This window comes from Ochlerotatus camptorhynchus, unplaced genomic scaffold (assembly GCF_037179485.1).
Source record: "Ochlerotatus camptorhynchus isolate MF236.1 unplaced genomic scaffold, CSIRO-AGI_Acam_v1.1 ptg000521l, whole genome shotgun sequence".
NCBI lineage: Eukaryota > Metazoa > Arthropoda > Insecta > Diptera > Culicidae > Ochlerotatus > Ochlerotatus camptorhynchus.
In genome coordinates, this window is record NW_027041005.1 from 56,284 (window position 1) to 160,364 (window position 104,081).

General features: G+C 37.6%; 1 protein-coding gene across 1 annotated transcript; it reads left to right on the plus strand.

Annotated features, from left to right (window-relative positions):
- The first annotated feature begins 22,415 nt into the window (after positions 1 to 22,415).
- LOC135712948 (uncharacterized) lies at positions 22,416 to 100,618 on the plus strand. Its single transcript, XM_065236048.1, has 4 exons — positions 22,416 to 22,899; positions 95,420 to 95,815; positions 98,055 to 98,244; positions 99,541 to 100,618. The coding sequence occupies exons 1-4, from the start codon at positions 22,877 to 22,879 to the stop codon at positions 99,937 to 99,939; spliced, it is 1,008 nt and encodes a 335-aa protein (XP_065092120.1). The 5' UTR covers positions 22,416 to 22,876; the 3' UTR covers positions 99,940 to 100,618.
- The last annotated feature ends 3,463 nt before the right edge of the window (positions 100,619 to 104,081 follow it).

The following is a 104,081-nucleotide window of genomic DNA, read 5'->3' on the forward strand; positions in this document are numbered from 1 at the left end:
AAACGTGTAAATCCCAGCTCACGTGTAAATGGAAGTATTGTCGAGGATTATACTTGGACTATTGATAACTAGTTACACCTTTGAATGTTTTTGGTTGATGCCTATAGCATATTTAACAGTACATTTATATATGTAATTGTAACCAGCTCGATTTTGTTTGCAAACCTGGTAAAATGTTTTTATTTAATTATCGTAAAGATAACTCGTCCAGCTCAAACCTTTGTAGGTGGTAAGAGGTGGGACCATCATCATCATCATCATCATCATTATCATCATCATCATCAACTAGTTTCTGTTACAATTATTATATCATATGTGCAGCCGCTTATTTTATTTTGAATTTCATTATTTTATACGCAATACAATTTTGGCACTAGACTGTAATTTCACTTAAAAAAGAGTTACTTGATAAACTAGCGACATGGTCACTTAAAGGGTGTCCACGATGAAATTGCCACACACAAAATTGATTCGCAAAATTCGAGTTTTCATCCGATTGCCATCAAATTTTCAGGGATTGAGAAATAACTATTAAACTTCATTTTACCATTTTACTCGTATTTTATTTACAGTCCATACGCAAATGCCCGCACCTTGGCCTTAACCCCGGCCATAAGATTCTGCACAACCTGTGAATCAACCGTTTTTTGCATGTAAACCCATACTTTCTTCAGTTCCTCGATTGTCTTCACTACCTTAGGTCGTTTAAGAAGGTGCTGCTTCATAATCGCCCAGTACTTCTCGATGGGGCGGAGCTCCGGAGTGTTGGGAGGGTTGAACATTTTCGGCACGAAATTGACCTTATTGTCCGCATACCACTTCAGCACGTCCTTGGAGTAGTGGCATGAGGCCAAATCCGGCCAGAAGATTGTTGGGACGTTGTGGGCCTTCAGGAGAGGAAGCAGCCGCTTCTGGAGGCACTCTTTTATGTACACCTGTCCGTTCATCGTGTCCTGGGTCACGAAAGGTGCACTCCGCTTCCCGCACGTGCAGATGGCTTGCCAAACCAGGAATTTCTTCGCAAATTTGTACATCTTCTGAGTGCGGACATGCTCCGGAACGCTGAACTTATCCTTGGCCGTGAAAAACAGGTTGCCGGGGATCTGTTTGAAGTTGGCCTTCACATATGTTTCGTCGTCCATGATGCAGCATTCAACTTTCGTCAGCATGTTGAGGTACAACTTCTTGGCACGGGTTTTGGCGGACTTGTTCTGCTTCTCGTCGCGATTAGGGGCCTTTTGTACCTTGAACGTTCGAAGCCCAGCCTTAGTTTTGGCCTTCTGGACAAAACTTCGGCTTAGGTGCAGCTTCTTAGCCACATCCCTAACGGAGGCGTTCGGATTTCGGTTGAAGGCCCCAACTACGCGGTTGTGATTTTTGGTGTTGTACGGAATACTTTTTCCTTCACTTCTGGGCTTCCGATCGGTGGTCAACCGTTCCTCGAACCGCTTAATCACTCGCGAAGCCGTGGAATTCGCGATTCCCAACGTTTTAGCGATGGAACGATGCGAGAGATCCTTGTTCTCGTGATGAATGCGCAAGATTTTATCACGCACGAGCTGTTCTTTCGACTCCATTTCCGCGAGTTTCGATCACAGGACTTTAAAACTTGCAGGATGTAAATAATGCACTATGAACTAAATCCACCCAAATTTTCATTAAATTCTACCCAACGGTTAAAAATTTAGAGCAATTTCATAGTGTGGCAATTTCATCGTGGACACCCTTTACGTTGTGCTGGTCAGGGGATGAAGCTGCTGCTTACTGTCCGAAATCCCTCACGTTATGTGAGATGCCATGATCCTCGGGCTCAGCTGTGTTGTCATATTCTACCTCAGGTGAGTGCGTCAGTTGTGCCGAAAATACGCATGTCTACATGTGCCCGGCTGACACGGATGAAGAATTCCTCGGAGCCATATCATGTGAATTTGGAAGACCGCTGACTGGGTATGGGTTTATAGTTTCCCTTTTTTAAACTGCATCGTAGGATGATGATTAACCGGCGGTATGTTGAAGACATGGTTTGCTGCTGAAAGAAGCTCTCGATCAGGTGGAAGAAAACGGGGGTTGCCATGATTTCTGATGTGGAACTGATAGGAACTGTTGTTTTTGCTATTGCTGTTAACGTTGTCCTGGTCGTTTTGTCGATTGATGCTCCGGTGGCCGAAAATTTTGCTGTGATTGGTACTGTAACCGTTGTCGTAATTCATGTTTCGATGATTACGAGGATTTAAACTGTTGCTGTGTATGTTGTTCCTTACGTTAGAATAATTTCGTGCTATATTTTGTTTTCTTTGCCTTCTAGCTTTTTCAGCATTTTGTTGATTTAGCCGTCGTAATGTGCGCGCATCGTAATCTGACCAGTCTGCCTTCTGGGACAAAAGCGTAAGAAGCCAAGAATTTTTTGGAAACAATTTTAATGTACTTCAGCATGACAGAAATTTTCTCCTTTCTAAGAAAAAAGTCTGGGGAGGAATGAGGACTCCTCATCAATATTCAATTTACTTCTTAAGAAATTAAAACTATTAAGCACAAAGAATTCGAACATGTTTGGGCCAAAGCAACTATTGCTGAAGAAACGCATATTTTTGCATATGTGTATTTCCCACCCGATCATGTTAGTAAACAATCATTTTAATTATTTTTCCAAATCGTAGAAACTATTATGTCAACTTTGGAACCAGAAGTAAAATTGCACATTTATGACGACTTCAACCAACGCAAGGCACAATTTATCTTAGACAATGAGAATGAAGCATTCTTACTCCCAGTCGTAGGCGAAGAAGAAACATTACAATTTATTTTTGACAACATTTATTATTTTCAGCCGGCGCCGGTGGTGTAGTGGTAAGCGTGACTGCTTTCTAACACCCCGATAGGTCTGGGTTCAATCCCAACCGAGGTCGGTGGGATTTTTCTGAGGCATAAAAATCTCTGGTCACGTCTTCCTTCGGAAGGGAAGTAAAGCCGTTGGTCCCGGCCCATGTGTGTTGAATAGGTGCGATATCCTACACAGGTGTGGAAGCTGCCTTCCTGCACATTCGATTGCCGTCAATAGATGGCAATCGATGTCCGTCGGTGATTGGCACTAGATTGCGGAACAAAGACCGACGTTAAATAAAGGAAAAAAAAACATTTCTTATTTTGGCCTACATCAAATTAATCATGTAAAAAATAAACAGAATTCATATTTAGACCTATTATTTACAAATTGTACTGATGACTTCTGTGTGGGTACATCATAAGCTCCATTATGAAAAAAATACCACACAGTATACCACACAGCTATTGAGTACTCAATTTTTATTCATAATACTTCCTCCTCCAGCGACTGGGTATACGAAGTACTGGACTACCAGAATACAAATTATGAAGCAGTAAATAGTAGACTATGTACAATTAATTGGCAGCATGCAGGGTTACTTCCACTCACTTGCTAAACAAAATATTTTTCATAATTATGAAATTATTAGATGTTAAAATGATAATTAGTACTTGCTTGTTAGACGAAGAAGTTGTAAAGTATGTGTTTGACTCATAAAACCTGTCAATTTAGCTTTCAGAGCGTCGCCTTCAGCGATTTTATGATTCGTGAGCGCTCACGAATAGCAAAATCGCTTATTGTGACGCTCTGAAAGCAATATTGACAGGTTTTATGTGTCAAACACATGCTTTATAACGTCTTTTTGTAACTTACAAGTACTAATTATCATTACAACGTCTAATGGTTTCATAATTCAGGAAAAAAACAGTTTTTTTTTTAATAACGAAGAACGTATTGAATCTGTCCAAAAGCAATTTCTTTTGTATGTTCTTCGACGACTACATTGGACTGCACTTTCTCTACCATCCTATGAAGCACACTGCATGCTCATCTATCTACAAACACTAAAGGAACGGCGTGACCTCTTCAGTCATTTTGTTAAAACACATGCAGCACAACTTACGTAAAAAAATTATCCCATCAATTGAATGATGCACCTGTATAACATAAGTTGCGAAGAAATGGACATCACTATGTCCAAAAACCAAATAAAAACTCGACTAAGAGAAAATAGAAATAATGCATAGCATGTAAGTAAACATTGTAAACATTGTATGTTGACAACTATGCTTGAAGAGATAAATAAATTTGTAAAATAAATAAATAGATATACTTTTTGAAGTATTTCAGTTTTTAACATTTTCTTTTATAATTTTTACTCAAAATTAGTAAAAAAAAATTAACGTGTGTATTTTTCACAGAAAGACTTTACATTCTAAACTACGTTGTTTCAGACGTCGTTTTCATCAGAAGTAAAGTTTTCGTGCTACAATGTATTGAAACATGTCAACGACGGCATTTTGGAAAAAAATAAAATAAAATAAAAGATCCAACATGGCCGAATTTTTGAAAAAATGCGATGACACAATTCTGCAAAGTTTCATGCAAAGCGAGAAGGTCGAGACAATATTTTTATTTATTTTTATACTATTATGCCTGTAATTTCTCCGATAACTAATACTTTCTAGTCGGTCTGGACATCAAGATAAAGCTTGTACAGAAAATTCACATGCACGCTGAACCAATGTAGTAAGAGAACTCTAAGCTATTTTGATCACCATCTGGAAGGCCATCAACAAAACAATTTTCCCTAAAATTGTAACTTCCTAGATTGCCAAGATCAGGGTTGTTAATTGATTACCATTCATAACGTCAGCGTTAACGTCTACAATGGTGAATAATTGTTATCAAATGAATAATGGTTATCAATTAACAACCGGTTAAGATATCAGGATCACAAGATATTCCATGTTTGGAATCAATAAAGCCAAATTCCATATGCTGCGTAGTCCATTTAGCATAAATCACGGGTTTGCAAAACATTTTTTTCCATCTCTTACAATAAGTTAAGTCCGTAGATAACTTCCCACACAATGAATGATTATGATTTATGTTTTTAAACTCTAGCGATCTTTTTTTTTCTACATTATCGGTCTATCTCCTCAGCTATGGTGATGATTGGCGTTCATTGTAAACGTACGTTATATTGACCTTGCGTCATCACTCTTCATCCCAGACACTCTACGCAAAACTAGCCGTTCGTTTCGTACGATGTCAATGAAGTCGCTGCAAGGAGTAATTTGCATCAACAGACGCGGTAATCCATTTCATTTCCTTGCTAATTAGTTATTATGTCGAGTTCGTACATCCACCTTGGGCTGCAAAGTTTAAAATAAGTTCTAACACTTTCTACTGATGGACATTCTCTGTGCTTCGTTAAAAGATAGTGAAAATGGTACCAACCTGCCAATGCAGCCCAGAGGCCGCAGATAAATAGAAACTTCCATTTCCTCTTCCATTATGTGTGCACAACAGCTAAGCATCGATAGATTTCTCGCTCTACCATTGCGTCTTCTGCAAATAGCCTAACAATGTCACAGTTTTACTTGCTTGCATCCCAAATTCAGCAAGAGGTGATTTTCTCAATTCATTCATAATTGGCGAATGTGAAATACTATCTAAAAATGGGAGAGTTTGATTCACAACGACACTCTTTCCCAAACCTGGAATGCCTCGGGCCGAGTTCATTTGTTCTCTCCCACCGGTTTTATATTATTTGGATTCAGTTTCAAACAGCGCCTCGAATCTGCGCGCGAGGAAGACCTAGGTGGAGGAATAAGCTGATGAGAAACCTTTCAGAAACAGAGAGAGTGAGACGCGAGTTTTTGACGCAACAACAAATGCCCGGATACCTACAGTGAGCGCTTGAGGAAAGAAAAGTAAAGTGAATGATGATAAGCGAAAGCAAAACAATTTGCGAAGAGTTTTGTGCATGGAAATGAACACTGGAGAAGGAAAAAACCAACATCAAAAGAACTGCAAACTGTTTTGTACTGTAAGATGCTTTGTAATCCCGCTATGAGCCACAAAGTCGAACGCGTGCATGGGGCGCGAGAGTCCACGCACAGGAGAAAGAGCGCGCGAATGTGGGAAGATTTGAGTATTTGCACAGATATGTTTGTGTTAGTTTACCGGTGAATGCTGTGTTTCATGCTAATTTGGCTTATTTTATGTTTCTTAAATTATGGATGTAGTGATAATCTGTGTACTTTGTTGCTTTGGCGATGATGAATGAGCAGTATTCACATGCGGAGATTTTTGTTTGACGATACTGTCGACCCAGTAACACAAGTCACGAACTTCCAGTTCCGTGTGTGGTTTACGTAGCTATCATGACAGGATTCATAGCATAGTCATTCATAGGGGAAGTTGGATCGATTTGAATTCTCTATGCTGTTGGTAAACAGAGTTCACAGTAATACAGCTGTGTTCGATAAAATAACAGCGCATGCCGATTTTCATACAAAATGGTCAACTTTGACATGAACTTTGTTCACTTATGATCAATTAAGCTGAAACGTTCGTCAAAGAACTATAAATATGTTCAATTTCACGATTACAAAATATTAAATTTTTGAAAGCCCACGACGGAAAGTGAGACACCAGGTAAAATTGTTAAAAATTTACATCATTTCAAAGTTGATCATTTTGTATGAAAATCGGCATGCGCTGCTATGTTATCGAACACAACTGTACAGTGTACATTCAGAGGATGAATGGCACTGTAGCTATACAACCCTATCAACTCAGTAATGTACAGGGGCTTTTTCTGTTATGATAGCAAAAACGGTCACCATAGTCCAAAGATTACAACAAGCTACGACCGACGATCGTTCAAGCCCGTGTACAAGAAGCTATTCAAATGAAATGACATCCCCAAAAGCAGTTTACAATGAAGTAATGAAATTGGGTTGTTATCGAAATGCTTAAGGAGAAGTTTACAGGCCCGAAAATAAAAAAAAAAAAATATATTTTCGGTACGTTTTTATTTTTCTAAAAATATCGGGAAAAATTATCAAAAACCCAAGAATATCAGTTTCTTCCTTAGATTTTTTTCAAAAATAACATGTAAAAATATTTTTTTCTATTTCATCATGAAAAACAATTGGACTCACAGCAAAACCGAAAAGTCGATGTTTTGTGGTTTTTTGAGTGCATCTGTACGCCAAATGACTTTTAAAAAATGTTTTTGCACATGAATTTTTTTTGAAAAATTAGAAAAAAACGTATTTATTTCTCGGAGTGTTGAACTGCCATGTAAATCGGAAAACTATCCGTTGATCCGGCATCCGGCGCACATCGTACCTCTGGCAAACAGAGCGGACAACAACACGTCGGTTTGGAGCAGATACAAATGATCAGCTTACTCTTGTGGTACAGTTTGGGCTTATGACAAGGATGTAGCCAGGTTTGAAGTTAGGGGGGGGGGGGGTCGAAATGTGGATAAATCCCAATAGGCCGAATGCTTTAATGTTGCATAGTTTAGGGGGTAGCTGCTCCTGCCGCCCACTGGTTACGCCCATGGCTGATTAGAAGAGTATATATTAAACTTTATGTAAGTACAAAAAATGGTAAGGAAGAGTAAGTTTTTCAAATTGAATTGATGAAAAAATCGTAAAGATTTATGAAGGTTTGGAGGTCATGCAAATGGTTTGAAGTTTGTATGGGGATTACTGTGCAAGCAGTTTAAATTTTACAAATATGGCACTCATTTTGGTTTTAGTTGTTTAAACGCTATAAATATTTACTATGTGGTTGTTATGAAAATGACTAACACACGTGTTTCTGTTACGGTCTGTTTGGTAGTATATATTTTACACTTTTTAGAAAAGGCATAAAATATTGCTTTTCGTGCCACCAAAAGCAATATTAGATTCCATTTGTAAAAAGGATGAAATACATGCTATCAAAATGCTACCAAGCCTTGTGTTTGCATGTGTGTTACGAAATACAATAGAGTAAAGCCTGGTATGCAGCTGAAAAGTAATGACGTTTAAGACACAATAGGGCACGGAATGCTAAAGAAATTACTTTTCCTTAGCATTTCTTGATCCAGTACGCAGTTCAAAAGAAATCGGTAGAGGAAAGATCAATTACATTAGTATCGTAATCGATATTAAGATGGTGCATTCTAAATGCAATTTCACTTTCTTTGCGGAATTATGGTCTGATCAATTATTCCGTTAGGTAATTTTAACGTTTGTTGTAAAAATGATGTTTTGGATTTTCCCTATTCGCTTGACGTAAATTATCATTTTTTTTCTCGCTTAGTGATTCCTTGCATAATTCCCGGTAAATTAATCAAAAAGTTAGTTTTTTTTAGAACAAAGTGTGTTTTTGGCATCATCGGAAGGAAAATTGTGTTTGCGATTGGCAATTCGCTACCCATTTTGCGCACTATCGGTGCGTGGTCACGCATACCTGCACACGGATCATCGTCATCGAGTATCAGCATCTGCCTCCGCATTTACACAGCTCAGGGCCTGTTCATTAACTACGTAGACAGTTTTTTTTTGGATCCTTGACCTCCCCCCCCATTTTTATGGGCCGTGGATGATTGCCAACTCCCCATGACTGACTGCAATCTCGTAGGTAAGGTATAATAAACTTCGTGTTGTCGTCTATAACCTGAACCAAGCTAACGAGATTGTTGACTTATAGCTCTTTACGCTCGAGTATAGAGTGTGTATCCCAGCTCGTAATGTGGAGATCGAAGGTTGCTTCCCACGGTTGAGATACTGGAAGCTAGAAACTGGGCTCAGAATCTGTCAGCGAGGATAAAAAGAGCTTTACCCGGACAGACTCGTTTCGGGTGACCTTTTCTGGTTCAGCCTTTTCACACCAGCCTTTCTAAGAACAGAAGCCCCTTCTTCATCTGGTTTGTTATCATTTGATAACATTGTGAACGGTATCCTCAAGTACCTCGATATTTCTGATCCTCTCAAAAGCATTGTTCTGGCAATGCTTCCTACTGTGAAGACGAAGACCCTGTTGAAGCAATTGACATTGAAATGGCCCCTCCTTGCAGCAATAATTTCCTTCGATAGATAATTTTCCAAACGAGGTCGGGGATTTGATCGCTCTTCCACAGTTAAATTCGACAGTGAGCATGCATAAGGGCCTATACGCGATGATCGATTCTCTTCGTCGATTTTCTCTTTTGTTAATAACTCGCTAGATTTAACGTTTCTCGGTGCGTTTGATGTTGCTTTTGATAGCCAATACAACCTGTTACTACTCTGCATTGAACAAATTCTAGAACATTGTTTCGCTTAGCTGTAGCAATGCAAAGAGAAAAGCGATGAAGAGAATCGATCATCGCGTATTCGCCCTTATGCATGCTCACTGTCGAATTGTCGTAGTCTTATTCCTAAATTAGACTCTTTTAAGTTTTTAGTTCACAATAATGATTGTGATGTATTTGCTCTTTGTGAAACTTGGCTCTCTTCAGATATCGATCTTCCATTTTATGATTTTAACAATATTCGAATGGATCGTGAGGATTCGCCATCCGTTGTTAATCTAAAGCAACTTTCAGATATCTGTTCAGTACTTCCTGCTCCACGGTCGATTATGGGAGATTTTAATTCCCACGGTACATGCTGGGGGGAAATGTGTGATGCAAAAAAAAAATCGATTGCTGAATTTATGTATGGGCCAAAATTAGGGGTATTCAGGCCAACATTACATACATTGGATAAATCATGTATCTTGACAAAGTGATCTCTAACGGATTATTTTGTATGGAGACTGTCATAAAGACATTTTAGTAATTTGTGTAGCATATACAAAAAACTACATTGTTTGCCTCGATGAAGCTGATGGATTTTTAATTTTTTGATTTTGTAGTAGTAATAGCAAAAATAGCTTTGACAATGGTTTGAGCCTCGCGTGCGGAATACAGGTATAAATGACTAATACGTGGAAATTGTGGCAAAAGCCTTGAATTAGTAAAGGGTTGGCTGGAAGTCGTTTCCTTGGATATAGTCCTGGCACTGCGGAAGCTTAAACGTGTAAATCCCAGCTCACGTGTAAATGGAAGTATTGTCGAGGATTATACTTGGACTATTGATAACTAGTTACACCTTTGAATGTTTTTGGTTGATGCCTATAGCATATTTAACAGTACATTTATATATGTAATTGTAACCAGCTCGATTTTGTTTGCAAACCTGGTAAAATGTTTTTATTTAATTATCGTAAAGATAACTCGTCCAGCTCAAACCTTTGTAGGTGGTAAGAGGTGGGACCATCATCATCATCATCATCATCATTATCATCATCATCATCAACTAGTTTCTGTTACAATTATTATATCATATGTGCAGCCGCTTATTTTATTTTGAATTTCATTATTTTATACGCAATACAATTTTGGCACTAGACTGTAATTTCACTTAAAAAAGAGTTACTTGATAAACTAGCGACATGGTCACTTACGTTGTGCTGGTCAGGGGATGAAGCTGCTGCTTACTGTCCGAAATCCCTCACGTTATGTGAGATGCCATGATCCTCGGGCTCAGCTGTGTTGTCATATTCTACCTCAGGTGAGTGCGTCAGTTGTGCCGAAAATACGCATGTCTACATGTGCCCGGCTGACACGGATGAAGAATTCCTCGGAGCCATATCATGTGAATTTGGAAGACCGCTGACTGGGTATGGGTTTATAGTTTCCCTTTTTTAAACTGCATCGTAGGATGATGATTAACCGGCGGTATGTTGAAGACATGGTTTGCTGCTGAAAGAAGCTCTCGATCAGGTGGAAGAAAACGGGGGTTGCCATGATTTCTGATGTGGAACTGATAGGAACTGTTGTTTTTGCTATTGCTGTTAACGTTGTCCTGGTCGTTTTGTCGATTGATGCTCCGGTGGCCGAAAATTTTGCTGTGATTGGTACTGTAACCGTTGTCGTAATTCATGTTTCGATGATTACGAGGATTTAAACTGTTGCTGTGTATGTTGTTCCTTACGTTAGAATAATTTCGTGCTATATTTTGTTTTCTTTGCCTTCTAGCTTTTTCAGCATTTTGTTGATTTAGCCGTCGTAATGTGCGCGCATCGTAATCTGACCAGTCTGCCTTCTGGGACAAAAGCGTAAGAAGCCAAGAATTTTTTGGAAACAATTTTAATGTACTTCAGCATGACAGAAATTTTCTCCTTTCTAAGAAAAAAGTCTGGGGAGGAATGAGGACTCCTCATCAATATTCAATTTACTTCTTAAGAAATTAAAACTATTAAGCACAAAGAATTCGAACATGTTTGGGCCAAAGCAACTATTGCTGAAGAAACGCATATTTTTGCATATGTGTATTTCCCACCCGATCATGTTAGTAAACAATCATTTTAATTATTTTTCCAAATCGTAGAAACTATTATGTCAACTTTGGAACCAGAAGTAAAATTGCACATTTATGACGACTTCAACCAACGCAAGGCACAATTTATCTTAGACAATGAGAATGAAGCATTCTTACTCCCAGTCGTAGGCGAAGAAGAAACATTACAATTTATTTTTGACAACATTTATTATTTTCAGCCGGCGCCGGTGGTGTAGTGGTAAGCGTGACTGCTTTCTAACACCCCGATAGGTCTGGGTTCAATCCCAACCGAGGTCGGTGGGATTTTTCTGAGGCATAAAAATCTCTGGTCACGTCTTCCTTCGGAAGGGAAGTAAAGCCGTTGGTCCCGGCCCATGTGTGTTGAATAGGTGCGATATCCTACACAGGTGTGGAAGCTGCCTTCCTGCACATTCGATTGCCGTCAATAGATGGCAATCGATGTCCGTCGGTGATTGGCACTAGATTGCGGAACAAAGACCGACGTTAAATAAAGGAAAAAAAAACATTTCTTATTTTGGCCTACATCAAATTAATCATGTAAAAAATAAACAGAATTCATATTTAGACCTATTATTTACAAATTGTACTGATGACTTCTGTGTGGGTACATCATAAGCTCCATTATGAAAAAAATACCACACAGTATACCACACAGCTATTGAGTACTCAATTTTTATTCATAATACTTCCTCCTCCAGCGACTGGGTATACGAAGTACTGGACTACCAGAATACAAATTATGAAGCAGTAAATAGTAGACTATGTACAATTAAATGGCAGCATGCAGGGTTACTTCCACTCACTTGCTAAACAAAATATTTTTCATAATTATGAAATTATTAGATGTTAAAATGATAATTAGTACTTGCTTGTTAGACGAAGAAGTTGTAAAGTATGTGTTTGACTCATAAAACCTGTCAATTTAGCTTTCAGAGCGTCGCCTTCAGCGATTTTATGATTCGTGAGCGCTCACGAATAGCAAAATCGCTTATTGTGACGCTCTGAATGCAATATTGACAGGTTTTATGTGTCAAACACATGCTTTATAACGTCTTTTTGTAACTTACAAGTACTAATTATCATTACAACGTCTAATGGTTTCATAATTCAGGAAAAAAACAGTTTTTTTTTTTAATAACGAAGAACGTATTGAATCTGTCCAAAAGCAATTTCTTTTGTATGTTCTTCGACGACTACATTGGACTGCACTTTCTCTACCATCCTATGAAGCACACTGCATGCTCATCTATCTACAAACACTAAAGGAACGGCGTGACCTCTTCAGTCATTTTGTTAAAACACATGCAGCACAACTTACGTAAAAAAATTATCCCATCAATTGAATGATGCACCTGTATAACATAAGTTGCGAAGAAATGGACATCACTATGTCCAAAAACCAAATAAAAACTCGACTAAGAGAAAATAGAAATAATGCATAGCATGTAAGTAAACATTGTAAACATTGTATGTTGACAACTATGCTTGAAGAGATAAATAAATTTGTAAAATAAATAAATAGATATACTTTTTGAAGTATTTCAGTTTTTAACATTTTCTTTTATAATTTTTACTCAAAATTAGTAAAAAAAAATTAACGTGTGTATTTTTCACAGAAAGACTTTACATTCTAAACTACGTTGTTTCAGACGTCGTTTTCATCAGAAGTAAAGTTTTCGTGCTACAATGTATTGAAACATGTCAACGACGGCATTTTGGAAAAAAATAAAATAAAATAAAAGATCCAACATGGCCGAATTTTTGAAAAAATGCGATGACACAATTCTGCAAAGTTTCATGCAAAGCGAGAAGGTCGAGACAATATTTTTATTTATTTTTATACTATTATGCCTGTAATTTCTCCGATAACTAATACTTTCTAGTCGGTCTGGACATCAAGATAAAGCTTGTACAGAAAATTCACATGCACGCTGAACCAATGTAGTAAGAGAACTCTAAGCTATTTTGATCACCATCTGGAAGGCCATCAACAAAACAATTTTCCCTAAAATTGTAACTTCCTAGATTGCCAAGATCAGGGTTGTTAATTGATTACCATTCATAACGTCAGCGTTAACGTCTACAATGGTGAATAATTGTTATCAAATGAATAATGGTTATCAATTAACAACCGGTTAAGATATCAGGATCACAAGATATTCCATGTTTGGAATCAATAAAGCCAAATTCCATATGCTGCGTAGTCCATTTAGCATAAATCACGGGTTTGCAAAACATTTTTTTCCATCTCTTACAATAAGTTAAGTCCGTAGATAACTTCCCACACAATGAATGATTATGATTTATGTTTTTAAACTCTAGCGATCTTTTTTTTTCTACATTATCGGTCTATCTCCTCAGCTATGGTGATGATTGGCGTTCATTGTAAACGTACGTTATATTGACCTTGCGTCATCACTCTTCATCCCAGACACTCTACGCAAAACTAGCCGTTCGTTTCGTACGATGTCAATGAAGTCGCTGCAAGGAGTAATTTGCATCAACAGACGCGGTAATCCATTTCATTTCCTTGCTAATTAGTTATTATGTCGAGTTCGTACATCCACCTTGGGCTGCAAAGTTTAAAATAAGTTCTAACACTTTCTACTGATGGACATTCTCTGTGCTTCGTTAAAAGATAGTGAAAATGGTACCAACCTGCCAATGCAGCCCAGAGGCCGCAGATAAATAGAAACTTCCATTTCCTCTTCCATTATGTGTGCACAACAGCTAAGCATCGATAGATTTCTCGCTCTACCATTGCGTCTTCTGCAAATAGCCTAACAATGTCACAGTTTTACTTGCTTGCATCCCAAATTCAGCAAGAGGTGATTTTCTCAATTCATTCATAATTGGCGAATGTGAAATACTATCTAAAAATGGGAGAGTTTGATTCACAACGACACTCTTTCCCAAACCTGGAATGCCTCGGGCCGAGTTCATTTGTTCTCTCCCACCGGTTTTATATTATTTGGATTCAGTTTCAAACAGCGCCTCGAATCTGCGCGCGAGGAAGACCTAGGTGGAGGAATAAGCTGATGAGAAACCTTTCAGAAACAGAGAGAGTGAGACGCGAGTTTTTGACGCAACAACAAATGCCCGGATACCTACAGTGAGCGCTTGAGGAAAGAAAAGTAAAGTGAATGATGATAAGCGAAAGCAAAACAATTTGCGAAGAGTTTTGTGCATGGAAATGAACACTGGAGAAGGAAAAAACCAACATCAAAAGAACTGCAAACTGTTTTGTACTGTAAGATGCTTTGTAATCCCGCTATGAGCCACAAAGTCGAACGCGTGCATGGGGCGCGAGAGTCCACGCACAGGAGAAAGAGCGCGCGAATGTGGGAAGATTTGAGTATTTGCACAGATATGTTTGTGTTAGTTTACCGGTGAATGCTGTGTTTCATGCTAATTTGGCTTATTTTATGTTTCTTAAATTATGGATGTAGTGATAATCTGTGTACTTTGTTGCTTTGGCGATGATGAATGAGCAGTATTCACATGCGGAGATTTTTGTTTGACGATACTGTCGACCCAGTAACACAAGTCACGAACTTCCAGTTCCGTGTGTGGTTTACGTAGCTATCATGACAGGATTCATAGCATAGTCATTCATAGGGGAAGTTGGATCGATTTGAATTCTCTATGCTGTTGGTAAACAGAGTTCACAGTAATACAGCTGTGTTCGATAAAATAACAGCGCATGCCGATTTTCATACAAAATGGTCAACTTTGACATGAACTTTGTTCACTTATGATCAATTAAGCTGAAACGTTCGTCAAAGAACTATAAATATGTTCAATTTCACGATTACAAAATATTAAATTTTTGAAAGCCCACGACGGAAAGTGAGACACCAGGTAAAATTGTTAAAAATTTACATCATTTCAAAGTTGATCATTTTGTATGAAAATCGGCATGCGCTGCTATGTTATCGAACACAACTGTACAGTGTACATTCAGAGGATGAATGGCACTGTAGCTATACAACCCTATCAACTCAGTAATGTACAGGGGCTTTTTCTGTTATGATAGCAAAAACGGTCACCATAGTCCAAAGATTACAACAAGCTACGACCGACGATCGTTCAAGCCCGTGTACAAGAAGCTATTCAAATGAAATGACATCCCCAAAAGCAGTTTACAATGAAGTAATGAAATTGGGTTGTTATCGAAATGCTTAAGGAGAAGTTTACAGGCCCGAAAATAAAAAAAAAAAAATATATTTTCGGTACGTTTTTATTTTTCTAAAAATATCGGGAAAAATTATCAAAAACCCAAGAATATCAGTTTCTTCCTTAGATTTTTTTCAAAAATAACATGTAAAAATATTTTTTTCTATTTCATCATGAAAAACAATTGGACTCACAGCAAAACCGAAAAGTCGATGTTTTGTGGTTTTTTGAGTGCATCTGTACGCCAAATGACTTTTAAAAAATGTTTTTGCACATGAATTTTTTTTGAAAAATTAGAAAAAAACGTATTTATTTCTCGGAGTGTTGAACTGCCATGTAAATCGGAAAACTATCCGTTGATCCGGCATCCGGCGCACATCGTACCTCTGGCAAACAGAGCGGACAACAACACGTCGGTTTGGAGCAGATACAAATGATCAGCTTACTCTTGTGGTACAGTTTGGGCTTATGACAAGGATGTAGCCAGGTTTGAAGTTAGGGGGGGGGGGGGGTCGAAATGTGGATAAATCCCAATAGGCCGAATGCTTTAATGTTGCATAGTTTAGGGGGTAGCTGCTCCTGCCGCCCACTGGTTACGCCCATGGCTGATTAGAAGAGTATATATTAAACTTTATGTAAGTACAAAAAATGGTAAGGAAGAGTAAGTTTTTCAAATTGAATTGATGAAAAAATCGTAAAGATTTATGAAGGTTTGGAGGTCATGCAAATGGTTTGAAGTTTGTATGGGGATTACTGTGCAAGCAGTTTAAATTTTACAAATATGGCACTCATTTTGGTTTTAGTTGTTTAAACGCTATAAATATTTACTATGTGGTTGTTATGAAAATGACTAACACACGTGTTTCTGTTACGGTCTGTTTGGTAGTATATATTTTACACTTTTTAGAAAAGGCATAAAATATTGCTTTTCGTGCCACCAAAAGCAATATTAGATTCCATTTGTAAAAAGGATGAAATACATGCTATCAAAATGCTACCAAGCCTTGTGTTTGCATGTGTGTTACGAAATACAATAGAGTAAAGCCTGGTATGCAGCTGAAAAGTAATGACGTTTAAGACACAATAGGGCACGGAATGCTAAAGAAATTACTTTTCCTTAGCATTTCTTGATCCAGTACGCAGTTCAAAAGAAATCGGTAGAGGAAAGATCAATTACATTAGTATCGTAATCGATATTAAGATGGTGCATTCTAAATGCAATTTCACTTTCTTTGCGGAATTATGGTCTGATCAATTATTCCGTTAGGTAATTTTAACGTTTGTTGTAAAAATGATGTTTTGGATTTTCCCAAAAAAAAAAAAAAAAAAAATTGACAGCTATAGGGAGGTGTTTTCTGGTAAATGTTGAGATTATAGGGAGGTGTCGTCAAATTTTAAAATAAACAATTATTAGTATTTATGTTGTTTTGCAATAAACGCCAACATTACCTAACGGAATAATTGATCAGATCATTATTCCGCAAGGAAAGTGAAATTACATTCAGAATGAGCCATGTCGATCACGATACCAATGTAATGGATCTTTTCTTTACCGATTTCTTTTGAACTGCGTACTGGGTCAGGAAATGTTAAAGGAAAGTAATTTCTTTAGCATTCCGTGTCCTATCCCGTAGCACGTAGAAACGTCATTACTTTTCAGCTGCGTACCAGGATTTAAGGTGGAGCTTGTTTTGAGGTTTTCGACGCCTGTGCAAAATAAAACTCATAGTTTTAGCACTTGTTTGGAAGCTCTTTTAGAACCAAAAATCACAAAAAATGGTGATGTTTTCGAAGAATTATAGGCAAAATTATGTTTCAGGATGATAAATTACAACATTTGTATCAACTTTTAATGCGTAAAAAAAGTAGAAGGGTCTGTGCCTAGAGTCACGAACGGAAGCGTGACGTAAGACCGCTAGTGCATGGAATAAATGTGAAGAGCATTTAGTTCTTTTAATTGATCAATTATCTATTATCTCAACTCTTTCCGTTTTTGAATTGTAGGCGTACCAAATTTGTAGTGATCTTTTTCAAAGAGAAAGTTGATTAAAAGAATCAATCAAAATCACTTGCACCACTGCTTCCAAGTTTGATTACAAGATTACAACTCTGGAGAGCATTATGTGTGGTCGTTGGGGGCTTGTAGTTCTGAATATGGACAAACAAGCACAGCTAAATTCTATTACAACTCTTTACTGATGTAAGCTTGATGGCCCGTTTTATTGAAGAGGACATCCATGGCCACTTACGCTTGGCGTGTTTAGTGTAGGTGACAGCATCACGGACCTCATTTTCCAGGAACACCTTCAGCACACCTCGTAGATCAGACCGGAATTACGTTTGACACCACCACGGCGAGCCAGACGACCGATGGCGGTTATCTCGAAGAACTTTGCGATGACGCTTGGCGCCTCCTTTACCAGACCTTTTCCTCCTTTACCACGACCAGTCAATTGTTGCTTGTTTGTGAAGGAGTGGACTAGCCACCACCTTCCTACTGTTGCTATTGCTGTTCACCACGCTGTCCGAAGCGAAAATGAGCTAATGCCATACAGCAGCGCTCTTTTATATCTTTTCAGGTTAAAGCAGAATGATGTGCAACCAAGTGGTATAAAAGCTACAAAGACTTCTCCCGTTATGAGTAGTTTGCTATCAAGTAGCGACACCGGTTTTTTTTTTCCTTTTGCGTACACGGCGAATGAGAACGACCCAGATTTGAGTTTAGTTCACTCATAATCGCCAAAAGTGCAGGATCTCAGTGATGAGTAAATTTGTTTCATGGTTTCCTGTGGAAAACCTAAAAAATCTGCCAGAAAATGAGGAAATTGACGAAAATTTTATTCAGTCTCGGAGTGGTACCAATAGCACGTAACTCTTCATTGTGTATCTTCGTTCACGCATTTAACGGTTGATTTGAATATTATCAGTTCCGCGAACTACTCGCCGCAGCGCTGGCATCGGATCACTTTGACGTTTCTATACATTCTATAGAACTTTTATGCAATATTGTTTGCGAGTTAGCGAGCAAGCTTGTTTTCCGCGAGAAGCCTGAAAGATGTCGCTACTGAGGTCCTATGTTTTGAGATACTATGTTTTCAGGAAAAACTTTTTCAAAGTGTTACGTCTGTTTGTCTGTGCCAATAGACTTAGTGAATCCAATCTTTACTTTTCTCAAATTCAGGAATTTTTCCCTGGAAAATCCTGAAAAAACCTGGGAAAACATGAGGCAAATTTACTCATCGCTGAGTTCCTGCACTTTATTTCTTATTTCTGAGATAACTAAACTCAAACCGGCATGTTCTAAGGCATAACATCTCTGATCCTTCGGGAAGTAAAGCCGTTGGTCCCCGGTTGAGTTGATGAGTCGATTGGTAGGGTCCAGGTGTGGGAGCTGCCTCCCTGGCGTCGGTAGCATTGGAGCTCAGTACGGAAAACAAATCTCGCGTCACTTTTCAATAGGTCCTATATACCTTGATCGATTCTCTTCATCGACACTCTCTTTCATAAATAACTCGGCTTCACAAATGTTTCGTCGAATTAGATGCTAGATTGTTGCTTCTTCCATCGAAAATATCCGGCCGTGGCGATTCAAAGTTGATCAAGGTTGATCAAAATAATTTGTACCCCTGCTTCCAGTTTGTTTACATGAGAATTTTGTGTGATCGTTGGTTGTGAATATGGACAAACAGGCAGATGAATTCTTTTCCTACTCTTTACTGTAATAAGCTTGGAGCCGTTTTGTTCCCAAAGTTGGTGATGATTTAACCACCGACAAACCGACATGACACTTAATTCTGACTTATGTCCGAAAATCGTAAACGGCCGATTTAAATGTGCAGTGATCCGAACTGTCAAACCATAGGATTTTTTATCTAGATAAAAATAATTTGTCCAGAATAGATCAGACACGAACAATTCATAACTTTTGCATGCGGGTTCATGGATTAGGTGAAAATTTCCCGCGAACACGGAGCCAGATGTCAGTAGTGTGCTTTAGTCAGAAATGTTATTGTTTTTGCTATGGTCATTCATGTTGGTTTGTCGGTGATTTAACCTCCGAAACCAAACAGAGTGCGTCTCTGTCACTTCAAAACGTAGATGACATCCATGGCCGCTTACGCTTGGCGTGTTTAGTGTAGGTGACAGCATCACGGATCTCATTTTTCACCTCGTAAATCAGACCGGAGATACGTCAGACACCGCCACGGCGAGCTAGACGACGGATGGTGGTTATCTCGAAGAATTTGCGTTTGGTTCTGAATATGGCGATGAGTGTGCAAAATATTACGTAATTCCATCCTCCCTATTCGCACACACCCGAGGATCGGAGGCGAATGCCACTTTGACATGTTTCGTCTACTTACTACTCTCTGATGACTGTGCTGGGGAAGCAGCTTATGCATGTAGGTAATTGGTGGATTTGTTAGTTAATTCGACGCTTTTGGACAATGCTGGAAATTTACCAGTTTTTCAATAGTTTCTTGTTAAAAATCAACAATCGGAAGCATATTTCTGATCGATTGGTGATTAAATTATTGAAATTGGTGTACCAATTTTTCACAAAGTGTACCCCCATACAGAAATCAAAAAGGGCAAAAGTTCTAGTCAGCGAGGGAGAAGAAATTCGAATTGAATGCTTAACCCATGTAATCATTCAAAAATGTCTAAAACGTATTTATTTACTCTAAAAAATCATAACTGGAGCAGAATGTGACCTCGAACCTCGAAAAAATTGCGATCATATTGTATTTATTGTGTTCGCCAAGTTTTGACAATAACTATGAGTACAAATATGTGGTTTCTTTATGTCCTTCACACCATCATAGGGTATCTAAAAATTTGCAGGAAAATCATCCATGTACGAGAAAGTTGTAAACCTTGAATGAAAGATTATGTGTATCGAATTAGTTTAATTCCAAAAGCTTGTTTAGAGAAATTTAATTTTTTTTTCATCTAAGGTCAAACTTTTGCCCCACCTTACTCCAATTCACTCATGGTGGGTGGTATTGAATCCTCAGAACCACATTAGACGAACTCAGACATGTCAAGGGTACTCCTTGGATGTCACCAGCTTCTGACTTGAGCTAAATTCCATCATGTGACGCATCAACTTACATGTAAATATCATATTAGGTCGTATAGGTTATATTGAGTGTCCGGGACGACATTGACCACATGTTTCGATAACCTCAAATAAAGCGATCAAAATCCGTCATTCAATACATCAAATTGCATTCTTCACTGTTGTAAAACCAGACCCATGATGATATGATTCATAAATAGTTTAACTTCTCTACCTTTAATACAGTTTTGAGCATTATCATAGGAACTTTAATTAGTTACATTTACACATTTTAGGTCATTCACTTGTCTGGGGATGAGATTGGAATTCGTGACCTTTACCGTGAGAGGCATGGGTGCTAACCAATATGCCGGGACCGAACCAATTTGATAACAATTAAAGTATGATAAAAATGTAAAAATATTACAAAACAGGGTAAATTGATAGTTGAATATGTGCCGGACAACAACCCAATTTCATCACATCACCGATAGGCTTGTTTATTGTTGTCATGGAAACCACATATAAAATTTTCAAAACTTTCTGGCCGCTATTACCAAATATAGAGCGATATTAGAGAAATTGAAACATCTATAGTAAAAGCTCCGTGCCATGATGTCGATGTAATCGGCGAAGCCAAGAAGCTGGATGGACTTCCTGAAGATCGTGCCACTCGCCACTATCCCAGCTCTTCTGATTTCTCGTTCTAACGCGATATTGAATAGCAGACACGAAAGTCCATCACCTTGCTGTAACCCCCTTCGAGATTCAAAGGGACTCGAGAGTGTCCTCGATACTCGCACAACGCACATCACTCGATCCATCGTCGCCTTGACCAATCGTGTCAGTTTATCCGGAAGTCCTTACTCGTGCATAATCTGCAATAGTATGTATGATGCCCCCTTTTTGTAAATCGTATTTAACTGAAATTTACACTACTTTTTCAACCTGTGTTGATACTAGTAACTTACAAGGAATCAGTTCAATTGGTTGTATGACAACCGAACGATGGCGATGGGTGGATAGAATTATCATTATATTGCTTTTCCCAAGAAACCTTTCTTATTATTTCTCATATTTGTTCACCTCCTAGTTACTGTCTAAAATCCAAGAAGATTGGCTGTGGTAACATTGTAACATTGGCTGTGGTAACATTGGTAACATGTCAGTACGGGGATACGAAAGATACCAATTAAAAGTGCACGTTATGAAATTTGAGACGCATCCTGATAACAGTTGAGTTAACAACATCCCATCGGATAATTTTTCATATCATTAATAAATAATCAATTACTGCCAAACATCCACATGTAGCTAGTGGGTGGATTGAGCATGGTGCTGTTTTTTTTTCTCTCATGAGCTGCACGCTTCAAACATCAACACCGCCACCGCCATCATCGTCATCGTCATCTCGTTTGAACGCCAGTGTGCTTTACTGTAGAGTGGAGTGACTTTTGCCACCGAATCCCGTAATCTACCTATATCAATACAGAGTTGTGAAAAGGGTCTATCAGCTTTTGTAAACAATTACTTCTTTCGGTGATTTCTAGGAATTCACGACACGCCCACGCAAACCAAGTCTTTCCCTACCCGATGATGATGTTGGTTTACGTGGGTGAATCTTAAATTCCTAGAAATCTTCGAGAGAAGTCATTGTTAATAGAAGCTGTTAGGCCCTTTTTACAGCTCTATATTGATATACTCTATGCAGTATATAGAGAACAGTGAATGGAGCAAATGGTGTAGTGAGAAAGAGAGTGAATAAACTCCAACTCCATCTCCGTTGCAGCCGTTCGGATGAGATAGGCAGGAGTGTAGTGAATGGTCCACTGAATCCAGCGTTGGGGTCGTTCTCTTTGGCAGCGTTTATTTGTGCTTCTCGTTGGGGCTGTGTTGTTATGCTATGTTGTGGTCTGAGGATCAGCTCGTGCATGAAAATTCACTCGGAAGACAAAAAAGTAAATCAACGTTCAGTCTTGGCCAGTCCGTCGACCATTTATGACGTGTTTCTTTCAATAGATGCGCACCTCGCGTACTTAGCCGGCATTTTCCGACCCGAACCATTCTGCATACAAGTGTGTGAAGTCTCGACAAGCTCTTCTCCTAGCTGCTTGTGCGTACATATGAAGAGAGGTGAAATCCAAGGGATGACGATAATTGTCTAACCTGTTCTAATCGAGTAGTGTGGTATTTTTGTGGGAAAGTTCAAACAATCTAAGTGGCTTGAATCTTTCATATTTTGAGTGTGCACCATCTCCACGTTCTGTACGAGAATAATCATTGTGTCAGAAGAATACGATAGTGTTTATCTGCAATTAAAAATTCGATTTCGCATACTGAACATCGTGTGTGCTTTAAAACCTGTTCTATTGAAGTTTGTATAACGGACCAGTCATTTTAAAGGATTTGAACAAAATGTTACTGCGAAATGGCATATGGTAAGTAATGTTTGTTGAAGTCGTTTGCCTAGATACTCTTTTTCGCTTGTTTTGCCTGCTATCCTCCTTGCTTCTGATGCATTCCACTCTGCACAGCGATGCAGCGTGATAACCAATATCTGCATAATTTATAATCACGTCGTCTGCAAAACGGCATCCCGCAGAAGAAGATGATTAGGCGTATTTCTTGCAACAACGTCGTCTGATGGCCGGTACGCGTTGCTTTGCTGCCATGCCAAGTCCTCCTTAGTTGACATGTTGCAACCTATATAAAAAATACATACTGTTAGATATTACGCCTTGTCTTTCGCTATATGGTTAATAGGCCTGTCTATAAAGAAGTCCATACAAGCAGTCAAAGACACCTGCTTCTGGACCCGACTAGCCTATCGAATACGGATGCTGTACGGACCAAAAGCAGTAGCCGCAGTGAAATGAAATTCGATTGCATTAAGAATTGATTGGTGCCGAACGTTTTTCCAAGAAAGATTTCTTCACTCGAGTCGGCCGGGAGATTTGCAATGGCCGGAACATTTCGATCAACATCCGTACATACACGCGAGGCAGTGCTTTTATTTTTTTTGTCTGTCCGTCCATCCGTTTTCGTTCTTGTGGGCAAAATTTCCCATTTCGGATGATTTATTCTTCTCTTTTTGGCGCTTTCCGAGCGCTCTTTTTCTCGCTTTTGCGGCTGTCTGCTGCTTTCCTCGCTTCCCAGCCATGGGCGCGCGATCTTTCTGTCTCGGCAATTTCGTTGGAAATCTCGCATTAGTACGTAAAAATCGCAAGTTTCCGACCGGAGCCATCTGAAGTTTTGAGGTCTTCCGTTGCATACCTTCGGTTCGGTAGTATGTAGTTATATGAATCAGCTTTTGCATTCGATGCCCTCAAAAGTATTTGGAACGGTTGCAAAAAACGTAATACTTTGTGACGTTGCATGTACATATTTCATTCCACAAAAGCGAGGAGGAAATTAAATACGATGCAACATCTTTCCTTATCTTTTCACTATTGCCGCATAAAATAATTTTAAATTGCTGTCTGGAAGTTTCTGGTTTTCATTTCCTTGGCATCACGTTCATAGTGCATAATGGGACAGCAGGAAGTATTCAATCGATTTATTTTCCAATTCGATTGGACTCAAACATTATCTTTAAGGGTTTCTTCACATCGTTAAGAGAAATAAAGAGTGCCAAAAACATTTCAATGGCATTAGTCATATATTACTTCAAATAATCCAGAACTTTACGCCAACCTTAACAGGGTTTAGCTATAATAGCATACCAATAAAAAAAAAACATTGTTTGGTTGAAATCAACGGTCGAAAGATCATATTAAAGTAGTTTTAATATATAGCAAATAAAAATCAGACATGACCTCCTCCGATTTGCATCAAACCTTACATAATTGTTTGAATCTTGTAATATTTGGCTAATGTGGTATTCGACATTAAAAAATAAATAAATACAGCAATTACCAAATTTTGCCGAAAATCTTTTCTAATGTTCTACGAAACCCATGTGCGTTTTCAGTGGTCTTATTACACCAAAGTATACCTTATACATCCATCTTTAAGGGGGCTAAACAAAATCGGGTCATTGCTGTAGTATGAAAAAGTCATTTCTAATCGAAATGAAGTCTGAGAAAAAGTTATTGAAAAAAATAAAGCCTTTATAGGGCAAATATACACAAGAATTTTTTTGGGTAACCTAATTCAAAAATGTGTTAAAAACTTAAATTACAAAAAAAAAATCATTATTTAACATTTTTGATTATTTTTATTTAAAAAAAAAATGCTTATTTTTGAATCATTGAACACTTGAAAATGAACAAAAATCTTTGTTATTCTTGGTTTGCGTGGGGGAGCTTTGGTTTGTGCGAAAAGAGCGTTGTTGTTAGACCCTTTTCGCATGTTATGCTAGAATTAATAAATTGCATACTGCATATACACTGCATACTGTCATATACACCGTAATGCATCGAACTTTCATTTAATTTATTATTAATTATTATGTCTATTATGCAACACAAGAAATAATAATAAATAGCTTTTTAATTTTTTTTATGTGCTAAATTTCTCAAAAATTGTGTGTTTCAAAAGTCAACGAAATTTCCAAATGTTTTTGCTCAATGATTTTTGTTTATTAACATGTGGTCCAACACGGTGTCTCGGAAAGAAAACCTTATTCAAACAAATCAGTGTCGCTGAAACACCCACCAAACGAAAGCTTTGATTCGCTCCTGTCATACTAGGCTAGTTCCGGAATGTTCTATGAGAGGTTCTAGAGCAATTTTTATTTTGTTTCGTGTTTGTCAGTGCGAATCGCGTCCAAAATATAATTTTGACCCTTGAAAGAGCATTATCAAACTGGCCGAAATTTAGCTCCAATGTGAATTATTGATCATAACAAACAATTATGCAAAGTTTCATGCAAATCGGAGAATGTCGAGTCTGAAATTAAATTAATTTTTGCTATTTTGCCAAATTGCCATCAATATTTGTAAAAAACTATCAATGGTACATTTGTTGTCGCCTTCGTACTAGCCGCCTCGACGTGAAAGAAACGAAAAAAAAAACTGATTATGGAGCGAATTGACGAATTACCCAAAATGATTTCATTTTCATTTGATTTAGTTGTTGACATTGTTTGAAAAAGAAACAGTTCTGCTCGTTTGGATGGTTAAATAGAGAGCTCAGTTTGTCGGCAAAATACCAGCATTTTTTTTAAATTTCCGTAGCAACATTAAAAGTTTGCTATCCATCTACTATATTTATTCTCTGCCAATGTCGTCAATTATGTGGATAAATTTAGTAAAATTTAGGTAGGGGAAATGCCTTCAATGTTTACTTATAGATCTATTCAGATGAATTTACAATGTTCCGTGACAGGAGCAGATTCTATAATGTGGTCGTCGGAAGGTTTTTAAAATAATTTTGTAATTTTTTGTCAGCTTATTTTTCGAAACAAAATTTGTTTCCTCAAATGCATTACGTCTAGAACATCATCTCGTGAAGGTTTTATTCAAAACATGCATTCTGCAAAAAAAAAAAATCCATTGCAAGAAGTGCCATGACATTTGTTGTATGAAACGTATGCAGTGGATGTAATAAATCCAAACCTTACATTGGAGAGAAATTGGTTTTACATGTAAGCATGGGTACAATATTAGCGGCGTTCAGGCTGACATTAAGGACATAAATCCTATTTATTTGTCTAAGTTACTAACTGACTTAGAGCAGTTCCACGGAAAAGAATGAATCGATCTGACTTAACCTTCTCCGATATGCATGAAACTTTGGATAATTGTTTAATTTAGGCAATCATTAACATTTGCGTGAAAATTTGACCATTTTGAATCTTATTTGTGTTCTATCAAAATCGTGACATTATTCAATAAATCGTTTTAGATCAAGTTGTAGGGAAAAATTCAAAAAAGTATTAAAAACTTACATCATATAAGGGAAATGGATGTAATGTGTCCTTGTTCAATAATTTTGATGCTTTAAAAAAATTTGAAAATTTTAACCTTTAGAATATTAAAAAACTTTGACATTCACCCCAAAAGGCCTGGGTTCAATCCCGGTCAGCGCCAGGGAAGTAAAGCCCGGTTCCGGTAGGATTCAGGTGTGGGAGCTGCCTCCATAGCGTCGGTAGCATAGGTACTCAGTACGGAAAACGAGATCGACGGAAAGCAAATCAAGGAAAAAAATCTCTGACACATAAAAATTTGCAACAACTTTTTGTCAACTAATTGTACTGTTTTGGTTGAAAACGATCAAACGGACTCAAATATTGTTTTCTGTGCAAGAATTATAATATACAGTCAACTCTACAAAACTCGATATCCACTAACTCGATATCACGTCAGACTACAGTGACTAATAATTATAGACAAGAAAAATGTCATCAAGCCAGGCTTTGTAACCGTTCATTAATTCTTGCAAATTTAACATAATAATAAAATTAATTATTTCTTTAGTTAGATTTAATCGAAAAAAAGCTTTTTACAAAAAAACGAAAAGAGTTACATGGTATAACTACTCAGATTGGCCAGCGTTTTAAAAAACCATTCTAGAAATGATGGCTACTGCGATGGTGATTAGTTACCCATCGAATTGTTGTTCTATAACTCGATGCTTCCTTCGATATCGAGTTGTAGAGAGTTTTCTCTCTAATTGTAAAAAAACGAACTTACAAAAAGTTTAAAAAGTTACCAATGTTGTACTATTTTTGTCTATTTTTTGTGTCCAAGGTTTTATAAATTTTAAAAGTTTGTATTTGTCATATGCATGCTTGGCATGCACAATTTTGGTCATGAAGTGCTCATTTGCTTATAACTTTGCACAGATTTGACGAAACATAGTTCTTTTTAAAGCAGTTGATAGAATAGAGTTAGTTTGTTATATAAACGTAACAAAAAGTTCATTTTAATTCTAGTAATAAACTATATTTGTTTTTGCGTTGTAAAAATGAAGTGAGAAATGCTCGCTGCACATCTCGAACTTTAAGTGTAAAAATTCATTGGTTTTGGTTCAAATATTAAGATTTACATACTCTTTGCATAGTAAACTATGATCCTAATATATCAATTACTTTAAAGAAAAATAAATTTTAAAAACTGAGTGAAAAGTTATTAACAAATGAGCAGTTGTTGTGTACAACTTGGCATGCCAAGCATGGTCATATGCTTATTTGTTTTACTTCAGAAATATTGAACAAGGTCATTTTTGTGATTTAAGTTTTTAACAATCTTTTTGTATTTTGACTCGAAATTACTAAAATAAATTTACTGTGTGTATAACCTAGTAAGACATTATTTTCTCCAACAACTTTGTTTCAGGTGTCATATTAGAAGTGACGTTTTCGTGCTACGATTTATTGAAAATGTTTAATACACAATTTTGATCGAAATTGCGATATTCAAAATGGCCAAATTTTCGCACAAATGATGATAAAAAAAACAATTATTGAAATTTTCATGCAAATCTGAGAAGATCGATCAGAAACATCTTATTTTTGCTATTTGGCCTTGAACTGCTTTAAGTCTTCATGGTAGGTTTCTTGAGTTAATATTAAATAACATTTGCTCTTCAGGCGTCTCTAATGTTGATGTACATTGGTACATACAATTCTTTATACACGACACAGAAAACTCCACTTTACAAAAGGGTATGATGTGCATCAGTTTGCAAAAAAGTACGGATGTTTTTTTTCTTCATATTTTGAAAAATTTAAACTCTAAATGCTTTCATAACTCAGCTAACAATACTCTCACATAAATCGGAAGCTTTCTTCTTCAAATCATATAATATTCACTTAGTTACTTATAACGGTATTCCAATTTGCTGGCCAGGAAAAGTGAAAAACATTTCAAATGCTTAAAACAAATTATGAACAGATAATCCTTAGCTTTTCTGAGATATTGGTAAATCGATTTAAAATATGATTGACCACAATAGTTGACTCCCAAACTGATATGATCTTGGGATACCTCATATTTTAGATCGAAACAAAAAATACACGAGTTTCTTAGCTAGACATAACTCATAAGTTTCCCATGAACTTTTAAAATGCTATACGAAAATAATCATATTTCATTCTAAGAGTTCCTACAAACTCTCAAACATTTCATTCTGTTAAATTACATATTTTGACGTAGAACTACGTCTTTGTCGACTATACTGGGGTACAAATCAAAAAATATGTGTGATGAAAAAGCGTTCAATTGTAAATTTGTCATTTATAGATGAAATTAAATTCTAAATACGTCAATCGATAGGATTTTACTTAACGAATCTGCTGGAATAAAGACTTTTCAAATTTTTTATTGAAAAACTTTTACAAAATGCGCAAATGATAATTTTCTCACTGTTTTCATGAACTAATCGTTTTCTGCAAACCCAGTCATCATAAACGAATACTACTTGGTTACACATCATTCTGCTTGAACCTGAAAAGATATAAAAGAGCGCTGCTTTCCTGCCTCTGCTCATTACCGCTTCGGACGGATTCTAAAACAGGCCTGATAGGACTAGGAACTGTAATTAATAATAATTGAAATTTCACAGGAACTAAAGTTGAAAAGACGCATCTGTGTCACTTGATAAGTTATACATGTAAACCACACAAATTCAAGAAATATAGATCATTTAAGTAAGTTTTAAGTAAAACCGCTTCGGACGGCGTGGCCCTAGGTCCTGCAACAAGCAGGACCAAGATAGCGGCTAAAGGTGGATCACGGCGTGACCATGACCACCATAATGAGGAATGAAACTTAGAAAATGATGTACGTAAAACACCCTCCCCCCTTAACAACAACCTCTCCCCCTTTAACAACAACCTCTCCACCCCCCTTAACAACAACCCGAAAAAGACATGGACTTTTACGGTCACTTTTTTTTTCGGGAAATAAAGTTTAAGCAAACCACAATTAGGGGCTGTTCATTAACTACGTAGACAGTTTTTTGGGATTATTGACTCCCCCCCCCCTTCCTTACGTAGACAATTGTCTATACATTTTTTTTTTAATTGTTTTGGGCTGTAGATAATAGTATCCACAGATATTTTGAGATATGTCTTTAATTCAGTTAAATTTTTGCGTTAGTCTTACTTTCATTTTACCGTAACCTTTCCTCGAGAGTGTAGAACTCAATGAACTGGATTACCGGGGTGAAGTAATCGGGCACATACAACTGCATGACAGCACCGTACGTAGATGCAATTACCTACGTCACAAATTGCATATATGTACGTTGTTTTTTTTATTACTAATCTAGAATGATCTTATGGCGGTAAGCACCAACTGATATTATCCTCGGTTTAAATCCCGATAACGAATGTTGGGTTGATTTGGTATCGACGGTGCTATTAATCAATTCAATCTTAACCAAACATTTAGAAGATTTTCCAAACAGGAACGGTATTAAAAGTAAATCCAAACTACAATTATAAGTAAAAACAAAAGCCAATATTTTCAAAACAATTGCTAAAGAGGAGACATACATCCGATGATATTATGTTGGTAAATTACCAAAAACTGACTGTAAAACATATCTGGTACCTCTATATATGCAATTAGATTAACATCCAAAGTCCATCCTTTTTTCCATATTCTACACAAAAGATACGCCCCATTCATAATAATAAGTATAATAGTCAAAAATGCATGACAAACATCAATTTTGCATGGTTCTACGTCATACTGCGGTCGTGTCTAGGACACAACCCTTTAATTTTTTACGCCTCTCTCATGTTTCTTGAAGTATGAGCTTTGTTTAATGTTATTCCTTTTTTGAAGCTAGTAATCAATTTTATTTAGGGGAAATGGATGTAATTTCGGCTCAAATACCCCTAATTTGGGCTCATACATAAATTCAGCAATCGACTAAATTTTCAATAGCGACCAAAAATATCCATTAGTACCGTCCCAATGACGCGTTCATCTAGATAAAATTGATAGATAGCAGATTTTTAGCGATGGGCCCAATCTTAGATCCATAGGCCAACATTAGAGCCATTTCCCCTACATTGAATCTTATCGTTTCGCTAGAATCACTTACTTTTCATAAGAACGGTTCAATAAACAGGATGGTTTTTGAAGAATAATGCACGACGAAATGTAAGTTTTCGCTCGATGGTGAATGAGTACCATTTCCGCGATTAATCTCTGTAAGCCAAAGAGCTCTCCGGGATCTAGAGATCTAAGAAGTGAGGCATGGCGCGACGTTGGTTTTTGGACATTAGTGTGATCTTACATCGAGGCAAACAGTTTTATCGCAGTTGAAGTTATCTTTTCGAACGGCCCACATGGTGCTCTGTGTGGTTGGGTAATGTCGATCTCTCGAGTGTGAGAGTGATCATCAAAAGCAATACCGTGGGCTCTCCTTTGCTGACGAGCGAGGTGAACGAACAATTTCACAAACACCGTGCATCTCTTCAGTCAAGTGATTCATCTCAAGACGAGTCATCGTCCCACCGAGAGTGTTGTGCTGTGCATCGAATGTGTACATGTGGTATGTTCTGCTTTTCCTTGCTCAACACGTCACCACACTTGGAATGTTGGGAATGTTCCTGGAGGTGACGAGCGACCGGTTGTACCAGACTACCTACATACGACGGTGCGTGGTTGTTAAAAAACTGACAATTATCGTTTAAATGGTTGGTTGTGGTGGTAATTTGCTCTCAGAGGATATTATCAAATTTAAAGAAATTTCTTACATTCCATGCCCTGGCAAGGAAATCCTCTGTTTCTATGTTTGCAGCAAATTGATTAATTTTGAGTGAATCGGAAACATCATACGAACATCGATCCCCCAATCAATCGTAGAAGCCTTAATTTAGCATAATGAACTACATAGAGAACCTTTTAAAGCGTTGGAGAATCCATCAAAAAGCTTTCAAAATTGCATTTAATCGCCGTGTAGATAATTTTGAGGCTTTTTTTTTGAGAACAATGGCAAGTCTTTTTAATGAAAGTGGTGGGGTTCTTACAAATATCCGCAACGGAAATGATCACTTTCGGGCCCTTCCCCTGACCTGGGATAGCCCCGATTTCCGTAAGGCGTCTAGGTGAATGTTGATGTTTTTTTGTTTCTTTTGTAAAACATCAGGTTTGAACTGAGGGACTGATTTCTCTGTAAGCGGCATGGCAATGGGCAGTTCTAGTTCAAAGCATCAGCTAGTGAGAAGAGTGATTTTAACGGAACAGTTAATGGATTAGAAATCAAATGTTTCTTAGGTCGAAAATAATTACAAGCAATCTCAGACAACAACAAATTGCTATGATCTTTTCTTTTAGATAGATCACGTTTTTTTACTTTACAACAGGTTCCATTAGAATGGTTCACGTCGCAGATGTTAATACTCACCCTGATGAGAGGTTTTATACACAATCAAGACGGAGGAAAATCTTTCAAAACGTGCGGAACATGAAATGTGCCGAAAAAGTGAAAGAATATCTTTTTTTTTATTGTTGAACGGTTCATTATAGTATGATTCATTCCATGTGTAAGATATACGCTCACTCGAAGTCATTCTAGTAATTGAAACTTTTTCTTCTTGGGTGTTTTAGCCAAACGCCGTTTTTTATTGGGCAAAAGTTGAACAACAAAAAGTGAAAAAGTGGCGGTGTTTGATAGCACAACCATTTTTGCGCTACTGGCCTGCGCGGTTCTGAGCGGAAGCGGGAATTGAAAACCTCGCCTACATGCAATTAAATTTTTGTATAGCACTTTTTTAGTAAATGGAAGAAGAAGCTGATAGCATCAACGCTTGCAATCTATCGAGATTGGTACGTGGCTGGTCAATAATGCATGCGTGATAGCAGCGGCATAATTTGGCGGAATATGTTTTTTCTTCAATCGCAATTGTTGTTGGAAGATTTGCATCGTAAGAGATGGCAAAATTTCCATCGTATGTTTTCATCCAGATGACATTAGGCAATTTATATATCAAGATATATTAAGTTGTGGTATGCAAGAATAGGTAATGGAACTGTCAAGAATCGTATAGATAAAATCGAGATATACCTTCATTGATTGCTCGTGTTGGGAATTTAAATTCGCCATGGAAAAAGTTGACGATTTTTGTTTTTGCGAACGTTTCCACCTACTGGCCTGTATTGCCTGAGTGAAACTTTAAACTGTTTGTAATCTTATGTATTTTAAATGATGACGCTGAGAACATGGCTATCAATGTATCAAAGCGTATTTCTAACGGGATTCCTCTAATTCTTGATTATTCTGTTGGCTCACATAAGATCAACAATCATTGGTCCACATTAGAACAGCATCTAACCGGATATGGTTGTACAAGGCTTCGTTATACATAAATCTACCGTATTACATATTATGATAACTTTGATGATTTTATCTAGAACTCCCTTGCACATCAGAGTGCTCCATAGATTGTCGTGATTCACACACTCTCTAATGTATCCTGCTCACCCCTAGTGGCGCATAAGGCCAGCATGAAAGGTTTTCATCCTGGGTGGCTGCTCGCTCTTGCCTCGACCTGCGCTCAGATCAGATTCTAGTCGACTTCCTTTGTTTCCTTGTTGGGGCTCCACCGCCATGAGCTCCTGGGTCTGTCTCTGCTGCGATGTCCTGTCAGGTTCCAAGCCACCTCCACTTACGTTTTCGAATCTCTGTTGATATCGGCTTGTGATGACATTGACGATGGAGGTCAGCATTTGAGATCCAGTTGTGAGCAGTGTAGCAGTGATAGTAAACTTCCTTGCCTCACCCCTGTGACTACCTGGATAGGGTCGGACAAGGCTCTGTTATGCAGGATTTACATGTGAAAGCCTTGTACTGCGCTTCGATGAGGATGATGATTTTATCCGGGACTTCTTTGCGTCGCAGGGTGCTCCACAGATTTTCTCAATCGCTAAATCGGTCGATGAATACCAAATAGAGGGACTCTTGAAAAAAGTTCCCTTATATAATTATACAATTTCAGAGGAGCATGGTAGCAAACATATCCAAATATTAAAAATGTAAACTTTTAGTTTTAAACTCTAAATATATATGCGTGTAATATTTGAAAAGAATTTCACATCAATATATTTAAAAATATCAAAATCCAAGTGGCTTAGCAGAGGACTTTTACCACAAGTACATACATTAAGCACAAAGTTCAAAATTGAAAATACAACAGCATTTTAGATATTAAGTACAATGTTATGCGTGAATTTAGTGTTGGTACCAAGGTTGCAAAGACTCATTTCAGCTAAAACAATGTTTTTCTAAATTATGAAATAATTAGATGCCATTTGAATTGGTAGGATATAAGAAGAGGTTGCAAAGAATGTGTTTGACATATTAAACCTGTTTATTTCACTTCATGAGAGTCACAATCAGCGATTTTTCACAAACTCACTCACTCACTCACTCACTCACTCAGTGATCAGCAAATCGCTGATTGTGACTCATAGAAAGCAAAATTTACAGGTTTTATGTTTCCAACGCATACTTTGTAACCTCTTCTTGTAAGTTACAAGTAAAACATGCCATCATACCATCTTTTGGTTTTATTATTTCGAAAAACATTACTTTAGCTGAAATGAGTCTTTGCAACCTTGGTTGGTACTAGAGATAGGGAAATATGAATGTCAGTTGAAGATTGTTCTTGCAAATATCTTTTCATCGTATCCCGTTTGCCGGACGGATGGCCTCGATTGAGTGTGGCCTCTAACTCGGTTTGTGCGGTTACGTGTGATGCGCTATGATTTATATAGGGGAAATGGCTCTAATGTTGGCCTATGGATCTAAAATTGGGCCCATCGCTAAAAATCTGCTTTTTATCAATTTTATCTAGATGAACGCGTCATTGGGACGGTACTAATGGATATTATTGGTCACTATTGAAAATTTAGTCGATTGCTGAATTTATGTATGGGAAAATTAGGGGCATTTAGGTCGACATTACATCCATTTCCCCTATCATGTAATGTCTTCGTTATGAAAATAAATGTCACAGTCGAATGTACTTGCCCGATTAGATTTTGATATGTTGTTGTCTGCGTGCGCCTGTTATGACTCGGACGATGACCATGGCGGGTTTTGATCCGGAGAAAATGAGAAGGAAAAAAACGGTTCAATTTGCTTTGATGCTGGATATTGCTGGAAGCGCACATCATTCTTTTTCTTTTGCAATGAAAAACAACATGACGCGAGCTTTTTGCGATCTGAAATGTGTGTCGAGGGGAACTGCTTTTTAATTTTTCGGGAGTGCTTCGAGGAGAGTTCTTTTTCTTTCCTTTATTTAACGTCGGTCTCTGTTCCGCAATCTACTGTCAATCACCGACGGACATCGGTTGCCATCCATTGACGGCAATCGAATGTGCAGGAAGGCAGCTTCCACACCTGCGTAGGATATCGCACCCATTCAACAAACATGAGCCGGGACCAACGGCTTTACTTCCCTTCCGAAGGAAGACGTGACCAGAGATTTTTATGCCTCAGAAAAATCCCACCGACCTTGGCTGGGATTGAACCCAGACCCATCGGGGTGTTAGAAAGCAGTCACGCTTACCACTACACCACCTGCGCCGGCTGCATTGAGGGGAGTTGAACCTTAAAATATATGCAATATTTGTTCCGTAATACTCGATCCTGGTTAATTTGGTTGTGTAGGGGTATTCGTAATTTGCATTAAAAATGGAACCGAAATCCAAAATTTCATCAATTTTGGTACACTAGAACTATTTTAAATAAATATGATTACATTAGCAAAAATCACCATATTAGCGCCCCTTGGAGGGACTTGGTATGGGAGCGAGCTGCCAACGAATAGATTTAGTGTCAAGGATCAAACATTCAAATCTTGATCTACGGGATCGATAAACATATCGTTGGGCTCAGAAAACGAAGCTACATCAGATGATGTATAAAAATCGGTATATTTTTCAAAGTTAAGCAACCCAATTGGTTGAAAAAATATGACGTACCTACGCTTGATCCAGTGTGGAAAACAATGTGGTCTGCTGTGGAAAACAATGTTGAAAGCTTCTTTTACGAGAGCTTGCACAATCTTTGCGTCGGTCGTAGTTTGTTGTGATGTGAAGATCACGATAGCATGAACTATATGGATATTTTATGGGTTCTGTTCCCGCCTTGCGTAATTATCAAACTAAAGCAATGAACGTCACATTAAAATAGTTTTTAATGAAGGCCTAAGTGATTTTTCGTACCTTTTTGCCTCCGGGTTAGAAAGATTGTCTATCAAATTGATTTATTCTGGTGTATGGGGCACCACCGTTGGGTTTGAATGGTTATAGCATCAACTTGATCACTAAAGGTGCGTTATGATATGAGGGACTTGGTTGCCTTAGATATACGTTTTTGCTTAATGAGCAGGAAAACGTTGGTTGAATCCCAAGTCCTTTCATGTTAAGAAGATTTATAGTCATACCGCTTGCTTATCTTTTCATGGTTACAACAACAACACGGTCATAAATGGTATGATGTGCTATGAGGGGCTCAGTGGCCTTAGAGCGATCGTTTTTGCTTACTGATCATAATATCATGAGCTTAATCTCATGCCCCTTAACATTCAACATACGTTATCCGCCATTTTGTTTTTGTTTCTTAACTTGAACCCATCACTGTAATTCAGCGTAAAGTTTGCTAAAACGAACCTTGCTGCATACCCAACCCCAATATCCCAGTGAATTTTCGTGGAAGTGCAGCGGATTTCTCGGCTTCCAACAAAGCGAGTTTAAGTGTTCACTCAGTTGTCGACAGAAGCAGACCACTCTCAATGTGTGTCACGCGATCGTCTGTTTACCCAGCAACCATTGTGTGGTCCTCGTCATTGTTCTTCATCAGCAGTTCTTTCAGTCGATGCGTCGTCGACTTTGGAAAGCAACCGTTTCGTGATGAATGTGTGAGTGCTGACCACGTTTTGCGTCCATTGCTGCAATGGAAGCGCTTTGACTCCCGTTGGCGAATCTGCCATACAATGAAATCACTGGAAGCAGCTGCAGTTCTGGTGCAGGAGGCTTATTGGATAGCGGAAGATAAAATGTTTATTGTGTTGTACCTTTTGACTATAGTTATAAGATGTATTGTATAGTGCACAAAAATCCTCGGCTCTGTAAAGTTAATTCGGTTGAGTTTTATCAAATAAATTAATTAACAAAAGAAAAAACAAAGCGAGTACGACGTCAGTATACTACCCATTCCTTTCTTGACTTGCATTTGGGCGCGGCCGGCGTTTTAGATCACCAGTTTTTACACATTGCGGATGAATGTCAGTTCCAGGCATCGTCTTTTGGTTCTCTGTGTAATTGCAGCTGATCTGGCAATAACAGAGTAGCAAACAACGGGTGGTCAGTCATGCGCATGGAAATTGAAGTCAGACAAACGAATAATACAATTATTCAACTTCTATTTTGAAAATAAACTTTTTTTTCACTATTTACCTTCTTTGATATATTCATAAAACAATAGTATTAGATTACATGCGTGATAACAAATGTCGCTATCAAAAAAAAAGAGGATGAACCTTATAGAAAAATGTTGCAACGCAAAATTAATTTTGTACAACTGTTATTATCGAGAGATCTGTTGCTATAAAAGCGTCGTTGTAAAAAGCGTCGTTGTAAAAAGCGTCTACTGCATTACACTAAAAAGACTAATTTTATCATGTTGATCGATTTTGTATTTCATGGGAACACCCGAATAATTGTTAAAACAAGTTAAATTGTAAACCCGTGGTGCTCATCCCCTTTTATTTAAAAGGTTTTATCTTTGTTGGATGGTCATATTTTAAGTTGGATTTTGTGTGTCTCATAATGATTACGGCCATACGTTTGTAACGTAACAATAAATTCATGCTATAATTGTTGCATCATAGAGATCCAAGCACAATGTGCGACTGGCCGGCCGCACTTATTCCATCATGGGTGCAAATTATACCCAATGAAACATTACACTCCAGCGCCTATAGTGAACCGTTAAACTTGACTAATTTCTGTTTAGAGGAGGATGTTAGCACCTCTCAAAATAGTTTTTTTTAGTAAAACTTTTAAATGTATGGATTCATTTTACCAGTTTTATTCTAAGCTTGCTCAAGCAATTTTATACCAAACGCACAATAAGATGGCACTCGCAAGAAAAAAAGTGCTAGGCAAAGCTAATCTCATGTAAATTATAAAATAATTACCATTATATTAGTAGCAGTAACATGAACATTTCGAATAACATATGAAAGTTAATAAATATTGCTTTCATTTGTAACCAGTTTCAGTTGGTATCCGTTTCATACAAAATGGGTTGAGAATTGGATTTTTCACAGCTAAAACAAAACAGATGTCATCTGTAGGTGACAATGGGTGCTACAGGGTAATTTCTGAAATTGTTAAATAATTCGAAGGATTATTGTAGTCCAACTAGGGACAACTGTAGTGTTGGAAAGGAGAACAAGTAGGGGAATTTACGTATTTTCGTCAATCTAAGCAGCGTCCGCACTTCTATAAGCAATTTTTAGCACCATGCACACATATGACGTGTTTGTTTATATACATTTATCTACTGCTTGCTATTCTATCCATTCAAATCGACAGAATTGTCCAAAACGGGTTGAAAATGTTTTTACGAATTTTCAAACTTCTCAGGTGAGTGTGACTATTGTCGGAAGCCTCTTTTTCTTCGGCAACCTTTCCGTTTGAACTGCGTGTTCTATTACTCGAAATCAGCTGCATTTTAAAGTGCGTGTATTTCATTTGAAGAAAATCCGGGCAAAACAGGTATTCTCAGTATTTAAAATGTAATTAGATTGAAGCTGAAAGACTAATGAATCGTACATTCAGCGAAGTGTTTTGGTGAAAAAATACAGCATAATTAACGTTCAAATTTTGGTTGCCGAAAACAGTCAATGGATGCCGAAGCCATCATTTACCCTATCTATACAATAATTGTGAGAACAATATTTAATGTAAAAGCGGGAAATAGTAGTCTTGGCAGTTGACAGTTAAATGAAATTTATGAAATTCTTTCCGCTTTATGGAATACATCAATAATATTGGCTGTTGATTATCGTGAAGTGAAAAAGATAAAAAAATGTTGTAATGCTGGAATTTATTTGCAAAGTTTTTCAATCAAAAGAGTTTGAATTAGGTCAGCCCTGGTCTACCCTATTAGGCGATAAATTTAGTGTGATTCGAGTTTTAAACTATCCTGAATTATGTGTTAATTATCAGAGATTTCCTAACATTAACGGGTTTCACTGAACCAACCAATCAGCATTCAATTCCTTGTTTTGCAAAAGTTTATCAACTAAATTGGAACATAACAATTTGATTGAAATGTTATTGAATGAGCAAAACAATTATTCTCACGTCTTGATTGTAAATACTGAACTATAAAAGTGCACCTGATTATGATCGTTTTTCAAAAGAATTTTCAGCGCCCAACAACAGGCTGCAAGTAAGAGTAATGTAGCATCCATGTTTGTAGTTAATAATTTAAATGCAGGGTTAGGCTCTAATGGAATGATTGTTCGTGCTTAATGCATTTGGAATTAAAAAAATCGGCACAATAAAGAAGCAAACAAAAGCGGACCTTCAGCTTACCTGATGAAACGCACACCTCTAGCATTAAACTAGACGTTTGCAACTCATCTGAAAAATTATGTATACTCTTTATATTGCGCAATAACAGCTGGCCCTCGCGTTGAAAGATTTTTTTCTCACTCCTACTATACAGACGGACCGAATAATAATTAGTTCCGTTTAGTTGGAGGAACGCTCGCTAGAGATGGAATCAAGATTCGCGCTGAGATTGCACCGTTGTTGGAGCTTTTATGATGAGAATAGAACGGTCATTCATAATGGGCAAAGGTCGTTCGACAAACTTCTACGCACCTCGACTGTAAACACCCGCACTCAGGGCGTCGACCACTAGCAAACATACCAATTAAAAGAGAATCATCACCATTAAAAGGTGGAATTTACATCTCCTGCGGTGCTCGGATGGACGGTGGTAGTTCTTGCAACCTGCAGGAAAACTAATAAAATAAGAGCCGAGTGATGTTTCTTAAGTGACAGTGGGTTTATATAACCTACGGTTACGAGCTATGACACATGCCACATGGTCACGTTATAGTGCTTGGTTTCGGAATTGGCCAAGTTCAAGGAGTTGACGGGATTGTAACTTTTCGAAGTATGATGTGACTCAGACGATGAGGGATAAAATTTATATTGAGATGCGTGCAAGAACTTCAAGTTTCACTCCATGCAAAGGTCCAATTACATGCCAGACGATCTTAAACTGTTTTTAATCATTGGTAATTTGAACGGTAAATGGTTGCGCTTTCGACGACATGACTGACCACACTCAATCGAGTGGAAGAACATAGCTGCACGTAACCATAAACGTGCGCGAACTGGACGGAAATCAATAAATGTGGATATAATGGCAGGTCAGCTGCATTGATGTTCGACAAATTAGAGACACTTGAAATGCTGATCATGGTTTTGGAAGATGTTACATAGCATTAACACTGTTCAATTTGCATATAATGTGTTCAAAATTTTCTATTTTCTAACGGCTTGCAATTCGGATAATGCGTTGCACCATTTTTTTCGTAATCAGTAAAATTATTTTATTGATACAATCAAAGATATTGTTGAATTTGTGCAGTGCAATTATTTCTTGTTTGTTTTGGGTTTTGCTTTCTGTACTTTTGTTCCTATTCTTCAGGAACATTATTGTTACGCATTGCGATAATCGAATTGAACTCAAAATGAGTGTAATGAAAATTAGATTCATACTCTATTTTTCGCTTTCTTACTGAATCTAGCGCCCTTAACTTTGTGCTATTTTGCGTTCTGCTACTGTTTTTAATTGAATATTCTTGACTTCCTAAAACAATTATGATGAAACAAAAACTGCCGATTTATGCTCGGTTATATAAAAAAAAATTAAAAAATCAGCTGGCAATCATCAGTGATGTCGACCTATCAGTATCATCAAATGCGGCGTAGTGATTAACATATATACTTCTCACGACAAATTCACGAGTTCAAATCTCATCCCCGGTCTAGTCACGGATAAGCCCAGAGTGTTAAAGTGACTATAATAAAAAAAAGTATCACCAAACAAATTGTCAAGCCTTATTTTCACCGCAGGCTGGAAGCAACATAGTGATCTCACCTCTACCAATATGATTATCTTGCAGGCCTTTAATTTTTCACACGATCTTGCTGTGCTATCTGAGACTACAATTTTCCAGAGGCTTCTAAAACATTAATGCTATTGACTTGAAGTGGTTGCAATAGCTTCGTCGATCAAATCTGGAATTGTAAATTTCTGGATCAACAATCAGCATTTGTAAAGAAACCGTTCTACAGCTCTTTCCTCACAAAACAAAACAACTTTACCCTATATGATGATGCTGTTGGATTGCATGGGCGGCCTTCGATTTGTGAGAATAGGGCTTTTTTTCATGTTGGGTGTTTTGATCACTGTCACCAGTACTTAGATCTATGGTGATATATTCCCCATTTTAATATTGCTTATTGGACAGGGCTTTAGAACGGTTTGTTTGCAAATGCTGATGGGCTCTTTCTATTGGTGATCCAGATTTGTCATCTCTTTCATTTCAATGTGTTGTATGTACAACAGCAAATGTGACTTCAAAGTAGCTTGGGAATGGATAAGATTAATAATACCATACCTAGCTAGATTTGTTTGGATCACTCGGGTGTTGCCGTACACTGAAGCAAAACAACTCAATATTTCTATAAGAACGAGTTATGATTTTGCGACTCAAGAATGATAAATGTTAAAAAAAGTACTTCAAAATTAAACTGACAGGAATCGTACCTCTCGAACCACTCGTGTAGTTTCACAACTTACAAGCTAGTTTTCTGGTCAGTTTCCCGGGAGCACCAAGAAATTAGTTCCAGAGCATATCTGAATGTGGTCCAGCGGCTCTCAATTCGACCTCCAATGCACAGTGGGTTAGAAATGAAATCTAATGAGATATCATTAATACCTCAGAATCTAAACAATCTCTTGATTTTACTTATTCGGTATAGTTTGCATACACTATTTTCACAGATGGCACGATAACTTACCTTCAAAGAAGATACTTTTACAAATGCCAGTAAGTATTTATCTAGAAACAGTATCGTTTTGTCCATTGATTGGATTAATTTTCGTTTGTTGGACCTGAAATTGTTTTTATACCAAAGGAAATTTTCATTATAATGTTAATAATATGTAATTATAAACTATAATTAAAACAATAGTACCTAAAATATCAGCTAAAACTTGTGTCATAAAATGTCCAACCCTAAGAATTGACTGACTTGGGCATGTAAGGCCCTAAATCGACGTATTTATTTTATATTGCATGCCAAATCTGGGACATCTAAGATCCTGTTTTGAAATTTTTAATATTTCATTTTATCCATCCGGTGGGCCATCGATACGTAATGTTTAGAGCATAAGCACAAAACCTGTCTTATTTTTCGACAAACTCACATCTGTTGTGACATGTTTGATGGCATCTATCACATTCGCGATATTCAAAAATTCAACTAAGCTGGTCATCGTACTTATCATCAACCATGACTAGTCGCTGTCATCCATTCGTCTTCACGAACCGGTTCGAAATTTTAAATACAGTTACTTATAAACACGGCGCGAGATGATTGCATGCCACACGCCTATCCGTCTGCGTATGTTCCTGCTTGAATGAAAATTAAAATGCTCAAGTTATAAAAAGAGTAGCAAGTGCACTCTGCCCGATGATGAGGCGATGTCGAAATTGACTCATCTGTCCGATTGGGCAGTGAAGCGTGCTCATATCAACGACATCAACGCGAAGATGTTTAGCAAAAAAAAAGTGAAATAGAAAGTCAAGCTATCATAAGCAGTCTGTGTGAGCTTTGCCCGGCAACCGGCCATTCCCATCACACCATCGACCGTTGATATAACCACTTGGCAATATTTTCGTGATCGGAAATGCTTTCAATGTTTGTTATTATAATAATTTCCATGAAATTTCTCGATGCCCAGTCAGCACCGGTCATGGAACGGTGAAGAGGTCTTCATCTAAACTGCACTGGTGGCTTCCCATTCAGTGCTGCGATCGCAAGGGAGTGGAATCTGAGTCAAGATCGTGGCATGGGGAAGGCCGTTTTTTGCTGAGCGTGCCAATGCCAAGGAAATTATTAGCATCGGAACGCATCTTTTATTCATTTTTATCTATTTACACTTCGCTCTGTGAACGGGTTTGATAAAATTCCCACATTTGTACTGGAGCACAATGTGATCAAGTTGCTGTCGGTTGGCGATATTTAAGATGAACTTTCACATCGAATTAAGCTAAATATTTTGAACCACGCCGCTGAAAATCAAGCGATCTCGAATAATGAAAACCTTCAACAGCATGATACGGCCAACACTTTACGATGAACTACCCTGGTGCACGACTGTGAGTTGTGAGTTGACTGTTTATGAAAATATGATCATCAATTTTGCGGATTCATATCTATGAGAAGATTGCGCCGTTTAACGCATTTATTTATATATTGTTCAGAGTGAAACCCATACCAAACGATAGATATAAGGTAGATTGTGTGCTTCATTCCTACGCTGCACGTGAGAAAGTTTATAAATAATTCGGCTGGAATTTTTTAACCGGTGGCAATTACTTCATCGGCAATTTACTCTTCATTTTGAAAAGGAAAGGCATTTGCAGATTGTTATAACTCTTATTCTAGTCACAATAAAGCGGATTACTTGGTTGGGTGCGCAATGTGTCGGCAAAAGCTTACGTAACATTTTTAATAGCTCAGTAATTATTGAAAACCAATCTTGCTCAATGAGTTAATACGAGTTTTTAATTCGAGAAAGCCCGGAAAGTATTTATTACGACCATTAAGCAACAGAATTCGTTTTTCATTCCCAATGCAATCACTTCCAGTCGCCATGAACATTAAGTGGCCGAATGTTACCTTAACCTTAAAAAAGCCAGAAAATGCGAGGTCTGCTATGGAGGCGATGAACTCAACCGGGTTCTCTGTTGAATAATAGCGTAACTTGTCGCTTTTTGGGCATCCGTGCTTCATGTCCAGTAGGAGGATTTCAATTTTTGAAATTTCACTCCACAAGACCCAAGGAATTCGAAATCAGACCCAGGGGAGCTGTCAATTGAGGGTGCCCAAAAACTTATTTATTTATTGCGACATACAAAAGTAGATTAAACGCATTATTACAATGGTTTACTTACATGCTTTGCATTATTTATATTTTCTTTTAGCCGAGTTTTTATTTTTTTTTTAAGAAATACATAGTGATGCTAATGACTTTGAATTTAGATTATACTGGCGCATCATTCGATTGTCTATTTGTTGCATAATTTGTTCTATGTGATTTGTTGAGAAAAAAAATCTGTTTTCTGAGATGCCGACGTTATGTGAAAATGATTAATTTTGCGAGTAGTGCTGCTGATGCTATGCGATGTGAAATAATGTCATATCTGAAAAAAAAGCATTGTAAATTCGCGGCGTTCTTTCTTTGTAAGTTGATGAGCATGCTGAATTTATTTATGAATTCATTTATTTATTTATTTATTCGTCAACCAAAACGGTAGCCTACATAATAATATTATAAAATATAATCTATGATTTCACAAAACTTGGAAATATGTTATCAATTTTTAATATGGACGCAAGTTTCAATGCTTAATCACGTCCCTACCAGTCCGCATCGTGCTCTCTTGCCGTGCGGATCTATTTGCTTTTTGCTGAAGGAAGTGTTACTACTACCTAAAGCTACAACAAATTTAAACAGCACTTTTCAGTGCTCAACCTGTAAAAATTTTCTACCTTGTTCAACTCTTATTCCTCTTCGATCCTTGTTTGGACCCTACCCGAGGTAATCCTTCTTGGATATCGATTTGGAAAATTCCTCTTCGATCCTTCAGATTCTTATAGTAATCTGCTTGGAAGTCGATTTGGATAAAAATTTACTGCCGCCATGGCGCCTAAACGCAAAAGAAAGGGGCAAACTCTTGACCCCCCTTCTGATGAAATTAATTTGAGTAATCAATTTGATTTGCTCACGGATGATGAGAATGATCCATCATCCAAGAAAAATTCTAGTAAACTTTCCCGGCTTAATGCCAAGAAGGAAAAGATTCCCCCTATTGTGATTACCACTACCGATTTCCATGCTCTTCGCATGGAACTTTTGAATTTCGTGAAAGTTAAGTTTTCACTACAAATTGGACGTCGGGGTGAATGCCGTGTATTGGCTGAAACCTTGGACGGATTTAAATGTCTTCTCAAGTATCTCACTGAGAAGAAGCACAAATTTTTTACTTACGACACCAAAACTGAACGTGTGTTCAAGGTTGTCATGAAAGGACTGCCCAGTGGTGAATCTCTGGATCAGATCAAAGATGAACTGGCAAAATTACTTGGAGTTGTGCCACTCCAAGTAATCAAAATGAAAATGAAATCCCGTCCTGGCGATTCGCGCAACGGGATTTCTAATGATTTTTATTTAGTTCACTTCAAGTCTAGTGAACTAAACAACCTTAAGGCCTTAGAAAAAGCTAGCCTTATGCTCCATGTCCGAGTGAAGTGGGAACACTTCAGGAAGACTGGAGGAAATTTCCAAAACCTCACCCAGTGCCGTAAGTGCCAGGGATGGGGTCACGGAACTAAAAATTGCTACATGCCAGCTAAATGCATGAATTGTGGTGATTCCTCTCACGCAAAGGACGACTGTCCTGTGAAGGAAGATCCTAAGAAATTTAAATGTTCAAATTGTGGTGAAAACCACAAATCCAATTTTTGGGAATGTAAGACTCGCAAAGCGATCCTACAATCTCGTTCTAACCGTCAGGTAGGAAACGCTCCACGTTTCCGACCAGGTACAAATTCCTCTGCTGTTAACAACGGTCAGCGAGGAACAAATTCTACATTCGTACCCGTAGGTACAAATATCTCCCCTGCTTCAAATGTTTCATATGTACCTACTCCCCTCGCTGCTAACAATGTTCAGCGAGTTAATGGAGCTACCTATGCTGCTATTGCAGCGGGTAGAAATCAAAATACTAACCAACGTTCTAATGGAAATTTTGACAATTTTGACTTAGGAAGCATTACTGCCCCCAAAATGGAATTTTTACAGAATTCATTAATTGACATGATTTCTGATATGCTTAAATCTAACTCCATGTTTGATGCTATTCAAACTGGAGTAAAATTTGCAAATAATATTGTCATGACTTTAAAATTCAGTAATGGATTTTAAAGCATTAAATATTGTAAATTGGAATGCTCGATCTCTTAAAGATAATGAAGACGAGCTATTTAACTTTTTAAGAGTTCATAACGTGCATATTGCCGTTATAACTGAAACGTTCCTTAAACCTGCCCATAAGGTTAAGAAGGACGCAAATTACTTGATTTATAGAAATGATCGTCTTGATGGACCCTGTGGTGGCGTTGCCATCATAATTCATAGACGAATCAAACATAAAATTCTTTCTTCATTTGAAACCAAAGTTTTTGAAACTTTGGGGGTTTCTGTTGAAACAAAATTTGGACAACTTACGTTTATAGCTGCCTATTTGCCATTCCAATGCGTAGGCCAGCAAAAGAATTTTCTCAAGGGTGACCTCCAGAAACTTACCCGTCATAGGTCTAAATTCTTCATTATTGGTGATTTTAATGCAAAACACCGCTCATGGAATAATGCTCAAAGCAATTCCAATGGTAATATTCTGTTTGATGATTGTTCTGCAGGTTATTACACTATTCAATATCCAAACAGCCCAACATGCTTTTCTTCTGCAAGAAATCCCTCCACTATTGATTTGGTCTTAACTGATTCATGTCAACTTTGTAGCCAATTGGTTACCCATGCTGACTTCGGTTCTGATCACCTTCCAGTAACTTTTGAAATATCCCAAGAAATAATTTGTAATCCCAACAGCTCTACTTTCAATTACCATAGAGCTGATTGGGAGCAGTATCGAACATTTATGGAATATAACTTCGATCCAAACATTCCTTTGCAAACCAAAGATGAAATTAATTATGCTCTTGAATCTCTGACTACTTCTATAGTTGAAGCAAGAGCTGCCTCAGTACCAAAATGCGAGGTTAAATTCGATTCAATTATAATAGACGATGATCTTCAGCTCTTGATCCGTCTTAAAAATGTCCGTAGGAGACAATATCAAAGAACACGCGATCCTGCCATGAAAGTTATCTGGCGGGATTTGCAAAAACAAATTAAAAAGCGATTCTCTGCCCTGAGGAACAAAACTTTTGAAAATAATGTTTCTAAATTAGACCCGAGTTCCAAACCCTTTTGGAAACTCACAAAAATTTTGAAAAAACCTCAAAAGCCAATTCCAGCGCTTAAAGAAGGTGGTAAAATTTTGATCACAAATTTGGAAAAAGCTCAGAAACTTGCTAAGCAATTCGAGAGTTCCCATAATTTCAGTTTGGGTCTTACTAGTCCTATTGAGAATCAGGTTGCTCGGGATTTTCTGAATATTTTCTCTCGGGAAAATATTTTTGATGATTCCTGGGGGACTGATTTGGACGAAGTAAGGTCTATAACTAAAAAAATTCAAAATATGAAAGCTCCAGGTGATGATGGAATTTTCTATATCCTCATCAAAAAACTCCCAGAGAGTACCTTGTCTTTCTTGGTAAAATTATTTAACAGATGTTTCCATTTGGCATACTTTCCTGATAAATGGAAAAATGCAAAAGTTGTTCCAATTTTGAAGCCGGATAAAAATCCAGCTGAAGCTTCTAGCTACCGTCCAATAAGTTTGCTTTCTTCAATAAGTAAACTTTTTGAAAAGATAATTTTGAATAGAATGATGCTTCACATCAATACGAACTCAATTTTTGCAGATGAGCAGTTTGGATTTCGCCATGGGCATTCAACTACTCATCAACTCTTAAGAGTTAACAATTTAATTCGTTCAAACAAATCTGAAGGCCACTCAACTGGAGTTGCTCTTCTAGACATAGAAAAAGCATTCGACAGTGTTTGGCATGAAGGTTTGATTGCTAAATTGAAAAAGTTTAATTTTCCACTTTATATTATGAAATTAGTTCAAAATTATTTAACTGACAGAACTCTTCAAGTAAATTATCAAAATTCCAAATCTAATCGACTACCTGTTAGGGCAGGAGTTCCTCAGGGTAGCATTCTTGGGCCTATATTGTATAACATTTTCACTTCGGACCTCCCTGATTTGCCTCAGGGTTGCCACAAATCTTTGTTCGCTGATGACACAGGCATTTCCGCTAAAGGAAGAAGTCTTCGTGTTATTTGCAGCAGACTTCAGAAAAGTTTAGATATTTTCTCTTCTTATTTACAAAAATGGAAGATTTCTCCCAACGCTTCCAAAACTCAACTTATAATATTTCCACATAAGCCTAGAGCTTCGTTTTTGAAACCTAGTAGTAGTCACATAGTCACTATGAACGGAGTTCCAATTTCCTGGTCAAACCAAGTGAAATATCTTGGATTAATACTTGACCAAAAATTAACTTTTAAAGATCACATTGAGGGCATTCAAGCCAAATGTAACAAATATATAAAATGTTTGTATCCTCTTATAAACAGGAAATCCAAACTTTGCCTGACGAATAAACTTCTAATATTTAAACAAGTTTTTAGGCCGGCCATGCTTTACGCTGTACCAATATGGTCTAGTTGCTGCACTACCAGGAAAAAAGCACTTCAAAGGATTCAGAACAAAATTCTGAAAATGATTTTGAAGTTGCCTCCCTGGTACAGTACAACCGAAGTACATAGAATTTCGAATGTTGAGACTTTAGCACAAATGTCCAACAAAATAATTAATAATTTCAGGCAAAAATCGTTGCAATCCTCAATTGCAACGATTAATTCCCTTTATACTTAGATAAGATTTAGTTTTAGTTTTTAGTTTTAAGCTATCAATTGTTATACTGACATGCAGGTTAAAAAACATGTTTAAAATACTGAATTGCCAAGACATGAACAATGTAAAAACACTTAGATATATATCATAACAATTAAGGCTGGTACGTTACTGCAGTAACTGGAGCACCTAGGTTAAAAATGAAATGTAATTTATTTTGAATTTGGAACAAATAAAGAGTTAAAAAAAATAAAAAAAAAAAAAAAAAAAAAAAAAAAAAAAAAAAAAAAAAAAAAATCACGTCCCTAGTGATCGAAAGCATTGAAAGCATTTTGTTCAACGCGTAACAAGCTTATAGAGAAAATTGATCAATACGTAAGTTATAGACCATGGAACGGGGGAGTTTGGTAAAGAGAGATGATCAAACCGATTTGTACCTTCATTCATAAAAGTTGTCCTTGCTCGCTCTCTATTCTCTATATAAACAATTTCACACTACCGTACTCTAACGGAACTATCAATTCTATACTTTCATCTCCTCATCTATCGTATAAAAATTACCACTCTAGTCTGTTGTTTGAAATTAGCATCTTCAGCTAAATAGTTTCTTATTTCGTCCACTAGAAGCGTGGTGGTACGTTCAAAGCTGTGTCCATATTTACTTTTAACGGTTGAACATGAAAAATTCCGGCCACATTAAAGGCATTTTTTAAGTATTTCTTTATTCAAAATTTCACTGAATCAAGCTAAGAGTGTATAGAATCACAGTAGGCATTGGCTGTCAGGATAAGTTCATTTGTTTACATCATAGCTTTACCGGGGCAAGCACGTCGAGATTCGATCTTGTACGCTCGAATCGAAAATCCCTGTCTATCCGCTCCTGGCAGTTCTCGATCAAATTCCTGGGCAGGAATTGTATACTTCGGTTTACTGGAAGAGTGCCCCGGAAGAATATATAAAATCAAAAAGAAGTCGAAATTCCTCAAAAAGTTCCTTGTCTGGCAAGCAATCTGCATTTGTGGGCTGAAAAGCGAAACTTTCGTTACTTCTGGAACCATGAACCAGAGGAGTGCCTACGGAAGAGACTCCTGCCTTTTCTAGAGCTGCATAAGGTGAATTGCCTATTCTGGCCGGACTACAAGCTGCCACTACTCAAATTCCACCAAACCGTGGTACGGCGAAAATGGCGTCACAGTGGTTCCCAAGGAGATGAATCCGCCAAATACTCTGGAGCTAAGGCCAATTGAGGAATACTAGTCAGTTGTGGAGTATATACTGAAGAAGGGTGAAACTGCAATTGACTTGAAGGATTTCAAGCGGAAATGGAATTTGGCAGCCAAACAAGTGAGAACAGGGCTCGTGTAAAACATGATGGGCCGTGTAAAAGTTAGAGCAATGGCGTTGATTTCAAATTTGGGACTGTACAAAGTTTATTAGACAGCATGTTGTTGTTTTGACCATTACTCGAGCTAAACCATCTATCATACCCCCATACAAATCATGTACTTCAAGAACTAAACATTCTTCACTGAAAATGTCAAGTCATTTGGTATAATAGTTAAATAGTTACAGCTGTTTATGTGTATGTCATTCTTCACGAGTTTGCATGTAGCTGTAACTGTAACTTTTAAACTACTATACCTAATGATTTGACATTTTCAGTGAAGAATGTTTAGTTCTTGACGTACATGATTTGTATGGGGGTATAATAGATGGTTTAACTCGAGTAATGGTCAAAACAACAACATGCTGTATAATAATCTTTGTACAGTCCCAAATTTGAAATCAGCGGCTATGCATGGGAATTCTTTCGTAATTGTTGCTATTGAATCATGGAACCAAACCATTTTTTTTGCAAAATATTTTAATTCAAAATATTGCGCAGTTAGCCAGAAATTTCTCTTGAAAATTTTGGCTCATTTCGTCTGAAAAAATCAAAATCTTTATGAACAAATAAAAATTCGGTCCTTTTATGCCAAACAAAACAGATCTTTGTCTCACACTTTAAAGAATCATAATCATTGAATTGAATTAATTGGACAAGGAATGAAAAAAAAAGTAAAAATAAACAAAAGGTAGATTTAGCCACTGTACTACATATTTAAGATAACATTTTATTTTCTTGATCTAATCATATTTTTGAATCACGTCATATTTTTTATTATTTATAACTTTCTAAACCGTCATCCCTGAAAATGTAAAGTCATTTGGTATAATAGTTAAAAAAAAAATACAGCTGTTACAGTTACATGGATGTGTGTGTGCCATTTGCCATTTGTACTTATTCAAAAAAGATCAATCATGCAATCTTATCGATTGAGGATTTTAAAAATACCACCTGTTGAGTATTGAAATCATTATTTTTTTATTTACTTACAAGTACTTTTTAGATAACATAAAATCCCACTACGTAACAGAAAAAAAGGTTGTAAACAATTTCAATATATTGCAAAATATCTATATAGGTAGAATCGAAAAATTAAATTTTTTTCCATTAAAATTGCAGTTAAAATTGTTTGAGTTTTATTTATGATTAGTGCAGCAATACCGCCTAGAAGAGTACATATAGGAGAAAGTGAAGTATCTTAGTTGATTTTATTATTATTTGTTTTAAATAACTCAAGCAAGCCGCCCAGCTTCAATGCAAAGCGATTTTAGCGATCCAAGCTAATCCACAATGAAATTGCTGTTTCTGTACATGCTGTGATATTACTTCCGGTGAATCGCCTGGAATGCAACGAGTTCAGCGCGGTATATTGCTTTTATATAAAAATTGCATCCCTCGTGAGGCGAGCTGCGGAAAGAGAAAAGCAAAAACTGTTGCTAATTTAGAACAATTACCCGAAAGGGTCTTAAGTGTCTGTTTTCTGCTTTCGATTTCATTCGAATGATGATTTTGCATTTGTATTTATATCAAGTACAATCCGTCATCAGTAGTTGGAAGTCAATTCAGTTGATGCTGCTTGTTTGCACATTACCATTATCATTAACATCGCATTAGCAGGAGAAGCCACGGCAGGTAGTTCATGATCATAAGCACCACTTCCAATAATAAGATTCGCATGTGTTTTGCCGATGGTTGCCGGTTTCAACATTGTTGGGCTCGCTCATTGCTACAGCTGAGTGCTTTTTCTAGGGTGGAATAGTGAGTTGCAAATAGGAAAATAATCGCAAATAATTGAACTTTCTGCTGTGAAAACGGCTTATCATAGGAAAAATCACATGAAATTTTATTCTTTAACCGCTTCAATGTTCAAATTTTGGAAAACTGCACAACCTTGGAAAACATTAGTTCAAGGGAAAATGTGTTCACCTAATTTATTAATTTTTCAAGATGTCCGATACTGAACACATTCATCGAATTACTTGGTTTCTAATATATCTTATAACTAGGTTATGCTACCAAAGGTTATCGAACAGTGATTACGTTTAAAAATGATCAGCATTATTTTTCCAGCTGCAAAAAAAAATTTTTTGGTAGAAATATTCAAAATAAAATCTCATTCAATGAAAGTGTTGAAAATAGAAACCAATTATTGTCAGTTTTCCTTTTTCAAAACTGGATATAAATTCCTCTGAAGGTTCTGGATACAGATTTGTTTGTAGAAGTGATTTGCAGATAAATCACCACATGAAAGCAGAGAACAATAATTATTCCCTGTATCAACAAGCCAAGCGTTGGCTAAAAGATCATCCACTTAACTTAATTTGACTATTAAACATCACCCAGAAAGAGCAAAAGAAAAGATTTGGCATGTTAAGGAGAGCATTCTACAAGCTGGTCTGATCTTTATCAAAACAGTGCAGGCAGGTATAATAACTCAGCAGAGCAGTTTCCCTAGTAGGACATATGCTCTGTGAGATAAAAAGCAAGCCAACTGTTCCAGTAATTCTGTGGCCATGAATTAAGAGAGCAAACAAGCGAATAGTTGCTATCTCTAGCCGTATGAATCAAACACTAAAGTGTTCCCAAGCGTTGTTGTTTGGATAGATTGTGGTGTTAATTAGGTTGTAATTGAAATATTAAAGCACACATCATGAGCCACAATTGTCTAGGTACCACTTTTTTTTTTCTAGACCATAGATGGATACACTTGGGAGCTATCATTTCGGTGAAGTGCAGTCGTAAATCAGTGGCACAACTTTTAAACTGTGTTTCGGCTTATTCGGACTGGTGATGGTGCAAGATGCACGACCGGCTTTATCATTTCCTCTTAGTTTTATTTCAAGGGGATGCAGCATGAGCGTATAATTTATAAAATCGCGTGAAATCGTGATCTCGTTGATACCCTATCGAAACCGTGGGGACTGTGATGCTCTGAAACCGAATCAATCGGTGATCTGTTTTCTATTTCCGTTCCTTGTGTGGCACCTCAAGGGACCATCTTTCTGTCATGCTGGGTTTGTGATTCGATGGGAAAATAAAATGAGCGCCAAATTAGGAAGGAAAAATGTCGGAATTTAACATGGAAAGTTGTCTCCTCTCCGTGTGTGAGCCTAAGCCTCGAGAGAGTCGAGCAAAGTGGGATTACCAACCGAAAGCCATGTGCTGCAAATGTAGTTGGATTCCACGGAATTATAGTTGTCGGATGTTGGTAGACCTATTCTTCAATGAATCGGTTGCAACATTACAACGAGCATGGTACCGCACTGGAACAAGTTTTTCCCCTCGCAGCATGGATATGCGGATCATGGACACAGTGCAGTGGGATACGGATCTGCGCAAATCTCGAGCGAAAGGCCTCTGTCATGCGCATGGAACATGTACAACGGGTGCTGAGAGAAAGCCTGTGGCTCCGAATAATGAAATAGAACGAACACGTACATATCTAGTAAAGCATTCACGAATGAAACAAACCATCGTCATCGATTCTTTCTGTCGGTGTGGTACTATATCATTTTCGTTCGATAGAACTTAGCATCTGTTGCTTTCCATGCTAGTTTCACCGTGTTATCGTTGAAGATGAGTGGAGGATGGACGTTAGTTAGCTTAACGTCTTTCGTGTTTGTATCCTTCGACTTCGGCATATGTGTAATTATAAATTGTAATTTCAACAACTCCTCGCGATCCCTTTAACTTATATTTTATTTGCAATAATAAGCAAAGATAATCACATGTTTAACATCAACTTCAAAGGGAAATGTGATGGATTTTTGGAATGGGATTGTTGAATTTTTAGATAAATTATCATGCAATGTTTTTGCGATCCAAGTTTAGGATTGAAATTTAACCTTCCTGATGATGAAAGCACGGTTGCATATTTTGTTTGTGTTTATCTCTCTTTATCTAGATTTTTGCCCTTCCATTCAATTTTTGGCCAATGAAACAAAAATATTGAGACGATAATTGCTTGAAGAGCAATATAATGCGTTTGATTTTGAGATGTAGTAGATTAATTTCTTCAACATTGATGCTGGGCGCTTTGCAGTGGTTTTTGGTGATGGAAAAAATTGTTTATTTGATTATGGTGTTCATTTTTAAAGTAGTTAACAGTTTGCTGCCTTGTGTGGTCGAAAGGAAGTGACTTTCATAGATATAATACTAGAAACGCGGATGAAGTAAGCACGCCACATTTAAAGCTGACTTTTGAACAGTTATCTAGTGGATTTTTTTTTAAAGAAATTTACAATTTATGTATCTTGACCAAGTTATCTCTAACGGATTATTTTGTATGGATAGCTGCCATAACGACGTTTTAATGGTTATTGTAGCACTGTAAAACTATTTTGTTCGTCACGATGGTAATGATGGATTTTTAATATCTGATTAAATAGTAGTAGTTAATAAAACCAAATAATTTTGAATACTCAACAAAGACTTGAACCTCGCGCATAAATGGATGGATATAAATTTTATTTTAGCATCTGATGAATAAATTGAACTGTGAAGCTAATTTGAAAGAAGCCGTGAATTAGTAGTTGCTTGAAAATCTTGACAATGCTGAAAATTATGATAACATCATATTGTGGGGTTAAACACTTGTGAATATTTGAGGTGGACAAAAAGGTGAACAAAGTGGTTTAGGCTTAAGCTTATTCTGTGAAGTAACTGTAAACTGTAGGGGTAATTTATATCTGTAACCCTAACCAGTTCTTGTTTGTTTGCATATTTGGTTAAGATGCTATACTTAATTATCTTAAAGATAAATCGTCTAGCTCAAACCTTTGTAGGGGTAAAATGGGACCATAATCATCATTATCATCACCATCGTCATCACATGAAATCTCTTGAACTAGAGATTCTTGTGAATGCATTTTGCTAACACTGAACCGTAGGACCTTCATTTTTGTTTCTGACGTTGTGAAGCACGTACCAGAAAGCGAATCATTCACCATATTTGTTCATATAATGAAATCGAATGAAAAAGAATAAAAAAATAAACAGATGCTTTTTTGCTGAGAATCGTTTCTAAGTATAATTAACTCTTCCAAATTAAGTATCTGATAATAAATCAATCAAACTTAGGTGTTCCATTTTCAACATTGATGTATTTATCCTCCGCCCATAGTTTCGGTTCTTCTAGAGATTCCGTCTTACAACTTTTTATAATTACGTTCTAAAACTATCAGATCGATAGCGGCTCGCTTTATTGAGCTAAATTCCGGCTGACTACGAGCTACAAATCGGCACGGAACAAACAATCGATAGCCAGCTGGCATTTTTCCCGTCCTGTTGAAAATTTGATTAATCAGCCTCTCTTCTTCTGCTATATTCTACAAACCGCGCGGGTCTATGCTGTGTGTGTGTGTGGTTGAGCTGTAGTTACTACTGCTATTATTATTGCATGTATGTTCTTTCTCCTGTTCAGTCAGTGCCATGCGGCATCACTCGCTTTGTGGCGTGAAACTCTTGGCCCCAGCAGTAGGTATGGATGTCCAGTAGGGGATGATGAACTAAAGCGGACCTCTGAGTTTTTATTTATTTTTATTATTGACATTTTACATTCATGTCATATTCATTAATTTTTTATGATTAATTTTTATTATTATTATTATTATTATTATTATTATTATTATTATTATTATTATTATTATTATTATTATTATTATTATTATTATTCTTATTATTATTATTATTATTATTATTATTATTATTATTATTATTATTATTATTATTATTATTATTATTATGATAATAAAATCAATGCATTATGGAATCAAACAACAACACTAGTTTACACCAGACTTGAACTTTGTACGCTGGTGGTCATTTCCCATGTAAAATCGTGTGCTGAATCAAAAACTATAGTCAGACAAAATCTCAATAGAATAGTTTTCTAGATACAGCTAAACAATGAAATTTCACTCAAAAAAAGTTTGTATAGAATAATGGTATTGTTGGCACAACCACTACAAAAAAATACTTTTCTTAAAAACTTAGCTAATATCAAATTTTTCTTGTAAATATGCGAAAATTTAAAAAATGTAAACAAACTATTAATTTACACCAAAATCACTAATCTAACTGAAAAATGATGTCCAGTTGATCGAAGGCAATTATTTTTTGTTCAAAAAATCTCTATGATAAACTTTAACTATCTACATACAATTTTCACACTGCCGTACTCTAACGGAACTATCAACTCTATGCTTTCATTTCCTCATCTATCGTATAAAATGACCGCTTTAAGTTCGTATTTGAAACTTAACATCTTCAACTATCTATAATAGAGTTTAAAAAGATGTGTTTTAGAAAACAAAGTTTTTTAAGTGAAATATCGTTTTTTAGCTGTATATAGAAAACTATCCTACTGAGATTTTTTTTGACTACATTTTTGGATTCAGCACACGATAAGGATAAGGAGCATAGGTCAAACAAGAAAGTTCATTAGTGTATTGTACAGCTATGGCCGTTGTACAAACGCTGGGATTGCGGACGTACCCGATGGATGGAGATGGCGAAAGTCGTACGCGTCCTAACGCACAATAACCCGCATGGATGCGACGCCTGGAGGGCCGAATCGTCACACTTCGGACTAAGGATGGCACAGTACAAGAGGGAAAATTGATCATCGAGACTAGTTCGTCACTTTGCACAGTGGTTTAAAAGTCCATTTTGACGCTCTTAATTAATAGCACCGTGGAGAGTGGATTTAGAGTAATGACGCTTTCAGCAAAGTTGATGGGTATGACATACTGTCTGCTTTCTTTGGCTGAATTAGTAGCTCCCTTTCTCCTTCTATCTTACTTTCTTTCATATGCATTCACAATTGCTTCAAGCTTATTGAAAAAAAAAACAGTGATGAGGACTGTGGAATAAAATTTATCGACTCAAGATTTTTAATAAATTTGAGAGATTTTTAATGCTTTAGTTTTGCCGTCTGTGAAACGTTTGAAAAAATAATGTATAGTTTTTGTAATTTATATACTCTAAGAAATGGGAAGTTTATTTATGGATCCAGCTGCTATGAAAATTAATTTAAAACGTGATATAAAATACAATATAAACAAGCTAACATTATTTCCATACAGCCTATCAACGGGTGTTTGCTTTGAGCACAACACTCCAGCAGATGGCCGTGGACGAACAACATTACCGCCATTTGAAAGCTTTGTTGATGTAGTTAAATCCTATGTTAGATTTTAGACAATTAGTTTTTACAAAGTGGACAGAAGAATCTACTAAATTGATCGAATAGTCTCAAAGATCTCGGTTTCGCAAGGTAAAAAATGTGGTTTCTAGAAAAGTGCTGCCAACAGCAAAAAATTTAATGTTTTGGGCTGAACATTTTCGAAAATAATGCTGAATTGTTGGTTAATAACATACTGAAAACCCGAAGTGATTACATTTATTCTAAAGGGCCACCCACATTAGATCCATTTGTGTTGCATCCCATCATTCGACCTTTTGTCCCCGTTTTCATTGAATTATGAAAACGGGGACTAAAGGTCGAATGATGGGAAGGGGACAAATGGTTTTTTTTTTCCTTTGATTTGTTTTCCGTCGATCTTGTTTTCCGTGCTGAGCACCAATGCTACCGACGCCAGAGAGGCAGCTCCCACACCTGGACCCTACCTATCGACCCATCAACCCATGAACCGGTGACCAACGGCTTTACTTCCCTTCCGAAGGAAGGTGTGATCACAGATGTTATGCCTCAGAACATCCCAGCGGCGCCGACTGGGATTGAACTCAGACATGCTGGGGTGAGAGGTAATCACGCATACCACTACACCACCGGCGCCACTGATAAATGGTTGAATGGAATAAAACACCGAATGATTCAAAGAGGTATAAAAGGTCGAGAGGTGGTACATTTTGTTGTGGTTAGTTGGCCAGCTGGCCAGTTGGCCAGATGGCAAATAATGACTACTTGACAAACTTAAAACACCTGTACGTGGAATTTTAAATGACGCCTCGTAGTCTGCGAAGGGTCCGCAGGTCACCTTCAACTTGGTCGATCCACCTTGCCCGCTGCGCGCCTCTTCTTCTTGTTCCTGTTGGGTCGCTTTCTAGAACCATTTTCACTGGGTTGTCGTGCGGCATTCTTACGACGTGCTCAGCCCACCGTAGTCGCCCAATTTTTGCAATGTGGACGATGGATGGTTCTCCCAGAAGCTGGTGCAATTCGTGGTTCATTCGCCTCCTCCACGTTCCGTCATCAGGTCTCGTGGCCGTAGAGAACTGGTCTAATCAGCGTCTTGTAGACAGTCAACTTCGTGCGGCGGCGAATTTTATTCGACCGGAGCGTCCTCCGGAGTCCAAAGTAGGCACGATTCCCTGCCATAGTGCGTCTTTGAATTTCTCTGCTGGTATCATTTTCGGCGGTCACCAGTGAGCCCAAATACACGAACTCATCGACCACCTCGATTTCGTCACCGTCAATCTGAACTCAGGGGGGAGGCTAACATTGTCTTCCCTAGAACCTCTTCCTTTCATGTATTTTGTCTTTGATGCATTGATGGCAAGTCCAATCCCCCTAGCTTCAGCCTTCAGTCTGATGCACGTTTCCACCATCATCTCAAAGTTCCGTGCGATAATGTCAATGTCATCCGCCAAGGAGCTGGATGGACTTCCTGAATATCGTGCAACTTGTGTCTATCTCAGCTCTTCTGATCTCACCTTCTAACGCGATGTTGAATAACAGACACGAAAGTCCATCACCTTGCCGTAACCCCCTTCGAGATTGAAAGGGACTTGAAAGTGTCCCCGATACTCGAACAACGCACATCACTCGATCCATCGTCGTCTTGATCAATCGCGTCAGTTTATCCGGAAGTCCGTACTCGTGCATAAGCTGCCATAGCTGATCTCGATCGATTGTGTCGTATGCGGATTCGAAATCGATGAACAAATGATGTGCACACTTAGAAATTATCGCCGACTTCGGTAATTTTTACCGAAACCTGAACAGCTGAACTGTTCGGTAAAATTTATGCAATTCAATTCAATTGCTTTTCAGCTACTTTGAAACTAAATCTCCACTAAAATGACAAGATTTGATCCTTTAAACAAGGTTGACCATGTTTTGAAAGTATTTTCAAGTTCAATAGCCTTTAAAATTAAGGTCAAAGTTTTACCTAACGTTCAGCTGTTCTGATTTCGGTAAAATTTACCGAACACGAAAACAAAATCTTAGTGTGTGTGGGCACGTTGTATTCGCGGCATTTCTACAGAACCTGCCGAATCGCGAAAATTTGGTCCGTGGTAGCGCGGGCACCCATGAACCCTGTCTGGTATTGCCCCACGAACTCTCTTACAAATAGTGACAGGTGGCGGCACAGAATTTGGGAGAGTACCTTGTAGGTGGCGCTTAGCAGTGTGATCGCGCGATAGTTGCAGCAATCCAACTTGTCGCCCTTTTTGTAGATTGGGCATACGACACCTTCCATCCACTCCTCCGGTAATATCTCCTCCTCCCAAATCTTGGCAATTACCCAGTGCAGCGCTCTAGCCAGTGCTTCACCACCGTATTTCAATAGCTCACTTGGTAGTTGATCTACACCAGTTGCTTTGTTGTTCTTCAGCCGACCGATCTCCTCCTCAACTTCTTGAAGATCAGGGGCCGGTAGCCTGTCGTCTTCTGCGCGTGCTCCAAGGTCTGTTGCCGTGCCACCTTCGTTTTCTGCTGCCTCACCGTTGAGGTGCTCGTCATAGTACTGCTTCCACCTCTCAATCACCTCACACTCGTTCGTGAGAAGGTTACCGTTCAAGTCCTTGCACATATCGGCTTGCGGCACGTAGCCTTTGCGCGAACTATTTAGCTTCTCATAGAACTTCCGTCTGTCGTTTACGCGGTACAGATTTTCCATCGCCTCTCGATCTCGGTCTTCCTGATTCCTGATGATGGTCCGAATCTATGTTCGCACTGCAGTACGTGCGGAAGTTGATAATGTCGGAGAAGAATTTCCCGTCGATTAGAACGTGATCGATTTGGTTTTCTGTGTGTTGGTCAGGTGATCTTGTGGGTATCCTTGCGGGGGAAAAAGGTACTTCGAACTACCATACCCCGAGAGGCTGCAAAGTTCACGCATCGTTGGCCGTTGTCGTTCGATACGGCATTCAGGCTGTTTGGCCCGATTGCCGGTCTAAACATTGCCTCCCGTCCTACCTGAGCGTCCATGTAGCCGATGACGATTTTGACGTCCCGTTGCGAACAGCCGTGCACGTTGATGATACTGTAGTTGAAGAAACGGCCATTAATCCTCAACTTGCACATCCTCGCGATGATCGGCTGCCAACCAATCACGCGTTGGTGCATTTTACCCAGCACTACAAAGCCGGTTCCTAGCTCGTTGGTGGTGCCACAGCTCTGGTAGAAAGTAGCCGCTCGATGCCCGCTTTTCCATACCTTTTGCCCCGTCCAGCAAAGTTCCTGCAGTGCTACGACTTCGAAGTTGCGTGGTTGAAGTTCATCATAGACGCACAGCAACTTTGTTTAAAAATTAAACTACAATAAAAATTACAAAATTATTCAAAAATTCTTCCGGCGCCCACATTACATAATCTGTTCATGTCGTTAACATTGTAAATTCTGCATACTTTTCATTCAAATCTTTAATAGAATCTTACATTTCCCGGTTGGGTGTACGATTATTTTTATACAGCTTATTTTTCACCATCCTCCCCTTTTAAAATATGCTTCTTTTTTACTGCATAGTGTACAACATCAGACGGTAAATGGAGATAGATGTAGAAAAGATAGGCGAATGATAGAACGTGCAAAGAAATGAAGGCAAATGTGGTTGTTTCGACCTTTGTCCTAAATTTGGCTCGCACACGGTTGTAAATATGTTTGTTTGTTTTTAATTTATCCCCGTTTTTCTCTCTCTCTCTCTCTCTCTCTCTTTCTCTTTGTCGTGTGTGCAATCTCTATACCTTGTGGGTGCATAGTTTATCTCGTTATTTTTTTCGATGAACCTATAAATCGTGCAGTGTGTAGTGCAGTGTTTCACACAATCGAAAGTTTACATGGCAAAATTACGTCTGGGAACAACCGCAAATTGCCAGTGATTTGAATAAGTGTTCAAAATAATGCAACTGTGGATGGAGCTTTCAATTTTCATGTATTTGATTGCTTGGCCTAATTTTTAGTATTGTAAAGTTTGGGAAGATCTTATTATTTTGCTTCGATTTGGATGATTACCATTTATCTTCCATCGAAGAGATATCTATATATACTAAACATGTAAAATTGGACCACATTTTGACGTCCCGATACGAGAAAGGTCTCTCTGGAATTTATTGTTAGCCCTGGCCGTTCTTGTAGCCCTTAACGATGTTCTCTGTCTGCTTAGGTTCTAGCTCTCTGCGCGCTTCTTCTGTCTCTATGAGTGCTTCTTCTGGCTCTAAGACATCTTTCAAGTATGGCGCTGAGTGCCTCGTTCCACCCGTACACTGGGCTCCAGTTTCCTTGGCATGGTTGTGTCGCATACCCTCGGTGACGTTTCTATTAAATCGTCCGCGTTCAGGTTCGACAGGACTGCTGTCTACACCTAGAACGTTGACAAAGAGATCCCTTTTGCGGTGCCGGTGGTGTAGTAGTAAGCGTGACAACATTTTGTGAGGTATAAAATCCCGGTCCATGAGTTGATGGGTCGATAGGGAGCTGCTTCACTGGCGTCGGCCGCATTGGTACTCAGTTCGGAAAAAAAAATAAAGGCAATTTAAAATAAAAGAGGTCCTCATCGAAAGCCTTCGTCTTAAACTTATGATCACGTGTTTTAAACTTTCGCATTTCCACAGACGTCTGTTTACCGATGCTGCACCAATCGCTCGAAGGTCACTATGTATGTACCCCTCATACAATCTCCATTCTAAATTTTCTACTACGGACTGCAGAAAGTTACATCGATAATAGATTCCCGACCATCTTTTTGAAAAGTGCTGATGGTTGCTTCGTTGATCAAACTAATTTCCAGCTTTGCCAAAGCTTCCGGTAGACTATATCCTCTTAAATTGGTACATCTGCTCCCCAATACACTGTTTCTTCTTCTTCTTCTTCTTCTTCTTCTTCTTCTTCTTCTTCTTCTTCTTCTTCTTCTTCTTCTTCTTCTTCTTCTTCTTCTTCTTCTTCTTCTTCTTCTTCTTCTTCTTCTTCTTCTTCTTCTTCTTCTTCTTCTTCTTCTTCTTCTTCTTCTTCTTCTTCTTCTTCTTCTTCTTCTTCTTCTTCTTCTTCTTCTTCTTCTTCTTCTTCTTCTTCTTCTCCTCATTCTTCTTCTTCTTCTCCTCATTCTTCTTCTCATTCTTCTTCTCATTCTTCTTCTCATTCTTCTTCTCATTCTTCTTCTTCTTCTTCTTCTTCTTCTTCTTCTTCTTCTTCTTCTTCTTCTTCTTCTTCTTCTTCTTCTTCTTCTTCTTCTTCTTCTTCTTCTTCTTCTTCTTCTTCTTCTTCTTCTTCTTCTTCTTCTTCTTCTTCTTCTTCTTCTTCTTCTTCTTCTTCTTCTTCTTCTTCTTCTTCTATGATTTATACGCTTTTACAGCGCACGTTTTGCGAGCTCTCATCGTAGTGTTCTAGATGCACTTTTACAGTTGAATGCATTCCAAGCCAACTATGCATTTGTATTTTAGCGGCAAACACAATGATACTCTATGCTCAAGGAAATCCAACAAATTGCCATCGGGACAGATTTACTTAACCGGACCGGGAATCAAAACGGTCACCTCTGGCTAATCCAGTGGTCAAGCATTGAAATCTCCTTCGAAGACGATCGGCACCGTCCGATGAACTCTTTGGTAAGTCCATCCCGCATCTGGTGGATATTCTCCATCGTGGAGGTGCATAGCAACTACATACAAACATTCCGTTTATTTTGGCGATCACGAAGCCCTAGTAACGTGCAGGTAACCACTTCTTGAATGGGGTATCTAGCCATAAAATGTATTGCAGCCATCAGAACTACTTCGGCCTAAGCGCCCATTTTGGGCCTATCAAGCAGAAAACATCAAATAAAACCATGATTTCGGCGTTAACAGGTAAATTATGCGTTGGGTGCGATACTTTAGTTCAAACGCTACCGAACAAAGTCAATAAGAACGCGTGATATGAATGTTTGCTCCCAATATTCTCAAATGCAAATGCAGCGCTCCGACTGAATCAATCTTTATCCTCATCCGATAGGCTGAAGTGAATTCATTGGTGTTTCAATGGCGTTTCAATGCGTTAAGCCGAGTTTAGAATCCGTAGGCCGAGTTTGGCGTCAAGAAGCAGTGTTAGACTTTTAACAATATCTCAACAATTTGTTTCTCATTATAGAATCTTACGGTACGTACGGAAAGGTAAATAAATTTGGAAGCCATCAGTAATAATAACATTCCGTTTAGTGCTAAACTACGCTAGATTAAGAAAGACTAAGTGCGAGTTGTGCTTAATAGGTCGGAAATGGGGTAGTTAACCCTATCTGCCGTCCAGTTACCATTATCGGGAAAAACTCGATATGACCCTGCAATAATTGCGACGTCGCACTTTTTTCTTTTGTTGACTATTAGGCTGTGTCAAATAAGGCTGCGTTGATGTTTGATTGTATAGTGTGTGGAGTGCTTGCACGACGAAAATTTCAATTGGTGAATCGGTTGAAGTAAAATAAAAGCGATTTGATTGATGTTGGACGAAGACAAAGTCTGTCAACTTGGTTGCAGGGTGTATGTAGAAGTCGCATCAACACCGCGTGTATTTTAAATGGGTTGGCCAACAGTTGGACGTACAATTACGTACAAAATAGCAGATTGGATTGTGTGCGGCGCATCTTTCTTTTGACCTTCGTTATTCTATCTCTTCTAAGATGGGATTTTTTCCTTATTAAAGAGTTGTATAGATGTTTCTCCTTTGGTTATTAGTTAGCTAGGTTCCGATTCTACACGTAGGAAACGATACACACCAAACATTACAATTGATTTAGAAAATCATCCAGTTAGGTATTTGGGAGTATTCATAGATTCCAAACTAACATTTATTGATCATTATAATTCAATCGTCAACAGAGCATCTTGCATCTTGCTTGGAATTTATAAAACGTTCTAGTTTTCAATCACACACGAAGAAGGAATAGAATCAGTACAAAGCCAAATTTAATAATTTGCACTCCGGAGACAGGCTGGACAAGATTTTCTCTACAAGCTTATGGAGCTCGCAGCATGTTCATGAACATCCTAACATTGAAAGAGCGTCGTGAATTTGCAATGGTCTCATTTGTAAACGATGAATTTTTACATAATATTTACTTATTTATTTATTTCTCTTCCTATAAAACGCACAGACTGCTTAAATGCCTTAAACTACCGATAATCCTTATTTTTAAAAACGTTTTTTGAAATGTTGAAATCATAACTGTCACATGACTCGTTGAAACGTTGACAGCAAACATCAAGTGGAATATTTTGTCCGTAGAGTTTACGATGTTAAGGTATATGGAGAAGGTCATTTTGACGCGTGTTTCTAACATAAGGATTGAAATTAAACTATCCAGGAAGCTCAGCAACATTCAACATTGTTGCTCAGAATGTTCCAGGGTAGCAGTCGTAGAGCGTATCTAACAAAGTTTCGCTCAACCTTATCAATACGAAAGCAAAGCGTGCCTTATACGGTGCCGCTATATTCCAATATGCTTCGTACCAGAGAGCAATTCAATGTTTTTAGGCAATAGACATCCTCAAACTGTTGCGTGTTGCGTTTGATGAATCCCAGTGATTCAGTAGAACTCTTATCAAAACTAATTTTTGACAAAACTTCACGGTAGCTACGAAATCATATTTATAAAAAACCACCATCCAACAAATTATTCCAAATTTGGACCTTTAAATCAGATGATGGCCAGCTACAATACCTACAATGGTATTGCGAAACTATTGACTTTACAATGACACAAAGCAATTGAAGCAATACTTCAATTATATTTGTAATTAAGACACGCAAAAATAATACAATAGGGGTATTCATTATACGCGTCGTAAAAATACCAGGGTTCATTGGAGTAAAAGGATGTTTACGCATTTACGACGGTTTTTACGTTTACGAAACGCTTTGTGATTCCCCTAGTGTTAAATCAGATATTCATCCTTAGTCTAGTCTATTTGATAATTATAATTTTTAGAAATAAGGCATGAAATGTGATTACCATTTTAATCAAATGGTCTACATTTGGTTGACAAATAAAAAAATAGTGATCCCACAGTTATCTATGCGGCAGAGATGCCATGAGATTACCCCTGCCCACAGGTTATTCAGAGCCTGATTGACTTGTATCAGTAATGTTACATATGAGCCTACTACCAACCAACTTTGGTGACGTGTTCTGAACGTATCCGGAGCAGTGTTCGGAAAATCATTTTAAAATATCATCTACTGAGCTTTCATGAGAGAATAAACCACGTGTGAGTCAGCAAAACGAATATCACGCATGAGATTCTCATGTGTTTTCACGCAAACGCCTAAAATTCTTTCCGATCGTCAATTACTCATGCATGTGTTGTTAGTTTTCCATCAAATAATGTAAAATCAAGACTAATAACAATGAACAACGCCAAAATATATAACAATGTATTTTTGATTCGGAAATCTCATCGGTGATTATTGCACAGTAGAAATTCGCGTAAAACTCATAGGAGTTATTGAGTTTTTTTTCCAAACACTGAGCTCACTCGCCATTTCAGGAGGGTGTCACTTATGGAGCAGAATAGCATGACTGACTGTCAGTCCTGCTCCTAAGAGATGAACTAGCCTTAGGCTAAAAATATCTCTAATAATGGAAAAAAAAATGTCAGTCCTGCTGCATCTGATCGAATCGTGTATCCTTGTGTCCATTATGCCGTAATTAGCATCTTGCTGGTGGTGACTTTTTGGTCGGAAGCTAAAGGGTGTACCGTTTAAAATCCGCACACACTCTAATTGCTCTAACTTTTGATCCGCGAGTAAAATAAATTGAAATTTTGCGTAGACATAGTTATTGTTTACGCTCTTTGAGTTGATTTCATCAGGTGCGCAAAAGTTTTCAAAATGGCGACTAGGTTGAAGTATTCAGGACTAGGAATCGGTGGTAGATCTTACATCCCATAACGTACCACGAAAAGGTGATCTACCCACGTTCCGGGCAAATGCCATGTTATTCTCTACTCGTTGTTATTCTCTACTCGTTTTATTCACTAGCGACATCTGTAAGGAAGTTTCCATTCCAAGTGCAACCTTGGATAGCAACCAATTCACGTGCGAAGTTTCATCCAAATCAATAAGAGTCACGTCCAGCCGTTTTGCAATTTGATGCGGAGTTGCTCGCTTTCCGCAGCAAAATTCTAATGTGTCAGAGTTGGCTAGTTTATATTGAAATCAGTCCACATTTGTTTTTGGCAATTTAAATATTAAACCGTCGAAAAGTACGTTAACAATATTGGACAACTAGGCATTTCGTATCTCAAAATTCCCAAAAATTGCATCAATCACTCGTAAGATAGAAGCAAATATAAGATTTAGGGGCATAACTGAGTTAATTAATATGAAAACCAATTTAATGTATGTCCTGTTCCTGAGGTTTGTTCTTTTTTTTTTGCCACAACGCGCCAGTTATTTGTAAATAGATAACAGAAATGATTGATCGAGAGATCATCTTCCGAGTGCAGTTATATTCGTTTGGGTTATTATGAAATACAACAGGCAATCGTTATGGCAGCGGAACATTATGTAAAATAAAAGGAAGAACAAAAAACACTCCGCGGGTTTTCATGCTTAAACGGTTGTCCATCTAATTTGTTACCATTTCCCATCTTCGTCATAGCTTTGGGTCCCGTATGAAATCGAACGTTTTGTGAGACGATATCGCGTGAAAGGTAAACATTATAAATGCCAGCAATAAAATCCTGCACCTAATGAATGGTCGACTATAAATTACCTGCAGCATCCCAGGCGGATTGTAATTATGAATGGAGTATAATTTCCTTTAATGTACATCGTATGGGTTCCACTCATTCTTAGTTAAAATACTTCGGACAAATCGCAATCCTTGGTTGAAGGTACATTTCTTTGTGCATGGTAGTGCTTACCACGTTGATTAATCATTTGAATCAATTAACGCTGTGAGTCAACGGCTGATTCGATGTACAGTTATTTATTTGCGTAATTTAATGATTAAGTTTATTATCGACTTGTGCTCTTCTATTTTTATCTAGAATTCGTTCGTTCTTATTCTACTCAAAACGCAAGACGATGGACGTCTTATGTTCGTCGTGTGTCGTCCCATTATATGCGCTCGATACATTACCATATTGATTAAGTTTTGCACGGTGCTATCTGTCAGTAGAGGTGTTCTGCCTTGAGATAGACCGAATCGCACCGTTAAATTAAACAATCTCGTATTATCGTTCCCTTTGAGGCACGTGAGCAATAAATCTTGAGTGCTTCGATTTCAACAAATGGGCTCTTCTACCTCACTCCATCCTTACGCAAAGAATCTAAAATAGAACTGGGCAAAGCTAACGATTTTTTGCCTCTTGCTGTCAGCTTTATGACTTACTCACCTCCATCATCACCGTCTTCAGGCATATATGCAACTTCCCTCCTAACACGCTGCCTTAATTACTACATACAATCGAATGGGTAAACAGAGAAAGAGTGTGGTAAGAACGTTCTCATAAATTCATATTAATTCTACTTTAAAAGCTGCCTCCAAGACAAAGCGACTTCGCCAAGAAGAGAACTGTAAAAAAGCGACCGCTAAATATGTATGAGAGGAAGCACTGCGTCGCCAGCTCGTCGTTGGTCGTCCTCTCGGCAATTGAAATCTTTCTCGATCTCTACAGACTTTTGCATGTACTGCCCGTAGTGATATGATTTATGATAATTTTATGCCAATTTGTTGTGATTAATCTGAAATTTTTCATTGCAACTACTTCTTGGTATAAAGTTATCGCAATTGCAAAAACTCTGTAGCCCAGTGTCGTTTCGGATGAGAGATTGTTTCCCTTCCGGTGATTTCAGTAGTAATTGATTTGTTAATACACACTCGTAACATGTCAAGATGGATGAATTGCATTCATACAGCTTATTGTTTGTTGTCATACATCGCTGAGTGAAACATTATCGTCTTTACTTAACGGGACTTTTAAGTATCATTGCATAGCTGAATGGAAAAGTGGATGGTGTGGTGATTATCGAGACTAGTTATCATGCTTATCAGTTCCCACATTGTAAACCATATCACTTATCAAGTCCCTAGAACTTTTCATGCTAGGACCGGTTTATTTTCTTCAATAAAATTTTGCAGTGAGAATTATATATTTAACTCTGAGCTGGTTGATTATGGCTCCGCGCATACCTACTGGGTTACATATAGGCTTGTTAGTATGCGCGGAGCACCAAGGCGACAGTAAAAAATAATAACTTTTTGCACAGAAGTCGAATCGATCTGCGGTCTTCAACGAAGTTGTTTTGAATATTTGCCTCAATCTAAGTCCCAGGTGTGGTAAAAATTGAGCATTTTAGTAATTTTTGACAAGCAATTGAAAAGTTTCGGACCGTTCCCCATACATTTCCCTATTCAAATTATAAAGCTCTTCCGCAAATCCAGATCGTAGTCCACAGTTGATGAGAACCTCAATACGAATCGAAAGAGATGTGGGGAGTAGGGGGTTGTTATGTTGACCAGGGGGTTGTTAAGCTGCATTAGGGGGAATGCATATCGTATATTTATTTTTTAATAAATAAATTGCCTTAGCTTCTCCGCTACTAGCTCACCTACCCTATAACATTCAAAATCACTATGGAACGTGCGAGAACTTTGTTGGATAAGTGTGAAATAAGAAACAAATTGATATTTTTGAAAATTATGACGTATGCTCAATCCGGAAACAGTAACAGAGCTAAGTCCTGCAGGGATGTTCAATAGCATCAAATCGCCGGGCTTATACGATCGTGAGGCGTAGTAGTATTATGTAATGTAGGGAGCCTGAGCAGAAGATATTGGAATCAAACCCAGGCTACATTTTTTGTAGAGAAAATATAAACGGAAAGGAAATATATACATTTTGGTTGTAATGTGACGTATGCTCGATCGTGGTTTGAAAACAATGTGGACTGTTTTCAGGGACGTCATTTAATTTGAATTGCTTTATGCCTTCGGGTTTGAATGATCGTCGGGGCTCAAAAAGTTTGCTAGTTTTATTTTTCTGTTGAAGTCGAGCAGCTTCGCATCATTCGAGCACCTCAGTTGGCGTCTACACACATATTTTCAATCGTTTGTCACTCTTTCTTCCGTCGCTTCATTCGTGTTTCTTTCAAGCTTCGGTGCAGCGGCCGAGTGAAAGAACGTTTGACTTCGATCTAATGTTGGCCCATGGATCTAAGATTGGGCCCATCGCTAAAAAAATGCTATTTATAAATTTTATCTAGATGAACGCGTCATTGGCACGGTTCTAATGGATATTTTTGGTCGATATTGAAAATTTAGTCGAATGTTGAATTTATGTATGGGCCCAAATTAGGAGCATTTAGGCCGACATAAGATCCATTTCCCCTATATGACGGAAAATGAAAATCTATACTTAAACCATTTCTCACATGAAACACTTGAAGATTACACGTATTGCGTTAAATTTATCTTCCATCAAAATAAATTCAACCAAAATTATCTAAAAAAAACCAAAAATATCGAAAACGGAAGATAACGCATATTAGACCAATTGAAAGAGCAGTTGTCAGGAATTGAAATGTGGCTTCGTTTCAACTCGAAAATTGAAAGGGATGAGCAATGCAAAGACGAGAAAATCCACAGCCAGCCTGTCGTTCTAAGCGTGTAATTTTCGTTTCATAGGGTAGAGCGCTACTTCGTCGTAATCGCCCATTTCCGTTCTATCGATCAGAAAAGATCAATAATATCAATGATTTCACCGTGTACAAATCAATAACTGGTTTGTTCCGATGCGTTAGTTCATTAGCTACAACATAAATCCTGTTAGAGCGCATTGTATGAATATTTACGCTCATTGTTCTCAAAACAAAAGAAGCGCTTCTAGCGAATCATATTTTTCTACGTGTATCCGTAGGACGAAGAAAATCTAATAGCGTTTCAATGCGTTAGGACGGAATTGAAACTCCTAGAACGAATTTAGAATCAATAAGCAGTATTATACTTTAAACAATATCTCAACAATTCGTGCCTCTTTATCAAATCTAACGGTACGTATAGAAAGGTAAATAAATTTAGAAGTCATCTTAGACAGAAATATTCCATTTCTTGTTTAAACTCGTTCAGAAAAGAGAGGTAAAGCACGGGTTGTGCTTAGTAGAACGGAAATTAGATCAAAAACCCTACTGATAGTTTAGCTAGGAGTTATTGAAATGATGCGTTAAACACATTGCACATTGCAACAAAAGAGAACTTGAATTCATGTTAGCGCTTCGAAAATGTAAAGCCCTGATCGTCGCACAGAGGAGGAACTAGAGCAAAAACCTGGCCAAAATTATGTACTGCTATTTTTAGTGATATTAGGTATGGAAACAATGTAAAAGTTATTTATTATAAATTTTGAGTCAAATTGAAAAATAACACATTTTTTTCTGCCGGCGCCGGTGGTGTAGTGGTAAGCGTGACTGCTTTCTCACCCCAATGGGTCTGGGTTCAATCCATTTTTCTGAGACATAAAAATCTCTGGTCACGTCTTCCTTCGGAAGGGAAGTGAGCCGTTGGTCCCGGCCCATGTGACATTGAATGGGTGCGATATCCTACGCAGGTGTGGAAGCTGCCTTCCTGCACATTCGATTGCCGTCAATGGACGGCAATCGATGTCCGTCGGTGATTGGCGCTAGATTGCGGAACAGAGACCGACGTTAAATGAAGGAAAAAAAAAGAAACATTTTTTTCTGAATAAAATTTTCTCCAAACTGATGTAGAACATTCGGTTTTTTAAAAGGCTCGCAAACGCCAACCCGGATGAGTCCAGATGAGTTCTCACTTCTAATTTGTACATGCCAACTTGAAATTTCAGTCCTTCATAGATTATATGATCAAATTATCTCCCACTTGGAGATTACTCCTTTACGCTACTGAACACTCCAACTTAATGTGCTCCAATGACTTTTCGACCTTTTGTCTATTTCGACTGTTTTATCCATTCGATTTTTTGTCCATTTAAGTTTTTGTCCCATTAAATTGAATTAAACCTTTTCCCTGCGCTTTGGTCAGAGAGCGTATTTGGTCATGGAACATTTCGAGTATGAGAGAGTGACAACTCGTAGTTGCGATAGTGAAGATATAATATTGAGGAATATAATGCAACACTTTCAGAAATACTTCATGTTGCAACCGATGAACCGTAATGACAGCCATATAAGTACCCAAGTAACCATATAGTCGCAATTTAGCTTTGTAAATACTTACTTTGGTCGAGTATGGTTATTTGGGAAATCCGATGAAACTATCGCTTCTTAAAACTAATCCCTTTCCAAGTTCATTCAATCTCTTTTCGCACTTTGCATATTGCACTTTGCATACTAAACTTTTATGCTTTTAGTCGTATCGCCAGGCAAATCCAGACGATTATCCAACTCAGTTGCACTTATGAGGGTGTCCCTTAGTAGGTGGCCTCTCGTTAACTAAGTACTTCATCAACATTTCCTTGCCTATCCCTAGCTACGGTAAATATGGGCGTGGCCAAGAATAGCGACAGTTATGCTTTTGGTATTGTTGTTAAGATTGAAATCAATGTTTACTCCCCAGCATTATTTCTGAAAGTAGTCGGACTGAGAATTAAAAAAAAATATATGTATGAATGTCGCTAGTATCCAATCTACGAAGCATGCCGTAACACTAACGCTATTAAATTCCATTCGACCTTTTGTTTATCAGACGTTTTGTCCATTTTAACCATTTATTCTTTTTATTATAACTTTTTTTTTCCATTAGACCTTTTGTCATAGATTCCAAAAGGTCGAATGGACAACAGGTCGAATGCACAACAGGTCGAATTCATAAAAGGTCGAAATGGACAAAAGGTCGAAGATACAAAATCCCAAGCCCCATTTATTTGGTTAATGTGCACATTAAATGTGAAATTTTCACTGAGTTTCGTCTATCATGTAGTAGCAACTGCGAATTGTACGGCCAATAATGCTAATGAGCATTCTGTCAAGTAACACAGTGAGAACATTTTCATGGGCGATATTTTGGTATTGAGTGGGGAACTGCTTTAGAAATTTTGAGGGATGTTTCGCCTTCCCTTTGCTCTGCACACAGAAGTGCACATCAGTCTACCTAAATTTTAAGTAGCCCAGAGGCAAACACGGTAAATAATTGTTTTTTTTTTTATTTATAAAACACATGGTTTGTGTACAGACCTCCAGACAAAACTGTATTACTGTGTCTCGTCACTATGTGTCCCAACCAACCCCCCCCCCCCATGTTTCAGGGATTTATGGTGATTGGCGAAAATGGGACTTTCATTGTCGACTAATATCTTTTAATAACTAGGCTAATTATTTCCATTCATATATGTACTTCGGTGTAGATAAAAAAAAAACACAGCATGACGTAAATGCCGGCTTCGGCAATACCTTTATCAATTATCGATAGGGGTAAACAGAGTCAATGAGCGCTCAAATTTGGCCAATAGATACTGCATTTACCATCTGACCATAATAGGTAACGGTAGTGCCGATGCCGTAATTTATCCTGCTTCCGCTTCCGTTTATTAACGTCTTTTTAAACTGTTTCCCTGGTAGAGGAGAATTAAGTTCATTCGAGACGGCACAAAGCAACCATTCCGAACATCAATAACTCCCCGTTATCGCTTACCGTCACACACCATTGTCTTAGGACAATCAAGACTACCATCTTATCAAAAAGATGTGAAGTGACTATACAAATCATTTTCTTTCTAATGCCACTTCAACCTACTTATGCTTGTATCATATCGTATAAGTCAAGAAATTGAGTACAGTTTGTTCTGTACTCCTGTCGTTGTACAATACCTCACGGATTGAACCAACGACACCCATTTCTTCCCTCAATTGTGCTCGAGCCGGGCACTCCACCAATAGATGATTTACATCTTAAACCGCACCGCATCCCTGGCAGTAGGCAACACTGCCGCTAAAACGAGGTCCATGAGTGAGCCGTGTATGACCAATCCTCAGCCGAGTCAGAGCTTTCTGATCTCGAGAAAAAGGTACATCTTTCCACTCTTGTGTAGTGTTCTTGATTCTACGCAGGAATGCATCACGGTTGTTATGCCAAGATACATTCCATGCGTATCGCGAGGTCTGCTTCACCCAGCGGGTAGCGTCACTATAGGGCACCGAAGTGACCTCTAGCTGAGCAAGACGACCCTGGTTAGCTAGTCTATCAGCAGCCCCATTCCTTGGTATACCTGCGTGTCCAGGTACCCATACAAAGGTTATGTTAGCGTACCGCTGCACCTCCAACAACCACGGGTGTCCAACCTGCCCATGCTCAAGGGCAGAGAGATAACTCGCTGAGTCAGAGAATACAACGGCCTGAGACCCGTTTGCTAGTAGGAGAGCATCTAGGCCTCAGCTGAGAAGATACCACAGAGACCGGATAACCGGCCGCAGTGGCTTATGGCCTCCCCAGACACCCCATAACCAACTTCCTCGTCGATCAAAGAACCGTCCGTATATAGCATGGGCCTTCCCTCGTATGAGGCAGCAACCTCCCTGAATGCAGCTTTCACCATACCAGAGCTTGCTCCCGCCCGCACATAGCTTTAACCCTCCAATCAACTATCGGGGCAGTAGCATCCCATGCCCGTTGCCACAGTCTAACTCGCTGGGCTAACGTGGGAAAATCTACTCCTGTCAAATCGTTCCACCATCCTAGCAACCTAGCCCTAGCAACCGTGGGCCTGTCATTGAGGATGAGATCCCTGTAATTTACCCTGAATCTTATATTACCGTAGTAAATTATGACAGATTTTCCCATTTAATGAGCAGTTAAAATGAGACACTCAATAAGTCGAATCATTCAAAAAGCAATAATTTACATAGTTCTCTTATTTTTTTTATTTTCAGGTAAATTTCCTCAAACTTCATCCAAAGATGCGCTCTCTTAAACAGGTAACCAGGCTTACGGCATCAATTATCTAGACTGGCGCATTCAAATAATGGCTATGTTTCGAAAAACAGTTTGTTCGCAGAAATGGGCATAGTTAAGGAAGTAGGTTAGAACCGATTTGTGGTCCGGACCTCTTTCATCTAATCAGCCTATCGATAATGATACAGGTTAAATTAATAATACCTAATTAATTGCAATGGAGTCAATTGAGCAGCCCACAATTCAACTTATCGTCAGTTGCAAACGGTAGCGCACTTCGCACGCTCTGTCTGCACATGCGCAAGGTGTATGGTTTTGTTGTGTGCTCAGTAGGTACTCATCCCGACTGGTTGCCAACCAGAGCTTACCTAACAGTACTTGACTCCACATCAACAACAAACAGCCGAAGAGCAGCACTTACAAAGTTGTTTGGTTTTAAGGCGATATTTTTCTCCCGTGTTGTTGTTGTTGGTAAATTTTCAATTCTTCAGAGTTGTACATGTGTTGGGCTCTTGGTATGTGCACTGGTTTTTTTTTATGTGCAGCTCACGTATGAAGTCATAAATGAACTTGATCCATTTGCGCATTTCATTCACAATACACCGTTTGTTTATTGTAATGATACCCATAACTCTTGTTCGGACCCAGAAAATGTTGCAATGGCTCTTTTAGATCACTCAATCGTATTGAATAATTAAAGTACAAACCGAGTATAAATGTTTAGAAAAAATAATCTGGATTCCTTAGGGGTTAACATATAATGAGTTATATTAATTAGAGTTCGAAATCATTAGAGCAAAGTTTAATTGATTATCTTAGCTCAAGTATAAAGATGTTATGTCAGCAATCATATTATCTGCATGCTGAACCTCTCTGATGCAAGGTTCAAACCCATTATTTCAATTAATTTATTCAAATCACGCTTCAAAATTCAGTAGGCCAGATTTCATAACTCAGTCTTGAAAATTATGCGATTTTGACCAGTAAAATGTGTAAACAAATCTGTATCACATCCTACATTTCGTTCCACACGCTTGCTCATGAATCAATTAGCTCACCTATTTAATACCCACCCATCCCGGCGGCACGTTGATCAATCGTGTGAGCTTTTCGGAATGAGCTTCCAATACAAAACCCAATTAGCAACATGCCACTTGCTGAGCTATTCAAGCTTGCTCTTTAAACAACCATTAAAGAGATCTCTCAATCACGCATAAGCAGCCTGCAAAACGCAATTTGCACCAAGCGGGAGGAACTACAAATCACTTAATTGCAGATGGAGCCGAGTGTTTCGTCAGAGCAATTCTTCATCCCATGCCAGCAAAATCATGTTGCATATCCGTAGAAACATGAATGCACAACAAAGTATTCGTAGCTTCAATTAAGGTTTGTGTTAAGGAATACATTATAATTCTGTATACTGCACGGTTTGCTGATCCCACGATATGTTTATGATTCACATGAAAAGGTCATTCGACGATGTGTCGTGACTGACGATGTGTGGAACTACCCGCGGGGAACCGAAAGTCTATTCCGAGAAATGTTGATTCTGGGAGGTATCAGCAATATGTTAGACACAGAGGAAGTTGGAACATGATGCCACTGTTTTGTCGTATTATGAATCGAAAACAGAAAGGAAGAGATTAATACATGTGTCGTAGCTTGTACTTGGTGGACAATCAATTTAGTAATAAACTAAGATGCGAATTCATCCAAACAAGCTTTAATGAGAAATTTTTAAAAAGGCAGCCACATTAATTATGGGTATACCCTTTTATAGTCATCTTCGTTCCCCCTATCCAGACTTGCTGTGGTAGTTTCGTGAAAATTATTAAGGGGAAATACACCGCTCGGAAAAAAATAATTACATTTTCAATTTTTTTTTAATATAGGAAAAGATATCCAAAATTTAAAAAAACTCACATATTTTTTTTTATTTTTTAAGAAAATTCACATGCTAGTATTTTATGTAAGTCATCATGGGATAAATTTGAACAACACAAAAATCCTTAAATCATCGACCTTTCAGTTTTGCTGAGAGTCCAAGTTTTTTTTTTTCATGATGAGATAGAAAAAATGTTTTTACATGTAAATTTTTTCAGAAATCTTAGGAAAAAAATGATTTTCTTGGATGTTTTTACTAATTTTCCCAAATTTTTTAGAAAAGTTAAAAGAGTGGCAAATTTTTTTTTTGAGTAGCAAAATTCCCCTTAATTTTATTTTTTAAAACTACATTTTTAACATTTTTTTCTATGAATGATTTAAAAGATGTAATTTTCTGCTTCTATGATCTCAACGTCCAAGTAAAGCTTTATGTGGTTGCCCTTATCTCCACAGTTGGAAATTAAGAGATTGCCAAGCTTATACTTCTATTGGATTATTATGTTGTGCGGCATGTAAAATAATATACTTTTACAATGGAAGTCGAGAAATTTTCAATCCAAAACAAATCTAGACCGGGTCACAAATCAAACCCGTTGCTTTCAGGATGGTCTTACCTATAGCTCCACTTCTACCAACTGAGCCAAGCTCTCTGAATAGATGTCATAGAGTAACAATAAGAAGTCCCTTAATACACTTTTTTTTTATTAATTTTGATATTATAAATAGACCTGTGTGCCGCCACGCCAAACCACCGACACTGGCAACTTTCCAGACGCTGCCACAGCCGATAATTTAGAGTCGGTGCTCCGGCATGATTATTTTTGATACGCCGCTGTGATAATGTTTGATACGCCGACGATGGAAACGTTGATATTGCGCTGTAAAATGTTTACACAAAAAGTACCAAATGGTATCTTTCCCATAGAACTTATATTTGGAAACTAGGCAGTCTTTCTTGAGCCAAAGCAAATTATGCAACCTTTAAAATAACATAATAGTTCAAACATTATATATTGCTAGGACCATAATGGTCATAATCATAAATGACCAAATTATGACATAATTCGAAACCTACCATGACACACATGAGAATTCGAAAACTAGCTAATTGACATAGTATCAGATATGTTTCGGATGCTCTAGGGGGAATGAAAATAATCGGTCTTTAACCTTAATATATAATACTAATAATACCGATTTTTCATAAAATATTGGAAGAAGACACAAAATCCATAGATTCCTGAAAAAAAAATTACATTTTCTATCGCATCATGAAAAAAAGTTTGATTCTCATCAAAACTGAAAAGTAAATTTTTGTAGGAGTCCAAATTTTTGCCGTGATGACTTAGAAAACATGTGTTTCACTAACATTTGCAAAGGAAAAGGAGAAAAAACAGATTATTTTCGTTATCTTTTTCCAATATTTTTAGAAATATAAAACCGTTTTTTTTCCAGGCGGTAAGCTTTTCCTTAAAGTGATACTTCAAGTCACATAATAAATCGACATTAATAATCAATAACAGTTATGTCGAGTGCCTAGGCCATATTATACAAAATTAGACATGTTCAAAGTTTCCCCGAGGAAGTGTCCAGAGTCTTAAAACAAAACCTATCATGTGACATATAAAATCACAAACAAATTAAAAATTAAGGACATTGCTCGTATAATATTTTCGATTTATCACGGTTTTGAAAAGGTTTATAAGGATAAGAAAGTAATAGAAGACTTCAATAAACCCGGGACTGTTGCTTAGGGCGTGGTCACACTGATTTTTGTATTTTTTACCCTTCTTACAAAGAAGGGTATAGATATCACTTGAAAAACCGACTATCGATCCGAGGCCCGGAGGGCCGAGTGTCATATACCATTCGACTCAGCTCGACGAGATCGGAACATGTCTGTGTGTGTGTGTGTACGTGTGTATGTGTGTATGTGTGTGTGTATGTAACGAAATTAATGCGCTCACGTTTCTCAGCAACCGCTCAACCGATTTGGACAAACTCGGCGCCAAATGATAGGTCTTGGGGAACGCTATTGAACGGTTTTGGAACCGGTTCCGGAGATATGGCCGGAATAAGATCCGGTGAATATGGGCCTTCACGCTGGATTTAACGGAAAACGTATCAAAACCATCATGCGACACATCAAATTACTACAGAATTCAAAAATAAGATCAATGCAAGTCGTGTTAAGTGTTCCAGACCACATTGGACACACTTGGACATGTTCCGGGTACCCCGGGGAAGTTGCTTGAATATGAATTGAATTAAAACCCATTAAATCACATTAAAATACGATGATAAGGTGATTGGTAGCCTCACCAAATAGACTACACCCGGATATATTCCGGGTACCCCCAGGCAGTGGCGTAGCGTCACTGGATGACACGGGGGTGGGGGGCTTGGTCACTGATAATGACAATAAAATAAATAAACTTGAATAAGTAAGAAGGGTCTGATCGCACCATAGGTGGATAAATTCGGGTTTTCTTTCTTTTATTGCGAATTTTATTCTTTACATTGCGAATTTTATATGTGCATTACATCTTACTGTTAATAGATACATACATATTTACCGAAGGTTTTCTCAAACACTATTCTACCATTCAATCTTTTTTTACCTTGGCGCCGGTGGTGTAGTGTAGCGTGATTACCTCTCACCCCAGCAGGCCTGGGTTCAATCCCAGTCGGCGCCGCCGGGATGTTCTGAGGCATAACATCCCTGATCACGCCTTCCTTCGGATGGGAAGTAAAGACGTTGGTCCCCGGTTCATGAGTTGATGGGTCGATAGGTAGGGTCCAGGTGTGGGAGCTGCCTCCCTGACGTCGGTAGCATTGGTGCTCAGCACGGAAAACAAGATCGACGAAAAAACAAATCAAGAAATTTTGTTTTGTTTCTTTGTTTCTTTTAGCCTTAGGCTGGTTCGTCTCTAATACACCATTCCATAGTCTCTCTCTAATCATTTTCATGAATACGAATGATCTACTGTTTGGGAAACGTCTTAAATTAAAGCTATCGCAACTGAAAACTAGCCATACAGCCGCTTTCTGCATCTGGTTTCTACAATCAATACGTCACGATAGAATATCCCCCATATCCTCGAAAGCTAATCCGTAATGGTTCTTAAGAATTTAAGAACACCATTCCCATATTCGTTGTGACTGTACGCAGGTTTTTATTCTATGTTCATTTGAAGTGTTCAGCACATTACAAAGAAGTTTGAATGCTTAATATCGTGAACTTTTTTATATGCGTTGTTAAGCGGAAGCTTACACTCCCGAAAATAAAAATTAATTTTCGACACGTTTTTATTTTTCTAAAACTAATGGAAACAATATAAAAAATCCAAGAAAATCAGTTTTTCCTCAGATTCTTCAGCAAATTTGCAAGTAAACAAATTTTTTCTATCTCATCATGAAACAAAAATTGGACACTCAGCAAAACTTAAAGGTCGATGCTTTGCGGTTTTTTGATTCCAACTTTATGTCATGATGACTTACAAAAATATTTTTAAATGAGAGTTTTTTTAATAAACTAGATAATTTTAGATTTTATTTTTATTTTTTTTATCTTTCTCCAATATTTTGAGACAAATCAAAACGTAATTTTTATTTCGGAGCGGTGAACTTTCCTTTAATATCTACAACACAGTACGCCTGTCCCGTTACTGAGAATTGAGCTTGCTCGCAGCATCGACTCGCATTTTACACCCTCGGTATTCTGACTGATAACTTTTAATTGCAAGTAGCCTAATGTGATGTGAAGTTTCGCAAATGATGTGATACACTACGCATTGACCTTCAAAGCTATAATTTTTCAAATTCAAAATAATCATGGAGGATTCCAAAGGGGACAAACGATTCAATGATTTTGTTTTCTGTAGTTTTGAGCATACTTTCATTTGATTCATATTTCATCTGCCAGTTCTTTGTGGTTATCTGTATGTGAGAACACACAATATGGCTATTTTTTACTTAAATTACTTAAATAACTCCATCTGTGGAATCGATATAGCTTTGACGTCTTCAACATGGATGTGTATTTTGAAGATATACATATATTTGTAGAATATTAGATTGATGGTTATCATTGGCTTTAGTTTTAAAAATATTTTAAAAATATATATTTGGAAGGCGTATAAATTACTCCTTATATCTCAAAAACTAAGACAACTTCGCTGAAGACACCAAACCCATAGTGTCTAGTGTCTAGTACTCTACACAGAAAAAAATTCAGAATTGTAACTATCGCGTAAAATCTCCCTTCGTTAAATTTGGAGCTATAGTTGGCATAAACAACGAAATCGTTTCCAAGCTTTCATACAATAGTGCTAATTAATGCGATATAGCGCTTAAATTTACATGAAATATCGCGTAATTAAACGCAAAATCTAGCATTAATTTTATGTGCGCGTAGAAATTTACGTGAATTTTTCAAACGGTGTAGTGTCTAGTAGTACAACTAAAAAGTTGATTTTCAATCAAACTCAATCATAGAGTTTCGAACCAAAACTGATCCCTAGCGCCTTATGATATGCATAAATCTTCCGGTGATACCATGTTGTAAAAGCTAACATTGTAAGCGTACATAAAAATGATCACGATATTGAGCATTTGAACCACTTTGCATTGATTACATCTGGTGTACATGTGTCATGTATCTCTCATGTTCAAATATTCGAGCACCAAGTCAAAATCACATTTTGCACTATTTTTTTTTTCAATATCTTCGGTAATTTTCAACGGATTTCTGAAGTTTTTATCTAATCTAATCTAATCTAATCTAATACCAACACAGCCAGTTCTTGAAAGCATCCTGGAAAATGATATATAGGGTTACGGTATGTAATGTGGGTCTAGTCCTTTCATTCGGCCTATCACGCAAATAAATAATTAATTAAGGAATATTACACAAAAAATAAGGAAAATATTGATCACTGATGGTTGATAAATGTGTACCACACACAAATCAATTTATATCACAACATTTCAATACATTTTCAGCTCTCGTAAGTAATAAAACTGGTTGAGAATATCACAATGTTCGGAGTTTTTAGCCGCCATGACTTATAAGGTTAAGATGGGAAGGTTGACTGACGATCATCAAATGGCCTGATTATGGCATTTATTGATTGGAATTACCTGATAATACACACTAGACGTAAAACTTACAGTTGCTGTTTGAATATTTTATGTTTATTTTAATTGTTTAACAACGTTTTCACAAGTAAAACATGGACCCAACTTTAGGGACACATTTCTTTTCTATGTTCCTAACTATGGCCCATGAAATTCATTTGACAGCATATAGCAATAAGAGTAACGTCAACAATGTTGTTTTGCATTTGGATGATAAGGAACGAACAGGAAGGGAGATTTTTTCTGCCAAACCTGTATAATGAACATCACAATGTTCTGATTTAGATATTCTGTGGTCAAAAGACGATAAGCGAAATTTTTAATTTTTAATTTTTAAATTGAGTGATTTAATGTAGTTTTCGTAAAATTTTCTCTAAGAAATGTTTTGAGGAATGAAGAGCATTAAGTTAACAGTGATAGTGATAAAAAAAAATACATCAGAAAACGTTACCAAGAGCGTTTTTTTGAGGATCAAACAAGATAGGACGAAGTTGCATCCATAAATAGACCCAATTTGGGGACAATAGACCCATATTACATACATTTCCCTCGTGAGTTATTGTCTTAAAAAAAGTAAGTTTTTCAACTTTTCGTGGTTTCTGATAGCAAACGACATGATAAGCATATCTAAGCATACCATTTAGCAGTAGAATATCGTTTGCAGGTAAATTCATTGATGAGTTATGATTAAAAACGTAATCGATGGCTGCATATTAGACCGAGGTTAGGGACGTATACCCTATACCTACATATTTTTTCTTGTCTATGTGATATATGTTTCACATCGAAGATGCGTCACACATATCAAAGCGGCCAGGCAGGTCTACTGTGCAGCATTAAACGGGCATGATTCAGAAAACATCGGGTCTATTCAAATCGAAGATTTAAACACGATGCTCCAGAATTCAATAAATGGTTGAAACGTGGACATCTCGTACCGTACATTCCGATTTTGGTAATTATATGATTGGTTGGTCGTTGGAAGCATCAAAGCTAGAAAGGTTAAGTGATGCTCCATTTTCTTTTGACGGGAAAGGAAAAGGAGAAGGACAAAGAATTATTTGAAATCTATGAACATAAACAACATTTTTGATTTGAAATATACAATATATAAATGCATAACAGCGCGGTGGCCACAACCCGAGTCTTGTCACTATTATCAAGTCATAAAAAGTAGCAAGGACTAAAATGTGATCCTTTGATTACTGGAAAATCCTGGTTCCCTAGTGTGAAGTTGTCACGACTAGGGTTCGGTGGTAGTTCTTATACCAGTAACGCACCACAAAAAAGTGATCTCCCAACGTTACTGGTTTGAAAAGATAAAAAATTACGGTTTTCATACCAATGCTAAAAAATATATATACATATATATCAATATACATATGTATATCAATAAAATCCGCCACCATGTGACATTTCCAATTAAAAGGAGACGGAACTAATATCCTTTCTTACATGATAAAATGATCAGAAATCCGTATAATATTACCGAAGATATAACATCAGCAGCAGCGCCGGTGGTGTAGTGGTAAGGGTGATTACCTCTCATCCCAGCAGACCTTGGTTCAATCCCAGTTGGCGCCGCCGGGATGTTCTGAGGCATAACATCTCTGATCACGACTTCCTTCGCAATGGAAGTAAAGCCGTTGATCCCCGGTTCATGAGTTGATAGGTAGGATTCAGGTGTGGGAGCTGCCTCCCTGACGTCGGTAGCATTGTTCAGCACGGAAAACAAGATCGACGGAAAACAAATCAAGGAAAAAAAATAATAGCATCAGCAGTGAATAATTTAATTTTGGTTTGGTGCTTGCACAAATTCCGTAAGTGGTATGGGATCTTCCTGTACCCACCTAAAAATATTCTTCATAAGTTAAGTACTAACAGAGAAGCTTGCGATCCATCTTTTCCTGTTCACTTCAATTTCACTATTTCCTGCCATTCGTCAGTATGGCCTTAATTAATTTCAAATGATAATCAACGAACAACATCGTGTAACATTCAACCCATGAATCATGAAGACCCCCCTCTAAACTTGGTGCGTATCATGTTTTCGATCGATAGAACATCGTAGGTACAACATGTTATAAAATCTTCTAATCAAAACTACCACAATCAGCCGCTCGCATTCGCTCACCACACGTATCAGCAAATTTCGAGCAAATCCTCTACCACTTCGTTGTTCTAATTTCCGTTGATTTTTATTTATGATCCCTGTTTCTTGGGATTTGTTTCTATTTCTCTTTTCATTGAACATCAGAACAGCGAACACAAGTTGAAAGCGGGCGTGTACCATACGTTAATTGGACTGCGATGCTACCGTCATCGATCGATGTACCGACCTATTTGAGTTAGCAGAAACACTTGGATTCCTCATAGTTGGTTATACCTTTTGAACGACCGATCTCGAGCCAGAACTGTTCCTGTTCTAGAGCTTGTAGAAGAAAAATTATTGCAAACCACAGGATGGGCCTATATGGCGATAGTAATTATGGCGTTGAAGCTGTTTCATAGGCCAATAACTTTTACTTTGTTGTAGGTAGTATTTTTCCAAGATCATTCATTGAAAATATATCATTGCCAATGAAAGCAGTCAGCACAGTTATAAATGATATTTCTGGCATGTAATACAGTGGCCAATCCACCTTCCGTGCTGTGTCGGTAGAAATCGAAAAAAAAAAAAACAGAATTGTCCGTGCAAGAGAAAATCAAATTTCTCCTCAATCCATTACGAAACCAACGAACGTGAAAACGTGCTACAATAAGGGCCAAAATGTTACAAAGTGCAAACAACCATTAGCATTCCCGCTGGTATCGAAATGGCTTTATGGTCGAAAATAAAAAGTCGTTTTATGCAGGGCGATTAGCGAATTTGTCACGGTGAAACAAACTGCGACACGAAATATTTGTCGAGACCGGTTTCCACTACCGGCAAGCTGTCAGTGAATGCCACAAGACTCGTGTTTGGTGAAGCGAACGAAGTAAAAAAAAAACAAAAATCAAAGTCAAGTGCATTCAGCATCTTACCACTAAGGATGTTGCTGCTTTTCTCGTGTTTGCGCATTTGTTGCGATTGGAGCTCTGAGCCGATGCTGTTGGTTAGTTTTTTTTCGTAGTTTCATGATGTTAGTTTGTTTGTTTTGTATTGAAAACTAAATATTATTTAGGCTAGTAAAATATGCATAGTGAAAATTGTTGTACAAGACACATCAGGACTCTGAGTCTTCCTTTTCAACAGGAATAGAAAACAGCACAAAGTACAGATGAGGGGAAACAGCCCATAATGCATCCCGGGGCAAAACGCCCGATGTGATTTTTCTTAGCACTCCCGTTTTTAATTCTTAAATTTGACAAGCTACCCGAGAAAAGTCGGTTAACATAATGAAAGCAAATCGCTATTAAAGTTTGCAGTTCCTATTATAATGAAAACTCATTTTGATTTCAATTGTCACGACAGTAGTCTGATATCATATTGTGCTTTCATTATGCAGTCAAGACTTTTTAAATGAAAGCAATTTAACTTAAAGTTCTGCTGTTAACGTATTGTTTGAAATGTAATTTAAGCTCATCTGTCGTTGAACTAACGATTTTTGTTCATTTGTTTTTTTTTAACACATTTTATATCATTCAAATTGATTTCTTTGAAAGCAAGATTAGTTTTCCGTTTGATTCAACAGTGTAAAAATTTGCTCTCATTTTTGCTGTGTTAACTGTTAAGTCAACCAAAATGAGATCAACTGGACAACATAATAGCAAATTTGCTATTATGTTGTCCGGTTGATCTCATTTTGGTTGACTTAACAGTTAACACAGCAAATATGAGAGCAAATTTTTACACTGTTGAATCAAACGGAAAACTAATCTTGCTTTCAAAGAAATCAATTTGAATGATATAAAATGTGTTAAAAAAAACAAATGAACAAAAATCGTTAGTTCAACGACAGATGAGCTTACATTACATTTCAAACAATACGTTAACAGCAAGTTTAGTACTGGAACTAGCATTTTGGCACAAAAAATCCCAGAATTAAGAGTGGAATAGCTTTTCGCATGTGATAATGAAAAATGTGCGCTCAATAGAGTAATGCAAATTTTGAAATTTTCGCTCCACAATACTTAAACGATTCCAAATCGGATCCTGACTAACCTCTCAAAATTTGAACCCATTTGGTGAGAAACTGAGATGGCACAAACCATTTGAAGTTTGTATGGGAAATACTATGGTAAAACCAAGATTTTTGTTCATGTCTATCTAATAATTCATTATATCGGCCTGCTTCAAAAACTTTCAACTGTACTTGTAGGAAATTTTTCCAGCTACAACTTTGCTAAAGACCATTTTTTAATTAAATGCAAAGATCGAAAGTTATCAATGGTTCAATGCGCTGATGTCTTATGATCATGCTCAATCAACTGCTCAGCAGGCAACATTGGTGTTTCTGGGGCGTTGAATAGGACACAAAAATCATGGCTACTATGTCACACTGCAAAATACAGTGTTGCCTACAGAGCAGCTGCTTGATCATGTCATAAGTTTACCAATCTCTTAAATAATTAATAACTTTTTCCTGTCTCGTTTTACATAGAAACGGTCTTAAGCAATGTTGTAGCTGAGAGAATTTTATATAAGAATGGCTATCGAACTGTTTCGCAGCTCTATATGGAAAAAGACTAGAAGGCAATGAACAAAAAGTTGAGATTTCCCATAGTAATTTACATGTAAACTTCAAATGGCTTGTGCGAAGTCTGTTTCTAACCAAATGAGTTGTAACTTTGGGAGGCTAATCAGGACCCGATTTGAAACCATTTAAGCACTGTGGAGCGAAAAAGTCAAATTTTGCATCAGTCTAGCGCTCATGGATCTGTTTATAATAGAATGACCTTATCTTGTGCTTATTTTGTGCTCTCCATGTGCTTTACTTAAGCGTTCTTACTCACATTTCGCGTCTATTTGCATCTGTAATTTATTTTTTAGAAATAAAATTAGATTACCAATTTAAAAATTAATTAAAATAAGTAAGATCACCGAACACAACGCTATAAAAAACGGTGGTTGTGATCGGATTTTAAGAACAGTTAAAAGTTGCACAACACTTCCACAAAAATGGCTGCAGGTAATGAACAAATTTCACTGAAACATTTGCTGCTCTCTAATATACCAACTTTCGTGTGATCCACACCGGCTGAGAGTGAACTCATCATTTAAAGAGTGTACCGTTTAAAATCCGCACATACAAAATTCCTTCTCAAAATTTGAGTTTTTATCCGATTATCACCAAATTTTCTGGGAGTAAAAAAAATCAATTAAAGTTGGTTTTGGCATCATTCATTTAATTTATTTCACCTTTATATCCGAATGCGCGAACCTTGGCCTTAACCTCAGCCATAAGGTCGACCTCAGAATCGACAGTTTTTTTTTGCATATTAACCCATGCTTTCTTCATTTCTTCTTCATTCTTCACCACTTTAGGTCTTCTTCACCACTTCATAATGGCAAAATATTTTTCTATTGGGCGCAATTCCGGAGTATTTGGGGGGTTCAGATCTTTCGGCACGAAATCGACAGCATTCGCCTTATACCACTCTAGCACGTCCTTCGTGTAGTGGCATGATACCAAATCCGGCCAGAAGATCTTCAGACCGTCGTGAGCCTTCAGGAGAAGGAGAAGCCAAATTCACCTGTCCATTCATGGTGCTTGCTATAACGAAAGGTGTACTCCGCTTTCCGCAAGTACAAACCGCTAGCCAAATTAAGAACTTCTTGGCGAACTACGACATCTTCTGTGTCCGGAGGTTCTCGGGAACATCACACTTATCCTTGGCAGTCACATACTGGTTTCTTGGAATCTGGTTGAAGTCCGCCTTCACATATGTCTCGTCTTCCATTATCCAGCAGTGTGGTTTCGTTAACTTCTGGTCGTACAACTTCCGGGCACGGCTTTTTGCGACCGTATTCTGTTTCTCGCTACGGTTTGGGGACTTCTAATCCTTAAACGTACGCAGCTCGAGTTTTGGTATTCTGCACGAAAGTCTTGCTCACATATTTTTAGCCACATCTCGAACTCAGGCGTTCGGTTTCTGATTAAAGGCCCCAACCACGTGGAATTCACGATTCCCAACTTTTTTTTCGATGGCACAATGCGACAGATCCTTATTCTCAAAGTACTCGTGCAAAACTTTTTCGCGCACGCACTATTCTTTCGTCGCCATTTTGAAAACTTTTGGGCACCTGATGAAATCAACTCACAGAGTGTAAACAATACACATTAAACTATGTATACGCAAAATTTCAATTAATTTTACCTAAGGAATCAAAAGTTAGAGCAATTTGAGTGTGTGCGGATTTTAAACGGTACACCCTTTATGGTTCATGGGATTTAAACAATTAAAACATCTGTGATAACATAACACAAATATCACTTTTTATTCATCCAACTTGTGTTGCTTCCGTTGTTGAAAAATGAAACTCCTTGATTATCACTACCATTAAAAATAATTGATTACCATTTACTATAAGTCTACAATGATTGCCCATAGGTTTACAAATTAGTTAACATATCTTCAGAGGGAATACATGTTTCTTTGTTCGGAATAATAAGTTGAATGTGAGTTTCTCGAAATACTCGAGTGGCAGTGACGTGAGTGCGGTGAAAGGTTTTCTGTTGTAGGTAAAAGACGGGTTTCTTACAATCTCAATATTTAGCAAGGAGCTTTACAGCGGGTTTGTTTATGTTCCTCATCGTCGACCTCATGACCAACGTGATCATCTCAGAGAGAAAGCAGTAGGGTGGTTGTTGCGTGCTGTACCATCATCAGCATTGTTGACGGCTACTCCCGCCTTGAGTTGTTACATTCAAAGTGTTTTTTATGTTACTTCATACGCGAAGTTAACGATTTTCAGAGTTGGTTGGAAATGCTAACATGAAGCTTTAGTGTGATGATTTATTAGCTAGAGAATGATCTTTAGAAGAGGGTAGGTGGATAGTTCCGTTAGAGTACGGCAGTATGAAAATTGAATAGAAGTTGAAAATGAGCGAAGGGCCATTAAAGCGACAGTTTACAAGATAGACGCACATTTTTGCCTAGCCCGTACGATGTACGCGGGGACTTGAAGTATGTCTCCAAGTCCACAGGCAAAAATGTGCGTCTATCTTGTAAACTGTCGCTTTAATGGCCCTTCGCTCATTTTCAACTTCTATTCAATTTTCATACTGCCGTACTCTAACGGAACTATCCACCTACCCTCTTCTAAAGATCATTCTCTAGCTAATAAATCATCACACTAAAGCTTCATGTTAGCATTTCCAACCAACTCTGAAAATCGTTAACTTCGCGTATGAAGTAACATAAAAAACACTTTGAAAGTAACTATGGTCGCATCGCCTGCTTAAGCGAATCCTGACCCATCTCCTACTCAACTATCCAACTCCGTAGAATCTTTGGGGGCGTCGGTGAGTCGCTGGCCTTCCGTTAATTAGATTTTTCATCAACAATATCCTTCCTTTCCCGTAACGGAGAAGATGGGCGTGGCCGGAAATGGTAACTGTCATGCTTTTCCTGTTCTGAACTTTGATTGGAGATCTATTCACTCCCAAATAGTTATCCTCGAGCAATCAGAATAAGAACGTTAAAGTAGATACATGACTGTAGCCAGTATGCAACCTACGAATTACTCCGTTACAAACGCAACACAACGTAACGCAATACTCAAGTATTTTATAATATTGTTGGATAAAAAAATCTATCAAACTTTTTTTTATTATTATATACCAACTAACACACCAAAGAGCTCGTTTTGAGGAACCACCTGATAGTTGTTAGCCAGGATAGAGGAATCGTAAATCACAAAATAAATAATACACTGTTTTATGTGATTTTTGGTATTTTATATACATACATTTTTGTTATCGTTTTGCTAGGTTGTTTAAGTGGATTTCGGGATTCTAATTTATGCGGGGTTTTTGCAACACGTATACCCCGACTCCAGTTGTATAATATGTAGTTTATGTCTGGAAGGGATCTCACTTAGCTCAGTCAGAAAAGGTGCAGCTATAAAGCAAGACTATGCTGGAGGCGGCTGAGTTCGATTTCCGGTCCAGTCTAGGAATTTTTCGGGTTGAAAAATGTTTCGACTTTCCTGGGCAAATAGTATGATTGTACTTGCCACACAATCATATAAGAGCAAAAATGGTACTGGCTCAGTTAACAGCTGTGGAAATGCTCAAAGAACACTAAGTTGAGAGCAAAGTCCCAGTAGGGACGTCAAAATGCTAAAAAAAATGCCAGCTATCATAAGTTTAGATAGTAATTTAAGATTATGTACAAAAGTGGAGCCTCTATTCTTGACTACCCTGGGTATTAGTATGATTGCGTCTATACAAACAAAGAAGTCTGACATAAGTTTTTGATTAATTTGAAATGTTGAGACTACATTTCTGAAAAAAAAAATTATGATGTTCATTTGAAGATATTATGCTTAACTAAACGGTAATTACAAAGTCTAAAACAATTATTAGATAGTAAGAAAAATCGTTTTTTTGCAATGCATATCTTATCCACTCGGTGCCTAAATCTATTCACACTTGTCAGATCCACTGGGTTGATTTGTGGAAGGCAGTTCGTTTGGACCCTTTTACTTTTATATTACGTTTTCTCTCCGTACTACGCTGCAATCGCTGCAGCCGTTTCATTCCATCACAGTCACTTTGTTTTCGGAATGTAATCTTAACTTTCCGAGAATTTCAAGCACTCGGCAAACAAGTTTGTTCCGGCAGAAATTGATGTTTGACAGTCTCATGCATACATGCTTACATTGCAGCAGTTTGAACATTCCAGCATATTGCAAAATTTGCTATCTCAAAGGGAATAAATTCAACAAAGTGAACAGGTAATCTGATGCAAGTTTTCCATCAACATTATTCAATTGCTTCGCGAATGCGGATGGCTTTGAGGTTACACAATTTTTCCTGGTCATTGTGTGTTAAATAATGGATCGTATAATTAAATATCTGTTAAAGCATAACTCGCCAGACTCAATGCATTTTAAGGCCAGCTCAGCTGTGCCGAATTATAAAAGGTTTGGACTTGCGGTAGAATTTTAATGTTCAATGTTTAATGTATAGAAACCCAAATGAAAATATTCATTTGCTCGCCAATAATTCACACGTGCGATTGGACAGAACGTGCAGATTAACAGTGTCGAAGACAGCATATTGATTCGGTTTCTGAGCATAAAGTTACTATCCATTAAAAAGCTTACCTTCCATAAGTTATTCCCATATAATCATCAAAGGAACAGGTTGCTACCAAATGAGTTGAAAGTTTTGGAGGACGTGATGTTGAATCGATAGATTCCATACACAAAAATATGTTTTCTGAAGCATGTAGAGAATCATAACAAGTAGGATTTGAGTCCTATGTCTATATTTGGTATATTAAATATATACCATTTCAGTCTACCCAATATCTTTAATTTTATCGTCATCAATCACTCCAACTTTTCTAAGCGGATCATGTTAGCATATACCACACCTATCGAAAATAAATATCAGACTTGACGTGTCCAAAAGCGATAACATTTGCATGTTGCTAAAAAATAGTTTTTTACAGTATTAGCCATCTTTCTCTCGATATAGCGGCATCATCGTCAATCAGATGATATGCTGAAATTTTATTTCTCATAGTAAACTCGGCCCATCCCGCTGTCCAAAGTTGCGGACCTGATCAATCCATTTTCTACATACTATAATTACCATCCACAGGTGCTTTGTTCCACCGATATTAAATCCTAACTCGTTCAGCAGAGGAAACGCACGGGAACGTTATAGTTGGCGTCTTATTGTGTGGCAGTTTGGGAGAAATGCCGCATGCATGCATTTTATGTTCGTTGCTAAGTCTACCGTACCATTATTTTCTCCGCTGAACGGAGAACCGTTGGAAGAAAATATGGCCCGCCAACTTGTGCGAGCGAATGTGTCTTTATAGCTTTTTCATGATCCATTGATCTCCGCGTCGCGTCGTCATCATCGTCGTCCACCGGAATCGTCACACCGCTAGCTAGTTGAGTATCGTTCAATTTCACCGGTCCATGAACGGCAGTTACCACAATAAGAGAATTCCCTCTTGGAAAGCCTTATATTCATTGGATCTTTTGACAGCCCAACTTTCCGTGTTTGCTACTTTGAACGCAATCTCTCTGATCGTCGCGTCCGTCGTCCGTCGCGACCGACTCGTTGGTGTGGCGGAAATCGTTTGGACGGATATTTAAATACAGATAATTTCGTCGATTTCTTTGGTGAGCTCCAAATTTGAGACTTTAAAGACTATTTACCTTTGATTTCTATACGTGTGCCTGCATTCGTTATGGGAAGTGACCGACCGGACTTCGAGAAAAAAACCGAAAATAAATCTTTCACGGAGTAACGAATTTAATTGACGATCACCAGACGATCGGATGCTTCCCGGTCCAGCCAATAATTGTAGATTCAAAAAATCCGTGGGCTGGGATTATGTATAGATATCATCGGTAAATTATTTGTTTTGGGAATCTGTTAATAGTAGTGTTGTGGGATTGTTTTTCATTAATCCAGTCTGAGCCGTCTTTCCTCTCTGAACAGAGAAGAAAATTAACAGTTTGGGTTCAGATTGGGTAGTAGCTCTCCGTTCATTGAAGTGAAATATGTTCAGCTCCCGCTCAGAATGATCGACGCCATTATATTTGAACCTGATGATGGATCGCCTGAACGATTGTTTGCAGCTTTTACGGTGAAAAAATAGTTGGCAAGTGTATCTTGTCATTAGCGTTGTTGTCACTCACACCCACTCAAGGTGGATTACCATCTATAAACGATCATGTTTCGTAGTTACGGAGTGGCAGTTTTTCTACTTTGAATGATTTTTCTCTTGCTACCTACTTGCTGTGAGGAATAAGTGGGCGAACTTTTGGCGATCTGTAATCGTTTTGACGAACAGTGCTTTTGTTTATTCACCGTTTATTGCTTTCATTATTACATGTTTTCACAAATACCTGTTGAAAGTGGGTCAGCACTCAGTGTAAAGTTTACTTTTCAAAGAGTCATATTTATTTCACTTTTAGCTCAGTTGATCATATCCTATTTTCCGCACCCACACCGTAAGGGTTGCCATCCAGAAAGCATGTATTAGTACCGTCCCAATGCCGCGTTCATCTAGATAAAATTGATAAATAGCAGATTTTTAGCGATGGGCCCAATCTTAGATCCATAGGCCAATATTAGAGCCATTTCCCATATATATTGTAGGAATGTATGACAGTAAGTAAATTCGCTAATTAAAATTTATTTTCAACGAATTATTGACAGTGTCCGTCTTGCCCTGGTGATTAACTATTTACAAAAATGCTTTTATTTGCAAGCCTAATATCATAATTAAAACTACAAGTTTTACCAAGCTATCTAGAAGAGGTCCAGGAACAGGACAGTAGCCTATGTTGTAAGCATTTTGCTGTTTAGGTGCTTTGCAACCATAGGAATTGTGTATCGAAATTTACATCACATCTCCGCCTGAGAAATAACTTTTTGTTTTTGATTATATTTTTACATTTGTCAGCTCCAGTGAAAAGTAGCATGTTGTGTAATGCATTAAATATCGTTAAATGAGAGTGGGTATTATCAAAATTCGACTATTCAATAGTTAAGCCTTCAAACAATTAGTTGTCCGTGCTACCCCCACTGTCCGTCTTACCCCAAATACTCTTATCAAATATAAATCTTGACGCCATCGATGTATTGAATCAAAATGTCATTGTATTGAAATATCATATGGTTAACGAAAAAGCAAAAAAAAAGAGTTTTATTGACAAACATAACTGTTTATAAAAAGTTATATTTTAACAAATATCAATCGGCATATTATTATTATTATTTAGCTTTATTTAGGAGGCTTTCAGCCTTAGGCTGGTTCGCCTCCAGATCAATCGGCATATTCCATTCCCTCGGTTTGGTCACCGTTGCACCTTTTTTAAAAAAAATACACACTTTAAAGGTATGGAATAGCCATATAAAAGGTATTCGAGGTAAGACTGACAGTTGGGATAAAATGGACAGTTGATTGTTTTGTGGTTTAACTATTCAATTATAGGTGTTGTTACGTCCACTGAGTTGGGCGAAAAGTTCAACTCACTTTAAATAATTCAACTTCTCTTCCTCATTATGCTCCGAATGCGTCTTGAGCATCCCTAGCCATGCACATCGAAGACTTTGTTTGTTAGCGTTCGCTTGGATAATATATAGATCTAGTAGTAGTTAATTAATAATATAGTTTAGCAATACTTTCTCACATATCCGAACATGGCCATCCGAGCAGGAGAAAATAACTTCAGAACACCTAATTCTGTTCCTGATACCACACTTTCGGTGTCGATCGTACTGACAGAAGAGGTAAAATACCAAAGAATAATACCAACAAATTGCATGCAAAATACTTTGATAATAATAAAAAATGTATATGTTGATACCGAAAGAATACCTGCGTGGTATTGTTTTGGAATTGAAATTTCATAATTTGATATTGGAATGGAATTGTGGGAACATTTTTTTTTTGTATTTTACCTATTATGTCAGGCTAAATCATACCAATTAAATGTATCGAGATATTCGTTCCTACTTGGGAAATGCAGCCTTCAGTTCTCAATGACCTACGGTAATCATACAGCTATTTCGATTGTTTTTATGATGTAGAAACATTAAACTTTCAAGACTGTCCGTCAACCCCTAGCACCTGTTCGTTTCACCAGAGCATAAAAATGTTTGTTTATTTATTGACTATTTTTGATTTACAGTAATAGTGTTAAATTGGTTTACATATGTACCTGGAAACAATTCCCGGGAAATTTAACAAAATTATCAATTCCCTATACTCGGCAAACTGGTTGCATTTCTTTAGGTATTTTTGAACATCATACAACAATCATTTTCACTGAAAATAGACTACCCAACTTGTCATAGACTGGTTGTGAAAACCTATATGTACCATATAAATCATTATAAACTTACTGCAACTTAATGCGACGGGAATGTGCTATGTTTCCAAGTAGCACCCGGAAAATGTAATGGTTTGATTTTCGAATGGAAATAAGAACCTATCTGGAGAAGCTAATAAAAATTTCTGGAGGGAGGGAAATTGGAGGATACTACCGCAAAAAGTCAAACCAGTTTCCGGGGGAGCTCTGAAAAAACTTCCAGTGCAAATCAATCTCCAATAGAAACCTGGAATTTATTTCCAGTATAAGTCGGAAGAATAACAAGTAAAAGAGTACTACCCACCACAGTGTACTCACAGATGGCGGTAATATTTTAGCGACGATGTTTTACAATGAGAAATATTCAGTATGTTATGTCTGTTTGTCTGTGATAGTAGGTTGCAATCAGAATGACTGTTTTAACCTATGCACCTATTTCAAAAGTGTAATTAAATAACCCAAAGTTTCTTAATATAACTAAAACTATCTATCATCGCACAGATAGTGATTTAACTTTTTGCTCTAATATTGTAGAAACTTGATGTCTTCAGCAAAATTGCTTACCTTAAAAACCGAACAACTCTTCTCAAGATACCAAAGCTCCACAACCATGCAAAATTCAATGTTTGCTTCAAAATCTGAACTTTTGCTAAGCAACAATATGGTTAAAATCACCTACTTTCGAGAAAATAATGAAAAAGCTTCAAAATAAGTGCTTACTTCAACTGCAGATATCTGCAGAAACTATTGGCACCAGTTTTACGCTTTTCAAAACTCGAATACAAAATTTTTTGATTGGAAAGCTATTGCATTAGCTTGAGTCTACCTTCAAAAATAGTAAAAAAGCATTTTCCATGCATCACGTTTAAAAAAAGATTAGGACAGTTAAATTTAAAATGACCTCACAACTGATTTCGGTATCCTAAAGAATATAGGTAGATAAATGCAGAATGCTACAATTTTTTTTTATTTTGTCGCTATATTTTAATCTCGGGCCCATAGTGCTGTGATTAGGAGTTGAAGGTATGGCTTAATGAGAATTATAAATTACTTCACTCAGCATACCCACATAAATAGCCCAAATAATTCAACTTCATCTGACATCATTGAAGTGAGTCCATTGTTGTGTACCTAAAAGCTTGCTGCTGAAACCATTTAAGGATTATATATAACATCAAATTAGACTCCACTAATTTGACCTACCTTCAAGATGGTCACAGCACAGCATGCTTGGATGTTTGAGTTAATGAATGTGTCGCTATTTTTTTACTTTCACTTCACTGGGTCACACGTTCTTCTTAAGTCTGTCCATTGGGAAGGTTTTGCTTCTCATCGTTGCTGCTCAATCAGCCGAAAAAAGTTATGCTTACCTGTGATAATGCCTCCAGGGTTCGATCGGTTGAATGAGTCATTACCTTGGTCACAGTGGGTAATTGCATGCCTATTCATTGCAACGGCACTTCTATCATTGTTCTTCATCTACCCTCCTGAGGTGCAATCAGAACGCTCGAACCCGAAACAAATCATTTTAATCAGTCATACGCGAACCGTTCGATTTCACGACGGCTAATTATTGTATATTTTATCCCTGCTAACATCTATTTCTTTTTGATTTACTTGGATCTTTTAGCTTAATTTTGCTGCTAATGTGTGTGCTTTCGACGCTGCAAGCTGCGCCCAATGGTCACCAGAGCGACAGCAGTGCCGAGCTGGTGACGATGAAAGGAAATGAGAACGAAACAGTCAAAACGGCTAAATCATTAACGGCCGTCAGTAGGACCAAGAAATCCAACCTCAAGTCGACACCAATTACCTACATCACTACGCTAGCTGACGCAGCCCATCAGCACCACGTAAAACTGGCACCGAAGAAGTACAACAAACCGATGGCGAAAGCTCGTGATGACAAAGAGCTGCAGCAGCACAAGAAAGTCAAAGGCAAGCATCATCACTCGGAAAAGTCCGCCGGAAAGTCTCTGGCGGTGATGCCGAAAAAGGAATCTTTGAATAATCCAGCACTGCTCAGGTGAGTTGGGTGTAGGGCTGTAAGGAAAAACAGCTATAAAACTTGTGTTGCGAAAATGGGCACGATAAAATTGCGGCACCTGAATACAGGTTGGATTTAATTTGTTAAACAGTGCTCCATAACATTTCAAAAGTGAGCATGTAAAACTGACTGACATTCCTGTCACTTGAATAAGAAATACAGCAAGTGAAATTTGTATGAAGATCTTTGTAAACAGAATAATCTATTAATATATCATTGATTTGTGCTATTTTTGGTGGGGCGTTTTATACACTTCTACCCTATTTTCAAACAATAAGTTATGCATCTTTATAGGCATAACTTAATTTTTAATGGCATTCTTCAATTCATTTGGCATTTTTTTTTAAATCTATTCATTTATTAAGGCTCCATTGCGTTACCTTTGCGGAGTCATATTTCAATGTGAAAACCTTCAATTTTTTATAAAAAATCCACACGAAAAATAGAGGTGGGTTGTCCTCAGTAGGCCAAACAATTTGTTTTGTAAACTATTTTTGTATACGAATTTTCTGCCATCCAAAACGCTACCATTAATCTCCTGAGGTTGCAACTCCGTGAATGCCATATCACCTGAAATTACACAGAGAACCAACAGATGACTAACTAATATCCTAAACTTGTGACCTCAAACTTTATAATAGACAATAACAGCGTTGGTCGCGTCCGAGTGCCAGTTAATTAAGGAACGGGTAGGAACGTGTTGACATGGTACTCGGATTGTTGGATGCTGAGAAATCCACTGCATTTCTACGATAATCACTGGGATGTTAGATAAAAGGATTATGTTTGCAGCAGGGTTCGTTTTAACAAACGGTGCGCTGATTTAAAATAATTTTCATGTTAAAAAAGAAAGTGACTAGCAAATTTTGATTGAGAAGGGGCCTGAGATCAAACTCATGATATTCTGCTCAGTCAGCAAACATGGTTGCTCTATGGTCTCCGAGCCCCTCATATTACATCATATTGATTTGTTGTTGTAATTAATAAAAACCAGCACCGACGACAAGTTTCACAAAATACACGATGAGCAAGCATTGTGACTATAAATCTCTCTAATATGAAGGGTCCTTGGATTGATCCAACGATTTTATGATCTAAGCAAAAATGGCCCAGTCCGTCATATCACAATACATCACTCATGACTATAGGCGTGCGCATACCTCTTCATTAGGGGGGCCAGCCAATTAATAGGGAGCGTCTTATATATTAGGTGCTATTGTGGGGCATATTGATTTAAGTGAGACAGAAAGTGGTGTTTGTGCTGTTTTCTGTTTGCATAATGTATTTTTTTTCCAACATTTAAGTGATTTAAGAGGGAGAAGGAATGAACTGTATATTAAACTGTAATAAATTAAACGACCAAAATAGTGCAATGTATGTATTTATGTATTTGTTCCCAAAATAACACGAAAAATAAGTAAAATCTCATCGACTGCTGATCGTTTACCATGAATTTATTAGTTTTTTTTTTTTGAGATTCCGTTTGACCAAGACTCAATACCGTTCGATAGGGCGTAGTTCTGCTGAAATTTCCTTAGCCTAGTGTCGAGTAACAAATTTAACTGATATCTCAGCCTGCTGAGATTATGCGAAATATTATCCGAAACTCAACAACCACATGTTAGTATAATTAGTAAGGCTGAAGCTTAGCTCTAGTTAATCTCATCATACATTACTGAGCTTTGGAAAATAAAACTACGTGTCTTTTGCGTCATGAAGGGTGTAGTAGAAAGAGTTGGAATATTAATCATAATAAATAATGTAATATAACTGAAACATATCGACAGACCAAAGGCAGACAATAAGAACGTTTGCCTGACTAAAAATAAGATTGCCACATTGCCAGTTAAGATAAAAAATATGCATTGTAACTAACAAACGTAGCAATTTTCAATGAAAGCTGTGAGTGATAAATTATCTTACGCAGGATATTACACTTTTCTCTGAAATAACGATACAAGGAATAATATAAGCATGTCCCATTGCCCATAAAAGAAGGATAATAAATAGGAATTCAAGTAGAGAAGGGACAGTTATGCTTCTACGGAAAGATTAGTTAATGACTGCAAAATGGCATCACTGAGACCTTAAAGTATAACTGAATTAACCATATTTTCACGTGCTGGCTCATTCTTTTAAAACCAATCTGTGTTCACGATGCACAAAAACGCCTCTCCCTTTCTCTAAATTTGCAATGTTTTTCTTCTCCCTTTTACAGCAAATTGGGTCTCGGTAAGCTGCACGTCTCCTCTAGCCACCACAAGAAGCGATTAGCGGTTGAGTCCCGCCACCACGGTCGACCCGATGACTCACATATGTTCGTGATCAAGCTGCCACCGAATCCCTACTACTACACCAACAATGGACCGGTTCCGGCGCCGAACGCGATCGAGGATGTAGGCAAAAAGGTACGTACATCCGAACCTCTTGAATGCGCACCTACATAGGTATAGCATAAAGGGAAAAATTCCCATTGATTGTCGTGATGCACAGGTTAATCCATAGATTACGGACAGTCAATAGGTCTCCTCACTCTTCGCTAGTGGTCGGTATCACACGCTCATTTGCGTCCATTCAGCCGTGACGAAGGCCTCTTATTCATCGGTGTTTTTATCCCTCATGGGATTTTCAGATTCATGGAAGACGAAATAACAATAAAAAAAAAACAAAATGTGCTAGAGAAAACCACAACAACCGAACGACCGATTAGCTATGAACACTCATTCGCCATATCTACAAGTATGATATGGTGTATACAATTTTGTTTGCGAGTTGGATAAAGTAGTCCAAATATTTGCTCAAACTAACGTCAGAATAAAAATGATGCTTGGATCAGGAAATAGTTTACTGTTTTATTATCAATTGATAGCTAATAGCTTCGATAGATAAAATTTTGTTGGATTGGTGACCTTAATAACCCATGATATTGCTGGATGGTATTTATGGTCGTTGGTTTGTTTCGTATTCGTTACCATTAAACAATTTGTATTCAAGTTTGAAGTTGTTATTCAGTCCTGGAATGAATCAATTATTTATTATGTTACGGTGTTTCGGTTCTTTTATGATCGTTTTCAAGAACTGGATACATCAATTGAGCTGAAGTAGAAGTCTAGGCTGGCAAAATATGTGTTTTTTTGTGACTTGTTTACTTTTTTTAAGCCGGTCATCTAAAGGTTTCAAGTTAATCTGTTTTCAACAAATACTTTCTTTTTTGTTAAAAAATTAATTGATGAACGAATTTTACTGTTCTCAATTATCAGGGGAATTTATTTTTGTGAATTGATATATACGAACGAAGTAGGATAGAACATTAACATGTTCTATATTATTCATGGTTTTTCTAAAATTCCCTACCTGCCTTGTAAACTTATTGTTTAAATCTTACGTTATAAGTGCATGATACCTTACGCAAATCAGTGAAAGTCTCTTTAATAAAGAAAACTTATCTAATCTTACTCTAATCGTCACGAGTTCAAATCTCATCCCCAGACATGCCACGAATGTCCTAAAAGGTGTTAAAGTGACTATATCTAACAAAACGAATTAATATACGAGTATACGCCAAATTTCAGGTGGTTCCTAACGTCCAAATAAGAAGAAGAGGAATGATGATTATATTATTAATTCTGCTCCGTATGATATGATATAAGAACAATTTTGAAAATAACCCAAAATTTTTTTTTATTTTTATTTTTTCATCAAAGGTCCCAGTGGGTTTCAAGTCAAACGGAAAGCCCGGTCGCATCTATCATTGGAATATCCCCGTACTGAAGAAAATCCTCGGAAACAATCAAGGACGAAACCCTAATTCGCGCCATCATGACAACATTGACGAGCTGATCGACATTAAGGATATTCCAACGTGGAGTAAACCATGGGAGAATGAAGCGTTGGATAAATCGTTAATCAAATTCAGCGCTGCAGACCATGCGGAGAAACTTCAGAAGAAGAAATCTCCGACGTATTACGCACCTATCAAGGCCAAGAAAAGTGCTCATGGAAAGATCTATGCAAGCAATGGCAAACCACAGAGCTTCTACGTGATTGAGAAGAGCCTCCAAAAAAATCTGAAACCCATTCAACATCACAAACTGATTCCGTAAGAGGAATTACACCGATAACGATCTTCTTGCCAGTTTGTCGAGTAGTAGAGGATGGAGAATAGGTAGTAAATAAGGGAGGTTAAATCGTGTAACTTGAAGCTCACTGCGAGCATATAAAACAACGTACACACACATTGAGCTTTATGAATAATACAAGAGAGCTTTTCTGTAGAAGAAAAGGCGTTACGAGGTCTTTGGTTGGTGTCTTTGGTGATCGTTCATCGAGTCGTTCGTGAGATTGATCGATTTCGATGGAATAGTTGCAAAGACAGCAACCGAAATGGTCATTTTTCGGATCATATTTATTTTTATCTCAGCTAAATCTGGGTATTAACGAACGAAATAAATGCGCACATTTTTAATATTAATAACAAATAATTTTAAGGTTATATATAGATAGCTAGGCGTAGATCTTTAATCGAAAGCAATTGAAAGACTAAAATTTTTATGGTAGTATTTAAGGGAAATGTAAAATACATACAAAATATTGACGATAACGATAAGAATTATCATCGCTTCTACGGAACTTAACAAGATTTTGGACTTCCATTTCTCTAATGTTTAGATACTGCAAGACCGGTTCCAAGTGCATCATTCCAATTCAGTGATAAATTTTGTAAAAATATATCTCGTAACAAAACGTCTTTACACGTTTCATAATAAATACATTTTTAAAATAGATGTTAAATTTCTTATTGGGTGTCCGAACAGCCATAAGCATTAGACTGATGCAAAATTTGAAATTTTCGCTCCACAGTTCTTAAACTGTTCCAAATTGGGTCCTGCTTAGCCTCCCAAAATTTGAACTACTTTAGTAAGAAACTGACTTGGCACAAACCATTTCAAGTTTATTTCGGAATTACTATAGGAAAACTTATGTTTTTGTTCATATAGATAGATTATATATTATATAGACAGTTCACCACATCACTAAGCTTTTAAAAATGATAGCATTGATTGTAGACAATTTTCTCAGCTACAACTTTGTTGGAAACCACTTTTCAATCAAATGTAAGGAACAAAAGTTATTATTGTTTGAAGTCACTATTGTCTTATGATTATGCTCATTCAACTGTTCAGCAGGCAACATTGGTGTTACCGCTGCGAAGAATAGAGCACAAATATCATAGCTACTATGTCACACTGCAGAATACAATATCAATCTCTTAAACAATTAATAACAATTTAATTTGACTATTGGCTGAAAAAAGATATGGCGCAAAGTTGTAGCTTAGAAAATATCCCGTAAGAATAGCTATAGAAATTTTCGAAAAAGCGATATGGAAAATAGGCAGAAGACAATGAACAAAAAGTTTGGTTTTCCCATTGTAATTTCCATATAAACTTCCAATAGCTATAGAAATTTTCACAAAGTCAGTTTCTTACCAAATGAGTTTAAATTTTGGGAGGCTAATCAGGACCTTATTTTAAATCGTTAGAGCACTGTGGAGTGAAAATTTCAAATTTTGCATCAGTCCAATAAGCATGCTCACAGAAGAGAGGCAAGTATTGTTTCTACATTATAGAAACTTTGGATCAGGATCGTATAGCTGAAATGCATTTTCAAATTAGTTGGATTTGCGGAATTACTCACGAATACATATGGAGGTGTGACTTTTTAAATATAGTTTAAAGCATCTGCATTTATCCACCTATGGTGAGATCTAACCCTAACTAACTATTTTAAATTCCATCAGAATTGCTCACAACAGTCCGCATTCAGAGAAAATAATTAAGATGACTTCTGTAAATTACGTCCTTTGTATTATGGTTAGCGAAAAAACTTTGTAAACTCTACAAGGGCCAATCCTATTTTTGCGATATCTTCGAATATTTTAATCACTCAAATGATTGGTAAGTAATTGATTTGTTTATGGTGGGGATAACTAAGTTAAGTCCCACTTTTTTGTTCTTAAAACAGTGGGTTCTAAAGTTTTTACAATATAAATTTTTAAGGGTTCCTACTAGTGCTGTGACGATATTGATAAGTCCGATATTATCAATAAATATCGGGTCTACATTATCGATACGATAACCGATATTTAAACAACGATAACGCAATAATAATCGAAGGATAACCGCCGCACTCCGTACGGAAGGAAAAAGATATGTAGGTACGTGAGGAGTGTTATCGAACTAATGGCATGTGCTATTTTTTGGTATCTACTTAACTTACTTAAGACAAGTAAGAAGTCTCCCATACAAATGAAACAGAAAAATATAGTATGCTGTTTTGAATCGGTGCATAAACTCAAGCTATAGTATTGAATCCCGAGCCAGGCCGGGCACACTCAGCTAGTATGGAATAAAAAAAGGGAAGTTTCTCGAAGTAATTGAAAATATTCGTTATGCCTGTCATCTGGCACAATGCTTATAGGGTTTAGAGCATTCCGCACTTTATCCCTCTTTTTAAACGTATTCTTTTTTTTTCAAAATTGAATGTTTCCACCTTTCCATACGTACTGCCAGATTTGATGAAGAATAACAAATTGTCGATATATTGCTGAAAATATAACACCCCTTCTTCGCAGTAAACTCGGCCTACCGGTACGAAATTTGGCCTCACGAATTTAAATCCAATGGCTTCGCACTTCGGTCTATCGAATGGAGGAAATATTTAATTCTATCGGAGTGCTTCATTAGTTTTCGAGAATATTGAGTATAAACATTCAAATCACGTTTTCTTACTGACTGCGATTGGTAGCTTTTGAACTAAAATATCGTACCATACGTATAATTGTTTCGTTTATGGGGTAATCATAGATATATTTGACGTTTTCTGCTCGATAGGCCCAGAATGGGCGATTAGGCCGAAGTAGTCCGCTCCCCTATTACGCTTCAGCTAATCTTCAGCTCAACGTCAGTCATCGTGGCAATAGTTTCCTTTTCCGAGAACAACTACCAAGCACCGTTGTAGCAACGTTTATACACGAAACTAATGACAGTTTTTTACAACATTTATCACTGGAGCGAAGAGGTAAGACAAAGTCTGCAATACTTTACGCACATATTGACAGATTTTTATGGGGTTTTGCCGTGGGAGTAAAGAGTTTAAATCAATAAAGTGAAAAGCAATTGGCAGTGATGCATTTCAAGGACTTCGCCCGCCGAGTAAGGGAAGGTCCATTAATTATGTCACGCAAATTTAGTCCATTTTCAACCCCCCCTCCCCCCTTTGTCACATATTTTGTATGGAACTTAATTTTTTTTTGTATGACTCGTCACAGTTTCCAAAACCCCCCCTCCCCCCTAAAAGTGTGACATAATTAATGGACGACCCCTAATGGAACGGGTACAGCGTGTTTGACTGAACAATCGGCGCGCCGGTAAAATTGTGTCGGCGGCCGCATAGCCCAAAAAGCACCGGTGGCTTCGGCTGTTGTTTTCACTGGGTCGTCGTCCGGTATTCTAACGACGTGCCCAGCCCACCGTTGGTGGTTATCTCAGTAGCTAGTACAATTCGTGGTTCATTCGCCTCCTCCACGTTCCGTCTTCTGACTCCGCTGTAGATCGCAACATCGTTCGTTCGTAAAATACCATGAGCATAGTCCAAGTCTAGTGGTCGTAGAGGGTCACTGGTCTTGTAGATAGTCGTCTTCGTGGTGCAGCGAATTTTATTCGACCGGAGCGTTCTCCGGAGTCAAAAGTAGGCATTCCATGCCATAATGCGTCTTTGAATTTCTCTGCTGGTATCATTTTCGGCCATCACCAGTGAGCTCAAGTCCATCAGCTTGCCAAAACCCCCTTCGAAATTCAAAGGAACTCGATAGCGTCTCCGATACTCAAACAACACACATCCATCGCCTTGACCAATCGCGTCAGTTTATCTGAAAATCACCGTACATAATCTGTAATAGAGGATCTCGATCGATTGTGTCGTATGCCGATTTCAAATCTATGAACAAAAGGAGGGTGAGCATGTTGTATTCGCGACATTTGTGTAGAACCTACCGGTAGTTGCAGCAATGCAACTTGTCGCCCTTTATGCAAATCGGGCATACGACACCTTCGAGTCACACCTCCGATAGTAACTCCTCCTCCCCAAACTCACTTGGTAGATTGTCAACCCAAGTTGCTTTGTTGTTTTCAGTCGACCGATCTCCTCCTCATCTTCTTGGAGATCAGGGACTGGTAGCCTGTCA

Excerpts from the sequence above, each read along its gene's own strand:
- LOC135712948 (XM_065236048.1), top strand. The coding sequence starts at position 22,877 with ATGTTACTGCGAAATGGCATATG. Across the intron at positions 22,900-95,419 it reads TTACTGCGAAATGGCATATG|CTTAATTTTGCTGCTAATGT; the intron begins GTAAGTAATGTT and ends TGGATCTTTTAG. Across the intron at positions 95,816-98,054 it reads AATAATCCAGCACTGCTCAG|CAAATTGGGTCTCGGTAAGC; the intron begins GTGAGTTGGGTG and ends TCCCTTTTACAG.